At 33.5% G+C, this 124696-nt stretch overlaps 4 protein-coding genes and 1 pseudogene across 7 annotated transcripts; 3 read left to right on the top strand and 2 right to left on the bottom strand.

The window, feature by feature from the left end:
• Nucleotides 1-9924: 9924 nt before the first annotated feature.
• LOC144835160 (INO80 complex subunit B-like) lies at nucleotides 9925-21659 on the top strand. The gene is made up of 8 exons (XM_078690220.1): nucleotides 9925-10044; nucleotides 16810-17002; nucleotides 17878-17930; nucleotides 19148-19290; nucleotides 19808-19969; nucleotides 20369-20425; nucleotides 20890-21008; nucleotides 21325-21659. Exons 1-8 carry the CDS (start codon nucleotides 10023-10025, stop codon nucleotides 21458-21460), a joined length of 885 nt encoding a protein of 294 aa, XP_078546346.1. The 5' UTR covers nucleotides 9925-10022; the 3' UTR covers nucleotides 21461-21659.
• A 6720-nt stretch (nucleotides 21660-28379) lies between these two features.
• Nucleotides 28380-39035, bottom strand: LOC144835166 (RPA-interacting protein B-like). The gene is made up of 7 exons (XM_078690227.1): nucleotides 38834-39035; nucleotides 35597-35761; nucleotides 33547-33622; nucleotides 30394-30505; nucleotides 29952-30015; nucleotides 29244-29390; nucleotides 28380-28874 (listed from the first exon to the last, which is right to left on the bottom strand). Exons 1-7 carry the CDS (start codon nucleotides 38963-38965, stop codon nucleotides 28845-28847), a joined length of 726 nt encoding a protein of 241 aa, XP_078546353.1. The 5' UTR covers nucleotides 38966-39035; the 3' UTR covers nucleotides 28380-28844.
• A 5291-nt stretch (nucleotides 39036-44326) lies between these two features.
• Nucleotides 44327-97813, top strand: LOC144835091 (rabphilin-3A-like). 3 transcript variants are annotated; one of them, XM_078690124.1, is made up of 17 exons: nucleotides 44327-44456; nucleotides 56162-56507; nucleotides 58576-58719; nucleotides 79044-79173; nucleotides 80989-81075; nucleotides 81864-82020; nucleotides 82659-82760; nucleotides 83372-83560; nucleotides 85242-85301; nucleotides 86687-86890; nucleotides 88765-88919; nucleotides 89128-89237; nucleotides 89536-89662; nucleotides 90397-90551; nucleotides 90658-90739; nucleotides 95254-95350; nucleotides 95737-97813. In XM_078690124.1, exons 2-17 carry the CDS (start codon nucleotides 56431-56433, stop codon nucleotides 95868-95870), a joined length of 2010 nt encoding a protein of 669 aa, XP_078546250.1. In that variant the 5' UTR covers nucleotides 44327-44456; nucleotides 56162-56430; the 3' UTR covers nucleotides 95871-97813. The 3 variants fall into 3 exon arrangements, with proteins under 3 accessions (XP_078546250.1, XP_078546252.1, XP_078546251.1); XM_078690126.1 differs by lacking the exon at nucleotides 85242-85301 and having other exon boundaries at nucleotides 83372-83536; XM_078690125.1 differs by lacking the exon at nucleotides 85242-85301.
• LOC144835113 (carotenoid phi-ring synthase-like) lies at nucleotides 97810-115430 on the bottom strand. The gene is made up of 9 exons (XM_078690153.1): nucleotides 115351-115430; nucleotides 104120-104262; nucleotides 101990-102112; nucleotides 101479-101634; nucleotides 101053-101205; nucleotides 100282-100404; nucleotides 99755-99903; nucleotides 99241-99326; nucleotides 97810-98963 (listed from the first exon to the last, which is right to left on the bottom strand). Exons 2-9 carry the CDS (start codon nucleotides 104169-104171, stop codon nucleotides 98192-98194), a joined length of 1614 nt encoding a protein of 537 aa, XP_078546279.1. The 5' UTR covers nucleotides 104172-104262; nucleotides 115351-115430; the 3' UTR covers nucleotides 97810-98191.
• Nucleotides 111779-115869, top strand: LOC144835500 (uncharacterized; annotated as a pseudogene). The gene is made up of 9 exons (XR_013611085.1): nucleotides 111779-111949; nucleotides 112074-112196; nucleotides 112799-112986; nucleotides 113237-113458; nucleotides 113614-113879; nucleotides 113988-114230; nucleotides 114312-114484; nucleotides 114742-114919; nucleotides 115232-115869. The product of XR_013611085.1 is annotated as an uncharacterized LOC144835500 (transcript).
• Nucleotides 115870-124696: the final 8827 nt, after the last annotated feature.

The following is a 124696-nucleotide window of genomic DNA, read 5'->3' as shown; positions in this document are numbered from 1 at the left end:
AATTTGGCACGTAGAAGCGCTGTGCGCGCTCTTTGAAATTTGTATAACTTTGACGAAAAAGATGAAAAAACTACTTTTAAACTTCAACTGGCCATATGTTAACGTCACAACATTCTATAGGCTTATTTTTTATATGAATTCATATCTACATTTCATCAGCTTTCATAATAAATTATAATTATCAAGGTAACCTTTAATTCTGAAGAGCTGTAAGATATTCAAATTTACGGCGAAGGTGAAATTACACAACCTACGTTATTCAAGTTTTACGCGTGATGACGTCATCAAAATAAAAATAGTGGCAGGTCATGAGAAATTCAATTAATTGAGCAATCACATACTAAAATTTGAGCGAAAATCAGGCACAAATTATTAGAGATGCGTTCTATTGAATGTGATAAAATATGACAAAAGAGAAAAAAAACTTAATTTTAAATTCAAGTGGCCATTTGATGACGTCACAACATTTTGTACGTCAAATGTGCACATGAATTCATATCTACAACTCAATGGCTTCCCGAATAAGTTAAAAAAATTGGGGGTCATCTTGCATCCTGAAGAGTTATTTTCATTTTAAAAATGCCTTATTTTTCACCATTTTCAGCACTTTGATGCAATTAATTTGCGCATTTTGTCATTTTTAATATGCTCGTATAGCGTTATCTTAAGTCGGAATGGACTCAAAATCGGTGAATGTACTAAGAATTGTGAGTAGATTGTGATTTATACATCAAATTTTATTTTTTACGCTTTCTAAGAATCGCGTGCGCAAAAACGCGTTTTTGTGCAGTAATTTTTTGAAACGCGCAAATGGCCTAATTCATGCTCTAAATTGATCAAAACTTAATTTTGAGCGTTCTAAATTTTTAACGCGCGATTTCACGTACATGACCTTGAAACGCGCAACTTTTTATTTGCTAATATTTTTACCCTTGACCTGAAGTTTACGTGTAGTGAATTTCATTAATATGTGATAATGAATTATGGAGATATGATTGATAATGTGATTTCGCAAAATGGCGTATAAATGTCGTCATGGATGAGTGATCACGCTGGAAAGCTTATTAGGATTAAGTTATATTATTTGAAAGATATTCTGAAATTTTGGTAATCATTGACATTAAAATTTTTGAGATAATTGTTACACAAAATAGTGTACAGAAACAATAAAAAGAAAAAAAATAAAGATTTCATACAATAACAATAGGTGATCATTTAGCATTCTAAATGATCACCTAACTAGAATTTAATTCGTCACTTTGACGAATTATAGGTGATCATTTTTATCATTTTACTGAAATTAATTTTTTTTAAACATGCACGTACATTAACATACGATCGGAAAATGTTGATGTATGCCATCCTATTATATGCTTATAGTGCTGAGTTGTGCCTATATGCCATATACAATATGTACAGTATATACTGTATATCTATATACAGTGTAGCATAGGTGAAATTACGGGACACACATGTTCTAATTTTTTGGCATGATGACGTTATCAAACTAAACTTTAAGATGACAATTTCGAAAGATAATTAATTGAGCAAAAAAATATAAGATTTGGAAAAAAATTTGGCACGTAGAAGCGCTGTGCGCGCTCTTTGAATTGTGTATAACTTTGACGAAAAATATGAAAAAACTACTTTTTCACTTCAACTGGCCATATGTTAACGTCACAACATCCGATAGGCTTAATTTTTATATGAATTAATATCTACATTTCATCAGCTTTCATAATAAATTATAATCATCAAGGTAACCTTCAATTCTGAAGAGCTGTAAGATATTCAAATTTACTGCGAAGGTGAAATTACACGGCCTACGTTATTCAAGTTTTTACGCGTGATGACGTCATTAAAATGAAGATAGTGTCAACTCATGATAAAGATAATTAATTAAGCAAGCACATACTGAAAGTTGTGCGAAATTCGAGCACACATAACCAAGATGCTCTCTGTTGAATGTGATAATCTACACAAAAAGATAACAAATCCTAATTTTTAAATTCAAGTGGCCATTTGATGACGTCAAAACATTTTGTACGTAAAGTGTGTACATGAATTCATATCTACAACTCAATGGCTTCCAGAATAAGTTAAAAAAATCGGGGGTCATCTTGCATTCTGAAGAATTATTTTCATTTTAAAAAAGACCTATTTTTCACCATTTTCAGAACTTTTGTAAAATTAATATGCGCATTTTGTCATTTTTAACGTGCTCGTATAGCGTTATTTTAAGTCGGAACTGACTCAAATTTGGTGAATGTACTAAGGATGGTGAGTAGAATGAGATTTGTAAAAAAAAATCATATTTTTTACGCTTTTTAAGTATCGCGCGCGCAAAAACGCATTTTTGCGCAGTAATTTATTGAAACACGCAAATGGCCTAATTCATGCTCTAAATTGATCAAAACTTAATTTTGAGCGTTTTAAATTTTTAACGCGCGATATCACGCGCATGAACCTACGTGCGCGTGCGTTTTTATTTGCTAATATTTTTACCCTTGATCTGAAGTTTACGTGTAGTGAATTTCATTAATATGTGATAATGAATTATGGAGATATGATTGATAATGTGATTTCGCAAAATGGCGTATAAATGTCGTCACGGATGAGTGATCACGCTGGAAAGCTTATTAGGATTAAGTTATATTATTTGAAAGATATTCTGAAATTTTTGTAATCATTGACATTAAACTTTTTGAGATAATTGTTACACAAAATAGTGTACAGAAACAATAAAAAGAAAAAAAAAAAGAAAAATAATAATAAAGATTTTATACAATAACAATAGGTGATCATTTTATTCTAAATGATCACCTAAAAATGAAAACCAACAGTTAAATCAAACTGTTATAGTAGCGTCAAATAGAGAAACATCACCTAAAAGCCCAAGTAACATATTAGGCAAAGATGAACATTATACATTACTTGAACCTGGACCAGCCCAGAGCTCATTTCTCTACGAGACAGGATACAGAAAATGATGCTTATAGAAACGAAAGCAATATTATTACCAATATTGAAGTCTGAGAATGGTGTACCCCGAGTATCGCACATTCGTGCTTGTTTAGTCTCGGCAGCCGGTCAACCATATCGAATGATCGCGTCGTTGAAGTTTTAATTAATTACACCTATTCTTTGAATAGAATGGTAAATATTGACCAATCACAAAATTTGCCTATAAAAACTAACATTTAGGACAAATTGTTATGTTTTATCAATCTGTTAAGACATCAATCAATCATACACAATCAAAAGAGCACATTCATCATTACACCAGTTGTCAAAGGTCAACACTTTTACAAGTGATATGCTAAATAATTCAAAGATATTCAAATTATGAGATCGATGGTCATAAAGGTAATCACGTTATTTGTGAAGTTATGGTATTTGGATATTTTTTTTAGTGCGCATTATTTTAAATGTAATATAATACTGTAAAATAAATAATAACATTAATATTATGACTATTAAATTTAAAGTGTTATGATGTTAAATGTGACGCTGACCTTCAATGATTTACCACTACACAGTTGCATTTATTAGAGCTACAATATTCGTAAACTACTATTCATCAGAATCAGGGAATACCAGTTTATCCACAGGATAGGGCATAGGCAGATCCATGTGGCCCAGCCCACCCTCATCCTCCCACCTTTAATTTTAATTCACATTCTAAGACTCTGGAAATTCACTGATCCCCACCTTTTTCTATTTAATGATCTTGGATTCGTCACTATGTGTTTGTCTTTTCATTGTCAAGTTCTGCAAATACTGCATGTTTCAAATATTTCAATGATTACCTTTCATAAGGGACCATCAGGATTTCTTTCCCTTTTGAAAATATTAAGAGAATATTGCCTGTTTCCCTAGTTGACGACACATTTACTCAGATCTATAATCTTGGGCAATAATGCTATAGATTTTACTTTTATTGGCTAATAAAAACTGGAATCCACAACTCACTACATAGACGGACCACAATTTTTATATGAGTCTCGATATGGTTGCTAGCCACAGATAGTTTTCCTGTGTGCATGGTGTAGTACACATTTTGTAATAAGGTCCATCTTTCCCAAGGTTGCATATATACTGTTCAAAGTTAGCAGTATGATGTCAGGAGAGAATATACTCATCTGATTCTCTTCTTTAAGATATTTTCATTTCAATTTAAGCTAATTGATAATAAAACATTACATAGTATTGGAAAACAATATACTATTAGGATAAAATGAATGGGACGATCATTATTGGCAGTGGCAAGGGTCGGAGACAAATAGAGAACCAAGGCAATGTCTATGTCAACTAATATAAAAAAAACAATGCTTGGAATGATTGTGTTCATTGTAAATTATTCTTCCTTTTTTCGAAAGAGAAATCAGAAATCAATCATGGTGGTCAAATCCTGGTGGTCACGTATAGAGATAATCAAACTTTTTTGCAGAACTAGACCAAATGACCAAAATCTTCACAGAATAGTGTCTGGAAGTTGTGAAACATGTGCGCTCTACAACAAAAGTCAGAGTTAATCATCTCTTTTAGAATTTTCTTTTGATGCACCGGCTAGTGTTTGGATAGTAAAAATGTAAAATCATTACATGTACATGGGTTCCAGATATATCTATTCACTGAGGTTGGTATGTACATATTCTGGACGTACTAGTTGAACTATGAACTATGTTCTGATTGCAATGGGGATGAAAAAAATGATAACCAATAATATAGTAAGATTTGTTAGACGTTTATCCACCAAGGCGCCTGTGAAAAACAAATGGAAACTAATCCGTAAATTTTACAAAGCTACCAAATCTAGACAAAAACCACATAATTGTATTTTGTTTACCAGCACTTAAACAAATAAAAACCAAAATTATATATTGCCAACGTAAAGAAGCAGATCAAATCAGATAGCTTATTGCCTCAACATGAATATTGCAGGCCTGTAACCATGTTCTGACCAATCTCTACAAAATGAATTTTGAAAAGTTTTAGCTTTAAAGGGGGATTCTGGGTTTGAAATTGCTTTTAAATATCGTTTATTTATTAAATAAAAAATATTATAACAATATAGACATGTCAGAATGAAGAAGTAATAACGAGAAATTAAAAAAATTAAATTTCATATACATTTTAGGGTAAATTCATGGAAAGTCTGTTTTTCAGCAGCTTAGGGAAGCTCATTAATATTCATGAGATATTCACAAAATCACGTCATCCGTGGATTCCAAACTCGCGACGTCAAGCTTGTACGTTGTGTTTGTCAACTTGCATCTCTCTCCCCTGTCAAACGACGACCACCCGATCATTGAGAAATACATTTTTTTTTGTAGATTTTCTAAGCTAGGCCTAAAGTGTAATAATAACAGTAGTAGCATATATTTATTTGACATTTAATGAAATACAAAATTTAGTACAGATTACGGAGTCATAAATTATACTATTTTTATACCTCGAATAGTACAGATCGTATATCGGCTTCACGTACTAGGCTAGGCCTAGCCTAAATCATTTTATTCATGGGTGAGAGCCATTTCTGACTAGGGATTCCATGCCACGACGGCTACGCTAAAACATTGGGGCCATCATGGGCCTAGCTAGCCTACTACTAAACGATTGGCCCATAAATAACAAAACTCAGTAGATTCCAAACCCATCCTATCAACCAAACTCCTAAACAATCTAAACCTAAAACGTTCTACAAAATCGGCTGTAAATATTGAGGCAAAACAAAGTCCGATCGCCATCCGCACGTATATGGTGTCCCGATCGTCTAATAAGTAGGCCTAAAATAGGCCTAGTTTACTCTCCAAAAAAGCGGATACTGCATCAAGCAAGTAGACCAGGTAGTAGGAAGGAGACCTAGCCGATCCGGCCCAGTTAAAAATTGAGCTAGCTAGTGTAGTAGACCCTATGCGAATTGATACCACCAGGCCTTTTACTATAGGCTACACTTTTTAAAATTAGCAATACTTACCATGTGTTTAAAAATATTCCAACTCTCTCATTCGAGCTATATTATCTATACCATTCCGGTAGGTCGAGTCGACCTTCAATCAAATACTGTACATCGTTCATGTTGTGATTATAGACGGGGTATACTCGACCCGACCAGTTTGGTATTGTATATTGTATCTGCTTATCACGTGACAATGCCAGGCATGGGGTAAGAGAGCACGTGTATCGCCGTCTCGCTCTCCTCGCTCAGCAGGAATGTATACGTTACGCTTCATTGATTTTGAAGGCTTTCCCTAAGTCAGTGCGAAAATCGGCAAACGTAAAGTGCAAACATATCTAATTTTTCACTGTTTTGATGGATTTTCATAAAAAATTGACTTTATAAATGGGAAGACCGACTAAAATTACATCAGATAAGTATAATTTTACAAAAGTAATTGATATGGTTAATGACAACGAGTCGTCGGAAGATTGACCATTTCACGAATTTCCTATTCTGTAACCACAGTGTGATTTTGCCGTAGCTGCACTTGTAATCTGGCCTCATTTCACAGCCTTCGTTCTGCTTCACTGGGCGCTTATATAAATTGAAACTTTTACCGTTCAAGAGACAAACAAATATATTTTACATTTTTTACTATTCATTTTAAACCCGGAACCCCCCTTTAACCAGTTAACCATTTATTTTATTCAAGCTCAGTGTAACATTTTATGTCTAATTTGATTAATAACAACAGTATTATAATTTAATATTGATTAAAATTATAATGAAATAACACAAATTGACCTTATGTCCACTGATGGAATGATGTATTCGCTCTTTAGTTTAGAACATGGGTCAGATTATGGATTAAGGAATAGAAGGATATGCATCGACGGTGACATCAAACGATTTTCCAACGCGCATGCCTATACTAAAGCACTGCTGTCAATCAAACAACACGCTCATTGAACTCCGTGTCTCTAACCGAGGCCCTCTATAGAACGCTGCGAATCAAACTGTTACATTTTCTCTATAGTTCACTATGTCGGTCGGTCGGTCTGTCTGTCGGTCTGTCTGTCTGTCGGTCTGTCGGTCTGTCTGTCTGTCTGTCGGTCCGGTATCACTATGCGTTTTATCGCTTTCTGACCTTATCTTGATATCAGTTTAATCTAGCTAAGTCAATTTTTCACAGTATATTCCTTATGGCCAGGAATCGATGTGGTTATGTTTTCACGGTGCGCAATAACAAATTACGCGGTCTACGCACGATTTAACGAAATCACGTTTGTAATCATATCTTCACAACCATGAATCACAATTAAATAAAATTTGGTACTCATAAATTTCAGGGCATAAATCATCATATGGCAATACAATTACGTGCGTAGCGCATGTAACGCATGCGTACGCGCGCTTAAAATTTTCAAAATTTATTTTCGATGAAATAAGAGTACGTTTCAGGCAATTTTAAGCGTTTACAAAATTGCCATGAGTGCGCAGATTTTTGCGCGCGCACTGCGCGTTAAATATTATTGCGCACTCTTTTTGCCCGATTTCTGTTTTCTTGACTTACTTTTCAACTCGAAATTACGTTATACGAGCACGTCAAAAGTGACAGGCTACGCACGTGTAAATTAAAAAAATATAAATGTTTTTAAACATTTCAACATTTTTAAACATGTTCAGTAATTTCGGTCAGTTGGTAGGTTGGTCGGTCGGTCTGTCTGTCGGTCTGTCTGTCGGTCTGTCTGTCGGTCCGGTATCACTATGCATTGTAGCACGCGACTTAATGGCTGTTGGCCTTGTTTGAGAACAAATCGTATGCGCAGTCTGATTGTTTTATTGACATGTCTGCGTCGATGATTAATTGACAACGACAATATATTGCTGAACAATTCTGTTTTAATTTCATCACAATCGGACTACGAAAAGTTCACTTTCTTACGACCGGTATTTTAAGTAGTTGGTAATATTAATAAAATACGCAATTTTTATATTTGAATTATCATATTGGCCTTCCACCTGCTGCCATTAAAAATTGCGTTAATCTATAGAATATTAAATTATGCATTTGACTATGTATGTTGTTACCGTGTCCTGTGGTTTCACGTACAACAAACGTGTTTTTAATATATGGCTAAGCAGTGGTTTCTTCATAAATCTCCTTAATTATCGATGTGATTATATTTAAATTGTAGTGCCTGTTGATTGGCTAGTGTTATGTCATCCAAATCACATCCAATCACCGGACCTAATTGAATGAAAACTACATAGGCCTAATACAACATAATTAATATCTAAAAGTATAATAAAACAGTAAAAATTGGTTCAAAATGCTTGGTAAATTTACCAAGATCTTCCAAACACTTGAATCATTTAATATTATAAATAAACCAAAATAAATTTACACTATTTAATATACTCATTTTTGTAAAAAAAATAATAAAATATGCACATTTTCCACAAAATTAGCATCATAATTGCAGATTTTTAATACAAGTTGGGTAGCAATGGATAGACTATTTTATGGGCTTTCATTTGATACCAAATAGTTCTTCCAAACACTTATTTAATATTATATAAATAAACACAACAATTACGCTACCAAATATTCATTTTTTGTATAAAAGTAAACAAATTATGCACATTTTCCATAAAATTAGCTTCATAATTAAAAATTGTCAATACAAGTTGGGTAGCAATGGGTATAGTATATTGTATATGCTTTCATTTGATACCATACAGTTTGTCCATTGACATTTTAAAGAATAATTTAACCCGAAAATGTGTTTTTTTGTCAATTTTGGGGTCAAAGGTCAGTAAAAGCATTTCCGGTAATTTTTTCGCTAAAAGTTGTGTTAGACCGAATATAAATATAAATATGTATATTCTGAACAATTTGACACCAAAATCAAATCTGTACGACAAGTGTTTGTCGAGATATAAGAACCACACATTTTTAACCTATAACCCCCCCCCCCCCCCCCCGATTTTGGGCATGTTCGCCCCGGATAGTAAATTTGGCACACATCCCATGTTGTTCTTTGGGGTCAAATTATCCTATAACAGTTGAGATATTCTCTCCTAAATTAAATGCATACAAATCTGACCCAGGTCCTAGACTACTGTAAAATTAATTCGTTTTTAAAGTTTAGCTGTGCCATTTTGAGATAGGCCCTAATTATCTTTCATAAAAATGAATGTTTAACGACGTTTAACAAGGCCATATACATGTCTGCAGTCGCGTGCTCAAGTTAGTGTTTACCGACCGACCGACCAACCGATCGACCGACCGACATAGTGACTAAAAATCGTTTTTAAATTGTTTTGCATTTTACATTCATCATTAGAATTGAAGAAAATGTAGTTTTTATATGGACAAATATACTTTTGTCCGTGGTTTAACTGTTTTGGTTTCGATTTGTTTGTAGTTTTTGCATACGATTTATAACGTTTTTGTTACCTTTTGTTGCAAAATTGATTGAGAGGCTATGTTAACTATACGTTTTATAAACGCTTTTAAAACTTGTAAAAACGCTTACATTGGATTCGCTTTTGATTTATACAATTGTGTTTTTTACATACGTTTATATAACATTCTTTTCTATTTATAGATCTTGGTACAACGAAATCACTGCAAAACAACGTTTTAAAAATTATTTAAAAACATTAACGGTAAATGTTTTGATGATTAAGTTCATCATGATTAACTTTAAATGCTGTCTGTATCAACAATTTTACTAAACTATATGAGTTATTCTCTTATTCTTCCTCTGTGTGGCTCAATTATTGTTTCTTTTATTTAATAAACAAAAAGTACAGAAAAGCGATAAAACGCATAGTGATACCCGACAGACAGACCGACAGACCGACAGACCGACCGACCGACATAGTGAACTATAGAGTCGCATCCACGCGACTAAAAACGCATGTGGCGATAATAGAAAAATAGAGGCTTTATGATTAATGCCGCCCTCTATTTTTTGAAAACTTTTGATGATTGACATAATTTCGTTATTTTCGTCAACAAAAGATTGTAATTCAGTAACACCATTCGGCATTATATTAAACAATATCAATGGGGAAGAAAAACGAAGCTAGTATGTATAAATTATGATTAGTTTAATTTCATCTGATTTCTTTCACGGTTTCTACTTTTTTACAAGGCTAGGCCCTAGCCTACTAGTAGGCCTAGGCCTAGGCCTAAATAGGCTAGGCCTACTAGGCCTAGGCGGAGAACAGACGATCGGGACCACGGACGATCGGGCCCAAGACGATCGGGCCCACATTTTGCGGTCCCGATCGTCTACTCTTATGTGTTGGGCCCGATCGTCTTACCAGTTGGTCCCGATCGTCTTACCAGTTGGTCGCGATCGTCTTACCAGTTGGTCGCGATCGTCTTAGCGTTGGGCCCGATAGTCTTTTGTGTTAACTGTTATATAAAATAATGTGCCACATTTCATTCCTAGTGCTTAGTGTCAACGTGCTTTGCTTGCGTAAATTAAGATTTTAATTAAAAAGATTAATTAGATTTTTCTGATTTTATCATAATTTTCCCCTAATTAACACTACTGGTTTTAAGAATTTCTTACCAAATACTCTCGATTTATGAATAAATGTGATTGATTTTGATTGTTATTTATTGTGTTGTATGTATTCCCGTATTTAATTTTTGCTCCATACAGTGTGTGATATAATTTGACTTGACAAAATTAATACTAATAGCACATGCGTGAAACCTGATTCGGTAATTACTAATACATATTTTCATATTTTTCTGACTTTAAATCAAATAATTATTTTTAAAAATTTTCCGAGAATGTTTTGGGCCCGATCGTCTTATTCATTGGGCCCAATCGTCTCTGGTCCCGATCGTCTTTCACCCTTGATGGGCCCGATCGTCTCACGATTTGGGCCCGATCGTCTTGAAGTAGGCCCGATCGTCTGGGCCCAATCGTCCATGGTCCCAATCGTCTGATAACCGCCTAGGCCATCGCCTACCAAGCTAGGCCTAGGTAGGCTAGGCCGGCTAGGCTAGTAGTAGTAGGCCTAGCATACTAGCCTCTACTAGTACTAGTGCCTAGCTAGGCTTAGGCCTAGCTAGCTATGGCCCCTACTACCTAGTTCTAGTCTAGTAGTAGGCCTAGGCTAGTGATCATACTCATAGTGCATTTCGGCCGTCAGTTTTGGAATGCCCACATTCATGAAACACTACAATAATACAACAAAAAGGTCGACAAAATTAAAATGAATTTGATCCAACTCGGCCCTAAACCGTCTCGGCCCTAAACCATCTCGGCCAAAGTCAACTTGGCCCCACGTCAACTTGGCCTCAAGTCAAATCGGCCTCACATCAACTCGGCAAAAAACTAATCAGTCAACTCGGCCCCATTAAAAGAATAAAATAATTTTAAATATATATATTTTTTATAAACATTTTTATTTTACTGTATTAATCCAATAATATCTATCTAGGCCTAATAATATATCTAAGAAATATTTCGATTCATTCTGGGAACATATTTTTGTATCAAAATATACCTACAAACACATTACTGAGACTAACATAACATCACAACTAATATTAATAATAATATTAATACATATAAATAAGTATTACCTATCAATTAAACGAAAAACGACCGAGTGTGTTACTAATCCTGTTATTATAATATTAACTACTGTATTAGCACTTTTTGCGTTCCATACTTTAAAAGGGCCAAGTTGACCAATTAGTTTTTGTGCCGAGTTGACATGAGGTTGGCTTGAGGCCGAGATGTTGTGAGGCCGAGTTGACTTGAGGCTGACTTGATTTGGGGCCAACTTGACGTGGGGCCGACTTGACTTTGGGTCAAGTTGACCTGCACCCAATTGAAATATGGTTCATTCATTTTGGCCGCCGAGATTGTGAGCCAATAATCAAAAATAATTATTAATTGTATATTTTATTATGTACAGAAGGAGCTGGCTAAAAAACTCCACCTTCAACCAGCCAGGGCCAGCATTTATCAATATTTGTTATTTTTGTTTAAGCTGAAATATTTACTCTAGAGTAATTTATGACGAAAAATCCTTGCTTACGCGTACGAATTAGCTTTTTTCTCTTCGCTCTAAACTTAAATCAAATCAACATTTATTTATTTTTATCAGTGACAGCGACCCTTGGCAGACGATACAGTTTTCTAAAAATTAGTCAAATGGGTCGTACCTATCCCGAAAATATTAGTTTTGCTCTTCGATTTCTAGGCCATCTTACCGAAGATCTATATTATTATTTTAGTGTCCGTGGTACAGCGGAAAACTCACTAGCGTAGCCTTTCCAAACGTTTGATGTTCCGGCCTAGCACGCTTGCATTGTCAAAAAAGAATGTTTCTGTTGCAGAAATGAGATAAGACAAAATTGTTCATCTTAATTTAAGGCAGTGTGTTGTTCGTCTTAGATTTAAGATATAATTAAGCAAATATTTTTGCTTATTATTATTAATAAATCCGACTTAAGCAAAATCAAGGATTTAAGGCAAAGTTAAGACAATTTTTTTGCTAAGCAAGTTTGATAAGTCCGGCCACTGAACTATATGATTTTTTATTTTTCATTGTCATGTCAGGCGATTTTCGTCATAACATTTTTTTTAAACCGAGGCGGGCCAAAAATCCAGGTATACATCATGGAGTTACTCCAAGCCTGGAAATTCGGCCCATGACGTTGTAATATGGTGATGTTCTTTATTACTAAAAATATAAACGATAACTAGGCCTATACGTGTTTAAATAAAATTTAGTGGTTGTAGTACAGCCTACTGTAGACTAATCCTAATAAATAGCATGACTGTAATGTTGTATTCTTAAAATACTGCCCTCTGGAGTGTTATTGAATAGAGTACACAGAGTAGTGATAACGGCTACAGTTGATACACGTGTTGATTGTACCACACTTTGAAGCCTTTGAGGTGCATGGCGAAAGTAACGTTGATAAACGATGAGAGAAATGGATCAAGACTAGAGGCTAGAACATTTGAATATTGGTGATAGTGCACGACATCACAATGACGTGTACAAGTCCCTTAAATTTTGTAACCAAGATCATTTAACCTGTCAAAATTGTAATGAGGTATCCTGTTGTGAATTGTTTACACAAACACAGCAGGGTAACACAGCAGGGTCCTTGTAACACAAATCTGCTTATTGGGACTGCTACTATACATTTATAACAGTAGTACAGTTTCTAGGTGGCCTTGTACCACTGGACACCAGTGTTTAAGGGGTCATAAGTCATCAGAATTGGTCATTAAGAGCTTTTATTACACCGGAATGAGGCTCTCCTCTCTCCAGGACTGGAAATTTATCTAAGGGGCTTGTACACATAATGCATTGCGCGATAGCCTAACTCGCCACTGTGACGAGTTCAAATCTAGTTATAATATCTGAAAATGTAATAAAACTGGTATGTATTGTAATGTAATACATTTTACATACAGTAGCATCAAACTTGGGTATGAGCCAGCCCATGATGGTTACGAGCCAGCCCATGATAAGTACGAGAGCTAAAATTTTGGGTATGTGATGAGTGAGGCAAAATTTGGGTACGAGTTGGTGGGTATGACATGGGTACAGGTTGACCTGTATCCACTATGGTAGCAGGACGATTCGGCCATGGGACCATTCAGCCAAGGGACAATTCAGCCAATTTTTAATTTCATTGGTCCAGGACGGTTGAATATGACTATAGGCCTACTCCCTCTGACTGAGTCTGAAAATTTATATACATAGGTTGACAGGCTAGCTGCTGACTAGGCCTGATTGGTTGTTCAATTTTTCATCTGTCTTCTTAAAGCTCAGGTACAGGCATGAATTTTAAATATAATATCTGGTTAATTGTACATAAATCAAATATTTGTAACAGAAATCAAGACGAAAAAACATGAATTTCCCTTAATATGGTCAAATACAAAATTGGGCAAAATTCTGCCATAAAAACCAGGAAGACTTTTTTTTAGTAGTTAGGTAGTTAACCTAATGTAATAAGATGTCTGGTGACTCCCTAGAAGGTGAAAAAAGATGGTGGATATACGGTGGATAATTTTTGCTACAGCATGAAAATAAAAATCTGAAGTTGAATAAAAATACCAGAAATGTAAAATTCAAGTTATATTACCTATATTTAGTCATCTGATAACATTTTTTACCACACCGTTTAGTTTTCATAGCTTTTTAAAATGCCTCTCTATTTACAAAATTTGTGTACAAAAGAATAGAGATTTTACTGTGTAATTTGAACTATCTGATAAGAAAGTGCTTATTTTCAACAAGCTCGTGTAACACAAATAAATCCTAAAAATTATGAAACATAGTGGAAACTATAGATCGATAATTATTGGAATGTATGATCAATAGACATTTTTTGCCCGCACCTGGCCTTTAACTCTTTCACTGCGTATACCCGGTACTACCGGGTATAAACAGACGTCGTTGAAATACGTATACACGGTAATACCGGGTATGGGCAAAACAATGATTTAATCGTATTTGCCTATAATATATAGCACCCTCTATATTTGTTCGATGAACTTGAATATTTTTGCAAGTCATTAAAAAAATTTTTCAGCAAAAAAAACGGCCCTCTATAGTTGTATTATATATAGTATAGTATATATAATAGTATTCTATCTTGGAAAGTTGTTTTGAGTAGCGTAATGGCAGCCATTTTGAAAGTAACCAAAATTTACCAGCCCCAATAGGGCAACATTGTGTTTATCACAACACGCAAAAAAAAAAATTCTGAAACAATAGTTAGTTTTTGTACTATAGTGAATTTTTGGAAAATGTCATTATTTTCACGATTTTGCCCCAAAACTTTGATTTGTGCATAATTTTTATAAAACAATAAAAATAATTCAATTTTTTTTATATTTTTATTTGTTATACATATCTTCATCAATATCCAGTTGGAAAAACATATTCCATAAGAATTTCTTATAGAAAATATAGTTTTTATTATTGATTCGATAAAAAACACGAAATTCAAAATACATGTAATGACGTCACATGACGTCATCAATATGCAAATGACTTTTTTTTTTATACCTAACTGTAGACTAACCCTTTGCCCATCACACACCACAAAAATAATTACACAATTATCTCAATTAGTATTTTTTTGCAATTTATTAAAATACCATATGTTTTTCTTAAATATATATTACGCACAGAGGTGGGAATAATGCTCCGCAGTGAAAGGGTTAAGCCATTTGCTCACAGAACTGTATGCAGTTGTTTTCACAGAACACGCGAAGGAGGCCCACACTTTAATTTAAATTGGACCTGGACTAATTCGAGAAAAGAACTTTTTTGAAAATAAGTGTGATGGGGAGGGAGGGGAGATGCATAATAATGCATGGAACAATTAAATCAAGAACAAATGCTTCCATTGTTTTAAAGAAGTGACAATAGGGTGGATAGCATTCATTTCAGAAACAATCTCTAGAATTGAATTCGCCGCCATAATTGTTAGCAATACTGTAAACATGAACAATAAATGGGGTGTCTAGAAAACTCAGATATATCTGAGATCTGAGTTTTCTAGACACCCCATTTATTGTTCATGTTTACAGTATTGCTAACATTAACAATTATGGCTAGATCTAGAAAACTCAGATATCTGACTTTTCTAGATCTAGAAAACTGAGATATAAATATCTGAGTTTGCTAGTTCCAGAATGGAACTAGAAAACTCAGATCATCAAATGATTGGTTGGTAGGTAATTTGGATCATTCCATTATTAATCAGAAGGTAGGTCATTTGAAATACTAGAGTATTATTAAAACTGATTACTGTGTACGTTTTCTTACTAATATTGTAACATGTAGAAGCGGCCTACGGCTTAAATCATAAAGAAAATACAGTGCACATTACCGTTAAAATTTAGGCTTAAAAATTAGGTATGTACGAGTTGGTTGAGGTACGTAACGAGTTAGCCAAGTTGGGAATAGTACGAGTTATTTTGGGTCAGGTTAGTAGGGCCAGGCCTACTCTTCGCGATACATCGCGATAGTGCCCACACGTTGAGCCTTGAATTGAGTTTGCTTATGATTTAAGTTGTAGGCTGCTACTACAAGTTACACTAATTCTTTTTATTAGTAAGAAAACGTATAATTCTGTAGTATTTCAAACAAGCTACACTCTGATTTATAATGGAACAATCCATTTGATGATCTGGGTTTTCTAGTTCCATTCTGGAACGAAAAATCGGATCTTGATATCTGAGTTTTCTCTAGAAAACTCAGATATCTGAGGTATCTAGATCTTTCTGGATGTAAAATGATATTGAAGCTAGGCCACGAACGATTCGTAACAAAGTACACCGCCAGACAACCGCGTACCTATTGCTTAGGTCACTGGCAGTCAGCATGCATAAAGTATATTATAGCCTTTTGACGCACATCAAAAAATGGAATGCTACGGTTACCTACAGTATTTATGTGCGGCTATAAAGTATAGTGTATCCTCATCATATAGAGGATTATAGTGAATATTAATATATTACACTATAATAACTATGGTATCACCAGCTGCTACGAACTTGACTGTATCAATACCACCTATTTACATTCCCTAATATAGATAGAGCTATAATAAGCCTTCTAACCCAAAGTGTGCTTTTTCGGGGCTTCCCCTAGATGTACGTTCTCATTGAACTTGAACGCAAAACAAAATACTGAGCGAGTGAATGATCAAACAATCATCAGTTCCACACAGAGCCTGCGCATCTAACATGTTTATCGTCAATTAAATAGTCCGTCCATAGTTTGTGTATAACTTATTATTATTATTATTAGTTTCTAATGGTTTGTCTTTGTATGTTTTTTAGGTGAATCTTCAAGCAGTCCTCACAAAAAACACAAGAAACATAAACATAAAAAACATAAAAAGAAACGAAGCCACCATCCAAGTGAAGATGAGAGTGCTGTCATTATGCCTTCAGTTACAAGCATTGGGGAATCAGGCAAACCTCAACTGAAACTTAAAATTAAACTGGGAGGATATATGATTAACACTAAAGAGTATGTATTTATTTTGCCTCCTTTCATGGTAAACCTTCCACTGAAGCTCAAACTTTGTGAAAATGAGCTGTATGAAAATTGCTGAAATGTATGATCACAATTTAAAAACTAATTTATTTTGTAACTGTAATTGTGGTTGTTCGATGAACAATAATAATGACCAATAATAACTAGATAATAAGTTCACAGTAATTAACTTTATTGATGGTTTCTCTAACACACAGTTATCACACTATACAATATGGCTGCCAAATTCTCAAACCGTAGAGGGCCTTAATATAGAGAGCATACATCAATATTAACTTATAAACAATAATAATACTTCATTCTTATATATTCGATTTATATAGTTCAAAATGCCCTGGTCATTTTTTAAACATACTTCTATAATTGTGCGGTTTGTGCAGTATTAAGCATGCTTTCCACAAGGCAAATTTGTTAGGGCGAATCAAGGCTTCAGCTTATATGCATACTGTATGTATGTTTCCATCTTCCAAATCCCTCTCTGCGATGAATTCTTGTTAAACCTCAAGTTTTACGCTTCAGGGAAATTAGTGGTTCGAATTACTTCTACTTTTTGCAAAGCGTAACATTGCACAACTAATCAGAGCTTAGGAAACAAGCTATGATACGTACATGAGCACCCATGCGAATCGAAAAGCTCAGCAGACACGCAATGAACAAGACAATCACAGCTATTGCTCTTGTAGTGGAAAGGGTGGTGTGATTTTTTTCTCTTGGATTACTGGTATTTATTATCCATTACCGTAAGTTTACAATATACCAGTTTATTAATTTATCTCTTTCAATTCCAGGTTTCTTTCAGAATGTCCATTTTATATTAAACAATTTCATTTTTCCTCCTAAATATTTAGGGTCTCAAGATCATCAGTTACTGATCTTGATGATGAAAGCCTTGAATATTCTGGTAAGAATCCACAGCAGCAAATCAGTGTCAAATTACAAATTTAATGTAGTAAAAATCTACAATTATTCTAAAGAATATCGTTTTGTTAAAGTCTAGTCAATAGGAAGCATACGTTGGCAATGACAAGATCTAGGACTTATGGGAATTATACATTAACGTCATTTGTTACAAGGTCATCATCTGGACTGTATCTAGAATCGATGAATTGGGTGGGTCATTCCATGTCAAATAAACTTTTTAATTTTAGTGAAATACGGTTTGCATGCTATATGACATTTACATTTAAACGTGTCAACCGATTTTTGTTGATACAGATGTCATTAGAAAGGTTATGTTTTAAGCTATTTAAATATCACATTTACTTTTCATTCATATCTATTTTAAAGATGTGTAAGCTACTCTATACTTTGACCTTGGATTTGACCTTGTTGGACAATTGGAAAATTTTGTGAAATTTATTCCTTACATGTTTGATAACATAACTTTGGTATTTCTGGAAACTACATAGAATTCAATGAACACCTATTTAACCAGGGAGGTATCTCCCTGATTTTTAACTGTGTCCAGTTGTAATTAGAGTACTACAGTGTATTTCAAAACCTTAATTGGTCACAGTACAGTATTTTATGGAAGAAGATAAATGTAACCCAACATTGGTATCAGTGGCTACATTTCATTGATTGGATGGTCCAATAATGAATGCAAGTCGATATAGTAGTCACAGAATTTCCTTTATCATCCCAATCCATCCATACAGTATATGCAACAGCCAATGTTTTGTAGAATAATAATCATCTTCCTGCAATGACTCTGAATCTGTATTATGACTTTTAGAAATAATTACTGATTCTTGGGTTCGTTTATACAGACTTACTGACTAGTTTCCCAATAGAGTATAGACTGTGACTTACTAAATCTTAAGCATTGATTACCAATAAATGATGTTTTGAAATACAGTATAGTATACAATCATAGAGATCTCAATGGTACAAAACAACTGGGTACAGTTGTTATAAATAGGTGTGTATTATTGGTTGTTTTTTTAATTAAATGAAAATACAATGTTTCAAAGAGCTGTATTTTGCAGAATCCCTAGTTCAATCCTGCAGCTTTATCTGTAGTACCAGGTTTAAGACAATGTTTTTAAATTTTATTTAATTAAATCTTTCCATTCAATTTCTTTACTTAATTAATTGTATATTTTGTGGTCTATATAGATCATTCTGAAGATGTCCACCATAACACCAAATCAAAAGACACGGAAGAAGAGGCCTGGCTTAGTGCCCTTGAAAAAGGAGAGTTAGATGATATTGGTGAATTGAAGAAGATTAGAGATCCTGCAAACTTAACTGCCAGACAGGTTAGAATCAGTCACTGTATAAAGTAATGTAGGTCTCAGGTCTTCTATAATCCACACCAAACTGTAGCTGCACATCACTGTTTTTGTAGACCTAACAATTGGAATTTTAATTAGGGTAACTCAAAACAGCACATGCACAAGGCCCTCAACACTTCAAAGATGTTAAACATTACACTACAGTACATGCTTCTTCCCAAAGGGTCATGTCATGTCAGTGATGTCAATTCCGCCGTTCTCCCATCTGCTCATGACACTACAGTGGCTGTGTGTGAACTACCAGGGTAACCCCCAACTCATGTACTACAGTAGGTTGCACACAAGCATTTTGTGTACACTGGATGGTTTATAGTCCATATCCGAAAAAACTCCAGAACCATGGGTCAAGTGAGTCTCGAACCCTTGCTGATTGTATGGCCATGTATTATGGCCACAACAACAATAATTAAATTAATTAATTGATGTTTTTCAAAATGTTTGTTGTTACTATTGATAATTGTCTTTTATTTATTCATTTAAGAAAGCAATGTTGCATGGGTTAAGCGCAGAAGAGGAGAAAAAATTAATGAAATTGCCAACCGGTCAAAAATCCGCAGAAGTAACAGAAGAAATGCTTGAGAAGAGAGCAGAAAGAGCATTAAAGCGACGTCAACAGGCAAAGAAAAAAGCAGAAGAAAATAAAGTATGTTGTTGTAGTAATATTTACAGTAGACATAGGTGTACATCACAAAATTCTTGCCATCAGCAATACTATTTTGATATGATATACTTTTAATTTTACTTGAACTTATGCTACTTTGAAATAATGAATTGTTCAGCATTGTTTATCACCATTTCAGACTTTCCAACTCTCCCGATAATTGCAGGGGTTTCCCGATTGTTTTTTGATGTACAAACAAAAATATCCCAGTGTATTATTTATTTAGGTTCTACTACTACAGTACTACTACTACTACTACAACATTGTATTATTTTGTTTTTCATTTTTCCAGGAACCTTTGCCATTTGTATGAACTACCTCTGTGCTAGTTAAATTAAAGTTTAATTTTCATTGTATTTATTTTATTGAATTCTCAAACAGAAGCTAACACTTGAACGTCTTTTGAGAAAACAAGCAATGAAATCAAAACTTGAAAAGGTAAACTTTAAATTTGATTATTTAGGCTGTACTATTTGTGGTCAGTATAATAAAACAGAGTATGTTGCTGTTATAATATATGTTATCTATTGCTATCTATTTAAATATTTTAAAGAATTCTACATCTTAATTTGAAATACAAATATCATGAAATCACAATAGTCCTTCAGATGTTGAAGACAGATGTCCTCATATTATGTGATTTCAAAAATAAAAATAGTCATTTTTTAATTTACCAAGAAAGATGTAAAGATTTTTTTAAACTAATACGTTGATACATTCAACACACTCAAATGTATGCTATTTTAGGATTATTAATTTTTATTCTTTTTTTTAAAAAGTCTAATACAATACAGTAAGTAAAATTTCTCTTGTTTTGTTATGTTTAATACTATGGTATTGAAATGTGTAGACAATTGTGCTAGTTTTGTACTTTGTACTTTTTTTTTTGGTTTTTTTTTTAGGCAAAGCATAAAAAAAAAGGAAACATTCCATTTGTGCGGTACATTAATAGTAGTACTAAAGGGATTTCCCTGAACTATCCAGAAGGCTTAGAATTCCCTTTGGAACCAAAATTATCGGTGTAAGTACAAAAAAGATGAACCATACCATTAATACAATGAATGTTTATGAAAATGAATGGAGATAATAGTTTCATGATTTGATTATATTGTTTATAACACACATTTATTTGATGTTCAATTAAGCATTATTTTTGTTCATAAAGACAAAATCCGCCTCTTCCATCTTTGGTAGGACGTGCAACCTAGAACTTAGCCTGGCATTCATTTAGACCACCAAATTTGCACAGATGACTAGGATATATTCACTCAAGCTCCAGGATGTCCAATGCACCAACATGATTAATTTAACTATTACATTGTTCTTCATCTTCACAGGCCAATTCCATTACCCAAAAATTGTGGAGTAGAAGGTTGTAACAACATAAAGCGATATACATGTTCCAAAACTGCTGTTCCTCTTTGCAGCTTACAGTGTTATCAAAAGAACTTAATTATTATGAACAAATCATGATGTGTCATTGTAGAAAGCTAAACACTACATAATTTATGCTTTCGAATTAGTGCTATAACATGGTGACAGAAGAAAGATGGAACAGATTTACAGTTCAAACATGCTGAGAAAAGATATTTTCAGTGTTTCATTTAGGTGGCTGATTAATTATGGTTTTCACTTACATGGCTAGCAACAAATAAATAATGTGTGTACATTGGGAGATGAGTGAATTGCATTTTTATGTGTGAATAATGAAATCATGTACATTCGTTATGTGTGCATGGTCAAAGTTGTTACTTAGTACATATTTATTAATACTGAAGAGACTAAATGAATGCTGGAAGAGCAACAATTTCAATAAATTGTAGCTTTAGTGGTGGTTATGATCCTTTCCTACAAATCCAATAATTCTGGTTTCGCAAAACAACTCTAATGACTTGTTTTTGTGTGTATTGAAAATTAATAACATTAGAATAATTATACTTACTAGATGGTACGCTTGCTTCGCTCCCGTACCATCTAGGTCGTGCCCACAGATGGATCTCGAATACATAGTAATTGGCGAAAACTGGCGATTTCAAATGTACATACTGCAGGACAATAATACATGTCGTTTACAGGAATGACTAAATAGACACGGTGATTTATGTAGTCAACTAAAATTAGCACCCTGGGAATTACTTCCGAAAGAGAAAAACTTGTCACAAAATAAGACCAATTGTTTGAGTCAAAAACAAATCCAATTCGTGTTTTGTATGTAACATTAGGGTTGAGGGATGGGGAAGAGGATAGGTGCAAAGAGGAAAAATGTTCAAATACAGTATATTCTTTCTCCATTCAGTAACGAAATATTAATTGTTTTCATGTTTTACAAATAATTGATTGTAAAACATTGCGATTTAATACTTTGTTGAAACTGACACTGTCATAGTAGATTGAAATAGTAAAGTACATGTAACGATACACCATTACGACATTTTTTGTAACTAAACGTTGAGAAGCAACCGTCAGTAATAAAGTTTATTTGTATATGTGTTTATATAATGTAAAACAGTTTCTAAAAAACACCTCTTCGGGGCTAATCATAAATTCGCTTTAATCGTTAATAAATAATTATCTAACTTAATTAGTAGGCCTAATGGTTTTCAATTGTTTCTTAGAGCCAATTCATACTTAAGTTGCAGTAACTGTGCTCATGAAAGCAACTAACTTGTGTAAATAACTATGCCTAAACAGGCCCCTTAGAAAGTTATGTGATGGTAAAATGAGAATTTTGAAATAAAAAATGAACTTTAGACTTGAATTGTATTGCATGGTTTCGGCCTGCCACATTCCTGTCTCATTATTTTATGATGGAGTGGTATCTTCATATTTATAAAATTTGTATCAAACATGGATTGTTTCTTACAACGTCGTCTTGCAATATTATATATAATATATATATAAGATTGAAAGTCAACGTTTTCTTGATATTATTAAAGATTTATTCTGGTACCAGCACATTACCGTACCCACTCGATTTAGATCTGGCCAAGAACCAAGTCTACTAGATTTAATTTTTTCCAAAAATGAAGATGAGGTAGAAGATATAAATATTAAACCGCCTTTAGGAAAAAGTGACCACGCAATTGTTACCTTTAAAGTGGAAGTTGAGGGTCAGGAAAGAAGGAACATACGGAGGCTCGAAACTATTATAGAGGAGAGTATGATAATATGAGGCAAGCTTTAAATAAACCAGACGTTAAACATTTTTATGAAATAAATAGTGGAATTGAAATGAGTAAAGCGATTGAAAATAAAATTAATGAGTGTGTTTCAATATATGTCCCACTACGAAGAAAAAATATAAATACAAAAAAAGAATGGATGAACAACGAACTGAAAAACGAAATTAAGAAAAAACATAACAAATGGAACAGGTTCCAAAAGAAAAAGAATAAACAATCATGGTCCGAGTTTACCATCCAAAGAAATAGAACCACACATCTAATTAAGAAAACAAAAGCAGAGTTTGAGCTAAAACTAGCTAGAGATGTCAAAACCAATCCAAAAAACTTTTGGAAGTACGTTAAAGGGAAAACAAAAAAGAAATCTGGAATTCCAACTCTAACTGATAATAATGGCAAAAGTGTAACAGAAGATACTGATAAAGCTAATCTACTAAACGATTCTTTTGCATCTGTTTTCACAATTGAAAATACTGAAGATATACCTATATTAAGTCCACGTGTAGATGATATTGTACTAAATATAGTACAATTTTCTAAGGAAGATATCGAGGAATACCTCAATAAGTTAGATATTTGTAAGTCTCCTGGTCCAGACAAAATAAACTCTCGAGTCTTAAAGGAAATAAGTTTACAATTGGCTGATCTCTTTAAGCATTTATTCACTAAATTGATGAAGCAAGGAGCTATCCCCCTATCTTGGGGCCACGCAGACGTTATACCTATATTCAAAAAAGGAAATAAATCTACACCTTTGAATTATAGACCAGTGAGTCTGACTTCACTAGTATGTAAAACTATGGAAACATTCATTAGGAATAGTATAATGGATTATATGGAAAGCAACAATTTGTTCACCAAAAGTCAACATGGTTTTCGGCCGGGTAGGTCATGTAATACAGCACTACTAGAAGCGATAAATCAGTGGACCAAATGGTTAGATGAAGGTTCGAGTTTCGATTGCGTTTTCTTGGACTTCAAGAAAGCTTTTGATAGCGTTCCACATAAAAGATTAATCAACAAGCTGAAAGCATATGGTATAGGAGGAAACTTAGTGCAGTGGATAGAGGCGTTTCTTACTAATAGATCACAGGTAGTTGTTGTAAATGGTGTTAGGTCAAACAGCAAAAGAGTAACAAGTGGAATACCTCAAGGAAGTGTTCTAGGACCGCTGCTTTTAGATTCCGAGATAACAATTTTTGCTGATGACACCAAGATTTTTAGAAAAATAAATAATTTAGATGATGCCAAAAAGTTACAAGATGACATTGACAAGCTGTTTAAATGGTCCATAAAATGGCAACTACCGTTTAACTTAGAAAAATGTAGTGCCATGCATTTTGGTAGGAAGAACATTAAATTTCAATACAAGATGGGCCATGCAGAAAACAAGAAACTACTACAATGGGTCTCCAAAATGACAGATCTTGGAGTCGTAATTGACGATAAATTAACTTTCGAATCCCATGTGGCTCAAGTTGCTATGAAAGCAAATCAAAAGCTGGGCATCATATATAGGTCTTTTGATTATTTATCCTGTCACTCCTTATCTCTTCTGTACAAATCGATTGTAAGACCATCCATGGAATATTGCAGTACTGTTTGGCAGCATGTTTTTTTGAAGGAATCTGATAAGTTGGAAAAGGTTCAACAGCGTGCATCAAGAATGATAGCAGATTTACGTCAGTATGAATACAGTCAACGGCTTTCCAAAATGCACATTCCTACTCTAGAATACAGAAGATTGAGATCCGCAATGATTCAAGTATTCAAAATGTTCTACGGTTTCACTAAATGTAACAATGAGGATTTTTTTAAGTTAACCACTGAATCTAGAACCAGAGGACACTTTTTGAAAATTAGTAAACCTCGTACTCACTTAAGGATACGGCAGAAATTTTTTACAAACTCTATTATCGACACATGGAACAACTTGCCTCAGGATGTAATAGAAGCTGCAAATGTTAATCAATTTAAAAACCGATTAGAGAAGTTTTGGAAACACCACCCACTAAAGTTTTCCCCATATGATAGAACATGTAATAGAATATACCAGAGGGACACACAAGCATTGCTTTAGATGTCCAAGATCAAGGTAAATCAAGGTAAATATTATATATTTGTTGTACATCTACTGGTATTAGCATTTTCAGTGTTACATATAATTAGGTGATCATTTAGAATAAAATGATCACCTATTGTTATTGTATGAAATCTTTATTGTTATTATTATTCTTCTTCTTCTTTCTGTACACTTTTGTTTAGCAATTATCTCAAAAAGTTGAATAACAATGATCACAAAAATTTCACAATGTCTTTCAAATACTTTAACTTAGCCATAATAAGCTTTTCAGCGTGATCACTCAACCGTGACGTCATTAATACGCGATTTTGTGAAATCACACTATCAATCATATCTCCATAACTCTTTATCACATATCAATAAAATTCACTATACGTAAACTTCAGGTGAAGGATAAAAATATTAACAAATAAAAACTTACATTTTTCAAGGTCATGCACGTGAAATTGCGCGTTAAAAATTTAAAAAGCTCCAAATTAAGTTTTGATCAATTTAGAGCATGAGTTAGGCCATTTGCATGTTTCAAAAAATTACTGCGCAAAAATGCGTTTTTGCGTGCGCAATTCTTAAAATGCGTAAAAAATATGAATTTTTTTTACAAATCGTATTCTACTCACCATCCTTAGTACATTCACCAAATTTGAGTCTGTTCCGACTTAAAATAACGCTATACGAGCAGGTTAAAAATGACAAAATGCGCACATTAATTGTACAAAAGTGCTAAAAATGGTAAAAAATAAGGCCTTTTTAAAATTAATATAACTCTTCAGAATGCACGATGACCCCCAATTGTTTTAACTTATTCTGGAAGCCAATGAGTTGTAGATATAAATGTATATACACATTAGACGTACAAAATGGTATGACGTCATCATTTGGCCACATTAATTTTTAAAATAGGGTTTTTTCCCCTTTTGTAATGGACCACCATATTCAACAGAGCGCAACTCGCTTATCTGTGATCGATTTTCTTTAAATTTTTAATATATTCTACCTCAACCAATTATGTTACTTATGAGTTGCCAATATTTTCATTTGGATGATGTCATCACGTCTTAAAATTTAAATAACGGTGGTTACGTAATTTCACCTACAGGGTATACTTGAATACCTTACAGCTCTTCTGAATTAAAGTTGACCTTGATGTTTATAACTTATTATGAGAGCTGGTGAAATGTAGATATGAATTATTATAGAAATTAAGCCTATCGGATGTTGTGACGTTATCATATGGCCAGTTGAAGTTAAAAAGTAGTTTTTTCATCTCTTTCGTCAAAGTTATACAATTTTTAAAGAGCGCGCACCGTCCTTCTACGTGCCAAATTTTCTTCCAATTGTTATATTTTATTGCTCAATTCATTATCTTTCGATATTGTTATCCACAAGTTTATTTTGATAATGTCATCAGTGCCGAAAAATTAGAACATGATGTGTGTCCGTAATTTCACCAATGCTACACTGTATATAGATATACAGTATATACTGTACATAATGTATATGGCATATAATAGGCACAGCACTATAGTATAACCGTATAATAGGATGGCATACATCAACATTTTCCGATTGTATTTTAACATACGTGCATGTTTAAAAAATATTAATGTCAATAAAATAATAAAAATGATCACCTATAATTCGTCAAAGTGACGAATTAAATTCTAGTTGTATATTTTAACTGTTTGAAATAAGTAATGGCTTTACAACGCTACTCATGACATTGAGGGGGGTGGGTGGTGGTTTGAACTGCAATAATAAAGTTGATTGTACAGATATCCCACCTCTGCAGTCACATATTTTTTTAAATGGATCGAATTTCTGTTATGAGTGCACTTGCCATTGTGTTATTACGCTAGAGGGAATAGACACTTGTGGAAGAGAGACTGGAATGTTCCATTTGTATAAACGTATATTAAACCTATCAAAATAGTATTTTTTAAAGAAAATCGGCTTGTCTTTAACATTATGATGCTGCACTCGAGCTGTTTAAACAATAAATTATCGTAGAAGGAGATAGGTAAATGCGAAGCATACTCGTATTATTTTTGCGAGTATTTTTCGGCATCGACATCCATTAGAAAGTGTATACCACGATCGGAAAACACCCCTATTTGGGGCAAATCGTTGAACCTAAATTCGTTTTAATTGTCAATAACTAATTATCTAAGTCAATTTAATTAGTAAACAGGGTTAAATCAGGTGGTTAAAATCAGTACCGAAAGTACGAACCAACTTTATATTACCATCGAGTAAACATTCTATAAGTAACGCTCAAAATTGTGAGTGGGTACAGGAAATAATTACAAAAACAAACAAACAAAATGTTACCAATATTCAATTACATTTTTTAGGATCATAAATAAAATCTAAGATTCCAATGGGTTTACTTTCGCCGTGGCATTCTGTACATTGTCTTTGTGTTTCATTTTTTAATTGCCGTGGGTTTTTTAATTGCCGTGATATTTTGTGAAAATTGCTGTGACACTTACAGGCCACCGTACCAAAATGAATCCGTTTGTCAAATTAACAAAAATTATTTTTTTATTTTTCTAGTTAATGCACTATCTTGCTTGTCTTAAAAAAGGATCCAATTAATAATTGTTTTACTTCTCGTCCAAAAATGATTTTCATTTATGTCTTGACCTAGACTCTCATCTTGCAGAAAAAAAGTAAATATTGTAAAGTAAAAAAAGTAAAAGTGAATGTTTTATACTTATAAAATGGAACAATTAATACCTTCTTTCGGTGACGGATTTGTCATTGCTATTATTTTTACAAGGTGAAATAGAATCTTTCACCTCATAAAATTATTTGTACCATTGCACTCATAAACATTCATTATTTGTATTATTTGTGTACAATTGTTCAATCAAAACTAATCTGAGACTGGTAAATTTAATGATAAATTGTCTTTCTATTGTATTGCAATTCTCAAATTTAATAGCATGATTAGCAATGAAATACACAAATGTTTCGCAAAACATGACAATAACTATACTAAATAAAGGGCTAATAATAATGTTCATTTTTAGCACCAAATCAAACTTTGAATAAAAAAATGTTATATAAATATACCTACACAATAAAGTCATGACATTTAAAATAAATAATGATACTGTTTTTCAAACAAACTACAATATATGCATATACAACTTTTTCTTAATTAGATACACAATTATATATATCAATTAAAAGATCAATTGTTCCATGAGAAATGTAAGGCTTGCATAGAAACATTGCTTTTACAGATAATCTCTCTTATCACTGATGCAAAATAACTGTTTATACTAATCATGGAATTTCTTTTCATATCCTACATATGATTATTTTCATTATTATAAATCACAAGTTTACACATACACAAAATATATTTGGTTTTAACATGCTAAAAACATACAAAAGATACAAAGAAATCACATCATATACAACTTTAGAACAAACAGCAGCAACAATAATTGAATTGAAACCTAGATACTGACATTTCATTGAGCACACTAATAATCAATATACATACACAAAATACACAGAGGTATAACTTGTAAATAAACTTTTAAAATACTTTGAAGTATACAGAGTAGTTGATTGTTGATATTTAGATAACAACATGAAGAAAATCACAGTCCTGAAAGATACAAAAATAATAATTGTCCTTTCCCTGTATTACAGTATGTTTGTTTTGCAGCTAAATTGTAAGCTATACTGGGATTGGGTGCAGGTGAATCTAGATAGGAAGAACAGAACTACAGCCTGACAAGGAGATCCATGAAGATTCGCCTATTTTATGACTATAGGTTGCAGTGCTCATTTGTACATTGTATTTTGTGTCATATACTTTTTTGTAAATCAAAGTAGCTGTATGTTATTGGTTAAGTTTTCAATATAAAATACAAATATAGGATTTCCGTTCATGCTAAAGGCTATTGTGACAAAATGGCAAAATACAAAACAAAATTCATGTTTTTTTTTTAATATCCATATTATACACGCTTACCTCACATGACATCAATAAATTCTGACTGCCAATCATATCCAGTGAATTAACAGAAAATACAGGCTGACCAAGACACATACTGTTTGTATGCAAATCTACTCCATCACCTAACTGTTGCCTTACATTACTAAGCGTTAAACAGTCTTGCTGTAAAAATAAAAAACGGATGATGTCAATTAATTAATTGGTTTTTAAAGATATATTGTCCTCAAAAACCTTAAAAATCAAGATTAATTAAATCAGACTTTGAATAGGTTATTTTGTAGTTTTAATAAAGTTCATCACTTCCATAGAAAAAAAAATGTTTTCACTTATAAAATGACAAAATTAGTCATTCAAAAATAAATACTGATTAAGCTAACTTACTTATCCAAGAATAAAAATTTCAAAAGCATAAGTAATTACTTCCATAGTTTCATGTCAATGATTTACTTTAAAATTCCTATCTCTGTAACACAAAAGTTTCTTTTAGTGACGTCACAAATAGATTTTCACACGTTCTGATCTCCAGGGGCGTTTTGAGGGGGTTGTCGTCGTCCGAAACATTTAGTAAGACTATGGTAAGCTTAAAACTGATTGATCTACACGTTGAGCCAATAAAATGATATTGCTAGCTCAGTATGTAATGTGGTCATACACATTTTTTATTTATTTAAGACTAAAATAAACATGTGTGTGGGCCATGGTATTAAAGAAAAAAAATGTAACCTCCGTCTGAATCCTAAGTCCACATGCACAAAATATTACACCTTTATTTTCCATAAGTCCATTTCTAAAAAAAAATTTTTTAAATGAATGTTGTTTTTGCTGCATAACAGCATATTCAAATAATGCACAACAATTTAACATCCCTCCACATTTCATTGCTCGTCAGATTCAAAATTTAATTTTTGGACTGCAAAACATTGGCCCAAGACAACTATGGTTTTCACTCTCTGAAATAAACTATTGCAGGCAACGATTGTACAGTGTGCATAGTCTGTAGGAGGTCTTTTGTTATCCAATGAGAAGCGTTCTAATAGACATGCGCAGCTTTGCAATTTCTAGTATAGGCTAATGTATAATTTATATTGCTAACTGAACATATAATAAAATAGAATAAAATAATTAGATTATTGGTAATGTTTCATTATAATAGAATTACACTAACCTCTTACAGATAGGACAGGTGACTTCTTTAGTATGCATATTAGCAACTGATGCACACAGCACTTCTTCCTCATGCTTTAAATGTGCCTCATATTCTCCAAGTAAAGTTTGCTCTAAATCAAGTAAAATTATTTTAAATAAATATTACCAGGCAGCCTAAACAACAGTACAATATTAGTTATAATGCAATTAGAAAAGCTCTGCAAACTTATATTTGTGTGTCTTCGAAGTATAGTACAAGGTACTGTAAATAGATTACATTATTCCATTGCTTCGAAAGACGGACACATACTGTACATATATCCGAGAAAATCAATTTTAAAACTTTTTTTTAAAACATTTTTTAAATTTTACATGTCAAGCGTATGTTTGGCGCAATCTTTATTATATATTTTGTATTTTATTCATATTTATAAATACATGGTTCCATGTTGCTGTCATATCTGTCACATTTATGGAATATACAAAGATAGAAAAAAACTGGTTACGAATTATAAAATTATTTCCATTATTAATTCTTTGATACTATACCCTCTTTTTTTCTCGATTAATAAAAAAATGATTGTTTTAACATATATATGTAGTATGATGTTATAAATACGTTCAAAACCATTTACTATTCATTTTCAGAAAAGAGTATGACTGTCACTGACGTTTTACAAAATTCTGTTAAACTAATATTACTAACCAGTGACATAGTAGAAGAATATTGTTTATATTTCAATTATACAATGCGTTCATTACTGAAATATTTTAGGACGGAGATGAAACCGTGACGTATGACGAACCTCAACAATCATGTGACGGTAAGATTTGATTTGAGTATGTTTATTGATCAGTCACATAGATATACAATGTAATAACATAATAAAGATATACAAAAAAATGTATAACAAAAAAACCCCGACATAACAAAAAGTCATATCTACCACTGGCTGTCATCCCTGTCACAACAAAAAATTGGGAAATGCGACGGAGATGAGCGTGACGGAGATGATGTATCTGGCCGGGACAGCTCAGCGGAGACATACTGCTAGATACTGTGAATATATTGTCTTCCAGTTGAAAAAAGAGTTGAGTTGAGTTCTATACTGTTCGGATATGACGTTCAATAAAGGTACGCAACTGTAATTTGTCTAAAACTTCATTTTATTAGCTTTTTTTATCTTTTATTGAAAATAATGTGCGGCTAGTTTTATTTCCATATCTTCGTATCTTCGTTTACAACTGTAACACACAATCAATTTTTCCCCACCTTTCCTTAAACTATAGACGGCACATTTAAATTGTGTGACACTATATGACACAAAACTGCGGGACATTTTCATGAACAGAAGTCCCGTTATCAAATATATGCGGCGATCATGCACGATTGGCACATGAGGATTTAGGGGTTGCCTGAAACATTTTTATAAAAATTAACAATATCAATGTTATTATCTTGGATGTAATTAATTAATTTTACAAAGTCGATTATGATAAAAGTCAAGAATTTTTATTTTTGATGATGAATTTTCAGTCTGTATCCCACCAACGTATCGGGACACGATTTTAGACACTTACTGAAGAATGGCCCATAAACACGGAGATTGATGATGAAAAATGAAACTATTTCACCAATTTTCAATGAGTCCAGAGGTTCTCCACAAAGCAATACAATTACATAAAATATATATCCATTCCCACTCATAGGGCCCGTTTATACAACACGCTAAATTTACACGCATCGACGTTGGCGTGTTGTATAAACAGAAAAGGATTCCGTGTAATTACTATACCATCTGGAAAGGCTACTTGAAAAGGCTACTTGACGACCGGCCAAATTTGGCCGGTTGGAGTAGCTGAAGTAGCCTTTTTAAGTAGCCTCGGGGGACAAGTTGACCTCTCCAATGCAATAAATTATTACTAACCAACTTTCGTCGGATATTATGTCATCTCCATGGTAATAAACAACAGCCTAGCCTATGCCTACAGTATTCAGGAAGGACCGATACCAAAATAAGTATTCAAAAGATGCCGCTTGTGTATTATCTTATCGTTTTTTAAGTAATTCCCCACCAGGAGAGACATCGATCGATCGTGAGGAGTACACCTAGGCTAGAGGCCTAACGTGCATGCCAGAACGGGTGGATTATATCGCTATATAAATAACAAGTTTGACCAAAAGAGCTTACGACAATGTCAGGTAAATTTTTATTAAATGTGTAGACCTACTTGCTTGGCGACTCATACAAGTTCGTAAGCGGATCGTAGTACTCTGTACAGTAAAACCAAAGAATATATATATTCCTTTTTGGTAAAACCAAAAAACACCGCCTCAACAACCTCGTGCGATGTACGATCTTTGCAGATCAATAATGGTAGAGTCCATTAATTATGAGGGTGTTTAAAAATGTGATAACTATTAAAAACCTGTCTCAACCACTGTGTAATCAAAGTGTTTATTTTGTTAAAACTTTGATCCCCCCAAAATTGATAATCGTGTATTCCGGTTATCACATGATTGAGGGTATAGTTGTAAATAATAATTTAATATCACGCTCTCAATGAATTCACTTGTATGTGCAGTCAGTCGTATATAGGGGCGGGGCCATAGTCGAACATGCATATTGGCGTCTAGACGCAGCCAAATCAGACGGGTTTTGAGATGCGTTTTTTTGGGTAAACAATAGAAAACACGTCTGGACACTGATTTGTGGTCTGAAATAATTTGTAGATGACGCCTAAGGGCAATAGTTTGCTAGAAAAAAAATCTCATTTATATTTAAAAATCAAGATCGCGAAAATCGATCGTTTGACTGTTAGAGTTAGTTAGAGTTAGAGTTTCAAAATAGCGAAGGAATCTTATCCCTGTCCCCAGCTCAAAATTCATGGAGGAATTTTTTTGGGATGACTTGGGATGCATTACAACATGAATTGTCATTTTTTTAACCTAAAATTCCCTAACTATTAGCTTTAAATTATTTTTCTTTTGTGGGAATCCATTATTGTAATTTCATCACTTTGAACTAAAGTCTAGTAAACCTACAGTGCATTTTGTAGTGGTGTTGATGAGAACCGTAATGTACAATATTTCCCCTAGCCTAATGTAAAAGTTTTTTAATGAATTTAAATAATAAATTAACACTGTAAATAGTAATAATAAATTGTTTACCTTCTTTCATAAGCTCCAGTTGAATTTCTTCCATAATGCTTAGAACTGTGTCAATATCATCTATCTCTTCTACAAGCTGCAAAAAAAAAGTCATACAGTATGTTAAGTCCCGCGCAACTGGTGCGAGACCCAATCTTGTGATCCCGTGCCACGCACCTGAAGTCCCATTGTTTTTAACAAATCTCAATTTTTTTTTTATTACTGCCACAATAACATAAAAATCAACAACTTTATGGGGAGTAGGCCTACTGTATGTTATGGATTATGCATGTTTCAGCCCAGGACATATTAACCCACGTTTCTTCCGAATTTAGGCAAAAAAGATTTTTTGAAAACTTTTGAAAGCCTAAATAAGTTTTAAGCAGAAAACTTTACGACTAGGCTTCCAGAGATAAACAAAATGATAATGGTTGGGCACTGAAAAACACTATTAAAAAGTTAAACACACTGTCTAAAAAAATGTGGATTTGAAACAAAACAATTGAATTAATAGTCCAGTCAAAAATCACCCTCACCGGGGCATAAGCTCATACATTTATGAAACTTACACAGTAGGTTCAGAATATATTGTAAAGATTGCGTCGTTCAAAATTTGGAATTTAAGGAGAAAATTAGACTTTTATAGCAAATTCATAAATTGCGCACAAATGCGATGAAGAATGAAATAAGGAGAAGCTGTTGAAAAATAAGTAACAAAACCTACGCTAATTAACTGTTTATACAATCATTTAAGTATACAATATACAATACATTGTATAATAAAGTACATAACAATAACATACCGTATTGTTCCTAATAAACCCCCATTTTCTAATTAACACACCTTAGTGCCCAATCTATATAAACAGAGGATTCTCACGTTTAGAATTGGTTTTCAGCCCGGAAAGTCACATTTTTCAGTGACTGTGATAACGATGTACGCTAACAGCGTGACAAACATGTAGACCTACATCGGCCGGGCGCGTAGGGTAATTCGCACGTGTAGGGAGGACACTGGACTTTTTTTTTTATTTGCGACAACATACATCGCTGGTCTTTAAAAACCAGGAAAACAATGGGGATCAGACAAGCGCATGTTTGTTCACACAACGCGGAATTGATGCAAGGCGTCTGGTTAATGAAGACCTTTCGAGTTGTTAGAACTTTTCATCAAGTTGAGGGCTGATGTCAATAAACTACGATAAACACGCTGTTTCTGTTGTGAAGGACAACGAAGAACGCTGCATCGTCGGCCATTTGCCACAAGAGCAATCCAAGATTTTTTATTTTTTTCTTAAACATAAAGGCGAACTAAAAGTAAAAATTACAGCTACGGTAAACGCAGGCACAGTAGCATAGCAGGGTTTGGAGGTACCCTGTGAACTTATTTGTTGCACACCCAAAAAAACATTGATTGACCGTCTGAAGCAACTTGTTTAGGGTAGGCCTAGCCTAGACAGGCCTCATATAGGGCCTAGGCTCTATTTATGATTTTTACATTTCACCCCTAACAAATGCCCCCCAACCCCCTTTTTAAAAAAACAGGTTTTATTTGGGTTTCTTTATATGTTATATATTTTATTATGTATTGTAAACTATACTTAAATTATTGTATAAACAGTTAATTAGCTTAGGTTTTATAGCTTTGTTATTTTTCAACGGTCGCTAACGATATCTCGGGATTTCAGTCAAATTTTCCAAGTAAACAATTTACAACATGAGGTGGTTAAAAATTGGGTATAAAGGTCCAATTTTCTAGTTAAATCCTAAATTTGGAATGACACAATATCAAGAAATGATCTTTACAATATATTCTGAACCTACTGTGTAAGTTTCATTACATTATGAGCTTATGCTCCGGTGAGGGCGATTTTTTACTACTGTATAGAAAGAAAGAAAAAAAATTCCATTTACAGTATTATTTATATTTCGTAAAATAAAATGCAACTAAAAATATGATTGATTGATCAAATTTGTATTCATCGACGGACTAGACCTAATACCAGACTAGGGACTCTAAACAAAAATATATTGCTTTCATCAAGCATTTAAACCAGAAATGAAACATTACATCAGGAACATCAGTACATCTTCGTTCTGCTCTTAATACCCTCCACTCCTTTTCCATTACATCGGTGACAACTGAAGGCAGCTTTCCATCCTGAATTAGCGATCCTGAACATCGTATACGTTCCAGTAAATTATCACGACTTTTTCGAAGTCTCTGCAAACACCGCTGAAAGATAATGAAAATAATTTTTAATGTAAATTGTAATTCCATTCACAATTGATTTCTCAGTTTTTTAGTCAACAGTCATGTCCCGACAAATATGGTCCGGGGCAAAAATCGGTCCGGCCGGACCAGTTTTGGCTCTAAATTTGTGGCCAAAAGCAGTCACTGCCAAAATCCGTTCCGGGTTTTTCATCTGTCGATTTTAAATTACTAGGCTTACGATATGTTTAGTCAACCTTATACATCACGTTTGTGGACTTTGAAAAAGCGTTTGATTCCGTGCACAGAGACAGCCTTTGGAAAATCATGGCTAGTTATGGCATACGGCAAAAATTAATCAGAATGATAAAGATCTTGTATGAAGATGGCGAGTGTGCAGTGGTTGATGATGGGGAGTAGTCGAGATGGTTTAGTCAAAACTGGAGTTAAGCAAGGAGAAGTAATGTCAGGTTTTATTTTTCTAATGGTTGTGGACTGGATCATGAAGCACGTAACAGAAGGAAACAACACGGGAATAAGATGGAAACTTACCAGCAAGTTAGAGGATCTAGACTTTGTCAATGACATAGCTTGTTTGTCATCAACTGTATATCAAATGCAAACCAAAATGACAAAATTACATAAATATGCAGCAATGACTGGTTTAAGGATAAACACAAAGAAAACAGGTGTTGAGGATAAACAGTCGATCGAACACCATGATAACAATAAATTGGAAACAACTCAATGAGGTGGACAAATATACTTACTTAGGTGCTACTGTCAGCAATCAAGGAGGAGGGGGATAAGATATGAAGAACAGGCTTCGCAAAGCAATGGGGGAATTTATGAAACTGAAAAAGATATGGAGCTCCAACATCTATTCCTTGACATCCAAAATAAGACTTTTTAGTTCACTTGTTTTATCAGTGTTACTTTACGACTGTGAGACATGGAAAATAACAGAAGGGGACAACAAGAAACTTGACACATTTCAATTCAAATGTTTGCGAAGAATATTGAAGATAAGATGGCCATATACCATTTCAAATAATGACAAAACCAAAATGAGAAGAATAAGCGAAGAAGTGAAGGCAATGTGACGGAAATGGATTGGACATGTGTTACGAATGGAGGATAACTGCCATTGTATGACAGCTTTAACATGGTGTCCTGAAGGGAGGAGAAAAGTTGAACGTCCAAACACAATGGACAGTAGAAAAAGAGAGAACAGAGTTGGGATGGAAATCATGGAACCTAGCCAAGCGTGGCCAGGGACCGGATACGTTGGCGGAGGATAGGTAACGATATGTTTAAAGTTGGTTATGGCTACTGTACATTTCCTGTGATATATAATGCAAGTTATCTTGTCGGATAAATACTATAAATAAATGTATTTTATCTAAAAACATGACTTAGGTGTTCAGTCAGATTTCAGTCTACCACATACTCACGTGAACGAGTATGAGATGCTGATATTGCCAGCAAGATTTTATTTTATGATTGAGTCCTTTTTTCTTCCTAGGCCTGATCAATATTAGTATAATTGTTTTATGATGTTTGTATTGAATTGATTTATTGATTAACCATAAATCAATTGAATTAAATTGTTTTGGGGGAATGAAGATGTTAAAACAAAAGAACAATGTGGATTAAAAACAGATATTGTACACAAAAAGCCTAACAATAGTACTAATTATTGATGAGTTGCTACTAATAATGATAATTAAAAAACAGGTTTAAGATCCCTTCCCCACAATTTGTGACGTTTTGTAAAAATAATACATATATATTACTTTAAAAACATTAACCAGGTCATTCCTTGTCTTAAATGTACGTTTTATGGTAAATTATGATAAAAAGTGAGAAACAATGCACTACCTAAGTAGCTCACGGCGAATGACCTCTCGTGGACGGTCTTTAGGCCTAGCCTAGCTAGGCTTAGTTTTGTAGGCCTAGCTGGTAAATATCGGTAACGTACGAACATTGTACGCTAGCTATATACCTAGCCCGACATTGCATTAATTGTCTTTCTATTTTTGCCAGACTTCGTTGATACAAATTGGGAAAACCTAGTATATTCACTGAAAAGTTTTGTTTTGCATGTTGGGATTTATAGCAGCCCGCTAAAATTACTAGAATCGACTTATTTTTCACATTTTTAACCTGTTTAAAGACAAAAAAGTTATCTCAATAGGACCATATAATATTTATTTTTACATTAAATGTAGTTTGTAACCTTAAATAAGATCTAAAAAACGTAGGGAATGGGACTTTAAAATAACAAATGAAACCCGGGTGTCACGAAATGGACCCAATCGTTTTGTCAGTAGCAGGACAATTCGGCCCCGAGATGATTCGGCACACTTAAATTTATCCGCTTTGATATGCATTTTATAAGCATAAAATAATCTTTTTTCCGCAAACTTTATTTTCACAAAGACTATGGGGTAGTAATACTAGGGATAAAGATGAAATAAAGCAAACATTTTGAAAACATCGTCGAAAATGATAATGTTTTAGTAACGCGAACGATGTAAACAAGTTACCCCCTCTGTTGGCCACTTGGCGAATGCACGAAATAAACAAAGTTTTCGAAGTTTTTTTAGTAATTTATTTATATATAGTTGGCCTATCTAGGCCTATCTATCTATATCAAAATTGTCAATATCAATAAAATACAGATTGTTAAACACCTTTAAAAACGTGATAAATACCAACAAAAATGATTATGAATTTGGTCTAAATAAAGTGAGAATGAGATGTTTCGGCCCAAAAAAAGTGGGAAATTTCAGCCCAAAAGTGGCCCGAATCGTTTTGTTATTGGTCTTGTCATCCATATATAGATAGGCCTAGGCTAGTTCCTAATATGAGGCAGTTAAACCTAGAAATTGACCTAGACCTACCTTAGCCTCCTATCTAAACCTAGGCTAGGCCCGGCGCACCTACTAGAGGGCCTATGTCTAGACTCTAGTAGGCTAGCTATAGTAGGGTCCCGTTTAGACTTAGCCTAGGCCTAGGCTAGGCCTAGGCCTCACTTCCTGAATTTTGACTGAGTGGGGCTGAATGGAAAGATAAGAAAGGGATTGAAAGTACCTTGCGGTATGTTTCTTTCCAAGAAGGAGGAGTAGTGGCTTTATAGAGTGCCCTATGGTCACGTTCCCATTTTGCAGATGTTGGGCTAGAAAATTTGGAAGAACCACCATCAATTTCCATCGGAGCTGCCATTTTCGTTTTGTCTTGTCGGTGGCGTGGTTGGCGTGTGTGTGTGTGGTGGCTGGCTGTTGCTGTTGCTGCCGCGGAAGCTACTGTGTGTGTAAAGTATGGCGTGCCAAAAAATATACATACAGTATCCAGCAGAATCTACGAAAGCCCATTAGGGCCAAACAAAATTTATATTAATTTCAGAAATTCGAAATAACGAATTTAATTGAAATTCCGAATTTTATAATTCGAAATTTCAAATTAATACGAAAGCCTATTTAGGCTAGTGCCGTTCTAACGAAAATAGTAATTCGAAATTTTGAATTAATAATTTGAAATTTTTCTGTTTGCAAGAGACGCACGGAAATAACGATCGATGATAAAAAAATAATAAATAAGTTTTTTTTCATCCTAGAACTATGCATGCCTTGATGAAAATAATATTTAAATGAATAGTTAAATGATGTCATGATTAGTAAGAAGAATATCGATTGTATTGCTCTAATTGACCATGACGTCATTTGATTGGAATTTTGTACCGAAATTCAATTAAATTGCAGTGAAGTTCGTCAAAATCCACTAAATATGGCCATTTTCAACTTCTTTTTTGGGGGCCGGGGAAGAAAATAAAAACTGATAAATATTTAATCATCTTTACAGCAATTATTTTTATTATAATTGTAATCATAGCACTTTCATCGGACTTTTGATTTTTATCGCACCTGGTTGGTTGTGTAAAAACAGTTACAGTTGTCGGGTGTTGAGAAAACTCAGATCTAGAAAACTCAGATCTCAGATATCTGAGTTTTCTAGATCTAGAAAACTCAGATATCTGCTGACTTCTCTGGATCTAGATAACTCAGATATCTGACTTTTCTAGATCTAGAAAATTCAGATATCAAGATCTGAGTTTTCTTATAGTTCCAGAATGGAACTAGAAAAATCAGATTATCAAATGGATCGTTCCATTATTAATCAGAGGGTAGCTTGTTTGAAATAGGCCTACTACAGTATTATACGTTTTCTTTCGAATAATAATTATTACGACTTAAATCATAAAGAAATACAGTATACACCTTTTAAAATGTAGGCTTAGCATTTAGCTAAGCAAACTCAATCTTCTACATGTTACAATATTAGTAAGAAAACGTACACAGTAATCAGTTTTTTCAAATGACCTACCCTCTAATTAATAATGGAATGATCCAAATGACCTACCAACTAATCATTTGATGATCTGAGTTTTCTAGTTCCAGAATGGAACTTAGATATTGATATCTGAGTTTTCTAGATCTAGAAAACTAAGATATATCTGAGATCTGAGTTTTCTAGATCTGATTTTTTTAGACACCCAGTATTTGTCTTCTACTATATACTAAATTTATTTATATTTATTATTTGATTTAGCTAGTTCTATCAGATTTATGAAATACATTCGAAACTCCTCCTTCGGATCGTCGCTCACACCTGACTGACCACCCACGAAGAAGCGTGAGCGCGCACATGAAGAATTCAGTGAATAAAATTGTAGGCCTACTATAGCGAAATATTGTCGTAATGCGAAATAAAGCGCAATAAAAGCACAATAAAATTGTTGTTAAAAGTTTTCTCGGGAGGTAATTTACCGGCATAGGCCTACAACAAATCTTTTTTTTTTAAAGTGGCCGCTTACGGGAGGTACCAAATACACTAATAATTAGATAGGAAGACCAAACGGGCTTTTGAAGGGAGGTGGCCGCTCATATAGAGGTTCAACTGTACTTCGTTTAATAGTTTGTTTTTAAGTCTGGGTTTGAATACTGAAAACATAAATTGATTTAAAATAATAAAACTTAAAATGGACCTGAAATGGACTTTCGATTTTCAAGCATTAATTTTGTTTGGCGTTAATGTTAAGTGCTAAATCGGACAGTGTAGAACATTTTATTGTAGGGCCTAATTGCGTTTAAAGAAATAAAATACTGTTTTCAGCAGTAAACAATATTTTGTGATTTACATAAACTCTTATGGGCTACTCCAAATGAATTTCTTAAGGGGGTGTAGTAACAATCTTAACACCAACAAAGCCGTTGGTCCTAATAATATTTCTCCGCTTATCCTGAAGGAATGTGCAGCTGAGCTTTCTTCCTCATTGTGTTGTGTATTTAACAAATCACTTTGCTTTGGTACTCTTCCATCTTCATGGAAAGCAGCACATGTAACTCAAGTCCATACGTTAAAGGTCATTCAACAGCAAGTCAACTCACTGAGGTCATCAATGATTCTAGTATAGTCTTAGATAAGAAGTTAGGTCAGACTGATGCAATTTATCTTGATTTTCCCGTGCTTTTGACTCTGTGCCTCATCTTAAATTGATTCATAAACTTCAGTCTTATTGTATATCTGGTAACTTACGTACTTACCTGTGGTTTCGTAATTATATAACAAACCGAGCAGCACAGAAAGTTGTAATTGAAGGTCAGTTTTCAGAGTGGTTCCCAGTATCATCAGGTGTCCCACAGGGATCGACTTTGGAGCCATTAATGTTTATCCTATACAATAATGACATTATAACCTGAGTTTAAAAGTACTTCGACAAATTAATTATTAAAATAAAAACAAATTGTATCAAGAATAAAATTCGGAACTACAGTACTGTATTTATGGCAGCCATTGATTTTGTTATACACTATCCATTCACTATGAAATATATGTAGACTAAAAAATACACTATCCATTCACTATGAAATATATGTAGACTAAAAATGAAAGCAATACTGGATATGGAACTTTACTTTTGACTTCAGACTTTGCGAAGATAAAAGACACTAAAGAAATATGGCGATGTGTGAATTAGATGATGCACGCAAACACCAACGAAGTATAAAATGCAAAACTATTTATTTTGGGTGTTTTTCGTGGTGTATTAATAATTTGATACATATGGATAAAAGAAAAAAGTCTAGCATAAATTGATTAAAAAACACGAATTGTTAAGTTGTTTTCATGTTCAACAATATATAAAACCATTTGGAATCGTTTTGTTTGTGTGTGTTTATTTTTATTCATTTACATTTTATTTTTATTTCAATGGTTTTGATATTTTGCAATTTTTTTGTGTGAGGGATTTGTTAGCTATTGCTACTTCTGTAATTAAATTGTGGTCTATTATAGCAGTAACCCATGCTCCGCACTATCTTGTCTGCCTTAATAATGATGATAGTGTAAAAGCGCAATACTGGATATGGAATATGAAAGTGACAACGTGCATGACAGGTGCACTTTGATGTCAATCAGTCGGCAGATTAAAACATTTTAATGATAAAATATGAATATGAATTAAGTTATAGAATAATAAAACTACAGCTGATTACGGATACAAAAAGTGCACAACTCGAAAGTAAATGATGCACTCGGACACAAACTTTTAAATTGTGGGTGTATTTTTCGTTGATATTTTGTGGAAACACGACACAAATTTGGATTCGTGTTATTTGTTATTTTATTACATTTCATGGTTTTTTATATTTTGCAATTTTGTTGTGTGTAAGGTTTCGTATCTTTTTTTCTAGTTTTGTAATTACATCGTAGTCTAGTTTGATTTTTAACCTTAAGCGGTGATACTTAATATTACACATGATTCGAACTCGAACGTACTAAGCATTGATCAATGGCCGCTCGCTGAGACCAACCGTTATTTACGAAAATCAGTCTGTTCAAAGAAGAGGTGTAGGCCTAATTAATTAAAACAACGACGCGATCATTCGATACGGTCTTAAGAGTGGTTCCCAGTATCATCAGGTTGCGTATAGTTTATACAGTGACGTAACATGGTCAAATTACTGCTATTTTTTGCCCCTTTTTTAGTGCTTATCCTTAAAATTCAAGTGACATAGTATAGCCTATCATGTACGCCCATCAATAAACATCAGTGTGCCAAATGTGGCACGTAACCGTTCAGTGGTTTTGGAGGAGATACGTAAAATACGCGACAAATTTAGTAGCATTGTCTCAAATTCTTGAAACTTCCCAAGAACGAGGTCTCTTAAATCTTATGAAAGACACATTACAGAACTTGAAAGAGTGAGGATTGAAAACAATCCGAGACCAAAAGATCGCATGAAAAGAAGATCAAAATGTGACATAATTTTGGAGAGAAAAAAGGAAGAAAAACATCAAAATCAATAATACGTTTTACATTAACATAAAGAACATAGTTTGGAAGTCAATCCATCAATATTAAATTGTTCATTTTCGTTTAAGTAGGCATACTGTAGGCTTATAAATAACAATATAATTTCATCTGAAAAAACTACGGTACTCCTCTAGATGTCTGAAAATCCCATGATTTAAATTCATTATCGCTTTACCAATGTTGCGTGAGGGAGCCATTGCTCCTGTCACTACTTTAATTTAATTTGTGATAAAACGTGATACTGTTATAATTATTTAGATTATTTTAAATTATGAGACCAGCGGAAATAGCTTTTGTTTTTGGATGATCCAGGACTTTTGTTTAGATTTTTCAAATTGCCATAATGATCAGTTACATAAGACGTGTTACTTTACTTTTATTTAAAAGTAATCTTATTATGACTATTGTCATTATGCATTAAACAACTTTATGTTGACAACAACAATCCGCCTGCAAAGATGTAAGTTATAATAATAATATTTATTTGGAACAACACTTTTTTAACAGGCAGACATGCGTAGATGGTGCGTCCATACAAATTACAAAATTTAATACAAAAACAATGAAAAACTGAAATTAAAACAATTTTCATATTTGATTATGAACTAACAAAATAAAATTTGACTAAACGCTATTACAAAACTTATTTTAAAACTAAAACTACACTAATACTTGCAACAGCAATGGAAAAGGAAACACACATTAAAAATAAAACAGTTCAAAGTTGTGATACAATTCATTTCTTAGTTTCCAAGCACGGCTTGTGTAAATTTTACAATAACTGTCAAACACAGCATAAATCTCATGAGAGTTATTTTTTTATGAAATTACGTCACTGCTTCCTCGGACATATTTAACCTTAATAGATAGGTCAGTATCTACACAAGTATTCATTGCAATAAGATTACGTTAGTGTTTGAAATTCTTCAATTCTAATACAATGTAACGCAATGTAACTTACTACAAATAAACAGGAAATGTTTAAACATCTTCTTCACCTGACTCACAAACCTTACACTTATCATTTAGATTATCAATGTTTCACTTATTTGTAAAGTGTTTGAACGAAGTTTAAATTTTAAACTTTAGCCATAAAAAAAATCTGTTTTATCCAATAGGCCAGGTGACTCTTTTATCAAAGAGTAATCAAGCAAAGATGTTACCAGTGTGTGTTTGCGCCCTCTTTTGTCTTTGTCTAATTAATCTAAGTACAATACTGTACTACGAGTCTCGTATTCGCTATTGAAATCCGGTAGTTAGTGCGATCAGGTGCCAGTTTGCAGTCAAACAAAAGTCCATCAAAAATTGGTTTATATTGGAAAACCCATAACAGACAGAAAGGTAAAATTGTTAACATGTTTTTGTTTGTACTAAAGTAGACAATATGTTTAGTAATATTTTTTTAATGAATAATATAGGCCTAGAATCCAATACGTTTTTATAGCAGCTGTTTTTGCTGGTGTGATTGTGGTTGTTTGTTTGTTCATGACATGGATGGATTAAGATGAGCAGTCTGTTGTTTGTTTTAATTAATAAATGCTAATTTTGTACAGTGTAATTATTGTTGTGGAATATGTTCTGAAATCTTGGATACTAGATACCACACAAAATGTAATTTTGGAAAAATAATTTTTTATATTTAATAATATACAAATAATGAATGTTTATGAGTCATGTAATGGTACAAATAATGGCATGAGTGAGGTGAATGATGAAAGGTTATATATTTAAAGCCCCCTTCCCTACGTTTTTTAGATCTAATTTAAGATCACAAACTATATTTAATGTAAAAATAATACTATATGGTCCTATTGCGATAACTTTTTTCGTCTTTAAACGGTTAGAAATGTGAAAAATAAGTCGATTCTAATAATTATAGCGGCCCGCTATAAATCCCAAAATGCATTGCGCGCGGATTGATATTTTTGTTTTTCACCTGTAATTCGCCCACTTTTCGATCGATCGTGAGGCCAAAACAAATAGAAGACTCCTAACTTTTCAGCGAAAATACCGGGTTTTCCCCAATTTGTATCAACGGCAAAAATAGAAAGACAATTAAATGCAGCAACTATACAACGTCAGGCTAGGTATATAGCTAGCGTACGATGTTCGTACGTTACCGATGTTTACCAGCTAGGCCTACAAAACTAAGCCTAGCTAGGCTAGGCCTAAGACCGTCCACGAGAGGTCGATCGCCGCAAGCTACTTAGGTAGTGCATTGTTTCTCACTTTTTATCATAATTTACCATAAAACGTACATTTAAGACAAGGAATGACATGGTTTAATGTTTTTAAAGTGATATATATGTATTATTTTCCAAAAAAACGTCCAAAATTGCAGGGAAGGGGTCTTTAACCTTTCATCATTCACCAAATGCCATTATTTGTACCATTACACGAATATAAAACATTCATTATTTGTTCGCCGTGGCTAAAGATACGGTACCATATCTTAACTTCTGTTTGCTAAAGGTACGGTAAAATTGCATTACGTCATAATCAGCCAATGGGGTGCTGGGACGTGTGTGACGTCATCGTATAAGGACTTTGGATTTTTTTTCATATTGCGTCTGTAGAGAATGCCTATCGGCGGCGCCAGGCTGCATGGATGTGTGCGCTGATGCTGTGACTCGGCCCTGGGGCTAGACCTAGCAATGTTGAATCCAGAAGTTTAAAGACCCCTTCCTTACAATTTGTGACGTTTTGTAAAAATAATACATATATATTACTTTCAAAACATTAAACCAGGTCATTCCTTGTCTTAAATGTACGTTTTATGGTAAATTATGATAAAAAGTAAGAAACAATGCACTACCTAAGTAGCTCGTGTGGCGACTGAACAAACCACATAGACAAAAATATCTGGGAGAGCTATTATTCCACTTTAATTCAAGACAATCCAAACAATTCAGAATTTAAATGACAGTGACAACAGCCCACCTAATATGCCCAACTCGCTGGTTCACTCCTAGAATGAAACATAGTAAGTTATAGTTATACACAGTATATTAAATGATTTACTCAAAACACTATGTTGGCACATATAAAGGTAGCTGCTAAAATGATTCATATAAAAGGTAATCATACTCTATCCACTAAATTATAACAGTCAGAATTATTACTATCCTTTCAATCAATATCAAACTTTAACACTATAATAATAATACGTAAACAAAATAACATCGTAAAACTAGCCCTTTCAACGGAGACAAGTCTCAACAAGTAAAACTGTTCAAGCGTGACAGCAGAGAACACAGGGAGAATCTCCATCCCTTGCACATCGATACATCTTAACTTATTAACACTACAGTCCAACCTAAATATCATCTTATGTCTAAATGCACAAGTATAGTAACTACACATAACAATGCCTTGCGTATATCAACAGTTATTACTCTTGCGTGATGATCGCAAATCGACATGGTGTTCACAATTAACATAGATAATCTCTATTCTGTTACCTTCGAGTAATAATTATCTATTCATAATATGGCACGCCATTATAGTTAAACGGCTAAACAACGTGGATCATCCACGGCCTAATTTCGAAGGTAGTTAGGGATTTGCACTAATATCAACAATATGTCGTTTACTTACAGAAGGTTACTATATAATATTTATGACTATTAGTATAAGTGAAGTATAACTATCGGTATTTAATAAACAACTATGCAAGCCTGACTCAACTCAATACTGTTTTACATGTTTTTCTCCGGTCACCCATGTGCGTTCCTCTCTCCTCCACCTCTAGAGGGCGCTACTCTTAATCTAATATATCACAAACACCCCCACTTTAAAATGGATGTCCTCATCCATCGCTAATTGTTGATTACACTAAAGTCTCATTATAACAAAGGTTGGAAGTTACCCAATCTCCGAACTTATCAGGTGGTCGTCTACTCCGTTGTGGTCTGAGAGTACTGCACTGATTGGCCAGTTGTATTTGTCATTAATACCGGAGTTGATCCGTCATGGACTTCGGTTACACCTTCGGATATACCCGTAGAACTTTATTATCTATGTTTGTAACAATCAATCCTGTGAACGTCTTGTGGTTTTTGAGTTTAGGGATGACTCCGTTGGTCAATTTGGTTTCTCCCGGTCTGAGTTGTACTGCGTGTCTGCCCATAAATTTGATTGTACCGATTACACCATTTATATCAGCGAGAACAAATCCGTCGCTGTTCAAAACTGTTAGAGTATCGTGCCAAGCAGTTGAGTAGGTTCTTACGTTCTGCATAAACGTTTGTCCGAACTTACTGTACGCTGCTTCACGGACTGCTCGAAGTACATTGGTACCTATCAGGCATGGAACTTTCTCACTTGTAACTACTGCTAAGACCGGTACTTTGTCGATCTGGACATCCATCACTGCAATACTGACATAGATGACACCTAGGAATGGTACTAGTTGCCCGCTGGCTCCGGTGACCTTAACGTCCGTGGGGTGTATCTTCTTGTCTTTAAGTTTTGGGTTGGATTCCATAAGTGCTTTGCTTATAGTAGTTACCTGTGATCCTGTGTCTAATACTGCTTGGCATGGGATACTGTCGATATGTACAGTTGTGAGGTTGGTTGGTCCTATCAATGGGCGACTTTCATTTGAACCCACGGGTAGCCCTACTGCCGTGGGTTGGGCCAGTTTAACTGTGTGGAGAATTGTGTTCTATCTTGGGTTGTAGCTTGTGGTTGTTGTCTGTTTCGACTCTCACGACAGTCTCGTTTCCAGTGACCCCATCTACCACAGTTGTGGCATTTTCCCCGGGGTGGTGGGTCGCGTTCCGTTGGCGGGTGATGTGTCTGAGATTCTAGTGTCCCTAAGCGTTGCTCCATGACGGACAGTTTTTCTAAAATCGTTTGGAGTGGATCCCTCTTTGCTTCTCTGACGGCAAACGTTGTCGGTGGTTGGTGGTCGGCTAACTCTGCTGCAATTACTTACGTGGTGTTGGTAGTTGTGGTGTTATTGGTATTTGTGGTGTCAGGACTGGCATGGCATCCATAGTGGGCTGTTGTTTGTCTATTGGTGGTCTCAGGATCAAGTATAATTTGGGAAAAATTAAGGTTGGATTTCGGCACCAAATATGTGGCGACTGAACAAACCACATAGACAAAAATATCTGGGAGAGCTATTATTCCACTTTAATTCAAGACAATCCAAACAATTCAGAATTTAAATGACAGTGACAACAGCCCACCTAATATGCCCAACTCGCTGGTTCACTCCTAGAATGAAACATAGTAAGTTATAGTTATACACAGTATATTAAATGATTTACTCAAAACACTATGTTGGCACATATAAAGGTAGCTGCTAAAATGATTCATATAAAAGGTAATCATACTCTATCCACTAAATTATAACATTCAGAATTATTACTATCCTTTCAATCAATATCAAACTTTAACACTATAATAATAATACGTAAACAAAATAACATCGTAAAACTAGCGCTTTCAACGGAGACAAGTCTCAACAAGTAAAACTGTTCAAGCGTGACGGCAGAGAACACAGGGAGAATCTCCATCCCTTGCACATCGATACATCTTAACTTATTAACACTACAGTCCAACCTAAATATCATCTTATGTCTAAATGCACAAGTATAGTAACTACACATAACAATGCCTTGCGTATATCAACAGTTATTACTCTTGCGTGATGATCGCAAATCGACATGGTGTTCACAATTAACATAGATAATCTCTATTCTGTTACCTTCGAGTAATAATTATCTATTCATAATATGGCACGCCATTATAGTTAAACGGCTAAACAACGTGGATCATCCACGGCCTAATTTCGAAGGTAGTTAGGGATTTGCACTAATATCAACAATATGTCGTTTACTTACAGAAGGTTACTATATAATATTTATGACTATAAGTGAAGTATAACTATCGGTATTTAATAAACAACTATGCAAGCCTGACTCAACTCAATACTGTTTTACATGTTTTTCTCCGGTCACCCATGTGCGTTCCTCTCTCCTCCACCTCTAGAGGGCGCTACTCTTAATCTAATATATCACACTCGCGGCGATCGACCTCTCGTGGACGGTCTTAGGCCTAGCCTAGCTAGGCTTAGTTTTGTAGGCCTAGCTGGTAAACATCGGTAACGTACGAACATCGTACGCTAGCTATATACCTAGCCTGACGTTGTATAGTTGCTGCATTTAATTGTCTTTCTATTTTTGCCAGACTCCGTTGATACAAATTGGGGAAAACCCGGTATTTTCGCTGAAAAATTAGTATTCCATTTGTTTTGGCAATACATTTTGGGATTTATAGTGGGCCGCTAAAATTACTAGATATTTATTTTTACATTAAATGTAGTTTGTGACCCTAAATTAGATCTAAAAAACGTAGGGAAGGGGTCTTTAATAACGGGCGACAACATCGATGCTGTATTAATAGAACAAGTTCATGTGGTTGGTGGACGTTACATAAAGCGTTTAAAACATGCACTCAATCTCAAATATTATTTCATTATACAACATACAGTAGTAGTATTATAATCCGATATGTTGATAGCCAAATTAGAAGTAAAGGAATTATAATTCAATGTTGGAAAATGTGTTGCGTCTAGTTCATTTGTCCATAGTTACTATAATGAGGGTTTTCTTTTCATTTCAAATGGCCATATGACCTACATTTCATTCACATTGATTAAAACAGTAACATTTGGTTTTAATAATATTATATTAAATGTTATATTTATATGGATTTTATAAACACACCTACTTTAGTGTTAATTATGTCAACAAACGACCAAACAATCCTAGGCCTAGCAAGGCTAAAACGCTTAGGCTAGGCCTAGCCTAATACTAACAGGCCTAGGCTAGACCTAGTACTAGCTTGGCTGAAAGGCAAAACTTCGACAGACAATTATATATATATAATATAAAAATTTAATCCCTAACTCTGACAGAGTGTTCTAGATGGCATATGATAAATAAATGCCGATTCCATGTCTTTCTTGTCTTAATCAAAATTCTACACACGATCTAAAGCTAATTTAAATGCCTTTTTGATCTAAATTAGTAATATATCTTTCCAGAAATGTACTTCTATTGCGAAAAACCAGTCATCATAACATTCAAATCGCCGCGATAGTACAAAATAGGTGGCGCTGTTATATTTCTAAAGCATTTATAGTATAAAACAAAATATTTTCCAATTTACACGAAAAGATTTTTTTTTTCGTACGCCAAAAAAAGTACTATTAAACAATCGTATATTAGTGCGTACTATTGCACGCCATGTGACCCACATTTGTCTAATCAAATGACAGGAATTTATTTAGGTGTTATTATATAATACTAGATGGTACGCTCGCTTCGCTCGCGTACCATCTAGGTCGTGCCCACAGATGGTTCTCGAATACATAATAATTTCAGCGTTAAAAAACTGGCGATTTCAAATGTACGTACCGCAGGACAATAATACACGTCGTTTACAGGAACAAATAAATAGACACTGTGATTTATGTACTCAACTAAAATTAGCACCCTGGCAATTACTTCCGCAAGAGAAACTTGTCACAAAATGAGAGCAATTGTTTAAGTTATTTAAACAAACTTAATAATTTGTGTTTTGTATGTAACATTAGGGTTGAGGGATGGGGAAGAGGATGGGTGCAAAGAGGAAACATTTTAAAATATATTCTTTATCCATTTAGTAACGAAATATTAATTGTTTTCATGTTTTACAAATAATATACCACTAAACACAGTAAAACATTGCGATGTAATACTTTGTTGAAACTATCACCGTCCTAGTCAATTGAAAGTGTACAGTATATGTAACGATACATCAACACGACATGTATATGTTTATATAATGTAAAACAATTTGTGAAAACCACCTCTATTCGGGGCAAATCATAAATTCGATTTAATCGTCAATAAATATTAAATTATCTAACTCAACTTAATTAGTAGGCCTAATGGTTTTTAATTGTTTCTTAGAGCCAATTCATACTTTAAGTTGGTTCCTACCCTACCCACCAAAGTTGTTCTGCGTTTAGGGCATGTGATGCACCGTAGGCCTATCCTCTACTGGCTTTACAACGCTACTCATGCCAGTGAGGGAAGGGTGATGATGTGGGTGGTTTAACTGCAATAATAAAGATTTGTACATAGGCCTAATATACGGCGACTGAAAACGCTAGTTCATTATCCGTTTAAAAAAAATCTATATCCAACCTCTGCAGTACAGATTGAAAAAAAATGGATCAAATTTCTGTTATGAGTATACAGTACTTGCCTTTACGACGCCTGAGGGAATAGACACTTGAATTGTGGAACAGAGATTGGAATGTTCCATTCATCGCAAGTCAATACATTTGTATAAACGTATATTAAATCTATCAAAATAGTATTTTTTAAAGAAAAATGTTGTCTTCAACATTATGATGCTGTACTCGAGCTGTTCAACCGGTTTTCAGCCATTAAAAACAATAATCGTAGGAGGAGATAGGAAAATGCGAATCATCCTCGTATTATTGTCTGCGGGTATTTTTCAAGATGGACATCCATTAGACAGTGTATACCACGATCGAAAAACACCCCTATTGGGGCAAATCGTTGAACCTAAATTCGTTTTAATTGTCAATAACTAATTATCAAACTCAATTTAATTAGTAAACAGGGTTACATCAGGTGGTTAAAATCAGTACCGAGATTCTAACCAACTTTATATACCATCGAGTAAACATTCTAGAAATAACGCGCGATTTACCGAATTTTGCCCTTACGTAAATTTATATATAGATTAATTATTCATTAATTAATTTTCATAATTCCCATTAATCATTGGTGCAGTAATGTCAACATAAAGAAGACCTTATGTGATGTGAACATCGAACTTATGTGCGTAGCTGTTCGACCGTTTTAATTGCCTAGGGAGTTTAATGAACTTTACAGTATGTTATTCTAGCATATATTCCCCCAGATGCGGACGCGAATAAAGCAGCTAAGATCGTTACCGAAACTGTACATGAAGTTTCAGATAAATCTCCTGATTCGCCTAAACTTATTATGGGTGATTTTAACCATTGTGATAAAGAACTGTCGAATTCTCTTCATAATTTCGTAAAATGCGTCAACAAACCAACCAGAGGAGATAACATTCTTGACCAGTGCTATAGTTCTGTAGCTAATTCTTATAAGAATTCGGCAACTCTGATCATAATGTTATCCACCTTTTACCATCTTATAAGCAAAGGTTTATTAGTAAAAAACCTCTAAAGAATTCGGTGAAGATATGGGACGATGAGGCTGTTCATGGACTTTGAGCATGTTTTGAGAACACAGACTGGTCCACCCTTATTGACTCTGAAAGTTTGGACGCTTCTGTTGATACTGTCAACGCATATATTACATTTTGTGAAGAACAATTTGTTAAGACAAGGACTATTAAAGTGTTTGGTAATGATAAACCTTGGGCTACTAAGAAATTAAAGAGTTTGCTAAGAGATAGATGTAAAGCCCATAAAGAAGGGGATTTAGTAAAGTTAGGTATTCTAAAAGACGAAATTAAATTAGAAATAAATTATGCTAAGTTTAAGTACAAAATAAAATTAGAAAATGCGTTTAAATCTAATAACCCACATAACGCTTGGAAATGTTTCAACATGACTGGTATGGATAAGAAAACTAGTACCGTAGTGCCCCGGGTATAATCCCACCCCCCTTGTACGTGAAATTTGCCCGAATTTGGGAGGTGGGATTTCCCGGTGCATGAACTGAAAATGACAATATTTCTTCTGGCTACGATTTAGGCTATCTAAAGCTATATTCCGATGTAGGCCTAGACATTAGACTGCCAGGTCATCTAGGCCTAGGCGGCCTAATTGGTCTATGCCTACTGTATAGATTTTCTCTCAGATTTCTACTTAAAAAATACCCTAAAATGTGATCTAGGCCTGGCTTCCTAAATAATATCGACATGAACTCATACGAGTTCTCCGTCTCTCCCGATTCCCCACGCTCGAGCTCTGTGCAAATCGTATGTGACACGAACTACAGTACTGCTCCGGTCGGTATAGAGGGCGGCGTTTTTTTTATGGTAATCAAGCATGCAGTAGTGTAAACAAGGCAGAATGTACACGGCGAATGCATGATGTGCAGAACGCAATGATGATAATATGATGATATTAAGGTTGTAGAACAACTTTACGATGGCCAATGTTTGATGAGTTTTAAGTCAGCCGAATTCAGAGAAATTACTCTATTTTTTGGTGAGAATTTCTTGAAAAAAAATCGACATTGGCCTAGCTAGCTAGGCCTACCTCTGTCCTAATGATAAATTATACACTGGGACTTTGCCCAGGGATATGCTTGCGTGCTAAGGTAATCATAAAGTCGGGGGTGGGATTATACTCGAGGTGGGATTATACCCGAGGTGGGATTATACCCGAGGAACTATGGTAATAATAATAATAATTTTGGTTTTTGTGAAGATCCTAATGAATTTGCCAATGATTTAGTTTTATTCACGATTTGAGAATGATAATGATAATTAGTTCTTTAATGAGTTAATTGATTGTAATATAGAAGACCGCATTGATATAGATATACAGGATGTTTACCAACAATTTCAGAAAGTGAACAAAAGAAAAGCAGGCGGACCTGATAACAATTAGCGGTCCCTTTTACCCTATTGTTTTAAGAATCCCTGGATCTACACCATGTGCCTATCTGCTGGAAATCGTCAACAATTATCCCTGTCCCTAAAAGAGCCCGCCCTAATCAATTGAATGACTTTCGTCCGGTAGCACTTACCCCTATTGTTATGAAGTGCTTTGAAAAGATTATTAGTAAACATCTTATTGCCCCTTTATCTCCGCTTCTTGACCCTTTGCAATTTGCTTTCCAACCACACAAGTGTGTAGATGATGCTGTTCTTACACATGTCCATTTGATTCAGAGTCATGTTGATAATTTGAAATGTTATGTTAGAGCAACTTTTGTAGATTTTCATTCAATACATTGCAACCTAGCATTCTAATTAGAAAACTTAGTGATATGAACGTAAATCCTTATTTTATAACATGGATTAGTAGCTTTTTAAGTAATAGAGAAACAACGTATGTCAGTATCGGGGACTCTTTCGGATAAACAGATAACTAATGTCGGATCCCCACAAGGTTGTGTTCGTTATTATATGTTTTGTATACGAATGATTGTAAATCTATTCAATCCGAACAATTATTTTTGAAGTACGCCGACGATACGGTCTTATTAGGTTTAATTGATAAGAATGACGAGACATTGTATAGAAACTCAGTGAATTCATTTATTACATGGTGTGTAGATAATCGTTTAGTTATTAACAAAAGTAAAACTAAAGAAATGATTTTTTACTTCCGAAATCGTTCTAATCAACCGGATTATGTTCAGGTTAAAATCAATGAAGTTGATATTGATATTGTGTCCAAATATAAATATCTTGGAATGATAATCGACAACAAGCTTAATTGGGGTGAACATTGTAAAACGATCATGTCTAAGGGTAACTCTAGATTGTACTTTTTAAGAAAATTAAACTCGTTTAATATTAGGTCTATTTTATAAGTCTGTAAAGGAAAGTGTCTTAGTTTATGGTTGTCTGATATGGTATATAGTTTTAGAAAATCAGACCTAAAGAATGTTCAATGTTTAGTAAATAAGGCGTGCAGAATAACTAAACAGACCATTAGATTTGATGATGTTTGTAACGTCAAAATTTATGATAAGGTCATTGCCATAATGAAAGATGAGAGTCATCCGCTCTATAGTGATTTTCAATGGTTGAGATCTGGAAGGCGTTTGAGGGCTACACGTTAATTCTTTCATTCCGTACTCAATTAGACATTTTAATAACCGTAGTTAAGTCGTTGAATTTTGTTGCTATTTAATTTTATTGTATTAACCTTTTAACTTTGAGCAATTGTATGTCACATGAATTTCCGTATGGACAAATAAAATGAACTATGAATCAGGCCCGTAGCCAGGAAGGGATGGGGGGCTTATGTTTCGGGCGTACAACGAACCATATAACAGCGAACCGCCTTTAATCGACTCGAACCCCCATCCTTAACATGCCCAATACCCGCTGTTACGACAAATATGGTCCGTGGCCAAAATCGGGCCGGCCGGACCAGTTTTGGCTCTAAATTTGTGGCCAAAAGGAGTCTGCCACTGCCAAAATCGGTCTGGGTTTTTCTTCTGTAGATTTTAATTAAATTACTAGGCTTTGTTATCTTTTTTTGTAGGTTATCATCACATTCAACAGAGCGCATCTCGGTTATTCGAGCCCCATTTTCGCTCAAATTTTAGTGCTTGTTCAATTAATTATCTTTCTCATGAGTTGCGACCATTTCATTTTGATAACGTCATCACGCGAAAAAACTTTAACTTCAGCGTATATTTGAATATCTTACATCTCTTCAGAATTAAAGGTGACCTTGATGATTATAATTTATTATGAAAGCTGATGTAATGTAGATAAAAATTTATATAAAAACGTTATGATATGGCCAGTTGAAGTTAAAAAGTAGTTTTTTCATCTCTTTCCTCAAATTCATAACAATTTCAAAGAGCGCACAGTGCGCTTCTATGTGCCAAATTTTCTTCCAAATCTTATATTTTTTTGCTAAATTCATTATCTTTCGACATTGTTCAAGTTTATTTTGATAACGTCATCATACCAAAAAATTAGAACATGTGGTTCCCGTAATTTCACCTATGCTACACTGTATATGGATATACAGTATTCTATATGACACATAATAGGTACAACTCGGCACTATAAGTGTATATGCATCATGTCATAGGATGGCGTACATCAACTTTTTACGATACTATATTAACGTACCTGCACGATTCTTAAAATTAAATGTCAGTAAAATTATAAAAATGACCTACAATTCGTCAAAGTGACGAATTAAATTCTAGTTTATACTTTAAAATTATTAAATATAATGAATAACACAAAATGTAAAAAGTGAACTGTGACATTTATGTATTCAACTTTGCCATTTATATTTTATATTTTTTATGTAGGTTTACAGAAGATGATTATGCAAAATGTACATAGTAGAAATGTATGGAGGTATCTGACAAATCCTGTGTGAGATCGCTGTATAAATTTACTTCTACACCTCTACTGCTTAATGCTACTGTATGATTGGTCTCTATTTCAACATAATCATCATCTAATAATTGGTGTTTTGAGTCTCAGTACGCTCATTTTTTGTTGGCACATCAGGAGACAGAAAACAGTTGTTTCAAGAATTCTTTTTCTCTATCTCCAAGAAGTATAATCTGCAGCGATGGGTGAAATATCTATGGGAGGCTCTATGGATCGTTGGACATGTCCAAATGATAGACAACTGGCGTTGAGGGCAAAGTATGTAATATGTACAAAAGTTAAACACAGTTTCAAGATTTTGTTTAAAAAGCACACAATTTCAATATTTTTAAATTGGTGTTGGTAGCAGGTTTCTTACTGTTTAAAGTGAATGAAAATAAATAAATAAAACTGTACAGTAGGCCTACATGTCTTCCATTCACTGAATCCTCTTTTCTACATGCAGTCATTCTGAAGATTCTTTGAATTTCATTTTGTTATACAATTTTAAAATTTAAACTGCATGTTTATTTAGTGATAGTTAACCTCTTTTCCATGTATAAATATGAAACTTCTTTATTTGCTCTACTGTACATATTAATATCCATAGTGATCGAAGTGACGATAATATTCCAGTTTGATACAAAACTATAACACTATAACCCATTCCAACTTGTTTAAACAGTGTTTGTTTTATCCAGGTTTATGGGAGGACAAATGTACATAGTGTAGACTTGCTGGTAGTACATTATTATATACTTACAGTACCTGTAAACTTTCTAGAAATATTTTAATAGTTTGTGAAACAGGCAACAATAAAATTAAAAAAAGAAAAAACATTTTTTTTTAATTAATAATTTACTTAAACATTTATATAGGCCTATTATCTGTTTCCAACATATGTTCAATGGAGTATATAACAATATGGTCTATCCACCTCAATTCAGTAGTACATATCTCGTGAACCGATAGTCCAATTAAGTTTAAATTTGGAATTCTGACCTTTTAGCTTAAAGACACTAGACCTACGTTTTTTTAAACCAAATTTAAGATCACACACTACATTTTGTAAAAATAAATACCATATGGACCTATTGCCATAATTTTTTCGTCTTTAAATAGTTAAAAATGTGAAAATTAAGTCGATTCTGATGATTTTAGCAGCCTGCTATAAATCCCAACATGCATCGCACGCAGACTAATATTTTCATATTGTGATGTGATGCACCCACTTTGATCGATCGCGTGAAATGGTAAACAAATAAAAGAACCATAACTTTTCAGGTATAATACCAGGTCTTGCCAAATTTGTAACAGATTCTGCCAAAAAAGGAAAGACAATTAATTCAGCAAGGCGACAACGTCAGAATAGACTAGCGTACGATGTTTGTATGTTACCGCACTTTACCAGCTAGGCCTACAAAACTAAGCCCAACTAAGCTAGAAACGTCTAGGAGAGAACTTTTGATGCGAGCTACTTAGGTACAGTAGTGCATTGTTTTTCTCTTTTTATCATAATTAACCTTAGAACCCACATTTAAGACAAGAAATGACCTGGTTTAAAGACCCCTTCCCTACAATTTGTGACGTTTTGTTAAAATAATACATATATATAACTTTAAAAACATTAAACCAGTTCATTCCTTGTTTTAAATGTACCTTAAGGTAAATTATGATAAAAAGTGAGAAACAATGCACTACCTATATACCTCGCGGCAAATGACCTCTCGTGGACGGTCTTTACAATTTGGGGAAAACCTGATATTTTCGCTGAAATTTAGGAGTCTTCCATATGTTTTAGCCTCATGATCGATCGAAAAGTGGGTGAATTACAAAAGAAAAACAAAAATATCAATCCGCGCGCAATGCATTTTGGGATTTATAGCAGGCCGCTAAAATTACTAGAATCAACTTATTTTTCACATTTTTAACCATTTAAAGACAAAAAAGTTATCTCAATACAGTAGGACCATATAATATTCATTTTTACATGAAATGTAGTTTGTGACTTTAAATTAGATCTAAAAAACATAGGGAAGGGGTCTTTAAAGTTATATATACATTATGCATTATTTGTACAGTAGGCGTAACAACAACAATAAAGATATTTTCTAATAATAATAACTATTATTTTAACATTATATTGCAGCAATTCCAAAAAAATCATCATAAGTCCTGTATTCTACTCATATTTTGATGTCTGTCACAAATGGACATGCTCTGTTCCTGTGAAACAAAAACTGTGATTTACAAACTGCTATCATATCAACTTTTTGGTTGATTACAATTAAAATGTACATAAATGATGAACATTAGATTTTTACCGATTGTGATTTTTTTTTAACAGACTGAACACAGGCTGGTCATTTCATACTAAGGCTTCACAGAGGTACAAGAAAGGAGATTCTCTGTCTCACGAAGAACATGAAAGAATACTTCATGTCATCCAGAAAGCTGATAAGCTAGAGATTTTGGAACAAGAGAGAATTGGGTTTGTATTTTCATAATTCTACAGAATAGACAATATGCGTATTTAGGGTGAGGTGGAGTGTTTAGATTATCAACCCTAAATATCTAATTTTTAAGCCAGTCATCCTTCCAATTATTTTAACTTTCACCTGGGACAAAAGTTTCCTATTTTTTAATTCAATATTTTACTCAGCCTTAGTCACGAGGAGCCTCTGCAACAAATTACAATATGCTGAGAAGGTGGAGAGTACAAACGTTCCAACCCTCCCAATTTCTCTGGTAGATTTTTATTCATTTTGATTCCAGTTACATATTAATTAATTTTTAACAGTATTTTTGAAGTCTTTTTCTTGAAGGTAGATTTCTTTAAATCCTCATTTATTACAGTACAATGAATGAATGATTATTGATAAAATGTGTATTTTGAATATTTCAAAAACACAAAAATGTGTATTTGGAAAAGCATTGCTTTATTATCAATAGAGTTTGAAAAATGCAATTAGGCTACATTATGCAACTGCATGATCACTCTTGCAAAGAATGATAATCAGCATTGATATGTTTTATATTGTATTGTATATTTAACCATGGAGTAATATCTTTACTCCATGATTTAACATTTCATCATCATACACTATCATACAAATAAATTATGAGTTGAATGGGGAGGATATTTTATGTGTTGACAGACTTTTATAAACAAATAATGAATGCTTATGAGTTTAATGGTACAAATAATGGCATTAATAATAATATTTTAACGAGGCGAAGCCGAGTTGATATTCATTCCAGACAATGGTGCCTGCCTTTATTTTATATATAACCTTTCATCATTCACCAAATGCCATTATTTGTACCATTACACGAATATAAAACATTCATTATTTGTTTTATATTACATCTAAATAGATTCCTGTCATTTGAATCAATTAAAAGGTAGGCCTAGCCAAGGCCTACATTTGATTCACATTGACTAAAACAGTAACATTTGGATTTTAATAATATTATATTAAATATTATATGGATTTTATAAACACACCTACTGTACTGTAGTGTTAAAGACCCGTTCCCAACAATTTGTGACGTTTTGGAAAAATAATTCATATTTATTACTTTAAAAACATTAAACCAGGTCATTCCTTGTCTTAAATATACATTTTATGGTAAATTATGATAAAAAGAGAGAAACAATGCACTACATAAGTAGCTTGCGGTGAATGTCCTCTCGTTGGCCAAGCTGGTAAACATCGGTAATGTACGAACATCGTACGCTAGCTGTAGCCTGACACTGTATAGTTGCTGCATTAATTATCTTTCTGTTTTGCCAGACTCTGTTGATACAAATTGGGGGAAACCCAGTATTTTCGCATTTGTTTTGGCCTCATGATCGATTGAAAAGTGGGTGAATTACAGAAGAAAAACAAAAATATCAATCAATCGCCTTATTTTTCACATTTGTAACCATTTAAAGACGAAAAAAAGTTATCTCAATAGGACCATATAGTATTTATTTTTACATTAAAATGTAGTTTGTGAACTTAAATTAGATCTAAAAAACGTAGGGAATGGTACTTCAATTATGTCAACAAACGACCAAACAATCCTAGACCTAGCAAGCCTAAAACGCCTGGGTCATTCTTCAGTAAGTGTCTAATTTCAGGTTTATAAAAAATCGATTTTAAAATTTGCATTTTTTAAATTTTAAAAGTTTATTCAGATAAATGAACATGTATTACATGGCAAGCGTATGTTTGGCGCAATCTTTATTATATATTTTGTATTTTATTCGTATTATACATGGTTCTATGTTACTGTCATATCTGTCACATTTATGGAATATACAAAGATAGAAAAAATAATGGTTTAGGAATTATAAAATTATTACCATTATTAATTCTTTGATACTATATATTATTTTTGTCTCTATTAATCAAAAAATGATTGTTTTAACATTTATTAGTATGATTTTATACGTTCAAAACCATTTACTATTCCAAAAAATAATAATTTTCAGAAAATAGTATGACTGTCACTGATGTTTTACAAAATTCTGTTGAACTAATATTACTATCCATTGACATAATAGAAGAATATTGTTTATATTTCAATATACCACATAATTGCGTTCATTACTTGTACTTCCAGTTGAAAAAAACCAGAAATTATAATTATTTAATGAGTTCTATACCGTTCGGATATGACATTCAATAAAGGTACGCAACTGTAATTTTTCAAAAACCTCGTTTTATTAGCTTTTTCCTCTTTTATTGAAAATGATGTGCAGCTAGTTTTATTTTAATATCTTCGCATGTTTACAACGCACAGTCAATTTTTTTCCCCGCCGTTCATTAAACTGTAGACGGCACATTTAAATTATGTGACGGAAATGACACAAAACTGCGGGACAAGCTTTTTCCAAACAAAAACTTTAAAGTTTGAGATTTAATGTATGTAGAGATGTATTTCGAAGAATATAATCGCATGAAATCATGATTAACTAACTTTTTACAATATAAAGTCCTGTCAAATATATACGGCGATCATAAAATTGAAGATGTACGATCGGGACATAGGATTTTAGGGGGTTGCCTGAAACATTTTTATAAAAATTAACAATATCAATGTAATTATCTTTGTTTTATGTAATTAATTATATTTACAATAATGTTGATTATGATTTAAGTCAAGAATTTTTATTTTTTAATGATGAATTTTCAGTCTCTATCCCACCAAAGTATCGGGACACGATTTTAGACACTTACTGAAGAATGACCCGCCTAGGCCTAGCCTAATACTAACAGGCCTAGGCCTAGCTAAATATGAAACTTTGACAGGCAAATGGAACTCATCTAGGCTAATTATGTTTTTTCCAACGATTCCACGTCTTGTAGAGAAGTTCCCATGAATATCAAAATCCTACAAACGATCTAAAGCTAATTTAAATGCCTTTTTGATCCAAATTAGTACATATATAACTCTCCAAAAATGTAATTCCATCGCAAAACCAGTCATAACATTCAATTGCAGCGAAAGTACAAAATAGGTGGTGCTGTTGTATTTCAAAAGCAATAGTATAAAAGAAATATTTTCCAAACACGGAATTAAATGTTCCCTTAATAGTGCGTACTATTGCACGCCATTTGACCCACAATCGTCCAATCAAATGGCAGGAATTATTTTAGGTGTTATATAATATCAATTATATTTCGTCATCAGTTAGTCCTCACGTCATTGTACGAGAGACAGTACCGCGCATGTGTCAACCAGTTGTACCATTGATGTTGCCAGCTATTTCGTTTTTTAGAGATTAATTAACGTCCAAAATATGGCAATAACTGTCATATTTTTAATAAAATCGTTAACTGATCTTTCTAGATAAGTATATACACTTTATAGATATATATATATATATATTGTCAATTAGTTTTTTAAAAAAGGGTAAAATATTGGAAGATCATATCAATGATTTTCCCGCCGAACGGCGAAGAGTAGCCTTGCTAGACGGTCGTTGTTGCCTCCTATTGCGCGGGCGGCGGCGAGCGAATTATCAGGTGAATGTGCAGCGTACTTGTTGCAAAAACAAATGTTCTACTTCTTCTCTTCTTCGTATTTGGAGCCAACTTCATGAGAGTTTAGGAATAATAAATTAAGAGTATGCCAAACGTCTACCGAACTGCTTTTTAAATAAAGCAATTATTAATTCATAAAAGTGAAGCAAGTAACTATTATTAATTATTGGCCTAGGCCTAAATTGTTTACTGTATTTTAATTTTTAATAATACATCAGCCTATCAGGCATATACACCAGCCTCACAGGAGGCAAATCACATCACAAAGCATCAATCAAGCCGTAACTCTGCACACACAACACTAGGCACCTCAAAATGGTATTTCTGATGAGGATGCCCTTCGTATTTTAGTTGATATTGACAAAAAAGTTGAGCTTGAGAGGGATAATAATGTAGACTCCATCCTCGAAATGAATAGGCCTATGCATCTTTATGCATTGACAACAATGTGGGCCTAACATTTCAGATAAGTGATATAATGCATGCTAAATATGAAACTTCACTTAAACAAGAAAAACTATTATGGACAAATATTGTCAGGTACCTGGTAATCTAACAGAATTGTATGGACAAATCTAGGGTGGATTAAAAGGCTTTAACAAACTGAGGGAATTAAGAGTAGCAGTCCTACTGGACTCCGTTGTCAGGGCCACAAATGCCATATCCCTCTGTATTGTTCACGATATGCTAAATTAAAGCAAAAGAAACAAACAAGGTTCCAGACTGTAAGCTACAAGCTACTGAGCTATTCGATTTCTGTGACCCTTTTGGGCTTTGTCAATAAGAACTCTCAAACCTCTGTTTCAGAGCAGTTAAATAGCTTAAATGTGTGTTTACGCATAAACACACTAGACACATTTCTTATTGGTAATGACCTAAAAAAAGGTTAGTGACAGAGACAAAGCTTGAGGCAATAATTTTTGACTTGCTAGAATCAACCTTAAGTGGGGATGTGTATACTCCTTACATAATGCAGCTTAGCTCCAAGAGGGTACAACCCTCAAACATATCGACGTCAAATTTCTCACAATCAGTCCCAAGTACCAGCCAGTGCCAGGGTACCGTCTGGTCAGTATTGGGGCAAGGTAGTAAGAGTGTTCAGAAACTATTGTCGATAGATTAAAAAGTCTGTAAACCTTAAGGTGTACTTAAACCACTGAGTAGAATACAATTGTCAAATTATATATAAAAATTGAGAAAAATTTGTGACAAAAATCATCAAGAAAAATTGGATACAGAATTCCACCAATATCAAACTATTGTTGAACCGGAAAAATTGTATTCCGGGAAAAAACAATTATCCAAAAATGTAATTGTAAAGTGTGCACCACTGCTGCCTGGAAAAAGGATGATAAATAAACAATTCAAAACCAATACATTGAGAGAGTATACACATTTTAAAATATATACAATCAACACGGTATTGTATTTGTTAACACATAGTATACTGGATGGCCTCAATACTATAGATTTCAAAGATGCTTATTACAGTATGAGAATACACAAAGATTCAAAGAAATATTTAAAATCTCGCTATGGAGAGCTTTATAAATACACAGCATAACCTAGCGGTCTGTTCTTGCCCACAAACATTTTACTAAATTATTTAAAACACCACTTATAGACTGAGGCAGAGAGGGTATATCCTTTGTGCTTACAGTATATTGATGGTTTGCTATTGATTGATTGTGTTGATAATGTTATGGAAACAATAAACATCTTTGATAAGTTAGGTTTGTTATACATCGGGAAACAAGGCCATATACATGGCTGCAGTCGCGTACTCAAGTTTGTGGTTACCGACCGACCGACATTATACTAAGCAGATCACCTTTGTAGGTTCTAACATCAATTCAAATACTATGAGAATAACTTTGATCAGGTCCAAAATTGATCGACTTGTTAATTGTATTCGCCTAATCCAATCATTCGTGAAATAAAGTTATTGGGTACATGGTGCCAAGTTTCCCTGGTTACAATTTGACCAAAGCCATTATTGTTCACTGGGAGAAAAATAAACTTAATGCTTTATTTAAAGCTAAAGAAAATTTTGACTGTAATGTAATCATCTCGGCTATTGATAATCTACAGTGGTGGTTAATGGAACCACAAAGTGTTAATGTAATCAGACATAGACCAATTGATATAATTATCCATACAGATGCCTCTCTTTCGGGTTATGGGAAATATCTCAACAGGTGGTCATAGGACCATTGATTATCAGCAGCATCACATTAACTATATTAGAACTTTTAGCTGCTTATTTTGGTCTTTCTCTAGAATAAATAAATGGTAAACAAATGAAAATAATGAACGAAAACACAGCAGCTGTTTGTGTTGTTAACATGGGCACTTGCCATAGTTCTAAATGCAAATTTAGTGGCAGGAAAGATTTGGAATTTTTGTGAGATAAACGATATCTGGTTGGCGGCTGGTCATCTTCCAGGCCATATTTCAGCCGATTTTAAATCCAGAGATAAAACTATTGACACAGGATGGAAATTAAAAGAAATGTATTTAATTTTTATTTGCATCATGATTAAACAGACAGATACATATGTCTCATATACAGTTAGTCCAGTAAAAATATGGTTGAACCTAGAACAAATTGCAACAGAATTTTTTTGTGTTTTATATGGTTGATATGGTGAACATAAACATCATATCCAAAGTTTACCAAAATCGGACATCGGGAAGTGGGTTAATTAGCATAAATTCAAAATGGCCGCTATTTGCTATTTTAAAGCCCCATATCTCCTTAACGGTTGGATTTAGACCACCTAAGTGCATTACGAGTAGATATAAATGTGATATTAAAATTCTAATTAGCATATTTAAATTCCCATATGACGTACCTATGACGTCATATGTTAGTTGTGACGTCATATATTATGTTATAACTGCTTAAATGACATTATCCTATGCTAAAAAATGTAGAAACTGCAGGAAAACAATTTTCTAACAATTTCCTGTTGAAATGAACTGAACTAAATGATATCCAAAGTTTACCAAAATCAGACTTCAAGAAGGGGGTCAATTAGCATAAATTCAAAATGGTTGCTATTTACTATACCATTTTGAAGCCCTGTATCTCCTTAACGGTTGGGTTTAGACATCCTATGTGCATTACGAGTAGATATATGTAAAAACCGTTGAAATTTATCATTAAGTTTCCATTTACAAAATCTTATGAAAATAGTTGTTCTACAGAACCGTATGAAAGGTGATCAACTGTATTTCCGAAACTGATTTGTACTCACGCGCACATCTTGTTTTGTGTTCCCTAAAACTACATCTTTTAGAACTTCACCTCTTTAAATTGGTAAAGGAAAATAAAAAAATATTGTAATGAGGTGATTGTCTGTGGGTCAGGCTATTCAAACCCATCATTCCGATCCCACAAACTCATCTTGATTCCCCAACTGGGAATTGAGATGATACATAATGATAAATGTCATACTGTAGTTTTCGGTATAGTCGGCATCTCCATTCTGCTCTTTCAAAGTTGCTATTTCATTGCCAGAAATTGCATCTGTTTGGTGTCGATCATTTATGAGACAACTTTTTATGACATATACTGTTTATCTTTTGAATGTTGTTTCAAAGATTCAATGAGCATATAACAAGGACATTAAATAATGTGTCAACAAGGATGAAGAAACGTTAATCAGTTAAAGATACACATCAACGGAATCCAAAAGGGGTTTTTAAGGTAATACAGTAATTTTCCTCCTTGACAGAAAAATGGAATAGAAACTTTGAATGCAGATGGGGATCTATTAAATATATTACTTTGCCATTATTAAAAAAGCGATTGAGTTTTAAGACAGAAGAAGCAAAAAATGGAATAATTGGTACTTTAAAAGAAAACGCAAAGATGTTGCACATTTGCTCCTTAAGACGCTCTGCACTTGCAAAGAAACAGAGGGATGCATTATATTCGAAGCAAGAACTGAAAAAAGACATCAGAAAAGCCAAGTAGACTTGCTGTGCCTACATGTATGGTGGAAGTATTTTGACGGCGCCAACATTACATATTCTATGTATGTACTTTGGATGGGAAACTTACTTTGATCCAACTCCATATTTAGGATTGGGTTGAATTATTAAATCCAAGACTCATTACAGAATTAAGAATCTCTTTTCTTTAAATATATATAAGATATATATGCTGTTATTAAAAGTTGCAGTTGCAGAAAATTAACTGGAATGTTGTATTGCATGTTGTGAAGGGTGGCCGAATAACTTCTGATACCCATGATCTTAACATGGATGTGTTAAATGTTCTACTATGTTCATGAGATTAAAAACATCTTTTCCTACGGTTTCTATATTTTTCCCTTAGAATAATGCCAATTGAGCATTATTGTCACATAATATGACGTCAAATGTCTTATGACATCATAGGTACGTTATATGGTAGTTTAAATACGCTAATTGGAAAGTTTAATATCACATTTATATCTACTCGCAATGCACTTAAGTGGTCTAAAACCAACTGTTAAGGAGATATGGAGCTTCAAAATGGTATAGTAAATAGCGGCCATTTTGAATGTATGCTAATTAACCCACTTCCTGATGTCCGATTTGGGTAAACTTTGGAAATAATGTTCATTTCAACAAGGAGAATGTTAAGAAACATGTTTTCTTGCAGATGCTAAATTGTTCGCATAGTATAATGTCATTTAAACAGTTATAACATAATATATGACGTCACAACTACCATATGACGTCATAGGTATGTCATATGGTAGTTTAAATATGCTAATTAGAATGTTTAATATCACATTTATATCTACTCGTAATGCTCTTAGGTGGTCTAAATCCAACCGTTAAGGAGATATGAGGCTTTAAAATAGCAAATTGCGGCCATTTTGAATTTATGCTAATTAACCCACTTCCCGATGTCCGATTTTGGTAAACTTTGGATATGATGTTCATTTGAACCATATTTACCAGACAAAACAAAAAAAAATTCTGTTGCAATTTGTTCTAGGTTCACCCTATTTTTGACTTATCTTTACTGGACTAAGTAGACAAGACAAAATATGCCAGACACATAGATGCCTTCACTATTTCATGGGCATATACCCTGACATGTTATTGTTTTCCTCCATTTAATTGCATTCTTGTAGTCATCCAGAAATTTATCCAAGACAAGCAGAGAGAATTTTAGTGGTGACTGGCCGTCACAGACATTGCTGCTGGGAGTCCTGAATAGACCACCAGAGTGTGACTTACCACGATCAGTTCTCCTTGTTATGCCATATTAACCAGAGTTGCTATACATCCGCTTCACAAGAAATTGCAGAAACTTTGTACTGGTCTCAATTTTTAGAGAAAGGCTTTTTAGAAAATACAGTTGATATAATAATAATATTGTTACATTCTGACGTGATGGAACAAAATCACAATACTGTATGGCCAAGGGTTGGTTTAAAATAATTGTTGTTACGTTCTGCCACTGTTGTCAGACATGTTTAAGTCTGGCTTATCTTATAGTTCAATTAATGTTGCTCGTAGTATATCTAAGACCAACATTATCAAGATATGTATCAGCACATGGGATATTATTATTTTCATTCATCATTTATCCAAAAAGAGCCTTCGTTTGTCTTATCTATTAAGGCTTTCATATGGGTTTGCCCTCTTATTTTGCTTGGTGAGTGGAAAACTTGAATCATTGAGAAATTTATGTTTGAATTAATATAATATACATGCAATAATACAATATACTGTAGAGTAATAATCAGCTATAATAATACTATAATAATATTACATACAGTATATACTATTTACAAAAGGACAAATTGTTTCCTTAAACTTGTATTTGGGGTTTCTCCATTGACATGTGTGTAATAACTACACCTAGGCTGTGTTTATACAACACCCTAAATTTGAACACGTCTTTAATTTTTAGCGTGTTGCACGGGCCGAGGTTAACCCCACAAAAACCTTGCAGTTATACATTAAATCGTAATACCGTGTTATACCGTAGTTCATAATTCTAAGTTGTATATATACTCGCATGCATTATGAATTAATATGAGTTTATTAAGGATTTTAATAAAGGATGATTTCGTTTAAAATTTAGTTTATTCAGTTATTGATTTTTTAAATCTGCTTTTGAAATTAGAAAAAAAAATGTTGTAGAATTAGGATAAAACTATGCTACATTTTGCCAAATTATGCCAACATTTGATGAGCGTTAATGTTAAGTGCTAAATCAGTTAAAATATGCAAAAAAGCACAATTATCTACTAGATTTGGTCAACATTTTCACAGCACATACTTTTATTTAATGAGAGGTCAAAACAATACCCCGAGGACACTTCCAACACGCCAACAGCAACCGGGAATCCACAAAATTTTAGGATTCAGCCAAGTAGCCTTTTTTGCAATTAAAATCTCATTACACGGAATCTCTTCGATGTTATACAACACACTTCTCGTAGGCGTGTTGAATATGCGTGTAATAGCGTGTTGTATAAACGCGCCCCTAGTTTGCATAAGACATGCTTACTTGTATTTGGGGTTTCTCCATTGACATGTGTGTAATAACTACACCTAGTTTGCATAAGACATGCTTACTTGTATTTGGGGTTTCTCCATTGACATGTGTGTAATAACTACACCTAGTTTGCATAAGACATGCTTACTTGTATTTGGGGTTTCTCCATTGACATGTGTGTAATAACTACACCTAGTTTGCATAAGACATGCTTACTTGTATTTGGGGTTTCTCCATTGACATGTGTGTAATAACTACACCTAGTTTGCATAAGACATGCTTTTTTGTATTTTTTCTACTGATTTAAATTCTTACTTAAACTTCAACTTACAGGTAAGTATCGTTTAATTTTCAATTAATTCACTCCTTCTATCTCAATGTGGAAGGTTAATTAAATATACTAATTACAGACACCCTTAAGTCAGAGAAAACCCTATTAAGGGACAGAGGTGTAACGCCTAAAGCGCTCACTGGCTAAACCCAGGAGCCCTGCAGCAGTGGAAACAAAAACAGTTAAAATATAGTAAAAAAAAAATAATAGGAAAGGCATTAAAAATAAAAACAAAGTTAATTTCCGATACTGTTTTACCTTTTACCATTGACTATATTTTATCCATGCTTTTATACTTGTGGAAGTCTCTATCAGAATGTTTTGTTTAGCGCACTACTTTCTTTATATTTACCGACGTCGAAAGTGCCCTGTACAGTGGCGTATCCAGGATTTTGAAGTTGGGGGGGCCGGGAATTGCCAATTTGCCGACAAAATTAGTGTCATTAGATGTTTTGCCCTACTCTGACATAATTTGTACTTTATACTAAGTACATTTGAGAATAGTTCTCGGGTGGGTCTCGAACCCACGACCTCCAGATCACTAGCCTGGCATTCATACCTCTAGACCACCGAGCTTGCGCTGATGGCTACTGGTTAGTTAAGATCGACTTCATGGTACACGCGCGAGAGAAAACATTCCGCTGCGGGTGATTCGCATGCACCAATCAAATCAGCCAGAATCCAAAATCATTCAACCGCGAGCAATGCCAATCACGAGAAAGCTCAGCTTTGATTGGCTTACGATGACATCATATCACAAAATGGTGGTTTTGTAGTTGAGCCTCACGGAATATTCTGTTCCAAAAATGAAATACATGGATATTTTTTATGGTATGTGTGCTTTTTCTTTAAAAAATTTTAATAATAAAGGCCTCATATCGAGAAAAAAACCGGGTTTTTGGCACTTATAATAAATATATCTTAGAGAAAAAAGCACATGGAATGTGGAACTATATAATCTAAGTAAGAAGACATACAAATCCCAGGTCATGAGAGGCTCAACTGCAAATACAAGGTTGATTAGGGTAAGGTCACCGGACCGTTCAAAGACTTTTTAGTAAACAATCTAGCGCGTACGGCCGTACGTGCTAGATGATAAGATATTTTAACCACATTTTTTACGTGTTTGGTTAGATGTAATGAAAATAAAAAATAGTTGATCTGAAGAGAATGATATGATATGTAAATAAACAAACACTCAAACGAATTATGTTTACAGTTCAATTATTGTCAGAAAAATAGTTTATTTACATTAATTTTTTTCCCCGGCACCTTTGTTTGGCGACGGACGCGATGATGTGCCGACGGACACCAAATCAGGGGGGGCCCGGGCCCCCCGGCCTCCCCACTGGATACGCCACTGACCCTGTAGCCAAATTGGAAAGTACACTTTGAATGGACAGCAGGCCTCTGGCTTTATACTGTAAATGTTAGTAATCTTAATGTTGTGAATGTAATTTTTAAAGTAGTCAAATATAGAAAACAAATTCTCAAATATTAAAAAGTTTTTATTAAATATTATATAAATATGATAAAAAATATTATTCATAATCAAAAAACTGCACTGTTTATGCCACTTATTTTTTGTTGTAAACTTATTTTAATTTGTTTAAATTTGAACCGTAAAAACAGGCATTAAAATATGTCTAAAGCCTAAAAACAGGGGAAAATTTATTTTTTAGAAACAAAACAACAAAAAAGACAAAATGTTTAATGGATATCATAATAATTATGATGCTTTTCTGTTTTCATTGTTGAAACTGGCTACTTTTCAATTCTTCTCAATTTCCAGGTCAATTTATTGTTTATATTATACTGTATTTTTTGTTATTGTTTTTTCTGTGAAATTAAGGGGACAATTTCATTTTTTGGTTAGATTCCCCTGAATCCCTATTAAGAGGGAAATTTGTTGGGTCCCAAAGGTGTCCCCTTAATAGGGGTTCTAATGTAATAACATAACACACCCTTGCACAAAATTCAAAATTAACTGAACATGCATTAGAACAATTTAATTTAACCAATAGAATACCACTGAAATAAACAATAAGAAACAAAAGGTGATTAAAAACAATAAAGTTACTTGGAATATAGATAAAGATACTGACTGGGAACCTTTCAGGAAAGAAATTAAAAACAAATTTGAAAACTGGGACACCTCAAATTTAAACGCAAATGAAGCATGGAGGATATGGAAAAATAATTTAATTACGGTAGCAGAAACCACATTGGGTCATAAGAATAATAATAATAAAAAACGTAATTGTTGGTATGATGAAGAAATTGACAGTTGTATCAAAAAAAGGAAAGATGCTTGTAGATCCCATAGAATCTACCAAAAAACGAAAAATACTAATACATTTAAGCAAGAGGTATGCGATTCTCTATGGGATGAGTACCAAGAAATAAGAAAACAATGCAAATCACTAACAAAACAAAAAATATTACAAAAGAAAGTACATAGATGTTCAGAAATTATGAATAAAGGGGGTTCTCAATGCAGAGATTTTTGGTCCGAGCTGAAAGATAAAACACCCGTAGTCACACCTAATTCTATCTTTATTCCAGGTACAAAAAATGTTACTTCTGATAGAAATTGTATTAAAGACTCATTAAAAACTTACTTTAGTAGTATTAATAAACATAAATTAAGTACTAACAATAATTACCTTTATCATGAACCTCTATTACGACATTCCATTGGTGATAACTCACCATTATTAGAACAATTTATTTTCTCTCATGAAGACATCGAATATGCTATATCAAAATGTAAAAATAATAAGAGTCCTGGTGATGACTCAATAACCAATGAGCTATTGAAAAATGGAGGTTCAGAAATTGTAGAAGCATTATATAAGTTATTTAAGAAATTATCTACACTTGAAACTATACCCGAGGAATGGAACATTGGTAAGATTATACCAATACATAAAAAGGGTGATCGCAAAGAGCTAAGTAATTACAGAGGCATAACCTTAAACTCTACTGTATCTAAAATATATAATAAACTTATCTCTCAAACAGTGTCAAACTTCATTGAAGAACATAATTTGCTATCGGAAGCTCAGGGTGGGTTTAGGAAAGATAAAAGATGTGAAGACCACATTTTTATATTAAAAAGTATAATTGCTTGTCGCCAAGCTGAAGGGAAAAAGACATTTCTTGCATTTATGGACTTCAGCAAAGCGTTTGACACTGTTTGGCGAGATGGGTTGTTTTATGCATGTAAAATATGGGTATTAATGGACAAATGTTAAATATTATTACAAATCTGTATAAAAATTTAAAAGGAAAAGTCTCCTTTGGTGAATACGAAACTGACATCTTCAACATTGATGAAGGTGTCAAACAAGGCTGTCCACTCTCTCCTATTCTATTTAATATATACATTAATGAACTTAACAAAATTATTAAGGACAGAGATTTAGGTATTAATATATTTGATAAAAAGATTGGTAACCTATTCTGGGCTGACGACATAATCCTAATTGGAGATAGTGAAAGTGATCTAGAATCATTATTGAAAGCAGCAAACGACTTTGCAACAAAATTTAAAATGGTATTTAATTTTGAAAAATCATATGTAATTGTAACCAACCAACGCATTAACAAACATAGAAAATGGCCAATCGGTAATAAATTTATAGACGAAGCCAACACGTATAAATACCTAGGCATGCACATATCAAGACATTTAAAAGATACATGCCATATAGATGAAACGATTAAAAAAGGAAATAGAATTATTGCATATATAAAATCAATCATAAATGATTTCAATAGAATTATGTATGGTAATATACTTTGGAAAGGCATTGGAATACCAAGTATAACCTATGCATGCAGTATTTGGTTTTGTGAAAGCAAAACATCTATCCAAAAAATGCAAAAAAATATGCAATATCAAATGGCTAAATATCTTTTAAAAGCACCAAGGTATGTTGCAAAGGAAGCCCTTTATGGTGAACTTGGATGGCAATCGATTGAGTCCATACTATCGGCGGATAGAGGAATATCCTACTTCAAAAGATTGAAAAACATGGACGAAGGTCGTTTACCAAAAGTTCTGCTAAGAGCGCTCTTTGCACTTAAAAACACTTTAAATTAGAATTGGCTACATAATATAAAATCTATTTTAATCAACTGTGATATACAAAAATATTTTAACTTAGAATATGCTAATAATTGGCTTAAAGGTTTCAAAGAAAAAAACACTATAAGAGATAAGATGAAATGGCTTGAGAATGCTAAAAATAAACCATCACTAAGTAATTATATAAGGTATAAAAATGAACCAAAACTAGAAAAATACTTATTAGATAAGTGTAACTACCATGCTTCAAACCTAAAATTTAAAATTCGCTCCAATTCACTACCACTTGAAGGTAGAAAAGAAGCATGGTCACCTCAAAATACAGGTATATGTTTATTGTGTAATTGTAATGAAAAGGAAACTGTATATCATTTCGTATTTGAATGCAAACGACTTGAGTACGTTAGACAACCAATACTCATAAACCTTAAAGATGAGCTAAACAACAATAATCTATCCATGTTCTGGGAATTGTTTACTACTAGCTCTCTAGATCTTAAATACCACTTATTCTTCGATGATCTTGAAATCCATAATGAATTTAAAATTACACCAAATCAATTGACCCATGATGTATACGAATTAGCAAGTAATATTTTCGACAAACATTGTAAAATTTTTCTGACCATGGCTTGGAACACACGAAATGATATATATAATACAATTCCTTCTCAAACTTAATTTAATCATTTTCTTAGTATTTAATCTTTTTCAGTTTTCTTAAATTTTTTTTTTTGTAATTTGTTCTTATGTCTAATTTCTTGTTTTGTATTTATATTTAAGTGTGTATGTATTATTTTTCACTGTAAACTTGTTGCACATCTCATTGAGACTGTGCCTCTGATTTAAAAGAGATACAATAAAAGTTCAGTTCAGTTCAGTTCACTGATGACAATGGAGTAGTATTGAATAGCATGTGACCCACAATCCACCAATCAAATAACAACAATCTACTCTGTAAAATACTAATTTAATTATTATTTTATTCAATATATTTTAATTCATAAGTCAATTCAATATTTTGGAAATTAATTATAAATATTAAACTTGAATTAGTCATTATAAATCATCACATCATCATGCAATTTATTTATAAGTCAATTCAATATTTTGGAAATTAATTATAAATATTAAACTTGAATTAGTCATTATAAATCATCACATCATCATACAATTTATATTCTGATCAGATATTCATTCTGATCATATCATTATAAATTACTAATTGCATGTAAAATAATTATCATAATTATTGATAAGTTAAAATTAAAGGTAATAGTAAATGTGTATTTTACGAAATCGTAAATTAATTGAATCAATATCTAGTTAATAATAAGTTAAGGCAATAGTAAATTAATTTTTACAGTACTAAATATTTTAACTTTTTTACACTAGATTGCAGATAATTGATTGTAGGAATATTAGTATCAATAAATGGTGTATTCTAAATCCCTAGTTAAATTGAAATGACAAACCTGTTTCTAAATTACGTATTCAGTACTAGAGTAATATTTAGATACAATCGACCATTTTAATTCCATCTTCAGCATGTAGTTATTATTTACATGTATTAATGCGTTCTTCTAATATTTCATCTTGTTATACAGTTTAATAATTTAACTGACTTTCTAATATTTCATCTTATTTTACAAGCATATTGTAGATATTTTAGCCAACGTAGCTGAATAATAACAGCAAGCTCTTCGTTGATCAATTATTGATTACTGTTTCAGGTCACCTTGGTAATTCTACAGTCCATGTCTGTTATTCATGAATATATAATAATTTACTGCGTTCTTGTTAACATGGTTTGCAAACCATGATGAAGGTTCAAAACAGGATTTTTAAATTGCATTTAGTATATTCTCTATATTTGTTGTGCAACTGAAATTTTGACTTTTACAGTTTATTTGAATATGTTGATTTTATACTAAATATTCATTCGTCATTTAAGATAATTCTTAATGATGTAATGATATTCTTTAAATATTTATAAATAAATTTTTAATTAAAAACATTCATGACATGTTGCAGTATGTCAGACAAAGATTATAAGATATTGCCTGCTTAGAGGTAAAATATAAGATTTGATATCCCCGACAGAATGATATTTTGCTCAAGAGAATATATATTTCCCGAAGCACTAGCTGATGGAAATATAATTCTCGAGAGCATGATATCATTCCCGTATTGAGTATTGACCAACCACAAAAGGTCTTTCGTCACATCTATAGAGGGGGAATAACAAATGAGGGTGCTATGTATGCATAGTTTAAATAGTTTAGTTGATTAATTTCTTCAAGCAAGTTACTTGGCGCAGCGGGTAAAATGTATCGTGATGATGTGGACTTATCTTCGCGAGTTCAAGTCTCAGTAGATGACTTTTGTTTATTAGTGTTGCCACACGAAAATTACGCAGTCAATATCATCGTACTCGAGAATTTACTGGATTTTATATGTTTAATGACAGAGAAACGATAATCACGCGAAAATTACTCAGTCAATATCATCATACTCTAGGAAATTTACGATTTAGGATCCTCGCAGCAGTAGTCATGTGATGCAGTTTCAACCAATCATGTTCACGTATTTACATAGGCTATGTAATATTATTAGTTACACCCTGCTTGTTCACGGAATACGGGAAATATCTACGTCCTGGTTCCATATTCCATGAGGCCGAAGTCTGAATTTTATATAACTTTATGGATAGATTAGTATTACAAAACAATATTTAGAATGTATTAATTTATTCTAAGATTTAAATTAGTTTAATATGGACAGATTTTTTATATAAAAAAACACCAATAGCCAATATAAAAAAGGAAAAAAATACAATGGGATCAGGCATTAAGCAGGCGAAATAGGAGATATTTGGTTTCTATTATGCAGCAATCTCCCGTGACTCTCGAACCTTGTTAAAGGTAACATATCAGAAGAATGGACAGTCTTGGGTATTCCCTTTGCAAATTTAAGATTCTGAGTTGCTCTCCTGTCAGAAAGCGATGACAGTTTACAGACATTTAAAGCATCAACATATGTACCATAGTTCTTTCCCAATATAATGCTACAGGCTCTACGTTGGACTGATTCAATGGAGTTGCTAAGCGCCTTGGTTAAGCCAGAGTGCCATACGACATCGGCATATTCGAGCAAGGGCCTAATATACCCACAATAGACAGAGCATAGCTCTTTTTTAGACTCCTTAAGAAAAAGAGTTTTTTATTAGCCTTAAGGATGGTATCGCCAATATGCTTGTCCGATTTAAAATCGTTTTTTAGCGTGACTCCAAGTATGATAGCATGGTTGACAAATGCCACCAATATAAATTTTATTTTTATGAATATTCTTCAATACTAAAACATATTTGTAGAACCTGGCATTTAGAAGGGTTAAGATCCATCGCATTGTTTTTACACTGGTCTGCAAACAACCTTGTTGTGTTACTTTATAATTTTCATATACTGATAAGTCATCAACATATTTTAAGGCTTTTAAATTGGTGCCATTAACAGCATCATTAACCACAATTTGAATGACAATAGGACCTAACTTGGTTCGTTGGAGGACACTAGCATCTAACATTATAACATTAGAAAGGGAATTATTATACTTTACACATTGTTGATTTCTTGGATATGGAGGACGATAAACAATTAAGTAGTATTCAATATTAGTAAAATATTTTAAATGTAAAAGATATATGGAACGATGGCATATGTACAATGAGTATGCATAATACATCTTGTGCATTAATCGATTGCTGTTGACGTAGTCTACCTGACGGTATTGCTCTTATACAACGACAGACTTGAAATCAAGTACAAGATCATGTTTAAATTCGATTATGTTGAACAGATGGATTTTATATTGCATTTCTTTCTGGAAATTACCTTACATTGATATTTCAGAATATAGACTAAAATATAATGTTCATGTATGTATTGTAATGACCCAGCTGTGTACTACAGAGCATGTGTATTTACATGATAGAATTAAGGTTATTATATAAAATTATTAACCATTATTTCGAGGATAAAGACTACAGTACTGTAAGTCTCAAAGTGCCCTGTTGTGTGATGCCCCAGTGGTTCAATTTCTCATCTAACTCCCACACTCTTGCACTCTTACCACTTTAATTCTTATGGCTATAACCCTTTTGCATACATATTACTGTACATATTACTGTACATTTGGTATTCACAAAAATATGATTTAAAATTGTATGTAGAAACCTTTAGAATCATGCTCAAATGACATTTATTATTTTAAGTCACTGTTGTATAAGATATTGAACTCATACTGTAGGCCTACTGTACATTATATAAAGTAAATATTATTCGTATATAAATCTTCTTATTAAATTCTCTAATTGCCAAATAAATATAGCTATTTGAACAAGGATAACAATAGCATATGCCACTGCATATTGATTAATTTGCAGTTCTTTGCCTACCTACTACACAACCACTCATAAGCACTCCTCATTAACATTAGCATTATGCTTGACTGATCCATGTGCATGCATGATAACTCTTCTATTTGGCCTGCTGTAGTATTGTCAAATATTTTACGGATCATTTATAGTATGATTTATGTAACAAAATTACAGTATGCATTACATAAAATGTGTACAGTTTATTTAAAAAATTAAAATAAAAGATCATTATATTTGTATATTTTTTATTAGAAGCATAACTTAATTAGCTAGTTTGCACTGGCATATTAATTGTTTTACTGTTATTATTTAGAACCAATTGTCATCATATGCAGAATTTGATGATGGGGGTTTGCAGTGTACAATTTATTTAGAAAGTGTGTTTACTAGAAATTTTCGCGATTTGCCAGACCAGAAAGCTCATGACGTAAATTTTGCGATGCACCTGTGACGTCACAGCAATTTACGGTGATGGCTGTACGGCGAGCCTGGAACCTGGATTAACCTTGATCGATTTCAATTAAATACCTTTTCCTAATCAGTGTTGGGAGCTCAAATTATGAATATCATTTCCAAAGTTATAAAAGCTCTTAAATAACATATTTGAAACTTTAAAAAAATGATCATATACTGTATACTGTAAAATAATCAAATCTCGGGAGTCGCATTGCATATAGAATATTTTCCTGTTTCAGAGCTTAATTTATAATAATAATATTAATGGCATGTTATTGCATCACTGCATCATGAAATAAATATTGATTTGTGAATATTTGTCAAATTGTTTGTTCATTTGGTTTTCAAGTTTACTGTAACCATAGATTCTGTATCAAAGAAAAGTGAGTCTAGCGCAAAAACAATGACATGGTCAGTTTTTAACATAATGTGGACTGAATAGCAACTAATGATGCATGTTAATTAAATCCTTGTTGTATGTAAAACAAAAAACATCCACCAGAAATCAGCAAATTATGCATTTCCATAAAAAATATATTGTTTTTAATACTGAACAGGTCTCCAGGAATTCAATGTCAGTATTCACTTTGATAAAAATTGTGTAATTAAAAAAAATATATATATATTTACCTGAAAAAAATGAAATTTCAAGAAAAAGTAGTCAAACAGAAGCCCATTATCTGTCAGACAACTTATTTTTGGTTAAATCAGTTTAATATTTGTCTTTTTATGAAGTGAACAAAAAATTATTGTTGTTTGTTTTCTGCGGAAGTGATTTTAAATCTACATAATGACTTATGCAAAGTTTGATTTTATTCGTCTTTTTTTTTTTCATTTTTTGTGGAAAATGCACCTTTAATAAATGTGATATAGAAACACCACATCAGTTTGTTGCACTTTTTCGTACAAACTTTCAATCAACATCTTTATATTGTTATCTACCCCCAGACGATTGGTAGAAAGATTGGATAACATGAAGAAGAATGCTTTGGGTAATGGAACGACCCAATGTATTTTGTGCGGAGATGAGTTTGGTTTGCTAGGAGCCTCTCCATTAACATGTTTTGATTGCAAACGGGTAAGAAAATTTTTGTGTGTGATAGAGAAAAGAACATTTTTGTTAAGGTTGACTTTCCTCTACTATACTCTCACAAGAGGAAATCCACCCAGAAGAAAATTCCAATCGATACCTATAAATACCAGTAACCAAATTGAACTAGTACCTGCTGGAGCAGAGATTCAACTTTAAATTACTTATTAAGTACTGAAAGCAGTTTCCTCTAATTTTCTCCTGGTGAGTATGGTAACAAATTTAAGAACTGATAAGGACTAAAGAACGAGAGGAATATGTTTTTACAATACAGTATTGCAAACTCCTAAATCTCTGTCTGGACTGGAATTTATGTTAACAAAGAATTTGATGTGCCCATATATAGACAGGATGACATTATATCACTACCATATTTGACTACATCACATTTTTTGTCACATAAAGTTTGATAGGGATGTCCCAAAGAAGGGTTCTAAATGTACTTCAAATTAATGACAGTTTAAAAAATGTTAAATCCATAGTTATCTTTCGAAAAAAATGTTTTTAATTTCTAATTACTAATAAAATATTAAAATAAATTTTAAGCAATTTTTCTGAAATGTTTTTTGTTGCTTTGTAGTTGTTCTTGTTATCTTTTTCTTTAGGATCCTGTATGGGACAAGAGACTTCTCTTCTTGTCTTCATCTAATACAGGATACCCAATAATAGGTCTTTAAAAGTCTTTATTATATCATATGTAAATTGTTATTTTTTTATTATTGAAAATAATAAATGTCTATGAAATGAAATTAAATCAATTTAACCAGAGGAAAATTATAATTTTTTGTTTATATTTTCACCTTTATTTTTAATATGGAAAATATTATTTTGTGTTTCTATGCCTATTATTTTACACATGTTTTGTTTGAAGTTGTGGTTTTTGCCTACATAAAATGTCAGTTGCTGTTATACTGTACATTCAATTTTAATATTTTTCAAATTATATTGGCAGCATACAATTAAGTAAAAAAAGATGGTAAGATATTGTTGGTTGGGTATACTTCCTTTTATTACTAAAGGGTTTTTTAGTTGCATGAATTATGTTTATTTTTATGGTGTTTGCTATCCATGACAAGACACTTTTTAAGCCACTATGTGTTTGAGAAAAATAAATTGAATAATAAAAAATACAGGCTGATGTTGTTAGTATGTTTTAAGGGCAGAGTCTAGGATTTCTTCTATAACTTTCATCATCAAATAACAATGTGGTATAGAACTGCACATTTTTTGTCAGCTGGTTGATAACAAAACCTATTTCTAAAGCCATTTGGCTTTCACTTTTGGTGCTTTAATTTAATTAATTGATTTGAAACGATAAAGATGGGAAATCTGTAAGAATGAGAAAAAGTCACCCCAACCGAGATTCGAATCTTCTGCTTGATATGCAAATGTTCTAACCATTAGACCACTGGGGCTTTCATGGTATTGTTCAAAGTCGATTGGATAGCGACTCTTTAATACTCTCGGCGTGGTACGGCGGAACAGCACTAGTCCCTCAATTGTATGCATGCGCACCAGAGATCAAATACGTATATATATATTTGCTTAAAATACTTTTTAATGTTTTACATTTTCCTATTCTACAGTGGCATACAATATGGCTGTGTGCTTTCTTGTCCCAGCCAAAATATCCCGATTATCTAATTTATAGTAATTTGGTATTATCTGCTATTTTATCACATTTTATTTATCCTTTAAAAATATATATTATTTACAAAAGAAAATTCAATTCTTTGGTTTAAGATTTTGTTGTTGTTGAATGTATGTAGTTAATAATGCTTTGAATGTGTTTTTTTTCTCCAGTCTGTGTGCACAAAATGCGGCGTTGATACCCTTAATTGCCAGAAACAACCTATACTACTTTGCAAGATTTGTAGTGAAAACAGAGAAGTATGTTTTAGTTGTATGAAATGTATACCGTATTAAACACAAATCCCAATTGTAGAATTGTTTAATGCAGACCTGTATTTAGAAATATATATTGTGATTGTACTATAATCTTTATCACAATAAAAAGGTGTAAGCAAAATTGCAGTAGTGCAGTACAGTAGTATTTTCTTGTAGCGACCAACAGTAGGGTACAGTATTTTAGTTGGCCAACCACTACAAAGTCATGCAGCAGTTTTACAAAATTATATGCAGAATAAATCATGTATTTTTTGGGGGGTAAAATAACACATGTAAATCATATGAGTAATCTTGACTGATATGTGTTCTGCCCTGCCTGCGTTGGTAAGGTTTGGATGAGATCTTTCCAAGATGACCTATTTTGTGCAATTTATTTCATGATGTGGAAGATTTAATTGTTTTAAATTCTAAATGTGTATGAATTGAATCAATGTCGAGTTTTAGAGTTAGTGGTAGGGTTGTATGTGACCTTTTTCTGAAATTTAGTAGGTGTAGCTCTGAAAAATAGAATTCTATGACTCAGTTTGTTGGAGTGTGTGGCCAAACAAGAAATCGCTCTTTCATTACATTTGTATACTTATGAATAATAATTAAAAAACAAATTAACGTTACTGTATTTTTGGATGCAATGTATGTCAATTGTCTTCCATTGTCATTCAAAAAAGGTTCATTTTAAATAATATTTTACTATTATATTTTCATTTCATATCGTAGATACTTTTGATTAACCCAAAGATATATAATATTAATAGTTATTAATTTATCTGTAGCTGTGGAAAAAATCTGGAGCCTGGTTCTTCAAAGCAATTCCTAAATATGTGATTCCTGAAAAACGGCAGGACACCGACAAGTATCAGGCCATGGGACCAAGCAGAACAGCTGCTACTTTACGTAATAGACAGCAGCGTACTGCAGGACGATCACGACGTAAGTCATACTAATTGTTGATTAAGTACCCGGTTTAATTAATCGAAGAAAGATTTTAAAATTTAAGGGAGAATAATCTTTAAAACAATAAACTTTGGACAAATATTTCTGTAAAGAAATAGTGTATAGTGTGTTCCATGTCTTCGACATGTCTGGGAAAAGAAGGCTCACGCTTGAATGATTTTGGATTCTTGCCCTTTGATTGGTTGACTTGACGCGAATCAACACAAAGTGAAGTCATGATGTACTGAGGGCTGCATGTCCAAAACACGGGAAAATAATGTATTGAAATTTACAACGTTGATATTACAAAATATATTACAAGATTTTTAAAGTTCATACAATTGCCTACTGAGGGCGCAATTTATTTACTTCGTTCGTGGCTAAAAATGATTATTTTCGACGATGTTTTGGACCCTATATTTCGAAAACTACAAGTCAAATTTTCATAATTCTTTCTTTATTTTAATATTGATACAAAATATCAACAGGCAATGTATGCTAATAACTGCTAATGTTACATCGTCATCCCTAGCTAGGTAGTAGGCCTATATAAATATATATATATATCCAAAATATTTTATACTCTCGCATACTATACTCATATACTGAATAATTGATTTGTATGATTTTTTTAGCTGCTTATCACAGTGAAAGTGAATCAGAATCATCAAGTAGTTCTGATGATGAAGTTGCTATTCGCAAAAAGAAGTTGAACAAAAGGAACGGTGGTGCAATAAGTAAGTTTTTATTTATCAAAAGCAGTCAGAAGGTAAAAATGTATACAAATTGTGACCATCATTTCAAAGTTTGAGTCTACATTTACTTGCTCTGCACAGTGCATGCTCACAAATATACACATCCATGCGAATATATGAAATATTTAAAATGGTCTGAAACATACTGTATTATTGAAAGATTGATTTTGCCCAGTTAAAACATTATAAGGGCATGTACATGCATGTTGAATGCGCACATATTTGATCTTATATGATGATGGATGACCTGAAGTTTATTTTTTTTAAAATTATTTTTATTATTCTTTATTTGGTTCAATATATAAAAACATACATCAGAAATTCCTCTTATATACACTGCAGAGATATTAACAAATATACATACAAAATACAAATCAATACAAAATACAAATAAATGAACTAATTATGACGTATATATAATGGCCGGTAATAAAAATATAACTAAAAGCAGAAAATCCTGTGTAGATCAGAACTATTGATTGCATACTACAAAATCCATTTTGACGTAATCTTGCTAACAGACAGACAAATCATTAATAACCTCCTTGACAGAGATAATTAGGATTTATAATACATGCTTTTTGTTTGTATAGCAAAGGATAATGACAATCTAAGCATTGCCAGCTCCAGCCACAATGAGTTAATAGGTATCTATGGAGCTGGTGTAACAGGAAGCAGGACAAGTCTTGGCAGCATGGGATTTGGTGCTACTAGTGCTACAGAAAGTACGCAACAAGAATCCGACAGTGATGATCGAAGTAAGAGTCCAACAAATACTGCAGGTATGCAATTTTCCATACTTGTTTTTTGTTCTTGAAGTTCTTATAAAGGCAAGATGGTCATTTTGATACACAATGTGGAGTAGAAAAAATGTGTATGATGAACAACCAAACAAATTCTTTCCCTTATAATATAGATTATAACCCAGATAAATTGTTTATGTAAGAAGACTACCAGGTAGTCTTATCCCAGTATTCTTATAACCCAGGAGCCTTAATAACCCATGTAGTCTTATCCAATAGTCTTATAACCAACCATATTTAGGTACTCTTCTTAAACCAGGTACTCTTAACCCAGTTAGTCTTATTAAACCCAGTTAGTCTTATTAAACCCAGTTAGCCTTTTTAAACCCAGTTAGACTTATTAAACCCAGTTAGACTTATTAAACCCAGGTAGACTTATTAAACCCAGGTAGACTTATTAAACCCAGGTAGTCTTTTACCCAAGTAGTCTTATAACCCAGGTAGTCTGATAACCCAGGTAGTCTTATAACCCAGATAGTCTTAGAACCCAGGTTGTCTTATAACCAGGTTGTCTTTTAACCCAAGTTGTCTTATAACCAGGAGTCTTATAACTCAGGTAGTCTTATAACCAGGTAGTCTTATAACCCAGGTAGTCTTATAACCAGGTATAGTCTTATAACCCAGATAGTCTTAGAACCCAGGTTGTCTTATAACCAAGTAGTCTTAGAAACCAGGTTGTCTTTTAACCCAAGTTGTCTTAAAACCAGGAGTCTTATAACCCAGGTTGTCTTATAACCAGGTTGTCTTATAACCAAGTAGTCTTAGAAACCAGGTTGTCTTTTAACCCAAGTTGTCTTAAAACCAGGAGTCTTATAACCCAGGTTGTCTTAAACTCAGGTAGTCTTATAACCCAGGTAGTCTTTTAACCCAAGTTGTCTTATAACCAGGAGTCTTATAACCCAGGTAGTCTTATAACCAAGTAGTCTTAGAAACCAGGTTGTCTTAGAACCCAGGTAGTCTATAACCCAGGTTGTCTTATAACCCAGGTAGTCTATAACCCAGGTATAGTCTTATAGCCAAAGTAGTCTTATAACCCAAGTAGTCTTATAACCCAGGTTGTCCAAAGTAGACTTATTACTTATTATTATGTAGTCTAAACCCAGTAGTTATAACCCATGTAACCTTTTCTAGTTAGTCTTAATCCAAGTACTTTAATAATCCATGTAGCCCAATAACCCAGGTTGTCCAAGGTATATAGTTATAACCCAGTGTAATCTTATATCCTTGGTAGTCTTTAACGAGATACATCTGTATCTCATTAGTATATGCAATTTTTTAATTTGAAAGATTTTGTTCTTGCATACTGTACACACAGTACATTATGCATGTTACTACTGATATATAGGTTTATATAGGTTAATGCACATCATTTAAGTATATCAATATTTTTTTTAAATAATTTTATCATTGATATTATAATAACAATGTGTTTGTTTTCAAGTAAAATGCATTTATTTATGAGGAGAATTGTGTAAACCTAACACTGTATTAATGTGATGTCAACTTGTGATGTCACTTCAATTCATTTGAATGCATTTTTCTTGATTTTTCTTTAATGTTTTAACTTTTGTGCACTACATTTGTTACTATTTATCTTGGGACACCTTATCATTGCTTGTATGCATACACAGCCTGTTCTGCTATTAATTCTTTCTCTTAGATTTGAGTCGTACAAGCTCTTTGCGATCATTTCGATCTAGCACTAATTACTCTCTCTCAGGTAAGGAGCTGATGGCATGATGTATTATAGCATGACACAGCTCATATCAGATGCCACCATAACTTTAACCTTGCACTTCATGTTTTATGTAATACAATTGGTTCGTTTCATTGTGGTATCAAGTAAAATCTATCTTCATCTTGTGAATTTTTTTTTAATACATATTTTTTTCAATTCTTTTTGTAAAATTCATTGAGTAAAAAACAGCATGTTTTGCAAAGGCGATCATACATGGTAGTTTCGTATCATAAACTATTATATATTTATTTATTAATACATATTTAATTATCAAATACCATGTGACTCAAAACAAATTACAAGAATCTCAGCAGGTGTTTTATAATATCTGTTAGCTTGGTTGCAAGTGCAAATCGATGTTGCTTGTTCTGGTTGTCAATACTTTACAAATTGTGTTTGTGACTTAAATCATTTTATGTTGTGTTTCAGAAAACAAAAAAAGTCTCAAAACATGGCGGTCTAACAAAAATGGTCAATAAAAACTGTTGTTATATATAAATATTTATTTTGTATGATCTGTATTTTGAAATCAACTATTAATATGTAAAGTTTAATCCATTTGCATGCTGTTTTCCTTTTGTAATTTCAATATTCATTTTAATTCCATAGATGTCCAAATGGTTCAACCTAAAAGCATCAAATGCCTTTTCTATTTCATGTATAAGTTTATAAATTTGTACTCTATTTTATAGGAATTATATGAAATAGTGCTTTTATTTTGATTTTTAGAGTAAATTTATTTATTCTGTTTACAATAGATAGTAATACAGTAGTGCTTTTACTTTTTTTTTTAGTGTAAAACTTGTTTCTGATTACAGACAGTAATACAGTAGAACTATTACGTCGACACCTTCGAGACCCAAAACATTTTTCCTCTTAATAGGGAACAATAACCAACAACTGAAAGTAAAAAAAAAGGATATGTCAAAATTAACAGTACCGGTAATAAACTGGATCAACTCATGGAATTTTACAACTTAACACTTTTGTACTATAATTTATTATCTAAATGAATATAATTATGTTGCTCTTTTTTGTTTGTTTTTGTGATGGGAAAACAAATTTATCCAATTATAGGGACTAACTTAAACATTCGACATACTCAAAATTGTTGGAGTTGGAGATAAAGTCTCCCTGCCCGTATTGTTAAAAATTGACCTTGTTTAGCGTGCAATTGTCTCCTTAATAGAGGTGTCCCCTCAATGATCTATGTAAAATACTAAGGTCTCAAAGGCAAACATTCTTATCTTCTATGCTCATTTATTTTTAAATTTTACAAATTTAAAATGTTTTTTTAAGAACTTAAGCAATGATCATAAAGCACAATATGTATTTTTTGTTGATGAAAGATATTTATCTGTTTACAGACTTAAGCCATACAAGTTCTGTTAGATCTGCTGGAAGCACATCAAATGTAGCACCACCACAAAAACAAGGATCTCAGGAGTCTCATGATGATATGGACAAAGCATTTACAGATTATTCAGCATCAGGCTTCTCAATGGCTGGACATGAGCAAGGAGGCTTAGGTCTAGCTGACCCAGTACAGATGGACCTTAGTCCTGATGACTGTAAGATATATAACATTTTGAGACCAGCTTAGCATGGTCTTAATTGTAAAAACTTGGTCGTGGGATAATAGTTTTTATTAGAAAATAATCTTATTTTGGACCTTGTAAATGAAATGGTCTCCAAAGCTGGTTCATTGTTTATGCTCATCTGCTTTAAGAACCAATTTCTATACAGTATGTGGGTTTGAATATCATCCTGATTGCCATTCCCTAAATTTATCCCAATCATCAGAAGTTGAAAGAGTACAGTAGGCTTATCATTTTTCAGCACTATAAAATACTGCCCTTGAAATACTTAATTTGACTTGCTGTTAGTTGTCATCACTTACTACTACATTTGGAAATTATGTGAATATTGATTTGATGTTATATATATGGAGTAGCTTGTAAGCAACCAGTGGCTGGGGGCCAGGGGGCTGCCAAGGGACTCCAGACGGGTCGATGGGCCGAAGGCCCTAGAAAAATGTTGCTATCTGACATTTTCAAGACAGATTTAGGGATTGTTTTTTATTGATGACCATCAGAATCTCACACACAAAAACAGCAGCTTCAGTGAATGCAGCCATAAACAAAATATGTATACGAACATACTGTAAGACCTAGATTAGACCGCATGTGTTTTTTGTCAAGCAACAAAACTGCATAACTTACAGCTGTGGTTGAAAGAAACTGCTTATCATTGACTGTTTTTTGTATGTAGTGACAGCGCAGAGTCACTAAAAGTATATACTGTATCTCTCTCGCGATCTAAACGGAACCCACATGGTCGTGCACCGAATACGTACTATTGAAAAGTTTCCTTGTATTCTTCAAACGTTGAGAGACACAATGTTTGTTATTCACGCGACCGTTTATTAAAATAATATTTGTGCAACTTCATTAAACTAGGCCCGGGCCTAGCCTAACTGATAAACGATCCGTCGAGTTGCAGAAAAATAAAAATAGTCATTATTTTATTTTAAAAAGACATGGCTTTTAGGGGGTGCTAAAGCTTGTTTATCCCCCGTCTAAATCCGCGCCTGGTCTGTGAAGCTTAGCTGCCAGTTTCCTATCTTTGATGGCTTTTTGTACCTCATTATCAAACCATGTAATGTAATGGTTTTCGTTTATTAGTAATTTTTTTAATGCCAATACCATTGGTTGCTGCTGCTAAATATTTTTCCAAGATTCCCAAAGGGCATCAACATCTACAAATGAATTGGCAGTCCAATTGTTTAGTTTATTTCTTTCAATCAATCAATCAATCAAATCAAAGATATTTTGAAATAGTGATTAATTCAATTTATTATTCCAACATTTGGGTTTTGAATGGAGGACTGCATATGAATTTTGAGTTTAATATTAAGTGTTTAATAGAAGAGCTTTATGCCTAGTCTGGTTCGTTTTTGATCTTAATTATTTCCGAAGTTAACCTTTACCCATAATCTTTCATTTGTGTCTGATAAACAATCATAAGATATTATCATCTAAAGTTTTAATTTTGTTTGAAATATAAACACCTATTCCGCCCCCACCTCTATCATTTCTGCTTTTGGCAGATGGTAGTTAGATGATAGTTATTAATATTAACATTCATTTCGTTTTTCAAAAAAGTTTTGACAATCCCAAATATCTGAATGTTATTATCATTAAGAAATTTTCGAATTTAGGTCTTAATTTATTTTCATTATTAAATGCTATTTTAATTTTAGTGGATTTTGTTGGGTCGTCATTACCTGCACAAGTTTTGCTTCCCCTTCTGTGGCAATTTCTTTTATGATTTTTGTATCGCTTTTGTAATGAGTTGTTACAGTTGGAGTTAATGTCATTGGATCTGTATTTCTGCGTATTTCTTAAACTAAATTATCAGCATAATAATTTTATTATTTCCTTAGCACCACTCGGTACACTGGAGTTCTCTGTTTTATATGATGCTGTAAGTAATGTTCTTCACTGCACTATCATCAGAGCAAAAGGCTTAAGAGCAATGGATTCTAATGGCTTCTCAGATCCATATGTCAAATTACATCTTCTACCCGGGGCATCAAAGGTAAAGTAATGTGCTCATACACCATGTTTTTTCACTTTTTAAAAATGTATTTAATACAAAATTGATTCATTAATTCATAGTTTTGAATGCAGAAAGTTTACAAATGTTTACAGAAAGAGAATAGGTGGTAATTTTAACATAAAAAGTGGTCTTAATTAGCATAATTAGTTTTCAGTAATTACAATTGCTGTTGATTTTTATTTTGCAGTCTTCTAAGCTGAGAACAAAAACAATGAGCAAGACCTTAAACCCAGAGTTTAATGAAACTTTGACATACTTTGGCGTAACTGATGAAGACCTCCAACGAAAGACGTTGAGGTAATGTTAATTATTTAAATATCATTTACCAAAATAATTTGGCAACATGAATGTTACTACAATGCAGTAAGCCTATAACAAACAGATGGACTGACTGATTGTTCTACCACAAACATTATAGAGATCTTGATAGATATCAATTGTTTTGTACAACAATGCAATAGACAATGTCATTGTTTGGCTAGTTATCACCTTATAGACCTATTATTCACCTTAACTTTACTTGTTTATAGTGACAAAACACCCCTATTGTTTGAATTTATATCATTTAATTTAAGTATTTTTAATTTTCTTTCAGACTTACTGTAATGGATGAAGACAAATTAGGACACAATGACTTTATTGGAGAGCACAGATTAGCATTAAGGAAACTGACTCCCCATACCACCAAGACATGTAGTGTCTACCTCCAAAGGCCTCTACCTGTAAGTTTGATAAAATATACAGTCAAATTATCCCTGTTTCTAGTCCTCATAGTCTGCCTATTTCTGCTCCTTGTATTTTCCATTATCAGTCTGCCTATTTTGTTGGTGTTGTCATAGATATTCCATTGCTCATTCCATTCTCACCTTTTGTGGCCTCAATGTTTCCCCATTCCTGTTCTTTATTTGTTCATAATCTTCCCATTCCCACCTTTTGTGGCCTCAATGTTTCCCCATTCCTGTTCTTTATTTTTTCATAATCTTCCCATTCCCACCTTTTGTGGCCTCAATGTTTCCTAATTCCTGTTCTTTATTTTTTCATAATCTTCCCATTCCCACCTTTTGTGGCCTCAATGTTTCCCCATTCCTGTTCTTTATTTTTTCATAATCTTCCCATTCCCACCTTTTGTGGCCTCAATGTTTCCCCATTCCTGTTCTTGATTTTTTCATAATCTTCCCATTCCCACCTTTTGTGGCCTCAATGTTTCCCCATTCATGTTCTTTATTTGTTCATAATCTTCCCATTCCTACATTTTGTGGCCTCAATGTTTCCCCATTCCTGTTCTTTATTTTTTCATAATCTTCCCATTCCTACATTTTGTGGCCTCAATGTCTCCCAATTCCTGCTCTTGGTAATTTCATGTTTAGTCAGTTCGTTCTTGCACCCAACTGCTATGTTATAAACTTTTGTTGACAAAATACTAAATAACTAATGCTCTGTATCTGTTAATTAATAGTTAGATAAAGATGAAGAAATTGGTGAAAATGAAGGAAAAATTCTCATCTCATTGAAATACATATCGTCTAAACAACAACTATTGGTAGGCATTGTACGCTGCGCTGGTTTAGCATCTATGGATTCGAATGGCTATTCAGACCCTTATGTTAAGGTGTAAGTAACCTTTGTAATAATATATACACAGATACTCTTCCACCACTGTATCCGTCACCAGTAGGCTTTACTATATAATATATTAATACCAGATGTTTCATTTTAGGTGTTTGAAACCAGACCAAGGAAAGAAGTATAGGTTCAAGACCAGCGTCAAGAAGCGAACTCTTAACCCAGAGTTTCATGAAGTATGATTTTTAAAATAATTCAAAATAATCAAATCTATTTTTATATTCGTTCATTGAACCATGAAGGAAATAATTTATTTATTTCTTCCATGATCAGGATTCAGGATTGGACAATAAAGGGTTTGAAAACAAGTACTTGAGCCAAATGCACCACCATGGGGCAAAAATTTGTTAAATGACATCCCTAGATGCCCGGGAATGGTACTCTCGCACATAAAATTCATGATAAATAATAACCTCTAGTTCGCCAGAAATGACAGCGCTAGCAAACATCAAAAGCCATTTAAAAGACACTACAGTAGGATAACGTTTTTTGCGTTCAATGCATGTGAACGTCAGGTCAGGGGAACTCCCTGATGAAGGTAATTTGGGTACGGTATATATAAACACTAATAAATATAAACAACATTTCAATCCAGATCAAAGCAACCTGACAATCCCCAAGGAAATTGCAGACCCACCACCTTACATCACTACCCTACAAAATATGATCAAACCATTGATGATCTACCACCATCCAAAGAAGAGGTATTGAATGCCATAAAAAACCTCAAAGCACGCAAATCAACTTTGGACATTAATATTGATGTCCTGCAAACGTCCAGTCCTTTACTAAATGAAGTAATTGACACCATGTACCAATTATTCACTGAAGTATGGTCAAGTGGTGAAGTTCCAGACAAAGATCACTACAATAATGGTCTTAAGATGAATCTAACCAAAACTGAAACCATGATCATCAACAGGTTAGATGAAAGAGATGGAAAATACCCTGACACTATCATCAGCATAAACAACATCAAATTTAATGATGTGAAGACCTTTAGATAACTTGGATCATGGAAAACTTACAACAATATCCATATAGGTGAAGAAGAACTTAAATATGAATGCTGCCAAAGGTGCATTTGCACTATAACTACTTTGACAACACATGAAGATGCATGAGGTATAACACCTAGCCTGCGCACTGAGTGCATCGAACTGTCAAACTAATTTCCCAGGCCTTTTTCATGATACGAGCGGACGCGGTGCCTCTATACTTATACACTGTGTTTTGCTTATCATTTTTTTTCACTTAGAATTTACTATTTGGTGATCAAAACAATTTTTCTTTTTTTTAAAATCAAAAAGAACATTTTGCAGTAAAAAGTATGTCCATAAGACTGTCCATAAAAACCACATTCCCTACGTTTTTTTGATTTAATTTAAGGTCACAAACTGAATTTTATGTAAATTTAAATACTATATGGATTTAATGCAATAATTTTTTTCTTCTTTAAATGGTAAAAATCTTAAATATAAGTATAAGTTAAACTAGATTTGAACTCGTCACTACGGACGAGTTAGGTTATCCGCAGCGCAAACGCCACGTGCACGTCATACGTTAGAATATTGCGCACAGTATAACGATTATGCCATTGAAAAAATGTTAGTGCGCTCTCTATTTTACGTCACGTCTAAGTATATGCAGTATACACTATATACTGTATACGTACTACATACAGTGCAGAATAGGTGAAAATAAGTGACCAAAGTTATTGACGATTTTGAACATGATGACGTCATCACAAATTAAAAAATGGTATATCATGCGAAAGATAATTGATTGACCTAGACAATATAAAAAAATGGGGGGAAATGGATTAAGGATAAGTGGAGATGCGCTCTATTAAATGTGATGAGCTATGACGAAAGAGACAAACATCCTCTATTTAATATTCGAGTGGACATACGATGACGTCACAATGTCCGGTTAGCCATATCGATGCATGATTTGATATCTACAACTCATCTACTCTCAGAATATGTAATTAAAAATAAAATTCACTATGTAGTTTAGAATCTATGACTATTTAAAAAAAGGCATAATTTTCACAAATTTTGGAACTTTTTCATAAAAAACGCACGCAAATTGTCCAATTCGACGTGCTCGTATGACATGATTTTAAGTCGAAATTGTTTGAAAGTTGGTAAACTTACTAGAAAAGGCTGAAAAAACAAAAATCACGCAAAACAAAATGTTTTTTTGCGCTATGTGCACGCGCGCGTAAAGAATTGCGCGCCCTTGGGAATTTTTGAAATGCTCAAAATGACATGAAACGCGCAGAAAGTTGATTAGAAATTGATTTCTCGCATTCTGAAATTTTAAACGCGCGTGCGCGCGTAACTTTCTGTAAAACATGTTTGCGCATGTTATGACTTAAATTTTCACTAAGTTTCAATACAAAATGACTTTTGGTTTTTAATCTATGATCAATCATTGAAATTCATAAAATCGCGCGTAACTTACGCTGCGCGACTCGAAAATCATGAAACAAAGTTTCTTGCACATCTACAGCTACAGGTCGATCTTTTGACAAAGTTATACAATCTTATGTTGACCAGAATAAGAGATACGCTGCGAACAAAATTCCGGGAAAGAAAGAAGAATAAGATAGAAAAACTAGATTTGAACTCGTCACTTTGACGAGTTTGGGTTATCCGCGCAAACGCAACATGCACATACTTTAAACTATATGAACTTCGACAATTATTATGCCATCCTATGACATGAATTAAGAATGTTTACAGTGCTGAATTGTACCTATTTTGTAGCATACAGCATATTACAGTGATTACAGAATACACTGTATGTTATATACAGAGTAGCATAGACGAAATTACGAGACCCATCTTTTAAATCCAATTATTAACACGATGACGTCATCAAATTGGCATATAAAGATAACAATTTTAGAAGATAATTATCTAAATAATTACATTAAAACAAAATTGAAGAATTTTGGGCACGTAAAAGTGAGATGCGCTCTATTTAATGTGATGAGCAATAACGAAAGAGTAAAAAATCCTATATTTTACATTCGTGTGGCCATACGATGACGTCATAACATCCGAGGGGTAAAGATTCTGCATGAATTCATATCTACAACATATCTGCTTACATATTAAATTTAAAAAATGGGGGTCATGGATGATCCTGAGGAGCTATAATAGATTAAAGATAGACATAATTTTGACAATATTTTGTCACTTTTGCAACTAAAACGCGCGCAAATGATCTAAATCAACCTGTTCGTATGACGTCATTTTAATTTGAAATGATGTCAATCTCTTTTAAAATGACTAGGAAAGACTGTAAAATTATAATTCAAGAGAAAAACACATGATTTTCATGCTCCGTGCGCACCTTACGCGTAATTTTTTTCGCGCGTGTGGGAATTTTTGACATGCTCAAAATGTCATGATCAGCGTAGAAAGTTGAATAGAAATTAATTTTGCGCATTTTGAAATTTTAAATGCGCGTGCGCGCGTAACTTCTTGTGAAACATGCTATTTTTAATCCATAGAATGTTTTCCCATGATATGACTTAAATTTTCACCAAGTGTCAATACAAAATGACTTTTGGTTTATAATCTATGATCAATCATTGAAATTCATAAAATCGCGCGTAACTTACGCTGCGCGACTCTAACGTCATATAACGAAGTTTCTTGCACATCTACAGCTACAGGTCAATCTTTTGACAAAGTTAAACAATCTTATGTTGACAAGGATGAGAGATATGCGTGCAACAAAATTCCGGGAAAGAAAGAACAAAGAAGATGAAAAAAAAAAAAGATCGTGACAATAACAAGGGGTTATCCGCCAAGTGCGGATAACCAATAATTTAAGCGGCCCACTATAAATACCAGCATGCATTACGCGCAGATTGATATTTTCGTTTTGCATCTGTGATGTACCCACTTTGTTTGATTGCGAAAGCAAAACAAATGGAAGAATTGTAACTTTTCAGCTAAAATTCCAGGTCTTTCCCAATTTGTATTCATGTATTCTGCTAAAAAAAAAGAAAAAAAGCAACTAGACAACGCCAAACTTAGCCTATAGATAGCGTACAATGTTCGCTTACCAGCTAGGCCTACAAAACTAAGCTTATAGGCCTAAGATCATCCACGAGAGGACATTCGACGCAAGCTACTGTTGCATTGTTTTTCTCTTTTTCGACGTAAACGTACATTTTAAATTTAAGACAAAGAATGCCCTGGTTTAATGTTTAAGTAATATATATATGCATTATATTTACAAAACATTAACAATTGTAGGGAAAGTGTCTTGTGAATTACGTATTTGTAAGTACTTGTTATTTCTGTTGGTTACACTTCCCGTCACGTCATTGTCTGTCATCTATTGAAGGATGTATTCTGCCGTATTGTGAAATAGCAATTACTAAATTAAAAGCAAAACACTATGGCATAAATCGATTAATTATAAGAATTTTGGATTGTCAGAAATGGGTATTATACATGTCATGGGTGGGGGTTCGCTGTAGATTAAGGGAGGTTTGCTGTGGAACCATATAAACTCCCCTGGCTAATGGGCCTGATGATTGGACAGTAGATTGGCTAGTAGATAGATGTTTTTTTTAATTCCCAAAAACATACATACAACATACAAGACTACAAGATAGAGAGGTTGAGGTTGATAATGAAAAATATGTTTTTGTTTTAAAAAGGAATTCACTTATGATGTAAAAGACAGTGAACTGGCTAAGAAGACTTTGGAGGTAACAGTTTGGGATCAAGACTTTGGCAAAGCCAACGATTACATTGGTATTAAATTTATTATATTTGTAAAATAGTTTATAAAATCATTTATCAATATGTCAAATCAATAATCTTATAAGGCAAAAAATTTGAAACCACGACCACTGAGTTGAAAATTACTGCTTCAAAAATTAGCATATCATCTAGTTGGTTCAGTAATCTACCAAGTACAATTAAGCTTGGTGGTTTAAAGGTATGAACGCCAAACTGGGGATCTTGAGTCCCACCCATTTCGATGGAGTAAAAACATCTGACCACTTAATTCCCTGAAGCAGTTACTACTTTGTAATCTGGTGTCTGAATTACCACAATATTGCCATATTATCATGTGAAAAGTACTAATGACTGCTAAATCCCCAGATATCTCATATATTTTTTTGTTTATTTTGCAGGAGGTGTACAACTTGGGATCCACGCAAGGGGTCCACGCCTAAAGCATTGGTTTGAGACTTTGAAGAACTCGGATAAACGTTTTGAACGTTGGCATGTACTTAGTAGAGAAGACTTTGGAGAAATTGAACCATGATATTGATGTTTTTTTCAACAAGAGCAAATGACTAAATTGGTAACTGTATATTGAAGAAAATGTCACTATAGTTGTCACATAATAATTAATTTATCACATTTTATATTAGTTAAATATAAAACAGTGGTAAACTTACTAAAGAGCCATTGATATTTTAGTCATTGATATTTATTATAAATTAGTGCAAAATAGGTGTATAGTCTATTTAATAATTACTGTATCTCATAATAACCAAGTAAATATTTAGAATTTTGACGTATTTAAGAGCTACATATGTAATAATTCTTGAACTTTTTGAAATGTTGATGTTACTTAAAGTAGACAAAATTGGTTTTGACTGTCTTGTGCAAATAGCAAAGTGCATGCCAAAAAGTCATATCTACCAACTTGCATGTTGCCTGCTACAGTGCTAGACACTATTTAAACAGATTTGATTCCATATCTAGGGTTCATCTGCTAAAAACACGCCCATGTCATGTAAACAGACATTGTTTACCAAGTATATCAAATACAGCAAAGACCTACATTCAATTTCATAAATTAATTTTAAACACAGTAAAATGGATGAATGTTTGGAAATTCATTATTCAATTCCCAAATTCCTACTAATCATTTTTTAGTATAAAGCTTAAGTTACATCAACATTTCAGTATAGTATAAAAATAGTCTCACAGTTTTGTATCTTGATGTTAATTTTGTAATGTAATACTAAAGTTAAATTTGCAATGTGCAATTAAGTTTGACCAAATCACAGAACAACATAACTATATAGTTCTTTTACTTTACTAATATTTCATCTGCATACTTCAGTTAAATATTTACATATGAGCCTAAACCTTAGTACTATAGCAAACTATATGAAATTAATGAACATATTTACTATGTTTGTATGTACAGTATTATAAACACATTATTATTGGTTTATTGATGTGTGCTAATGTAATGTGACACACTAGGTTATTACTGTAGTGTACATTGAATTCTGTCTGGACATGTATTTTCTAAACTGCAAATTGTTTTTAGTTTGTATTGTGAAACTTTTTAGCATTGTATACTATAGATAATTGTTATGTTTTCGAATATAGTAACTGCAAAAATTTAATATATACATATTATATACTTCAATTTTGTGTACAAGTGTCAACAAAATATTCAAATATTTGCAATATTTAATTCTTTTCAAAATTATTACCTTTATACAGTTCAATTGATTTTGCTAATTCTTATATACTTGGTGTTATTTCAAATACGTACAGCTTAAAATGTGCAATAGTCAAGATCTCTCTTCACTGTATCTCTGGTTGATTAACCCTAGTGGTAAAAATATACAACTGACGACAACAGGATTAAGTGGCATTCAAAATAAATATACATATATTATATAAATATACCGCCCTGGTCATTTCTATTCACATCCATCAGCAAAAACAATGTTACTTAAGCATACACTTACTGAAAACTATGGACCAACAGATAGCCAATTCTACCTACACAGCAGGTGTGAGTAACACAAATAAAGCAGACAGAAGACGGAATGCAGTATACAAACAATTTATTACTTTTACAAATTTAAATAATTTTTGTTACTAATTATTTTTTATTTTAAAATCTTTTACTTAATTTTATATTACTATTTAAAAAAAATTATGTACAAATCAAACCCAATTTAAGTTAAAAATATTAATTTAATAATAATACAAATAATGATTAATGAAAGATTTACTGAAAAGATTAAAGCATAATAGTGGGAACTGACGACGTAACAGTGCTGCAAATTGATTTCATGCAGGTGGGGGAAAACACAATTATTGGAAGGGTATTTTCTTATGTTGCGGCGTTTGCGATACGTCGCTAGTGGGAACCACGCTTTATGTACGATTCCCAATTATAGAAAATAGCATTGTAAAACTCCCTTTGAAAAATAAAGTAAATGATGTATGTAATATCATAAAATGTTCAATTTTGTGACTTGTAAAAGGATGCACCATGCATGTCAGTGTGTGTAATAGCACCCTATATTTCAACAATTTTCATAATTTATGTGAAAATATACATCTCATTATTATAATCAAAATAGTACTGTCTGTAAAATCACAATCTAGTATTGAGATAATATCTGTGCGATGAAAATATTTTGTATTACTACAGGTTATATACTTGCACAACATGAACTCCAGGAAAGATTGTTATCTTTTCTAGTGTTTGTTAATGACATACATTTTGCATCGAACTGTAGTGTAGAGAGGAATGAATAGTAAATTTAAAAAAAAAAAACTGTATTATTTCAAAACAAACATCATGTATACAATAAACAGTTCCAATTAAAGGAGCCCAGGGCCACGAGAATTTGTCACCAATAAAGGAACTTGACGAACATGTTCCATTAAAAGGATATGATTGGCTGCCTGCCTTCCAGTTGATACGGAACGTTCCATGAGACCTGACGGGTACGAAGTATGAAGCCAATCACCAGCAAAACTTAAGTTTGGGATGCCACATCTAGTAGGGAATGTTACATTAGGCCTAAACTGTTCTGTGTTGATTTTAAACGATGGAAAATTATCTTCAAATGAATTAACATGATATGCAAGCATAGTGAAATTCTCACTGAATATTTCAGGATATATCATTTTAACAGTTGGTTGAATTATTTCCCACACTTTATCATCTGGTGTATCCTTTTCCTTCCATGTATACAGATGAAATTCCAGGACAGATCCATTGGTTTTATTAGCCCATATTGCAAAGTGTTCTTCCAACAGATGATACTGCGCTATAAGGTTGATTGGTGTATAATCTGGCGTTTCAAGAATATCTGGACGATTGTGAGGTTGTTTGTCAAACCAGGCGCGGAATATCTTGTACCTTGGTGCTAATGGTAACTTGCCAACTTTGGACTGTAAACATTGTAGACCAACTCCAATTTTTGAATCTGGTGAATAGTTCTTTTGTGTAGTATTGATAATTCTTTGAAGGCCAACCAGATTTGTAGCTAATATCACATGATCAAACATCTCTTTAGTTTCAGTTGAAATTACTTTGCCATTTGATGAATTGAAATATAAAGACTTCACAGTTGAATTTGTTTCAATTCTGATAAATAAATGATAAAATGACAATGACAATTTGTACAATATTTGAATACAAATTAACTAAACTATACCTATACACATATTTTATCTATATTACTAAAGACATAGTCTAAACTGGCCAGTAAAATGAATAAGGTTGATATGCAGATATCCTACCATCAGACCTCTAGTTTTTACATTTACAAATTGATCCCCAAATAGATACTTTTGTATAAACTAACTAGTTGTCTAATGGCATGGTGTGCATATGGTTTGAATCTCTTTTAAAGGTAGTGTACCTGACACCATTTTCTTGTAAAACTTTTTTCCAAGGACCTATTACTGCATCTTGATAATTCTTGGTTGTAACTTCCCTTCCATCAGCCTAAAAATAAAATAATAAAGATATTTAATATTTAATTGGTTCATTTAAACAAACCAAATTTGTATTGTATAATATTAATTAAAAAAATTAGAAGAAAAAATTATCCTCTTTGTATATTATACATAATCAATGGATTGTACCAAAAGTTAGGTGAACTTGATTATGTTTATTTAAAAATTAATTCTTTGGTGTTTTAACAAAAATTCTTTCCAAGTAAAGACATCACAGTAACTACCTGCTCAAAGCTGCTAAAGAGCAGTTGCTGACATGCAGTTTGATTTATTTTTTATCTTAACTTGCAATCGAGAAGTGACACTATCAATCTAGAGTTATATTAATTTTATGTATGGAATAGAGAGTTTATAGTTTTCTGTGGATACAGCTTTTTAACTACTGCATTTAAATACAGACAAATAATTAGAACCAACCTGTGGTTCACTTAGGAAATACATCTGCATATATGTGAGCATTTCAGCTGCACTGATTGTATGCCTTTCATTCAACGTTACAGACAGAGCAGGTCGCATTATAATGCTATAAAATGCCTCATCAACATGCTTTTCTTTTGCCCAGTCATCTTAAATAATAACATTAAAATATAAAATTGAACAGTCATTAAAATAATTAGTTTAGTATAGCACAAATGACCCATGTACTATATTAGTATTAGCATTCAATGTCAGGGTTTTCAATGAAACAAACACCATATTTCTGTATACAGATTAACAAATAAAATTTATTTTCTAAAAAACTGATTCCAACGCTAAAAAAAACAACCAGCCAGTCCAACGACTCTATGAAATATATTTCATGGTGAAATCAAATGTTGATATAAAGTTTGCGGTACACCACATAGTTCTGAAAAGAAAGTTTCTAGAGGAGGGAGGAAAACTTTCTATATTAATCAACCAATAAGGACTTGGTTCTGTACTAAAAAATGACCAAAAGTACTTACCAAGAGATATATTTGCATATTTCTCAAAAATAGTATCATAATTGTAATACAATAAATCTGGCAAGGACAATGAGGACTCGATTGCATTAGTCATCTTCAGATTGGGACTGCGAAATATGATACCTATGCATAAAATAAAAATACTAAATAAAAAAAATATCAGGAATGAATATAAGAATGCCTTATACCATCAAAAAGTGTAACTTTGAAACGGAATTAAACTTATACTGAGAATAGAATTTTAACAATACCATGAAAGTGAAAGCTAAAATGGTATCAAGCAGAATATTCTCTGAAATTATGATAAAAAGAAAACAATCTCTTTCTCACCCGAGGTGTCTTAGGCCCAGACTAGCCTGGTAACAGTGGTAACGTACAAACACCGTACCCTAGCTAAAGATAGGCCTATGAGCTTTACATTGTCTTGTTACATTAATTTTTTTGGCAGAATCCGTTAATATAACATATATCCCATCCGAACCGTTTTTAAAATGGAAACAAAATTAGTTCAATAGGCCTATATACAATTTAATTTTACAAAAAATATACAGAAGTTTGTCACCTTAAAATATACAAAAAAAATGTAATTAATTTCACCAGGCAGTTTAAAGTTGCCTTTCAATTTTTAACCTTTTAAATGTGTTTTTGTATGTGTATGCTATAAAATTGTTCTTGTACATCCACTTAAAAATATCATTCCATTATTTGTCTTTTCAGAAATATTTTGACAGAGATTTGTAATGTTAGGATATACAGTATGTGTGAACTCACCAAGTAGATTTAATGGAAATGGCCCTTCACTATATATTTCCTCTGGTAAATAATTTCTAAAAACATAGTCGACCGCTTTCCACTTCCTAAAATTTCCATCGATTCCAAGTCTTTTGCGAATATCTTTAAACTGATGGTAGTTGTAAAACCAGGCTATAATATAAAATGTCCAAATACAACTTTATGCTTCTTAACAACAACACTGCATGTGGAGCATGTACCTTCTTAAAATGTAATACATTATTATTATTATTATTAAGCATTATTCAGTAAAAAAATAATCAAATCACTGTCAAAATAGAACTTTTTCCATTTATTCTTAATTTAATTTTCATGACAGTAATTTCATAAAGTTTATTTTGTTCCAAGAAAAAGTATTACAAAAATAATGACCAAAGCACCAATAACTCATAAATAATGTCCTACCATGAAAGGCATGTTCAACAGGCCATGTTTGATTTAATCGCTCAATGTTTTTTGTATGAAGACGTCCACCAAGTACCAAATCCTTCTCACGAATTGTCACATTAAATCCTCTCTCAGAAAGTTCCAAGGCTGCTGAGAGACTTGCAAGACCACCTCCTATAATATAAAATACCCTACAGTATTTATAGAGATCTACCAATACTTTTAAATTATGGATGATCACACAACACTGAATATACGGACAATAAAGCTAGTGGTGTGACACCTCCCCGTTTAATTCATTATGTTCGTTGGGACATACAGATTTCCTAGTTAAATATTGTTTATAATTTATTAAATAAAAATCTGAACTTAAAACTATTCATCCGAGAAATGCAGTAGCATATTTAGCATCATTATTTTTAGCAAACTACAAGTTGAAATTAAGGTGGGCTAGGCCCTTGCTAGCCGTACATTTTCCCAAATTTTATCAAATTGTCAAAATCAAAATGTGTGTTATTGAATACTGTACCTGCTATAAGAACTTTCCTAGAGACTCCAGCTGGAAGCTTTGGAGCATCAGAAGGATTTACAGGTGGAATATCAACAGGTGGCTTTGGGAATGCTATGCAACATCCAACAAACAACAAACACCCTGAAAAATGTCACTTTACAAATTAATTCTTATATTCCAATATGGAACGCATTTTGATTATTATGAATTTCATAATGTGATATAAATGAAATGCATCGATGATATGAATTTCAATTTCATGGTGCGATCTGAATGAAATACTTTGAAGGAAACAATTTTTGTTTTGATTTAAATATTTTCACTTTTTTCATTCAAAGCATTTTATTCACATCGCAACAAAATTCGTACCATCTATGCATTTCATTCACATCCAGCAAAATTCCTATCACCAATGCATTTCATTCACACGTCATGAAATTCATATCATCGTATGCGTTCCATACAACTGCAAGCATACATTATGTTAGGACAAGCAAATCATAATAGTTGGGCGATACGGAATTGCTAAGATAGCTTACTACCAGAAAATATCCCTCAGCTATAAGCACTATGGTGAGTAAACACACACACATTTCATTTGTCATCACTGACACTGGCTGCCTAGGCCCTCTTAAGCCATATTGGTCCTGATCATCCTATTCGTTGGGCCTGTGATCGGGTCTTAGCCCAGGGCACAAAATGTGTTCGATATCATAATAGTAAAATCAATCCCGTTTTATTTTGGTCACTGAAACGTTTTTGCAGTTGTATATAAGAAATCCACTAATAAAGGCTTAGGCTCAGTTTAACAGATAACATTACTTGAAAATAACCGGAAGTGTGGTTATTGACCTTTGACATAATTTAATAAGTTTATTCTATTTTAATAATTATAATAACATAAATTAAAAAATATTTGTCGTAGGGAGCCAATTTGTTTGCAATATATATGTTTATACTTGTCATAGTGAAACATTTTTCCAAAAGTGAACGGAACATGCATTTTTTTCATGTATTAGCATTTGACCCGTTTTCTAAATAACGACATGTGGTGGGTATTGACTGTAACACTTTGGTACTGTATGAAGAGTCCACATCGAAAATAATTATGTACAGGAAAGGGTGCATTCTTCATATGAAGGAACCTATAAAGTTTTTCCGAATAATCTTCCATGCCATATGGGATCCTTATGGGATTGGATCTTTTCTGTTATGGGCCATACTAGCTCTGTAATGGAAATGGGTAAAACATTGGCTGGCCCATACAGGAAAAAGTTGCCTGTACACACAGGATTCTAACACACGAGGGACACGTCTGGGATTGAAATAGGCTCCTACTGTATTGTAGAAACATTCCAGAATATTCCATTTTCAAACCAATGAAAAAATATAGGGTTTAAGAGGGGTGTTAAGTTGATTGGTTGATAATTAATGATATGTGCCAGACTTCGGCACCTAACGGAAATAACTAATTAAATGAAATTGTTTGCAATGTTGTTTATTAAATTTTATTCAAAATATAATTGTTGGTAAAATAAAGTTAATATTGCTGTTTTTTTACTCATTTATTTCACATCTGGCCATGGCTAGCCTAGCTTGGCCTAGCCTAGCTAGGCATAGACCTGCTAGCTATTTCATCGATGTTCGATTGTGCAATTGGTTGCGCGTAATTTTAGGGCTTGCTTGGGCAGCGTATGACGAGGATTGGCACACATGCCAAGGTTTGGTACATAAATAAAAAACACATTTTTTATTATTGTTTGTTAATTATAAATATTTATTTGATAATTCATACTGTCAGTGTTACTAGCCTACTTTACTTATATAAATACTAAAAACTCTACCAAAAAATATTTTTATTATACATTCGATAGATAGTGGCGGGAGCCATAAATAACAAATTGTCAAATTAAACGTGACCGATCATCCGATTTGTTGGGCCCGATCGTCTTACAACTTTGTTGGCCCGACCGTCTCACGTTTTGGGCTCGTTCGTGGTCCCGATGAATTGTCAGTTCCGATCGCGCACCTGTTCACTATCTTGACGCCTAGGCTATGCCTATATTTTTAATTTCTAAAAATCAAGTGACGTGTCATAATAATAACTAGTGCATATTATTTATTAAATCAAACAATCATAGGGCCTACCATAAATGATAGAAATACTCGTAGCAGCAGTGCCATGCTGGTGACCCTCCATCTTTTACGGTAGACGCTCTACCCTCCCTCTATCAAAGATCAAAGATCGTCGTAATGTTGTGGCACAAGATATTATGGAACGCCTCCTCTGCCTTCAGTTCACATATAAAGAGTTATGACATTGAAAATTAGAAGCCATTTTTGTGTCAAAGAATTCGCACGCTGAGGGCGCGCGCGTCTCTTTTGTATAGCGTTTTCCTATAGTTCATGCATTATTTTAAGATTTTGTTGTCTATGAAATAACGCTTAGATTCCGTTTTTATTTTAGTAATTAATTTTATTAATGGTATTGATTTGGTAACATATATATATATTGTTTTAAATAACAAAACAAATAAATGATATGGCCTACATGCAAGTTAGGATACCTCAAAGCATGAACCAATACAAAAAAGACGACTGGTGCCCATATAACGCTTACCATAAAAAGAGGGGTGAATTTGTGTCTTTTTTTCGGAATTTAAGCGTTATTTCATAGACAACAAAATCTAAAAAATAATGAAAACGGTAAGCGTTATATGGGCACCAGTCGTGCAGGTTATGAATATTAATGAGGAGGTACTATTTGAATATTCATTTATCAAAACCCAGCAGACCAAGACGATTCAGTCAGGTTATCTCATTAGCCTAGACGGAAAATATACAGCAGTAATTTTATTGTGGCAGGTTATTACTATTTTGTAATTTTTTTTTCTACCCGGCCTGCAGCTTCTCGATTCCGTAGGCTTCCAGTTACTAATAAATTCTAGACTATGGAATAGTTAACTATTATGTAACTATAATTAGCATAATGATGGTTTAGGGTTTTAACTAGTAATTTTCATTGATGACATTACGAAATATTGAATCCATAATTTACGATGGCGTGTATTTAATATGTAAAACTAATATAAATGACCAACCAATTGTTTTCACATGAATTCAGAACTGCAGATATAGGACACATAAATATGTTACTCGTACAAGAATGGTGCCCATATTAACTCTTTAACATTAGATAGATATAAACATGCACGGCTGGTGCCCATCTGCAGCACTGGTGCCCATATTAACTCTTTAACATTAGATAGATATAAACATGCACGGCTGGTGCCCACCTGCAGCACTGGTGTCAATATTAACTCTTTAACATTAGATAGATATAAACATGCACGACTGGTGCCCACCTGCAGCACTGGTGTCAATATTAACTCTTTAACATTAGATAGATATAAACATGCACGGCTGGTGCCCACCTGCAGCACTGGTGCCCATATTAACTCTTTAACATTAGATAGATATAAACATGATATAAACATGCACGGATGGTGCCCATCTGCAGCAATGGTGCCCATTTTAACTCTTTAACATTAGATAGATATAAAAATGCACGACTGATGCCCACCTGCAGCACTGGTGCCCATATTAACTCTTTAACATTAGATAGGTATAAACATGCACGGCTGGTGCCCATATGCAGCACTGGTGCCCATATTAACTCTTTAACATTAGATAGGTATAAACATGCACGGCTGGTGCCCACCTGCAGCACTGGTGCCAATATTAACTCTTTAACATTAGATAGATATAAACATGCACGGCTGGTGCCCACCTACAGCACTGGTGCCCATATTAACTCTTTAACATTAGATAGATATAAACATGCACGGCTGGTGCCCATCTGCAGTACTGGTGCCCGTATTAGATAGATATATAACTATGCGCAACACTGCGCAGCACTGGCGCCCATTTACAGACTGAGTGTTCAATATTCATTATTGGAACCTGATACAGCGATTCGCGGGAAGTTATGAAATGTGTTGTGTGTGAGCCTGAAAACATGTCAGTTGACACAAATTGTTTGTGTAATGATATTACATTACAAGTGACTGAACTTACAGGTTCAACAGGTCCACACACCTTACTGGTATCTAGGTTAGCTATCCTCATAGCCATGACAACCACATACCAGACGTATTAGTAATGATAACTAATGTTTCATAACCACTTGCTATATTGCTGAGCTACAATAAACATCTACCAAATCAAACTAACGTCTTCGTTCATTTATATATTATATTGTTGTGTACAAACAAAGACATAACATCACATGGTGTCAGAAATTCGAACCAATTTAATGTGGATATATTTTATGTTATCATCGGATTAATTTTTTCATTGGCATATTGAAGTTAGACCTCTGTTTTCTTCGGATCTTTGGACTCTTCTTGCTTCAGTGGATAATATCAAGGTCTGTGAGTAACTTTATTTTATAACACATTAACAATGGCCGACAAGAATAAACCAGCAATGGACTGGGCATCACCAGATTTGTTGAGAGAATTTAAACGGTTCAAACAACACTGTCAATTCACGTTTGATGGTCCTTTAGACGCAAAGACGGAAATACAAAAAGTTAACTATTTAATGACTTATATTGGGGACCGTGGACGAGAAATATATGGGACATTTGTATGGGCCGCAGCTCAGCCCGAAAATGGTGACCAAGCAGCAATACCTGCAGAAAACGAGATGCTGAGTGGGGTTTTAAATAAGTTTGAAAATTACCTAAAACCCAAGCGAAACGTGATCAAGGCAACAATAGACTTCCACAAAAGATGCCAGCACAAAAGTGAAAATTTTAATGACTTTTTGACGGACATTAGAATTCTTGTAAAATTGTGCGACTATGGCGATCTAGAGGAAAGGATGTTGCGCGATGCTATTGTACTGAAAGCCATTCATCCCAGAGTCAAGGAAAAGTGTATGGATGAAGGGGACAATCTAACCCTGGACAAGGCAATCAGCATTGCACAAAATCAAGAAGTTAGTGATGACACGTTGCAAGCATCGGCAAGTCAACTAAATGCATTGAGCATGAATAATCATAGTAACTCAAAAAGGAGCACTACTAAACACTTTGACTGCAGAAGGTGTGCCACAAAACATGGACCAAAATCATGTCCAGCATTTGGTAAAATATGTGACAAATGCAACGGGCGCAATCACTTCGGAAAATGCTGCACAACGAAAATAAGCTACGCAAAGAAACACGCAAAAGATGATAAACACAAATATCACAGCAAAAACTTTAAAAGAGCGAATGTGGTTGTAGCATCGGAATCTGAATCTGAGGAGGAAACCTTTCTATTGAGCACAATTGAAATAGAGTGTAACGCCATTTCAAAACCCTCCCATGGATTTTTCTGTCAACTTGACATAAACAACAACAAAGTTGTATTTCTACTTGACAGTGGGGCAAAAGTTAACATATTGCCGTACACGGAATACAGCAAACTGAACAGCAAACCACTCCTCATTCCCGTAAGTACGCCAGTCAAAAGCTACTCTGATGCTGCTATCCCAATTTTAGGGAAATGCAACCTGGACATAGCGTACAGTAAGGATCGTAAAGGAACATTTGCAGTATACATAGTTGATGACAAATTGACAAATTATAAACCACTATTAAGTGCCGATACATGTTTGCAGCTACAACTAATAATACCAAACTTTGAGGAAGCGTCACTGAATACAGTGGAACGAAACACCACTAACGGCATTCATCATGTACAAGATATTGTAAACAAACACGATAATGTCTTCAAAGGTCTTGGGTGCTTACCAAGGAAGTATCACATACACACTGACAAATCGATTCCACCAGTTCAAAGTCCTTGTCGGAAAATACCCTTCAAGATAAGAGATAAAGTTAAAATGGAACTTGATCGCATGGAACAGCTTGGTGTGATAGAAAAAATTCAGGAACCAACTGAATGGGTAAGCAACATCGTTACCGTGAACAAACGGAATGGTGACATTCGCCTATGCCTTGACCCTCGAAATCTCAATAAAGCCATAAAGCGTGAACACTTCAAGCTACCGTCGAGGGAAGAAATTATGGCCGAATTCGCTGATGCTAAATTTTTTACAAAACTAGATTTCACATCAGGATATTGGCAGCAACCTCTCGATGACGAAAGTGCTCAACTAACATGCTTTATTACACCTGTGGGACGTTACATCTTCAAACGTTTACCATTTGGAATTAACTGCGCAAGCGAAGGGTTCCAAGTGGCAATTAGCAACTTGTTGGAAAACATACCACGAGTAAACTCAATGCAAGATGACATCATAATATCATCTAAAACAATTGAAGAACATAGAGACACATTAAGCCAAGTACTTGACATCATAGAGAAGAACGGCATAAAGCTAAACAAACGAAAATGTGAGTTCTGTGTCAAGCAAGTTGTATTCCTTGGTGATTTACTGACAGATAAAGGCATAAAGCCAGATCCAGAGAAAATTAAGGCAATAACAAATATGCCACAACCCTCAACCAAGCTCGAGATGCAACGATACTTAGGCATGGTCACATACCTAGCAAAGTTCGTACCAGACTTATCAAACATAACTGCTCCGCTAAGAGAGTTGACGAAAGATAACGTAGTCTGGGTATGGCAAACATCCCAAGATAATGCTTGGAGACAAGTTAACAAGCTGCTGACAACTGCAACAGTTTTGCAATTCTATGATCCAAACAAGCAATGCAAAGTCAGTGCGGATGCATCAAAGGATGGCATCGGAGCTGTTCTACTCCAACAACACAATGATAGATGGGCGCCAATAGCATATGCCTCAAGAGCAATGACCTCAGCAGAAACAAGGTACGCACAAATTGAAAAAGAGTGCCTAGCCACAATGTTTGCATGTGAAAGATTCCACCAATTTCTTTATGGACAATCAGTTATATGCGAGACTGATCACAAGCCACTTGTATCAATTTTCTCGAAACCGCTAGCTGATGGACCTCTGCGTCTACAAAGAATGCGATTGCGTCTGCAAAAGTACGACATAAAGATAATCTATGTACCTGGAAAATCACTCCAAACAGCGGATACTCTTTCACGAGCAGTTGACGCGACATACCAACTGTCGTCAGAGCAACAATTTAATGATGACATTGATATGTATGTACAATCAATAATTGCAGCGCTACCTACTACTGACAAAAAACTCAAGGAAATTGAAGTTAAGTCAGGCAACGATGAAGCGATAAGAGAACTGAATCGCACAATTCAACAAGGATGGCCTAACAAGCGAAACAAATGCCACCCAGCAACACGAGATTACTGGAATTATCGTGATGAGCTATCAATAAAAGGCGATCTCGTATTCAAAGGTGATCGAATCGTAATACCTGCTAAAATGACAAAGGACATGCTTAAGCAAATCCATACTGGACACTTGGGTATCGAAAAATGCAGGAGACGGGCTAGACAAGTAATATTCTGGCCAAACATCAACAAGGACATAGATGACAAAGTAAAATCTTGTCCGACATGCCAGAAACACCAACCAATGCAACCAAAGGAACCAATTGTATATGCAGCCGATAACACCCAATCATGGCAAAAAATTGGGGTTGATCTTTTCACGGTAAACAATAACAATTATATCACATGTGTTGACTATTATTCTCAATACATAGAAGTTCGTCAACTAACAAGTTCATCTTCAGCAGCTGTAATCAACATACTGAAATCATGGTTTGCTATACATGGTACACCATTTGTACTCTTTTCTGATAATGGTCCACAATTCGTCAGTGAAGAATTTCGGAAATTCACCAACGAATGGAACTTTGAACATACAACTTCCAGTCCATATTTTGCGCAGTCAAATGGACAAGCTGAAAATGCAGTAAAGATAGTCAAACGAATTATCAAGAAATGTACAGAGACAAAGGAAGATATATACTTAGCACTACAGATATATCGTGCTACACCACTCGAGCATGGACTTAGTCCAGCAGAAATGATGTTCTCAAGGAAAATCAGATCAAACCTCCCAGTTAATGAGTCAGCGCTAAAACCAAAACTTATTGACTTAAAGGAAAAGAAGGATGAGCTAAAGCAAAAACAAGCGCGGAACTATAACAAACATTCAAAAACTCTAGAAACCATTACAATACGGACAGAAAGTTAGAGTATATGATACAACATCTAAGTTGTGGAACAAAGTTGGAACAATTCACAAATCACTACCTCATAAATCTTATCTTGTGAAATGTGGAAATAATATCTATAGACGGAACAGAAGGCACATCATGCCAATACCATCCATTGACAGATATGACAATGACGACTATGACTCGGATGACGACGTACCGGTTACAAATGACAGAAATGGTCAAACTACCGATCAAAACCGACCACGACGTCAAGCCCGACGACCAGCATACTTAGACGACTATGTTACAGACAAAATATAATGTATATAGATAATTATGCAACGACTTATGAATAATGCTAGCATGTACATAAATAAATTTAAATAACAAGATAAAAATATTTAAAAAAAAAAATAAACAAATCTAAGTATAATACTCTTGAAATCTTATGCATGAACTATGGATACATAAATAACGGATTTAAAAGAATACTAAGAAAAATATTTTAACTTTCAAAAGAGGGAAGATGTAATGATATTACATTACAAGTGACTGAACTTACAGGTTCAACAGGTCCACACACCTTACTGGTATCTAGGTTAGCTATCCTCATAGCCATGACAACCACATACCAGACGTATTAGTAATGATAACTAATGTTTCATAACCACTTGCTATATTGCTGAGCTACAATAAACATCTACCAAATCAAACTAACGTCTTCGTTCATTTATATATTATATTGTTGTGTACAAACAAAGACATAACATCACAGTTTGCCATTGTGGGCAAAATTTCTAAATTCTCCGTCTGAAAACTATTTAAAAGGGTGGGTTTGTGGTTTATCAGATTATGAAGAGCTAGGAAACGTATTCGAAAATGCGAAGTCATTACATTTCGTTGGAAACAAGAAGGGAGACTTCGGAAAAATAAAGTTTTCTCCGCTTCCGCCTCAGGCCAATGCCTATTGTACCACCAACGGCGTAGAAGAGCAGGAGGACAACGTTGAAATTGGCGAAATTGGTCTTATCAATACCTCATCTGCACCAGGTTAGCCTAGCCCCTTATTCGTTGTTTAAGATAAAGTAAAACCATAAATATACATTCATGGCATCATGTTGCGATATATTTCGACACTTTGAATGAGCATTTTGATTTATTATTATATAATACCTTGCATGATTCACCATACTACTACTAGGCCTAGGCCTACTGTAAAAAGGGGACCAGACTAGGATAGACCTAGTACTACTAGATCTAGTAAATTTTCAATTTTATATGAAACTTTCTATTCAAAAAATGTCACATATCAAGAAAAAGTTGTATTGTTCTCTCTCTAGCACCCTAATGATTGGGAAAATAATACTGTTATATTAAAATCAGTGTGTTTTGTTTGCCGTCACACCCCACTCCATCCTCCCTAAGATACCAAAACCTAATAATTTACTAACTTCCTTATTGTGTGAAAAATCGGATAGATGTACAACCTTTTTATATGATTTAAAAAAAATTATCTATAGGCCTAGGGTTGGCCACCTTTTCAGGCAAACTTAGGAATAGTGGCAGGTACAGTACGAATATTTAGACAAACATTTCGCTAATTGACAACCCTTTGTAATTTAGGAATACAAAATACTAATACTTAACATGCCTTTTCTATATTACATTCCAAAGGTATTGCATCACACTTGGTAAGATTTTCAGGCAGGAAAGATGGTATAGATTTTGATGGAGTTCCCTTCATGATAACAGCATCATATTATACGTTAGGGTGTATGTATGGACGAAATAAGCACAGATGTGCTCAAAAAAAAGAAGCAGAAAACCGTGAAAATGAACTCAAGGTATCCATACAGTACATTTTATTATTTTTAAATATAGTGTATACATATTCTGTAAGTAATTAATTCTGAATTTTTATAATATCGATATAATTATCAATCTGTATTTTGTTAATCTTGATAATAGAGTGACCATCCAACAGGAAAGAAGAGAAGAAGGAGGATGCAATGTTCCAAAAAGAAAGGCTGCCCAGCAAAACTAAAATTAAAGGAAATTATTAGATTTCCAGAATTTAAGGTAAACTTAAATTAAAATACTATATAACAATTCACAGTTTTACAATTTTGTTTACAGTACCTTACATTAAATCTGACATTGAGATTTTAATGTTTGTAATAGCTGCATTGTCTATTTATTTTCTTTTCTATTTATTTAAACATAAATGCATTTTAAAAAGCAATTACTTTGTATTTTTTTATTTGCATTAATTAAATTAAACTTCAAATTTTCTATTTTTAAAATAATTATTAATTTCTTTAAAACTAAAATAATAATTATTTTATGTCTATGTTGTTATTATTATTTGTATTATTAATATTTTTATTATTATTATTATTAAGTTTTTTAATCACTGTGTTAGGTAAACATAAATAAAAATCATAATGTTATGATTATTTATAAATGAATGATTTCTTTGTTGTTACTTCAGTGCAGTGATGTTCTGAAATCCTTAAACTTGAATGGATCATTTATTGTTTAAATTGTGAAAAGTAAATTATTTTAAAACAATTAAAGTTTATAATGTGTTTACTTAAACTATAATGGTTTTTATATGAGATTCCTAAACTATTAAAACTCTTTTAGCTTGCTGGATTTTTAAATCCAATAAATAAATAAATAACAAAATAAAGGACAAAATTCATGAATTGGTCAGCCATGGTGTAAACGGTACAGAGGAGATGAGGAGGCATTTAAAAATATATGTGGAAACGGTATTGTTTCCGGATGCAGAAACTCGTCCTGCTGTGACAAATACAGACTACTACCCGCAGGACCGGACATTGAGAAACCATATTTACACTTCTTTAATGGCATTAAGGTTTGTTTTTTATATTTACAGCTTATAAAACCATAATTATATTGTTGCTCTACTCTTACAAAATATATATACAGTAGAAAACATTTATGGGGAATTATTGAAAATCTCTGCTGTGTCTAGCAGGGTGCACATTTTGGTTTGCTACCTATTACTGTACAGTACCTTTTTGTTTCCCATAAACTTATTCATTTAAAAAACCGAAAAATGTTGTTACTTTTAAGTTATGTACCAACGTTCTAACCCTTTTTAGGTATTCAAAGCTAGATCAGGAGAACCTGAAACAACAAATGGAGGAGTGACAGAAGCAACATCCATTAGATAACTACTTTTTAAGGCTTGCTTCTGCTGAGCCCACAAAGGAGTTTTATGTTAATGAAGATGATGATGAATTGATTCCTGCTGAATCATCGCAAAGTTCATCTGCTTTCTTTTTCGCTCATCAAACAGAATTTCAGAGGCATCTTTTAAACAGGCAAGTTATTTGTTTTCTTGTGATTGAAGCTTTGGGACAGATATATTTTGACAACCAAGATGAACAATGAAGGCAATTATTATGTTTTACATCACCCTCATATTTTTTATGGTTTCACTGTTCTTTTATTATTTATTATATTTATGTTACTTTAGATATGGAACAAACTTGTGTTTTCTTGATGCCACCTATAAGACCAAACGATATGCCTTGCCATTGTTCTTTTTGGCAGTCAAAACAAATGTTAGTTACAGTGTGGTTGGTGAATTTGTTGTTCAGATGGAAACCAAAGCAGCCATTCTTGAGGGTCTGTCTACAATCAAACAATTTATGCAACAGGCAAATCTTAGCTGGAACCCAACCAATTTCTTAACAGACTTCTGTGAAAGGGAGCTCTCAGCTATCAAGGAACTGTTTCCTGGTAATTTATTGTTTGTTATATTGAATTTTTAAAAATTATTTTTCTACAATTGTATACTAGATCTTTCATTGTTTTTAGAGATTTATTTACACTTTTCTTTATCACTAGAAACAAAAACTTACATCTGCGACTTTCATCGGAAGCAAGCCTGGATCCGTTGGGTGAGCAAGACTGATAATGGCGTTACAAAGTTCAAGGACCAGATTCTTGCTTACTTACGACACTGTGCTCATGCTACAACGGTTCTTGCGTACAAAAAAGCTGTAAACACATTAAAAATGTCGGAGGTTTGGAAAAAAAAACTGCCGACTTCAGCAATGGTTATCCAAAAAATGGCTGCCACATTGCGAGGTGAGTAATTTTCTAATTTATTAAAGACAATATATTGCATAAACTCTATAGATGATAATTTACTTAAATTTTTACTTTTAGCTCTGGGCATGGTCCTACCGAAAAGACCAAGGTCTACAGGCACATACAAACAATGGTCTTGAGCGCCAAAATCAAGTATTTAAACACAAGTTTTTAGTAGACCGAGCCTCATTTTCAATTTCTGGCATGATATCAGCTCTTCACAATGAATACCTGCCTAGCAGAAAAATGAAGTACGGTATAAAGTCATATTTTAAAATATTTTAATAAATTTTGGTACCGTTGTGTTAATTGTGTTTTGTTTTTTACATTACTAAAACCCCTCAATTAAAGTAAAGGGATTTGGGTTCATTTCTTGCGGCTCTAAGAATAGTTTATTGTACAGAAATTTTCATCTACCGTAAGGTTAATTACATTTTTTATTGGTTAGCATGATACAAAATTATTTAAAACTTAATGGTAAAGTTCATACATAATTTTTTGTTATCAGATACATCACAGCCAATGTAAAGGCTGATGATACTTATGGTCGGACATACAAACAAGAGGTTCCGCACTATCTTCAAAACAGGCCTCCTGCTTTTCTTAGCCATTGCTTATCACGTTTCGAGTCATCTCAAGAAATATTATCAAAGGACATCACAAGAATAGATAGGCATAAATTTAAGGTAAAAGACTGCTTTTTATATGATCTGCAGATTACTTCTATTTGATTTCAACGTTGCATTTAAATGATTAATAAACCCACAACTATCTATTTTGTATTTAATTTATTGATTTATTAAATAAAAATAATTTATGATATTCTATATATGATTATTTTATAAAAAAAAAAATAGATGTCAGTTGCTAAAAAGTTTGGATAGAACTTCTTTTCAAAAACTACATAAGTATTTAAAATTGTAAAAATAATAATATTTATGGGAAAATATAGAAAAAGAAACAATTTTAAATTGTGTTTAATATTTTTTTATTTACAGGTGAAATATCAAAGTCTGCAAGGACAATCAAGTTACTTAGTAGACATGTCGCTGAGTGCGATGTCAGTGTGTGAGTGTATGGATTGGTTAAGTCATATATTTTTTCAATTCTCACTTACATAGAAGATGTGACTTGGGAAAGTCTTCCCGAAAGTCTTCGTGAATCTCCACTTCACATGCTTGATAAGTTAGTTGGAACCTTTCTAGGAGAACCTGAAAAGGTAATTTTAGAACATGAAATAGAAGAGTGTCATTTACCCCCAGATGATAGCAGCTTGCCTCTAAGACCTTCCTTTACAAAACAAGTAGCTGCTTCTTGTAGAGAGAAACTAATTCTCCTACGAGATATGACTTATCTGTGCAAAGAAGAAGAAATCATAAGGAAAATGGAAGAGAAAATACTAAATACCATAGAGTATATGAGGCAGCATTTAAGCAATGAGGAAGGCTTAATTCCTGATGCAGAGCCAAAACTGTTTGAGCGAAAGAGAAAGAGTCCTCAACTTCGAGAATTACCTGTCATTAAGAAAAAAAAGAAAATGGCCAGAAGAGGTGTCAGAAAAGTGAATTTAGTAAACACAAAAATTGATGGATATTTTAAAGGCACTTATACATCACATTATACAACTTACTATTAAGTATTTATTACAAAAAAGGATTTCTATATTTAGTCAGTTATTTTATGTATGTATGTATGCATGTATGTATGTATGTATGTATGTATGCCAATTTGCCGACAAAATTAGTGTCATTACCTGTACATGTGGTGATCAATATGTTCTAGGATTGCATAATTAATAGTCATGTTGTCAAAATTAAAACCAAATTAAACATTATCTGTTAGTATTTTGTATTAATATTACAATAAAGAAAGAATTACAAAAATCTGACTTGTAGTTTTCGAAATATAGAGTCTAATGATCGTTTTAGTCACGAAAGAAATGAAAGAAATAAAACAATTTGCGGCCTCACAGTCGACAATTGTATTAACTACGCCATTTTTGGTTAAAATAATTAAGATATAATTACGTTTTTTAGTAATTTATTTATATATCATCATTGGAAATATCAATACAACATGTTACGGAATTTGGACAAATTAATTGCTCTAAATTTGTGTAGTAACGATCAGATGGTTTTGTAGTTGAGCCTCACGGAATATTCACAATTATGTTTCAAAAATGAAATACATGGACATTTTTTTTGGTATGTGTGCATTTTCTTTAAAAAATTTGAATAATAAAGGTTTCGGGTTTTTTTGGCACTTATAATAAATATATCTTAGAGAAAAAAGCACATGGCATGTGGAACTATATTGGCGTAGGAAGACAAACAAACCCCAGGTCATGAGAGGCTCAACTACAAAAACAAGGTTGAATAGGGTAAAGTCACCGGCGGACCGTTCGAAGACTTTTGAGTAAACAATCTAGCGCGTACGGCCCTACATGCTAGATGATAAGATATTTTAACCACATTTTTTACGTGTTTGGTGATGTAATGAAAATAAAAAATAGTTGATCTAAATGGAATGATATGTAAATAAAAAAACACTCAATATAATAATAATATTTTATTCTTATTTTTTTCCGCTTGTAATACATATTACAAGCGGTCAAACAAGCCATATTGACGCAATCGCATAGTGCATGGAAGGATGACAGAGTGAAGAGTTTCGCTGCGATTCGCGATGAATTAACACATGTCAACAACGTAATTTTACGCGGTCATAGAATCGTAATTCCGCAAACGCTTACACATCGTGTCGTTGCGTTAGCGCACGAGGGTCATCAAGGTATTGTAAAAACTAAGTTACTATTACGAGATAAAGTATGGTTTCCCAAAATGGACAGTTTGTCCGAGAATACTGTCAAGAAGTGTGTGGAATGTCAAATTGCCACAGCTTCAAAGCAAAGGGAACCATTGCGTATGACAGAACTACCCAAAGCACCGTGGCAGGAAATAAGCATGGACTTTGCAGAGATAGGTAATAAATACGCTCTAATCATAGTAGACGATTACTCGCGGTACCCAGTCGTGGAGATAGTCAATTCCACTGCGGCGAAAGTTGTAATACCGAAGCTGGATAAGGTATTTGCCATGTTCGGCATACCTATGATTGTCAAGACAGACAACGGTCCTCCTTTTAATGGGTATGAATTCCAACGGTTTGCTCAACAGTTTGGTTTCAAACACAGAAAGGTGACACCACTGTGGCCAGAAGCGAACGGAGAAGCTGAACGATTTGGTAAAACGTTCAAGAAAGTGTTGCACACCACCACTGATTGGCAGAAAGAGATGCACACATTTCTACGTAACTACAGAATTACTCCACATAGTACGACTAATGTTCCTCCAGCGACTGCGCTGTTCGGAAGAACGATCCGAGCAAAATTTCCCATGTCGGAAGTCAGTCAGCCTAAATTTGAGCCAGATCAAATGAGAGAGCGAGACGAGAAGCAAAAACAACAAAATAAAGCAAACGCGGACAGGAAGAGAAATGCGCAAGATTCCACTATTAAGATTGGAGATAGCGTTCTTGTCAAACAGAAGAAGACACACAAACTATCCACTGCGTCTGCTCCTATTCTGATGAAAGTGATAGATAAGAAACACAGTCTAATCACAGCATGTGGTTCGAATGGCACAATTGTTAGAAATTCGTCATTCTTCAAGCGACTTCATCCAGATTCGGATGAACAGAAATTTGAAAAGTTCCAAAGGAAGGAAGGAGGAGATGATGAGAATGTGAAAGTTAAGCGAATAAAGAAAATACCAGAACGATTAATTGAACAGTGTTAAAGACAAACGATTGTTTTATTTAGTGAACAAGGTAGAGATTGAAAAAAAGAGATTGAAAAAAAAATTGAGTTTATAATAATTAAAACCAAATTGTAATAATAAATAAATCAAAAAAATAAATGAATAAATAATAAAAAAAAGTTATAGTTTAGAGTTAAAAACATAATAATCATTGAGATGCAATGAAGTACAGTATCATACAGTACACAATGGCCAGTGGCAAAAATATATATCACAGTAAAGTTCAACTACTTTAAATATGTACACATAAGCTCAGTGTAAGAATGGTAGCACCTTTATTTTCATATATATCTTTGAGTTGTATTGATGTTGATGTTTATAAACAAATTACAAGACCTGCAATAACTAACTAAAGAAAGGGAGAGATGTAATGTCTGATAACACATTAAACATGTATACCGCCCTCTATTGGTCAATAAACAGTGAGTTACCTCACTTCAGAAATGGCTACCACAGTGTGAGCAATGTTATTTTTGTAGTCACATTATATTTGTCAGTATCAAGAATACAGGACATAACAAAATACTTACCCAAATTTTTTTCATATAATGCATTTGCTAAAATGAAAGAAGTCATCAAAAGATCACATAAAAAACAACTGGGTTTATCCCAGGACAGCCATCATCATCGCCAGTATTGAATGTTTTTGTTTTTCAAATTAAATTATACTATTTAAAAATAATAAGCATATAATTCTAATATTTATTTACAATAGAATACCTAATATCAATGATGATGACGGCTGTTTCGATCCTTAATGTTATGGAGGTGGCTATTGATCGGCTCTCCTGCATACGACACATGCATTGTCTATGCAGGAGTGCAGTATTGCACTCTTCAGCTAGGAAACCAATAGCGTCATACCCTCAATTCAACAATAACTCAACTCAACAATTAATTAATATTATAACTACTGTTCTTTGAAAATCAACTGCTAAACATAGTTGAGTGCTTCATCAACTCAACGTTTTTATCAATTTATTTGCACAACGTAACATAACGCGCGTCATAATTATAAAAAAGTAAAGTTGTTATTCAACACAACGTACGATTGTTAGTAAACTCAACATTATTAATCAATTAACTTTGTTAGTCAACTTAACACTGCTAAAACAACGGAATAATGGTATTGTGAAATAGAATAATGATACAAAAATAAAAACAAACATTCTATAAAAATATCGTACCACCGTAGGCGTAACTTAATACCCTAAATGGTTATATATATATATTTTAATGTGATGCTGTTATTATTATTCAACTAAACTAAATTTGTCTATATTTTATTTTCAGGTTACCTGTTCAACGTCTATCCTGTTGAAGAAGTTGAAAAATATAAAGTGTGGGACCAAGTAGTAAAAAAATTAAATGATAAGATTAGGGCAATCCGTAACAAAAAATACGTAGTCATTTTGCTGTTAGGCTGAGTGTTTACTATAGGGACAATCACCCAACATTACAATGCCAACTTGATCTTGTTGGGTCAGAACCATGTGAAGTATACTTCAGTCAGAATGGCCAGTGGATAGGTAATCGTCATAACTATACCTTCTTAGACATGGTGTGTAATCGCAAACACATTATTAGATTAGATTATTAGATGCAATACATGCAGATCCAAATGGTCCATCATTTTCTCAAGCACATAAAAAGCAAGAAAACATTTGGGGAAAACAGTTCCCAGGTGGGGAAAACAGTTCCCAGGTGAGCAGGGAAACTTATATATCCAGACGAAGGTGAAGAAATTGTTGCATGGAAAAAGGGCATCCAAATTGCAAGAAAGATGGCTGTTCAAGCTGGAATGCTTCCCGATCATGTTAATGATAATCTCCATCCAGATCACGGTGGTGATACTGATGATGATTATGATGACTGGTTTTACAGGCCATTTAGAAAATACCAAGCTGGACCAGCATGTGACGATGATGAAGAAGGGGATGATGTTGGAGGAGATGGCTTCTTTGATGATAACAACAATCCACATTATTCTAAGCCAGATAATGACCCCGGACATGGCCATTACAGCACTGCATTTTAATGAAATCAAATTTAGGTACTATCCTTCTTTTTAGAAAATATTCAATATAATCATGTACTGTATATATTTATTACAGGAAAGTGGATCCAACTGTCTTAGTACCAGGATATGGACGTCAGTACAAGTCTACAAGCCATACCTACCGTCTATCATTATTGGTAATGTACAGTCCTTACCTAATAAAATTGATGAATTGAGAACCAATGTTTATCACTTCAATAAGTTTAGGAATGCCAGCATCATGGCGAAACGTGGCTCTCGGAAAAACACCTGGATAGTCATGTAGATGTAAATGGTTTTAAACTACTACGCGGAGATAGGACAGATGAAGCAGGAAAAGACGGAGGTGGAGGCATTTGCATTTATATAAATGAGGGTTACTGTCACCCAAATAATGCTGTTAAAAAGAATTTTACATGTTCACCAAATATTGAAATATTAACTTTAAGTGTGCGCCCTTTCTACTTACCAAGAGAATTCTCGAACGTTATAGTACTTAGCGTGTACATACACAATTGGACCGTCCACGACATTGAAACGAAGCATCCCGAAGCGTTTAACATAATTAATGGCGATTTTATCCGATGCTCACTAAAAAATACCGGAACATATTACTATCAACATGTCACATGCGCGACACGCAACACAGCGATTTTAGATGTTTGCTACTCCAATGTCAAACACACCTATACATCATCACCACTACCTAACCTAGGAAAATGTGACGTAAAGTAAATGATGTGAAGTAAAGTTGTTATTCAACACAACGTACGATTGTTAGTAAACTCAACATTATTAATCAATTAACTTTGTTAGTCAACTTAACACTGCTAAAACAACGGAATAATGGTATTGTGAAATAGAATAATGATACAAAAATAAAAACAAACATTCTATAAAAATATCGTACCACCGTAGGCGTAACTTAATACCCTAAATGGTTATATATATATATTTTAATGTGATGCTGTTATTATTATTCAACTAAACTAAATTTGTCTATATTTTATTTTCAGGTTACCTGTTCAACGTCTATCCTGTTGAAGAAGTTGAAAAATATAAAGTGTGGGACCAAGTAGTAAAAAAATTAAATGATAAGATTAGGGCAATCCGTAACAAAAAATACGTAGTCATTTTGCTGTTAGGCTGAGTGTTTACTATAGGGACAATCACCCAACATTACAATGCCAACTTGATCTTGTTGGGTCAGAACCATGTGAAGTATACTTCAGTCAGAATGGCCAGTGGATAGGTAATCGTCATAACTATACCTTCTTAGACATGGTGTGTAATCGCAAACACATTATTAGATTAGATTATTAGATGCAATACATGCAGATCCAAATGGTCCATCATTTTCTCAAGCACATAAAAAGCAAGAAAACATTTGGGGAAAACAGTTCCCAGGTGGGGAAAACAGTTCCCAGGTGAGCAGGGAAACTTATATATCCAGACGAAGGTGAAGAAATTGTTGCATGGAAAAAGGGCATCCAAATTGCAAGAAAGATGGCTGTTCAAGCTGGAATGCTTCCCGATCATGTTAATGATAATCTCCATCCAGATCACGGTGGTGATACTGATGATGATTATGATGACTGGTTTTACAGGCCATTTAGAAAATACCAAGCTGGACCAGCATGTGACGATGATGAAGAAGGGGATGATGTTGGAGGAGATGGCTTCTTTGATGATAACAACAATCCACATTATTCTAAGCCAGATAATGACCCCGGACATGGCCATTACAGCACTGCATTTTAATGAAATCAAATTTAGGTACTATCCTTCTTTTTAGAAAATATTCAATATAATCATGTACTGTATATATTTATTACAGGAAAGTGGATCCAACTGTCTTAGTACCAGGATATGGACGTCAGTACAAGTCTACAAGCCATACCTACCGTCTATCATTATTGGTAATGTACAGTCCTTACCTAATAAAATTGATGAATTGAGAACCAATGTTTATCACTTCAATAAGTTTAGGAATGCCAGCATCATGGCGAAACGTGGCTCTCGGAAAAACACCTGGATAGTCATGTAGATGTAAATGGTTTTAAACTACTACGCGGAGATAGGACAGATGAAGCAGGAAAAGACGGAGGTGGAGGCATTTGCATTTATATAAATGAGGGTTACTGTCACCCAAATAATGCTGTTAAAAAGAATTTTACATGTTCACCAAATATTGAAATATTAACTTTAAGTGTGCGCCCTTTCTACTTACCAAGAGAATTCTCGAACGTTATAGTACTTAGCGTGTACATACACAATTGGACCGTCCACGACATTGAAACGAAGCATCCCGAAGCGTTTAACATAATTAATGGCGATTTTATCCGATGCTCACTAAAAAATACCGGAACATATTACTATCAACATGTCACATGCGCGACACGCAACACAGCGATTTTAGATGTTTGCTACTCCAATGTCAAACACACCTATACATCATCACCACTACCTAACCTAGGAAAATGTGACCATAACCTCGTTTCACTTGCACCTAGACTATAAACCGATTTGCCAAAAACAAAAGCTGAAGAAACGAACTGTTCGTAGATGGACACATGAAACTAAAGCTAAACAGCTTATTGGAGCATTTGAATGTACAGATTGGGGGGTTTTCCTGGACAGTTCAAATGACATTAATGAAATTACTGATTCTGTATGCGGCTACATAGATTTTTGTACCAATAGTATTTTACCAACAAAAACTGTTAAAGTGTATGCTAATAATAAGCCCTGGATTAGCAAAAGTACAAGAGATATAATAAAAAAGAAAAAAGTGGCTTTCGGTAACGGAGACAGGGAACTAGTTAAGATTATCAATAAGGAGTTAAAAAGAGCAAACCGATTAGAAAAAAATGCTTATAAGAGGAAAATTGAAAATAACTTTACTGAAAATAATATGAAAAAAGTTTGGAATGAGAATGATGAGTGGGTTTGCGAATGGCAAGAAAAAATCAACCTCTCTTCCAGATGTATCATGTGATTATGCAAATAAATTGAATAGCTTCTTTAATCGTTTTGACAAGCATGATTTTAAAGTTGAAAGAGATACGGTATTAGACAAACTGGGAAATAATAATGTAACGTTTGAATTTTCTACTGAAGAATCTATTGTCCGTAAGTACATAAAGAACCTTACGACATCGAAAGCATCTGGTCCGGATATGATACTGCCTAGGGTACTGAAGGTCTGTGCCGACCAGTTATCCTCTGTTTTTAACAGATTGTTCAATAGCTAGGTTCACATTCAGAAATTATCGTGAGTTTCTTTATCATGATGTTCAATGTGAACCTGCAGGAAGTCGTTAACGTGATCTTGGATATCACGTTAATTCCGGCTAACGTGCTCTCGGAGAGCATGTTAATTATCATGATCTAACGAAGTTATCATGATAAGAGACAAAATTCAACCAATCAGCGCTCGGTTGCTAATTGGGTGATGTATGGGTCATCGACCCAACCGGAAGCAGACGACCCAACAACAACAACAATAATTTTAACAGCGCATTATATTCTTTTTGACGTCTCCATCTTTTAACCAAGCAAGCTGCAATACATTCTTTTTATTTTATCGTAATCTTTCGTTCAATTTTGATACTATTTTCATCGCCGTTTCTGTGAGCATGGGTAGGCATAAATGGTCAACGAAAGAAGAGAGGGATCTAATAGAGATTTGGAATGAGCCCGAATTAAAAGAGAAATTAGAGGACAAGATGTTCAGGCAGAAAGCGAAGGTGCATGAAGAAATTGCTAAACGCATGAATGAGAGAGAGTACCTAGAGATAACAGGCGACATAGTGAAAACCAAGTTAAGAAATCTCTGAGAAGAGTATAAGAAGGCAAGGGGTGGCGTTATAACAAAGACAGGCCAAGGATCGAATTTTGTACGGGACAGCGAAGACAACCATGGTTGCCCTCACTATATAGTATTACATGAGATACTTGGGGCAAAACACGCCGTAAATTCTCCACAAGGGAACCTTGGACAAAGCCTTCTACCGCCTAATGTTATTAGACGTAGGCCTAGACCAAATCCATTCGAAGAACCCATGAGACCGCTCATGTCGACAGAAAACGAAAATAGTAAGTTGAACTTTACATAGCTTATTAATTAGCTAGGCCTAGGCCTACTAGGCCTACACTAGGGACAGGGGGCTAGTATAGTTAATTGAATCATATTTAATTAGGCCTAGCCTACATGTTATGTTAGAGGTCTAGGCTTGCCTAGCTTTATTAACTAGTAGGATTCCGTTTCAGGCCCTCTGGCAATTAGGCCTATATGTTTGTATCATTTTAATTATTTTATTTATGTAAGTAGTTTGTGCTGCCTAGCTAGGGCCTACTACATTGTTAGATTTTCAGTATAATGTTAGCATTCGTTCAGTCCCAATTGTGAGAGTCTAGAGAAGCTAGGCTACGGCCTAACTATAGCCTACAATTTTTTGTATTAAGATTCAGTATATAGGCTATGTTTAATTTTTAGATAGAGCCTCCAACATATGTCACTTGTACAAAAGAATGCGGATCTGCACATACTTGCAAAATTTGCAGGAACTTTGTTCATATAATTCCACCGTGTGTTGGCGAAGGAG

Source organism: Antedon bifida, chromosome 2, assembly GCF_963402885.1.
Source record: "Antedon bifida chromosome 2, ecAntBifi1.1, whole genome shotgun sequence".
NCBI classification, from domain to species: domain Eukaryota; kingdom Metazoa; phylum Echinodermata; class Crinoidea; order Comatulida; family Antedonidae; genus Antedon; species Antedon bifida.
This window is presented reverse-complemented; position numbering and strand designations above follow the sequence as displayed.

What these genes read in the sequence shown, in the direction of transcription:
- LOC144835091 (XM_078690124.1), top strand. Translation starts at nt 56,431, where the DNA reads ATGGGTGAAATATCTATGGGAGGCTCTATGGATCGTTGGACATGTCCA. An exon ending in CAACTGGCGTTGAGGGCAAA is followed by an intron (nt 56,508 to 58,575) that starts GTATGTAATATG and finishes TTTTTTTAACAG; the next exon opens with ACTGAACACAGGCTGGTCAT. An exon ending in TACTGCAGGACGATCACGAC is followed by an intron (nt 82,021 to 82,658) that starts GTAAGTCATACT and finishes TGATTTTTTTAG; the next exon opens with CTGCTTATCACAGTGAAAGT.
- LOC144835113 (XM_078690153.1), bottom strand. Translation starts at nt 104,171, where the DNA reads ATGGAGGGTCACCAGCATGGCACTGCTGCTACGAGTATTTCTATCATT. An exon ending in TAGGAAAGTTCTTATAGCAG is followed by an intron (nt 101,635 to 101,989) that starts GTACAGTATTCA and finishes TTTATATTATAG; the next exon opens with GAGGTGGTCTTGCAAGTCTC. An exon ending in ATATGCAAATATATCTCTTG is followed by an intron (nt 99,904 to 100,281) that starts GTAAGTACTTTT and finishes TTATTATTTAAG; the next exon opens with ATGACTGGGCAAAAGAAAAG.
- LOC144835166 (XM_078690227.1), bottom strand. Translation starts at nt 38,965, where the DNA reads ATGGCAGCTCCGATGGAAATTGATGGTGGTTCTTCCAAATTTTCTAGC. An exon ending in GATGTACTGATGTTCCTGAT is followed by an intron (nt 33,623 to 35,596) that starts GTAATGTTTCAT and finishes TTTTTTTTGCAG; the next exon opens with CTTGTAGAAGAGATAGATGA. An exon ending in ACTGGAGCTTATGAAAGAAG is followed by an intron (nt 30,506 to 33,546) that starts GTAAACAATTTA and finishes TACTTGATTTAG; the next exon opens with AGCAAACTTTACTTGGAGAA.
- LOC144835160 (XM_078690220.1), top strand. Translation starts at nt 10,023, where the DNA reads ATGGGGAAGAAAAACGAAGCTA. An exon ending in TATATGATTAACACTAAAGA is followed by an intron (nt 17,003 to 17,877) that starts GTATGTATTTAT and finishes CTAAATATTTAG; the next exon opens with GGTCTCAAGATCATCAGTTA. An exon ending in TGAAATCAAAACTTGAAAAG is followed by an intron (nt 20,426 to 20,889) that starts GTAAACTTTAAA and finishes TTTTTTTTTTAG; the next exon opens with GCAAAGCATAAAAAAAAAGG.